This window comes from Narcine bancroftii, chromosome 10, assembly GCF_036971445.1.
Source record: "Narcine bancroftii isolate sNarBan1 chromosome 10, sNarBan1.hap1, whole genome shotgun sequence".
NCBI lineage: Eukaryota > Metazoa > Chordata > Chondrichthyes > Torpediniformes > Narcinidae > Narcine > Narcine bancroftii.
The window spans coordinates 86,785,172-86,913,489 of record NC_091478.1 but is presented as its reverse complement, the minus strand read 5'-3'; the positions used below and the strand labels follow the sequence as shown (position 1 = coordinate 86,913,489).

Here is a 128,318-nt window from a genome sequence, read left to right as displayed (position 1 = left end):
GTCTGCCTGTCCCGCATCGGACTTGTCAGCCACAAACGAGCCTGCAGCTGACGTGGACTTTTTACCCCCTCCATAAATCTTCGTCCGCGAAGCCAAGCCAAAGAAGAAAAATTTTATTTTACAAGCACAAGCAAAATTACAGGGTATCAGTAAATCAAATCATATTTAATTTAACTTCTTTTGAATAATGGGGAAAATCAATAAATCACATCCCCTGGTGTTTAAATGGGTTAACGTTTTTGCTTTTGCCATTTCTCTCTGTTGCCAGTTTATAATTGCAAATCCTGATCCCTGACTTCATTAGCTTTTAGCACTGGGTTAGGAGTTGTGTCTCCTCTTTTAGTTCAAAATTTGATTGCCTCCCAGAATTTATTTTTCATTTTTCACTGCAGAAAGCTGAGGGTCAATGTCTCGAGCATGTTTCAGGCCTCTCAATTAAACTGAATATCCCCTCTCAGGGGAGGAATGTTCTCAACAGGCATCTCAGGCCATGTATTGAATCACCTTTGCTACACTGGCTGCAAATGCTGGTTGACTGCATGGAACAAGAGTATGAATCATTCAATGTCCTTGTTCATCCTTGTAAATGGATAATTTATGAGTTTAAAAAGCATTCACAAACATAATTCAGTCTGTAAATCTTTTACACAGTAAAGGATAATCAAAAATATTAAGATATAAAGAAGTTTTGGACCCTTGATGGATTGCAGAGTATCACAGCATTGTGAAGGAAGAGAGATCTATTGAAATGCATGTATTCTGCCACTGGCCTTTTTCAAACTAACTACTCTCAGCTGTGTTCTTATCCATCAGCTTCCATTCACAACCTAATCAAAATATGATTAAATAAAGTAGACATATTAGCAATGTGTACACCGGAGGGAACAAGGGTGGCTGGGAAACGATTGGGAATCCTGGTTTTAGCAACAGGGGTTTTTTGCTCATTCTCTTGAGCAGGTCAAAATGACAAGCCAAGAGGATTGCATGGATCTACCTAAAATCTTTCTCTCTCTTTAATTCCATCTTGCTTTTGTTCTTCTAAATCTTGCTCCTCACACTCTCACATTCTTATTTAAGCCTCTGCAGTATCTGAGAATTAGTCTTCACTAAGAGTCATTCAATCAATTCCTGTCCTACAGTAACTCAGTTTGCAGTTTCAATCACACCTTGTGTTTTCCCAGATCCATAGATTTAACTTCTTGTCAAGATCTAACCTTTCAAAAATAAAACTGAATTTACAAATGCCACATATTTATCTTTCAAGCCTTTTGTATTAATCTCAAAGGTTTAATACCAAGATAGCAAGCAGTTTTTCTCTTGCAGGTGCTCATTAAATAGATTGCTTAAAGACAAATGCTCGTAGTGGATATTTAGGATCAGAATGGTATAAAATAGCTGAGTTACTTAAAGGAAGTCATAGGTCGCTGAATAATTTTGTGTTGGCTCTCTGGAATACTTATAAGCACAGAAACGATCCTTGCCAAGCTATTATTCTCCCTAATCCCGTTAACCTGCACCCAACCATATCCCTCCACACCCCTCCAATCATATACCAGTCCAAATTTTTCTTAAGAATTAAAATTGAGCCAGCTTTCACCACTTCCGCTGGAAGCTCATTCCACATTCTATGTGAGGATGTTTCCCCTAATGTTCCTACTAAAATGTTCCCTTTCCTTAACCCAAGTCCTCTGGTTTGTATCTCGCCGACCCTCAGTGGAGATAGCCTACCTACATTTACTCTGTCTGGACCCCTCATAATTTTAAATGCCTCTAATAAAAAAATATTCCCCCACCCCCTCATTTTTCTATACTCCTGTAAATAATGTCCAGACCTATTTAACCTTTTCCTGTAACTTAGTTTCTCACATCCAGGCAACATCCTAGTAAATCTCTGCACCCTTTCAAATTTATTGATATCTTTCCTGAAGTTAGGTGACCCAAACTGCACCAAATACTCCAAATTTGGCCTCATCAGCTTCCCACCTGTATTCTGAGATCCGTCTGTTCTACCGCACTCCTCAGTGCCCTACCATTTAGTGGTTTATACCATAAAAAAAAAGTAGGGGGTGACCCCTTCAGTTGGTCCATCTACAAACAAAATATAGCAACCGAGACTGGCAATAACATAAAGCTTTCACAGATCCACAATGATTACAAAATTGAAAGTATTTGCTGTAAGGAAGGTCAAAAATAGAAGCCCCTGTTGGCTGGTTGAAACAAGACTCCATGAAGGGGCCATTATTCCTTCACATGATGTTCACCCTAGCTTGACTTTGTTTGAAATGACAACTTAAAGATGGAGAGAAAATCAGTATAAATGTGATGAGGGTTGGGGCATTCTCTTCCTTTATATTCAGTGGAATCTTGTCATTCCCTCATGGGTGCTCAAATGCTAAAGTCCAAGTAACTTTGCTATTTTTCTGGACCAACATTTCATTTCTTGGCTACTGCTAAGTTTTACAAGACCGCCATTTATATCCCTGGTTTGGCATTTTCAATGCAATGTGTCAGCTTTAACCTCCTGTGCCAGTTTGTGAATGTCATGGATGAATTCCCATATGTACACTGTAAGATAGGTATTTTCAGAATTGGTGTATTTAATAAATAGAGACCAATTTCTTTCTGCTGTATTTAAAGGCTCCAGGGACCCTATAATTGTGGTTTGTTAAATCAAAATTATTTTGGATAGTGCGCTGCTGATAGGCAGAGAGATGGTCGAGAATGAAAGGCTTTGTCTTGAAAATTTAGGAATTACAAGTGCCTTGTGGAATCTTCCCTTCTGAACATTGTGCCTAACACCTGGAAGAATTATACCATCTTCCCTGCTTAACAGAACCCAGTTCCCGCCAATGTGATTACATTTGCCCAGATCCAGATTAAACGTATAACATTGATCCGCTGCTGCTGTCTGGAACGAGCCAATGACCGCAAAACTGAGAATCGCCGTCACTTTGACTTCCACAAATTGGAGGTTGGAGGTTTATCCTGCAGACTGTCGCTTTTCTCAGTGATTGCAGACTTTGGAAATGTGAACCTCTGATTATGTTGCATGTTGGACAGGTCCACTCTGAGTGGCACATTTGAGGGCTTGCTGGAAATGGGCTCTTCACAGAGATGCATAACTTGGGCTCTTCACAGAAAGGCAATATAATAGGAATCCACCTCTCCATCTATCTATCTATCACCCTTGATCCCTCTCTGGTTCACCTCTCTCCTATTCACCCCTGTCCAACCCATCCCACTCAGTACATGCTGGTTGCACTCTCAATCATGATGAAGGGTTCAGTCCAAAATGTGGACCATTCTCTTTTTCGCCACTGATGATGCTCAACCCACTGAATTGCTCCAGCAGGTTGTGTTTTGCTCCAGGTTCCAGTGTCTGCAGTTTCTGTGCAGGCTTGCCTGGCTACATATAATCATATGTGCTGCACCTAACATTGCTTTCCCTCATCTCTCTAGCCCCATTCCTCCTCTATGCTTCTCTTTTCTTCCCCCCCCCCCAACTTGGCCATCGCCATCGCCCACATCTTCCTTCCTCCCACTCCCTACCCTTTTCCTTCCTCAGCCTTCAGCCTCTTCCTCCCAGATTTTTTTTCTCACATTTTTCCCTTATTGCCTATATTCAGACCTGTGTTCAGATTCCTCCCCTCCCCCAACCTCTACCCTTTTATTTGTGCTTCTGCCTATTTCTTGCTATTCCTGATGAAGGATTTCAGCCTGATTGACTAGCTTTTGCCTTCTATAGATGCTGCCTGATTTGCTGAGAGTCTCCAGCATTTTGTGTGCATTGCGTCAATCATAGAAACTGTGAATCAACTGGAGGATTAGCAGAACCCATTCTGTTGCAGCGGCATTCATTGCAGAAAGAAATCTTTCATCCTCATCTATAATGAAAAAAATGCTGGAAACACTCAGCAGGTCTGGAATCACATTCATGGCGAGTGAAACAGAAGGACTGTTTCTGGTCTGAGACCCTTTGTCAAGAGAATGTGAAAAATAGCAGGAGGATCATGTGACCTCTCAAGCCAGCTTTAGGATTTAAGAAGATTATGGCTGATGGAATCTCCAGTTTCTGGCGTTATAAGCCTTGATTCATTTCTAATTCACGATCTCAGTGTTGAATTTATTGAATGGCTCAGACTCCACATTTCTTTTCACGATGTTCGAATGGACAAGCTTTAAATGGATTATTACTTATTCTGCAACTATGACCCCAGTTCGAGATTTCTCCATGAAAGGAATCATCCTGTCAGAATCTGCACCGTCAACTCCCCCTCAGAATCTCAGCCATCAGATCTGTTCCAAGTTTTCCCTATTTCGCTCAATTGTCGTGCTATACTTCATAATGGATGTTGTCCTTGGGGTGAAGGCACCCTCCCCCCTCTGAACCTTTGAGGAGCTGAGTTTGTAGAAAATGGCATACCATATATTATGATTTCCTGCAGTGTAAATCTTTAGTCATCTGTATTTTATTTTTTCATGTTTATCAGACAGCACTGGCCAAATTCATCAATGTTAGCTTTTCTGTTCATACCCCCACTGCAAATTAACCATGATCCCTCATAGGTGCAGTCAATTAATTCATATGGTTGTAAGAATTTGACAAATAAATTGCCTGTAATGATTTTTAGTCATTTTAGTCTAGAAGATTATATAAAGTCTGTATCCAGAAAGTATATCAAATAGCTATTGATGAACAAATTAAATTGAACTTTATTAATGAAGAAAATAGAAATTTACACCCCTTCCACCTATCCATCCCACTCACCCCATCCTTAATGTTAATTCTTGTGTTTCTCTGACAAGAAGAATGGCTACCACATGTAAATATCTCAAATTGACCTACCGATAAGCCTCAATTTTGAGTTATTCATAACTCAGCATACAGTACATGTAGAAGAAGAAGCCAGTGTTCTTCTTCTAACATTCCCGAACTTGAAGTTCAAATAGATAGATGATATTGTTGGGAAAGAGTTTTACTGTGAAGCCTTCCTCAGTAAAATAGTCCTTGTATATTCGTTAAAATATGAAGATTGGCCACTCAAAAAAAGCAGCAGAGAATGATAGCGCTTGGTTTTTCCAGTGTGAGTGCTATAGAAAACTAGATTTTTAAAATTCTATATTTGGGAAGAATTTAACTATGTGATGGAAATCCAGGCAATGATTGTAAAAGATATACAGTAAAACACCTGGTATCCAGCATCTATGGGGATTAGTAGATGCCGGATAAGTGAGTTTCTGGTTGTTTGAAGATGTGTGTTGCATAATCAGAAAACTAATGGTGAGGTGCATCAATTTTAAACATATTTTTTAACCTGCAGTGTATTTATTTTCTGCGATTTTAATGCTGGTTGCTTGAGGCTGCCGATTGCTTGAATTCCAGCTAACAGGGTTTTACTGAAAAGATAAAAGTGATTTTCCCATATATTTTATTCCATGTAAAAAAAAATAGATGTTAACTCAAACTGAAGACCCGATAGGCAAAATGTGAAGTGCGTCACTGTTACTCAAACTGCACACCAAGAAATATTACAGTTTTCCAACTGCACTGTGAATTTTGTAATCATTATCTAGTGAAACAGACCGCAGGGTTGATTGGTTCATTTTCTTTTATTCGTAACGAGAAAGACCAGAGGAGCTGTTTCTTAGCTGTAGTGTTGTATGGTTTTATAAATGGGGGTGGGAGGGTCCAGAACTTAAACCTGCTGCTTATTCTTCCTGATAAGGAGAAATCCTAAATCTGAGGTGTGTATTTGTTTAATTTCACTCTGTGCTGTTCACAAAGAAAAGTTTTGACCCATCCAAAGTGCATCTTCACCTGGAAAAGCATCTTTGCTGTAGCAAGGTCAATATTTGATCAATATCCTGCTTGGAAAACAATTGTGAAATAGGTTTTGACGAAAGGTTCTGACCTGAAATATGGACTGACCATTTCTCTCCATGGATACTGCCTTACCCAATGAGTTCCTCCACCTTCTCATTGATCACAAGTTTTAAAATATTCCGTGACTTTAGATGAATTGGATTCCTTCCTTGACTGAGTGCTGGTTCACCATGAAAAACCAATTAAAAGGGTTATTAGGAATAGAACATATTCTTGCTTACTTTATATGAAAGAATTCTGTTTCAGGATTTGGGATGAGTTCAAGGTTGCACTCATCCGTTCTAATTCATCTACCAAGAAGGTTTCAAAGTGCAACTTACCCCATTATTATAGGTCAAGCATTTTCATCACCTTTGGAGCTCAGTTACACTTTCAATAAGCCACCTGTACATTCTGCTACCTTTGTCTTAAACAGCCTCAGATAGTTAATGCTGACAATGGTAAAGCACTAAAGGAAAGTTACTACTTTCTACCATCATGGATATCAGAAATACTTTATCAGATTATTTTATATACTGCATTTATTTGCAGATCAGATAATATACAGAAAATAAGAGGGAAGGGCAAAATACTAAACCAATCAAGAAAAACCAAGCCATGCAAAATAATTATGCGTGTGTGGGTTTGGTTAAACATGTATTTTCTGGGGCATGAGCACCACAGCAAATTGTTCTTCGCCAACCATGATTCATTGGAAGAGGTCATAAAAGCTGGAGATTCCCAGTGACGTAGAAAGGGACCATTTCACCAGTGAGCAGGGACTTGGAAAGTCATCTGACTGGTGATCACCAGGAGGTTCTGCTGATGTTCCTGCCCCCCCCCCCCCCACCAAAAACAATACACTCTACCAGTAAGTACAGGCTGCAGTGGCATGCCCATTGTATGCTGAACCATCATACTGGACTTCTGCTTAAGGTAAAATTGATCACTTTACTGCTGGTAATTTTAGATGATCATTTGCCGCTGATGTTAAAGCTACATGATATACATTGCCCAGTGGCACTGGCCTCCATTATGAAATGCTTTGAGTGACTGGTGATCAAATGTAGCAAAGCCTGGAGACATAGGACGCATTTCAATTTGCCTACAGATAGAACCAATCCACTGTCCCTCCACTCTGTCCTGACCCACCTGGAGAACAATGCCTCATACGCCAGGCTGCTGTTCATTGACTTCATCTCAGTTTTTTTGGGAATATTTTATTTAAGTTTTAAGAAAATACAGGATATATGACTCAATTATTATTATAACAATAATGCATTGAATATAAAATCATAGAAAAACATTCATAAGATCTGAAAAAATAAGAGAGTCCCTCTTCTCCCAGCACCCCCTCCCCAGATTCAAAACAAAAGGGGACAGACAGCAGGGAATAGATGGAAATAAAAAAGAAATAAAATAGAAAAAAGCAACAGGAGCAAAGTTCGACATCCCATAGTTACATAATTTTAAAAGTATTAAATTTCAAATAATTGACAAATATCAAAATATATCATACAATCTGGGCATTGAAGTAATCTAAATAAGGTTACCAAATTTTGATGAACATAATATATCTATTCCTAAGATTGTAAGTAATCTTCTCAAGGGGAATTCAATTTTGCACTTCCATGTTCCAACAATCAATGTGAAGGAGGGAATCGGATTTCCATGTTACTGCTATACATTTCCTGTCTATTGACAACACAATTTTAATAAATTTAGATTTGCTTCTGGAGAGCTTTTATAACTGCCAAGTTCCCCAGAAGAAACAATTCCAGGTTTAGTGGAAAGTTCACCCCCACAATTTTTGTCAACATTTCCCCCAATTCTATCCAAAAGGGTCTTAATTTTGTGCAAAAGCTGGTGGAATGTAAAAAGGTACCAACATCTATACCACACCTAAAATACCTATCAGAAAATGCTGGTTTATTTTTATGTATCTTTTGAGGTGTGAGATATAATTGGTGCAGAAAATTATAATGTATCAGTCTATGTCTAGAATTAATTAAGGTAGTCATACTATCTTCACATAGATCTGACCAACATTGTGGATTAATTACAATGCCCAAATCTGATTCCCATCTATGTTGTCCAGATTTTGGGCTTTGATCTTGGATCAGAACATATATATTAGAGATAAATTTGTTTGCATTCCCCTTTTGAATTAGAATTTCCATGTCTGAGCATATTGGTAGGACCATTAATGGTTCCCACTTTTCCCTCAAAAAGAATCACAATTGGAGATTGCAGAAGAATGTGTTGTTAGATAAATTATATTGATTTTAAGTCCCTCAAAAGATATAAATTTCCTCTATTGATCATAACCATCTTCAATGCACCGGATATCATGTTGGCACCAGGTGGCCAAGATTCTATTACCCAATGTCATGGGTATTAAACTGTTTTGAGATAGAGGCATCTTTGAGGATAACCCCTCTTTTAGTCTCACAGATTGTTTAATTTCATCCCAAATATAAATTACATGTTTTAATCATGGGTTATTTGTTTTTCTTTTAATTCATTTAAAATTCCATTTATAAATAGATTCTTCTGCCATCTCCTCTCCGACCTTGTGGAAGCCAATTAAAAACAACAAAACAAATTTGTGCAGCTAACTAATTTTTTTTTAATCCAATAATTTTAACCCTCCAAATTTATAATCTCAGATCAATTTATCCATGGAAATTCTAGAAATTTTACCTGACCAAAAGATTGAACGAATATGCCCATAAAGAATGATCAGGTAGTGGGATAGGTAAGGATTGGAAAAAAAAAAGTATTGAAGTCTCAGCATTATCTTCATTTTTACAGAATTTACTCTGCCCAATAATGTGACGGGCAGGTTTACCCACTGAGTAGGTTCTCCTCAATTTTCTTCTGATCTAATCAAAATGTGTTTCAGTAGAAATTATGACTAATGATTTGAATTTTTTCTGCCTATTTATGACTTAATTTTATTGGCCGCTGCCAGCATTGATGCAAAACTTGAATTCTGATTCTGTATTAGCACAGAAGGTGTGTCAAATTCCACAACCTGAAAATTAAGTGCAAAATATTAAAATGATTAAAATAACTTTCTTGCAAAAGCAGGTGAATTTTAAACAATGGTTTGAATCATCTAATAGAACATCACCTAATTTTATTTTTCTTGGGGATGCAGTCATAAGTTGAAGTTGAAGAACACAACAGCACAGCACAGGCCCATCAGCCCTCGAAGTTGTGGCAACCCACATATCCCTAAAAAAGGTACTTAACCCACCCTTCCCCATAACCCTCTATTTTTCCTTCATCCATGTGCCTGTCTAAGAGTCTCTCAAATGCTCCTGCCTCCATCTCCATCTGAGGAAAGGCTTTTCAGGCACTCACAACTCTCTGTGTTTAAAAAAATACTTACTCTTGATGTCTCCCATAAACTTACCTCCCCTACTTTGTGCAAATGTGCTCTGGTGTTTGCTGATCCCGCCCTGGGAATCAGGTGTTGGCTGTCCAACCTATCTATGCCTCCCACAATCTTGTAGACGGCTATTGAATCTCCTCTCATCCTTCTATGTTCCAAAGAGAAAAGTCCCAGCTCTGCTAAGCTTGCCTCATTAAACTTGTTTTCCAATCCAGGCAACATTCTGGTAAATCTCCTCTACACGTTTCCTATAATAAGGTGACCAGAACTGAAGACAATATTCCAAGTGTGATCTCACCAGAGATTTGTAGAATTGCAACATGACCTCTCTATTCCTAAACTCAATCCCTCTATTAAGGAAACCCAGCATCCCAAAGGCCTTCTTAACTATCTATCAATATGTGCGGCAATCTTGAGGGATGTACGGATTTGAATCCCAAGGTTCATCCACACTCCTAAGTAACTGACTATTAACCCTGTACTCACTCTTCTCATGTATTATTTTCAGTTTTGCATTCAATTATCCAAAGGCTATCTGGTCATTAAGTAATTTCAAGGGTATTAATAATAAAAACACTAGCTTGATGCATTTCTGCAATAATAAGATCAAAAAATGTTAGTTTACTCACCTTTCCATCATCCATAACCAGAATTCTGTCACATTCCAGAATTGTGTTTATTCGATGTGCAATTGTTAGTATTGTGCAGTCTTTGAATGCTGCTCTAATAGTGTGTTGAATCAATGAATCTGTTTCTAAATCAATGGAGGCTGTCGCTTCATCTAACATTATTATCTAATGGATAAATTTTACAAAACAATTAGTCATAGGAAAGGAAAAGAACACTGGACAATGAAGATTTTGCTTCCTGAACACTTTTGGGTGTATTTTATGGATTACGGACTGCTGATCACAAAACTCACCCTTACATTTTCCTATCGCACATCTTTGTAATTTCCTGTCTTATTTTAAGTCTACTTCAAGCATCCAAAACTGTGAAGCGCAACATGTCATTGAAAATTAACTTTCTGCATTTGCAGTTGATCTTTCCCGCTGATCTTGGTGCAGTCGGTGACGTACATGATGAAAGGTTTCACCAGGACACTGCGACCATGGAAAAGCATCAGCAGGGCATCTGGCCAACTATTGTTGGACACTGACACAAGAGGCATCAGAGGCTGAGTTCAAACGGAAATCAGCTGCAAAACATTTTTAGGTCAGTTGAACTCTCACAATGTGTGAGCATCATTATGTGATTAAGCAGGCTAAATTCAATAAAAGTTAATTTAATGTTTCTCCAACTTCCTACATGAAACAGCAAATCTGAAATTACCTTCAAGTTCTTCTTGAAGTTGTCCCCATTTTATTTTTCAGGAAGCAAACCTTTTTGTCCAGTGTAATTGATGTAACTATTTTTCCCCACATACTGTACTTGGTATACCCTAATGCAGATCACAGGCACTGGATAACTTTGGAGTGAAAACATTTATAAGACATAAATTTAGCATTGGACTGTGCAGACTTTGTACAATGATAATGAGTTGTCATACACAAATTCAATGTATATATGCACCAAAATTTTTACTTGCTCCAGCCAAACAGTTGTAAATAAACAAATTACTGTATGGAAAGAGAGAGAAAATGTAAAAGATAGATAAAAATTTACAGTTACAGTAGTGCAAAATGAAAGTGGTATTTGAACTGAGTAGATGGGCCTTTTTGTGGTACTGGAGTAGTTTATGACTAGGGTATTAAGGGGAGATTCAAAAGCCTGTAAAGCTGTTGAATAAAACTCTTCAATGAGGAAGTTAAAGTTCCACTGATTTAAAAGAAATACATTGAATTTCTGACTACAGTTTTGTTTCACATGCATATACAGATTGATAGTAATAATTAGATTGTTAACAGGAACCTGCATATTTTACTTTAAATGACCCAGTTTATTTCATTTAATTTTTTTACAAGTGAATTTTTGTCAATAACGACGGAAGATATTTGAACAAGGAATTCATTTTGTGGATAGCAAGCTACGAAAAGTATGATAAATTAGTCTATTATGGGGAAGTTCTATTTTTGCATAATGGAATTAATAACATTTAAATTGTGGTTATTTAAACCATTCTGTCAAACACAATAACCTGAGATCAGTGCAAGGGTAGCAGAACAATGGATTTCAAGATCAATAACTGTTTGACAGCGACAAGACATTTTTTGAGAATATCCGTACTACCTTGATTTTTTTTCATCCTCTTGTCGAATTTCGAGTTTATCCTACCTTTGAATTCCTCAGAAGTGCTCGTGCCATGCAGAGCAATTGACGCTCACCAACAGAGAAATTGTCTCCATTTTCAATCACCTCTGATTCCAGTTTCTTTGGAAGCTTTGTTACCTGCAAAATAATATTTTTTTGCGATTAACACTAAACAATAATTTTATTTCTCAGAAAATGAGTTTATTTTCAATGCCAACTGTTAACTAGTGTGTAGGCAAATACCCTGATCACAGAATTCTTACAATCATATAGCATGCTAGAAGCTATCCAAGCCAGTAGTTCATAGCCTCTTTTTCCACTGGCATCGCAGTTAATTGGCTGTGCAGTGTCATGGGATAGGAATCCCTTTGTGCTGTTTCCACCGGGCCACCCTTAACTGGGACACTACTTGCTTTTCCACTGAACACAACTCATCCCCGGGAATCGGAGTGTTCTACCTTCAACTGGAAATAGGTGAATTTCTGCTGTCCCTTTTCCACTCGTTTTATCAGCACGCTGGCATCAGCAAATGCTGGAGATATGAGTAGGGGGTAGAGGTGATTAATCCCCAACGTGAAATGACATAATTTGACACCAGTGTTCAGTCAGTGTTCCTTTTCCACTGGACCCTGTCCCAGTAAATTCCCAGTTAATTCCTGGGACAAGAGGCTCATGTTGACTGCAAATTCTCATCCAGACTGATCCTACTTCATTCTTGTCAATTTCTGTTCAATTCCTCCCCCCAACCTCACCCAGATTCTACCACTCACTACAAATTAGGGCTAATTGACCTGACAACTAGAATATTTTGGTGATATGGGAGTCAACTACAGCACCTAAAAAAAAATACCTACACTATCACAGGGAAAATATGCAATCTCCACACAGAGGCCAGGAATGAATGAGGGTCTCCAGAGCTGTAAGGCAGTGGCTCTGCCAAATGCACCACTTTGCCACCCCTACAGATTATCTATGAATTATCTAAATTGCCCTAATCTACAAAGTAAGGGGTACTAGCTCTCCTACAGTAAAATCTGAATTGTGGTTTTCTAAGATAACAATAAATATTTTCATTGTACAGTATATTTTATCAAGATTACTATTTATATTCACTGGGCCATGTTTTTAGAGGTTGCATGTGGACAGGTGATAAACTTTTGAAGTAGAGATGGTTCAATAATAAACGTATGGTAGAGCAATACAGATTTTAGCAAACATATTAATGCACACTAATTTGCAAGTTGGTCCATAAAGAGATTTGATAAAAACATCTGAGCTACCAAGTGCACTGAGGTAAATAGTAAACCTATTCTGCTACCTCAATAGTTTCTGAATACATCTTATCAAAATAATTTATAAATCCATACCAAATGTGAATATGAGAAAAATATATTAGTGAAATTAGGGAAAAATTGTTTAAAATATACCATATCCTTCATGTAGGTCCTTTCAAGAGCATCCCAAATTGCATCCTCTTTGTACTTCCCAAAAGGGTCTAAATTGTATCTGTGGAAAGAGTGCAGAATTTATTCCTGATCCATTATAAAAAGAATGACTAATAGTTTAAGGTGCCCATTGAGAAAGCTATGATACTTAGACTTAGTTTCATAACATCCGAAACATTTTTTCCAGGTAATAAAACCAGCTGTGGCTTATGATAAAGCCCAATTCCCACAAAAATAAAGTGCACCTGGATTTGATATTATAAATAAACGAAATTGTAATATTGAAAATTATTTTCTTAACTTTTCCTACTCATTATTCCCACTACCCTGTTCTTCAATTGTATGATGTGCCTAAAGTTGTAAAGTCTTTTGAACCTTGCCTCAGAACTTGTAGGGAATTGCATCAGTACTATGTGGAAAACATCTAAATCAAGGCCACAGATTTTTGTGAGAATTACATAAATGTTCATCTCTGCTTGGTAATCCCAGGTGCACAACATAATGGGCAGTATGGCTAGTGTCCTGGTTAGCACAATGCTACCTCAGTGCCAGTGATCAATCCAATTCTTTCTGTAAGGAGTTTGTATGTTCTCCCAGTGACTGCATGGATTTCATCTGGGTGCTCCAGTTTCATCCCATGTTCCAAAGACGTTGGTTAATTGGTCACATGGGTGTATTTGGGCAGTGCAGGCTTGTGGTCCATGAAGGCCTGTTATCTCGCCATATTTCTATTTAAAAAATTTTTTTAAATAATGTCATATGTTCTGTACTGAAGCCAGTGAAATTGAATTTCAGAAGTGGATTGGAATGTATGATTACTACTATATCTTCTTCCTATACAGTCCATTAAGACTGAAAATAACTTGCTCCAGATTGACGAATTCTGAGCAGGACCTCAGCAGATCAGGCAGCATCTATAGAGGGAGAGATAGCAAAGGTTTTGGGATGATTCCTGTATCAGGCATAACAATGCAGAGGGATGGGAGAGGAAGGCAGGAACTGGCAGATGAACAGTAGAACTACTGTAGGCGAGGCGGGAAATGATGTGCAGATGCGATATTTTGTATCATCTACTTCAGTAAACAAATCGACAATGACTTGGCACTCAGCCTCCGAATGTGTGCGTACACATTGCAGCAGAAGCTGAGGTATCCTTCGAATCTGCAGTGGAGCTGACGTACATCGAACACTTTCCAATTGATCCGACAGACTATTCCAGTGGGAAGTCTGTGGAAGGTGAAATGTAGCCATACAGGCAAAGATGCAGTCTTGCTTGACACCATTCTGCACTGTGATTGGGTTTTTCAAGGACCTCTTCATTACAATTATACTTGCCTGCTATATAACAGTGTGAATGGTTTTTTTTATGGAGCCAAATTTGGGAAGGATGTTTCACAGTCCTCCTCAAATGATGGATCAAGGCTTTGTGGGATTGAAAAAGGCCATTGAATTACATTCCATGTCCCTCTGACTAAGCAGAATCCCCACAGTGGGCCCTTTCAAATTGCCTTGTAAAATGGGGTTAACCGGGCAATTTACTCGGTTGAAGACCAAGGCTATTTGAAAGGGCCAAATCAGACAAGCCTGGTCAAAATCTGCCCGGGTCCTAGACCTACCTTGGAGATGGTCATGGAATCCAGTAAAACCTACTAAGGCGTCCTCCTCTGCTGACGTGAAAGGGGAAATGGCACAACTGGTAAATCTCGTGGTGTGAGTATATCACGGGGATCCCCGGGCTGGCTCAATGCAGGATCAATAGCTGTCTTCCTTACCCATAATTAACTACACCCCTGGAATCACTCTGCCAGAGCAGTTCCAGCAGTGTGGGGGATTATGGGTAACAAAGAAGGCCATTGCTCCCACATTGAACCGTCATCGCGAATCAGAGCAACACATCATGGCCAGCAACCTCCCACGTTCACGGCAGCAGTACATTGCAGCACATCACCTTCCATTCATGGCAGCACCCCTCTCCTTCGTTATTTTCGGGGTGGTTTCCATACCCGATTAGGGTTTTAATTATTTGGACATCTGGCAGCACTGCTGCCAAGTCGGGTTAGATGAGGAGAGTTGCAGGGGAGGGGGCGATGGCGAATGACTGCCGAGAGCAGGGGACAAATGAAAGGGGGTGAGTTGGGGGAATTTAGGAGAATTCTAAATAGAAAGGCCACAGAAAGAACACAGGGAACAGCCCCTGTGAGGCTGCCTGTGAGTGCATGACACGTCACTGATGGCATTGCTGGGGTGGGATTTCCCCTTAAATCACTGAGTGATCAATTTAGCAGGAGAATTAACCTGCAGTTTAAAAGGAGTAGGAGGTACCAACTAATCAGTAATCTCACCTGGGTCCTAGGAGGGCTACCCAGGTGCAGCAATTTTAGAAGGCCCAATGATTCAAGGAGCAAATCTTCAACCACTGGAAAGAGGTTGCTAAGGAGAGTCCTGTTAACAAGAAGACTCCTCTGTAGTTGCTGCAATAAAGTCTGTCCCATTTCATTGGTTGTGATTATGGCAGCTCTAACCCCTCTGGTACGTCCTCTATTAAAGGCTTGGGAGATGAGGCTGTAAATTTGTGAGGTTGTGAATTGAATTTGCTACTCGAGAATATATTTACCAACCATTTGGAAAAGAGAGATTAAGTTCGCACCAAATATCAAGGACTGGAAAATACTGTTTTGTTGGGTTGTACTTGTGCAATCGCATGACAATCGCTTGACTTGACTAGTTACTTGTCCTATTCTATTTCATAAGAATATAGGTGACATGGTTCACATAGCACTCCATGCAATGGTATTACCGCATAAATAACCTTGGTTCAAATCTGCCGCTGTCTGCAAGGTGTTTGTATGGGCTTTCATCCGGGCCTCCTCCCACATTCCAAAAACATACAGGGTTGGTATATTATTTGATAATGTGGGTCATTTGGGCGGTTCAGGCTGTGGACTGGAAGGGCCTGTTACCATGCCGGATCTCGAAATTAAATTTAAAATTAAATGAAAAAGCGTGTGAATTTGAATTAGATTCGTAGAATCAAATGGCTGAGAAATGGGTTCTCAATATACTGTGTGTGATAGTATAGATCTATCACCAATGTATATAGTGTATATAGTTACAGTATCTAGACTGTGCTTACAGCGATTGGCTGAGAGCTAAGCCACGCCTACTGTCTGGGCCTTAAAGGGTTGTGTCCCTAGCCGGGTCAGATCATTCCGGACTGGTCGGCCACCTGTGAAGAGCTCCTGTCTTTTGCTAATAAAAGCCTTGGTTTGGATCAACAAGTCTTTGGTTCTTTCGACGAGCTGTGTACTTTCTGACTTTTTTGCTCAAGCATACTATTCCCATTAGGAGTAAGACAGGGAAGTCATGATAAAATAGCATGTATTGATTTTGATATATAGTAATTTTGGTTACGTATGTAATTTTTTACGTGCCGATAAAATAATATTTGAAAAAAAAACAGGGAAGTCTGCAGACACCATGGCTGAAGTAAATACACAATGCTGGAGGAACTCAGCAGGTCAAAAAATGAGGACTGAGCCCAAGCGCTCTGTCTTCGAGGGGGGGGAAGGTCAGAGAGGATGGTAAAGACCAAAGCAGGGATCAGAGTGGGAGTCGAACTGCTAAGTTTCTCCAGCATTGTGTTTTTCCACTATTCCCATTTGTTGACATTAATTCTATCTCTTTCTAAGCCCTGCCTATTCAAGTGCCTGTGTTAATCCTCTTCAACATGGAGAGAGAGCATGTGAGAGTCAGTGGAAAGGTCTGGATAGGAAGAATTGGAGAACCTTCGATTATTCAGAGTAAAATCGTGTGCAGAATATTAAAATTATGAAAAATCCCATCAGCAGAAGATATGAGAACCAGAGAATATTGAATTTAGGTCATTAACAAAAGAACAAAAGGTGATACCTGTACAAGAATATACTTTTTATAAGACAATATCTGATCTGAAATTTACTGCCTGAAAGTGTGCTGTGAGGAGATTAAAATGATCACTTTTGAAAGAGAATAAGGGTATAACTTGGAGGGCCTCCGAGGAATACTTGGAGAATGAGACTAAATAAGATGCTCTTCTGGAGATCATACCAGCCAAATGATAATTCAGTGCTTTAACCATCCCATATCTCCACAACTCTAAATGATATTGTTGAAAAACTGGGAATAGTTCTTAGTAAATCCAAGGAAACTACATTCCACACAAAATGAATCATGGAGATAATTAAATGTAAAGCAAGACTGTATTATACTATCAATAATTAGCAATTATGGAATTCTTCCTACCTCACTGTACCAAAAAACAGAACTGGATCTTGTGGAATGATTGAAAGTTTACTTCTTAGTTCTTCCAGTTTAAGAGTGCAAATATCAATGTTGTCAATCAGGATCGTCCCCATAGCAGGTTCAACAAGTCGAAACAATGCAACGCTCAATGATGACTTCCCTGTAAAGATAAACTTTTTAGTCGATTGTATGATATCTAAATCATATCAATGAGCTAATTCAAGATTTCTGGAAGAAAAGATTGTGTTCTTTCATTACAGTTAAGGAATAGGAAGAGTTACGTTCTTAAATTTATATTAAATTATGCGTTCATGTCAATGCCAATTAAAAAAAGAAACTCGTGTGTACAGTAGATAAGAAAGAAAAACAGCAGGCATATCAGGGTCTTCATATATTGACAAAGAAGGAAGTACCAATGCATCTAAGTTCAGGAATCAATATAGGTTATCCAAGCAAGATGAGAGGGAATATTTGGGGAAAAGTGTCTGTACATGACCATCACTCACAACATTTTTAGTTAAAAAGGTTGAATAAACAAGGCCTTTGAATATCTTACCAGATCCTGTTCTTCCAACAATTCCAATTTTTTCCTTGGCTTCTATGTTTAAATTTAATCCCTTTAGGACTATTGGCGTATTTTCTCTGTATTTCATCTGATAATCCTTAAAAATGATTTCACCACAACCTGGCCAGTTATTGGGAGCGTTTGACATTATAGCATGAAGAGGAGTTTCTGGAACACAAATCTGATAGAGATAATTGTACATAACAAATGAAACAAACATATTGAAATGAACTGGGATTCAGAATTTATTTCTGCCCTTATATGCTCACCTGTATATATTCCATTATTCGTTCTACAGATAAGAATCTGGATTCTGTTTCAATTCCCATTTGTATGCATATATGCAACAATCCTGTCAGCTATGGGCACAGAACATTTCAAATTAAAATATATACTTGTGACATGATTAATATGAATAAAAAAAGTAAATAAATAGAGTAGCTCTGAATATATTAAATAGGCAGAGAAAATTAACATCTCAAAAGGATACCCACTGTGTCTGCTGGTTGAAAAAGAGCCACTGAACCTAACCCACTTTCCAGCACTAGTCTCATAATTGTAAATCATGGTTCGTTAAGAATGAATTCAGATAACAGTGATGAAAATTTCTGCCTCTACCAGTCTATTAAGTAATGGATTCTAAAGCCAATCACTCTCTATGTGATTTATTTCCCCATGCCCTTTAATTGAATAAGATGAGTCAATTGCCAAGGTCTTTCTTTGAGAGTAATCGATTTACCTATTCTTCAGACTGCCAAAAATAAAAACACGCTAGTGCTGGAGGATCTCAGCAGGTCTCGCAGGGTCCATAGGAGGTAAAGATATAGAACCAACGTATCTGGCCTCAAACAATGGACCCTTCAACACCTGCTGAGGACCTCCAGAACTAGCATGTTTTTACTACAATCACAGAGTCTGCAGTCTCTTTAGAATGACAATGGCTGAAATTGTTAGGCACAAACGCCAGCAAATAGTTTTTCTTCGACATTACTGCATATAAATCAGTTTGAATTCCAGGATGGTTATAGTATGGAACTAGGCCATGGTCCACTCACCCCCAGACCTCTTCATAGGTTCCAAAGATGGACCAAAGAACTGAGTTCCAGAGGTAAGTAGAGAGTAACTGTCCTTCACACCAAAGCAGTATTGAAGCATCAATGTGCTCTGGTAATACTAAATTCAATGTGAACCAAAGGGAAAACAGTTCAGTGTTTGGTCATAGTTCACACAATCGTGTCTGCCTGTCCCGCATCGGACTTGTCAGCCACAAACAAGCCTGCAGCTGACGTGGACTTTTTACCCCCTCCATAAATCTTCGTCCGCGAAGCCAAGCCAAAGAAGACACAAGGGAAGATGATTTTGGTGGTTGAAGATCAATCATCTCAGCCTCAGGACAGCACTGGAGGGTTTCCCCAAGGCAGTGTCCAAGGAGCAATCATCTTCAGCTGCTTCATCAATGCCCTACCTTCCACCACAAGGTCTGAATTAAGGATATTCTCTGATTCTTGCATGTTATTCAATTATGTTCACAAGTCCTCAGTAAATGAGAGGCTGAAATGCGGGCATGGGCTGAAAGTGGGATGTAACATTTGTGCTACAAAAGAGGCTAGCAATCAAACCCTTGGCATTCAAAAGTAAATGAGAAACTGCAGATGCTGTAAAACTGGAACAACACACAAAAAGCTGGAGGAACTCAGTGGATCTCTGGCTATTCCTTGTGAAGGATTACACCCCAAGATGTTGACTCCCTATTGCTGCCTGATCTCCCGCATGCTGTGTGTTTAATCCTTGACATTCAATGGAATTACCTCCAACTAAACCAAAAACAGAAAAGCTGGAAATACTCAGCAGACCAAGAGGCAACTATGGAAAGAGAAACAAATTTAACTTAATACATGAAAGACTGTTACATGGGAGATATCCTGGGTCTGGATATTTTCCTTTGTGTGAGATATTATTCCACATGGATTCTCTTTGATGCATTGTACCAGGGCACCTTGATGCCACATCTGTTCAATAAAATTTGTAAAGCTGAAAGTGACATCAGTGTACACCCAGAGACATTTAAATTTACTAATTGAGTCAGAGATCAGGAAATTAGAATGTCAATGACACGATCTTGTCTCCAACCCACACTTAAACAAACCTGACTGCCTGCCATTTATCCTCAGGATTTTAGAAGCAAGTTAATCATGTTAGATTTATATACAATCAATAAACTTTACAAAATGAAAGACATTTATGTGTCTGTTGATGAAAGATTTGCAACATTTTCCTCTATTGAAGAAGCATTGTCTTACGTATCTGAAGACAAATTTATTGGTAATTCTGAAAATTTGGGTACCTTACCACTGTAAAGATTCAACAACATATTGTCTTGCATTTTATACAGCTGGGTTAGATTTTGCCATTTCAATGAATATGATTTGAAATATATTAATGTTCTCTTCCATGACACAATAGGATGTGAGTTGGTTGTAGCATAGCACAGACCATTTTTTTTAACAATCTTAGGTCAAGGTAGTATTTTTATTATCAATCTGTTCTTCTCAAATCCAATGTCTTTTCACTGATAAAAAAAACCTGTTAAATTGCTTTTGTCACAATTATATTGACATGTATTATCCCAGAAACCCTTTATTTGTTCTTCAAGAGATAATAGGATAAATGAGACCAGTAAAATTGAATTAGTTTCCTCACCTGAATAGCATATGATAAAGCAAGGCCCTTGTTTGATGCAGGAATTGAATCAGGACTTAAGATGACAAAGAGAGCCACAATAAAAGTTACAATAGAAGTAAGGAAATCGATCCTCACAACAAGCCATCGCATGGAACAATGGAATAATAACAAATGGCTAGAATTCTTATCACCCAACTCTTTAAATCTGTAAAAGTTCAAAATACACCACTTTTATAAATTTAGATCGAAACAATAGTTTGCCTGTCAAAAATCAATCAGGCTCTTATGATAAGTACGATATCAGAAATATAAAACTCTACTTACCGTTCAATAAAATCATTTGCTTTATTATAGGCGTGTATGGTACTCAGACCTTGAATACTTGAGTTGATGTGAGAGAACCAGGGGGACCTGCTAATATTTTCCACTCTCTTCAATTCCCTGATCGCATTTCGAAAGAATCTACAAAATAAAAATAGTGTTCATTTTTTTTGGTGCTGATTTAGAAAACAGAACATTACAGCACAGAAAACAGGCCCTTTAGCCCTTCCAGTGTGTGCTGAACTGTTATTCTGCCTAGTCCCACTGACTTTCCCCAGACCACAGCCTTCTAAACCCCTGCCATCCATGTGCCTGTCCCAATTTTTTTTCTTAAATGTGAAAATCAAGCCCACATTCTCCACTTCAGCTGGCAGCTCATTCCCACCACTCTGGTGTGAAGTTCTCCCAATGTTCCCCCTAAATTTTTACCCTTTCACACTTAACCCATGTCATCTGGTTTGTATCTCACCTACCTCAGTGGAAAAAGCCTCCTAGCATTTACTCTATCTATACCCCTCATAATTTTATGTACCTCCTTTAAATCTTCCCTCATTCTTCTGTGCTCCATGGAATAAAGTCCTAACCTGTTTAACCTTTCCCTGTAATTCATTTCCCAAAGTCCCAGCACTTTCCTAGTAAATCTTCTCTGCACGTTTTTAATCCTATTGATATCTCTCCTGTAGTTGGGTGACCTAAACTACACATAATGCTCCATATTTGGCCTCACCGATGTCTTAAACAACTTTACCATAAATCAGGGGAGGCATCGCAGGCTGTGCCCCCCATACAGTCAGGGCCACCCCCACTCCCTCCTACGCCTCTAGGTTGACGTATGCTAGCGACTCTCCACCCGCTACGGCTGTGTCACTAGCGTGTGTCAAGCAATAAAAGGATTGTCCTCGTGTTCCACATTGGAAAGGTGGATGGTGTTAACGATGGGAAGGTCCCAACTAGCACCCCCCCCCCACCCATTGAACGAGACCCCATCTAACACACTAATTTTCCCCTCTAACATACGTCCTCATGCCAACCCTGCCATGACTTCCCAACTCCGATACTCAATAATTTGATTTCTGAAGATAATATGTCAAAAGCTCTCTTTACAACCCTATCTGCCCATGATGCCACTTTTAGGGGATTGTGTATCTGTATTCTCAGATCCCTCTGTTCGACTGCACTCCTCAGTCCCTTACCATTTACCATGTATGTCCTTTCTTAGTTTGCCTTTCCAAAATGCAACATCTCACACTTGTCTGAATTAAATTCCATCTGCCATTTATCATCCCATTTTTCCAACTGAACCAAATCCTCCTGCAAGCTTTGAAAACCTTCCTCGCTGTCCACAACACGTCCAATCTTTGTGTCATCTTCAAACTTGCTGATCCAATTTACCACATTATCATTTCTTACTGATTTTTAAATTATTCTCTCACTTCATAGATGTCAAAATAAATGAGCCTGATGTGAGATTTCTGCAAACGTAGCTAGCTCTTCGAGATGTAATGTATATGAAGATCTCAACACCTAAGTGCTTGGATAACTGGTGGGCTGAGAGTGACTGAATCTCTTCCACATTGTGGTGCATCTGTGGAAAGAGGAATATTTATCTTATGTTTGTAATCTTTTAACATCTATTTTTCTTTCTAAAATAATTGTGTAGACTTGCCTTTCCTTTTTAGAAATAATAGCATTAAAATTCAGCTGCAGATTTCTTGGAAGTGTGCACATCGGGAATTGAACAGGAAAATAGTTGAGTGCTTTCTACAAATGCTCAGAATAAAACATGGACTTCATTTGGAATGTTGTTGAAGATTTCATTTATTAATTAGAATTGTAATTGGAGCACATTGGGAAATGAATGTCTTTTTTTTAAATGAAATTATCCTTTTTATTTTATTGAATTAGGACATTTTAAAAGTACAATATTTCCCTGGTTACTGGGAATGTTCATCGAATTATTTGGGCATACTTTTCCTGATTTACCTATAGAATTACATCTTAGTCAGCGCTCCATGTACAAGAATAAAAGCACAATGCTGGAGAAACTCAGTAGGTCAAACGGTGTACTTAATAGAGCAAAGATAAAAATGCAGACTGATGTTTCGGGAACACCGTTTGACCTGCTGAGTTTCTCGAGCTTCAACCACAGTATCTGCAGACTTTCGTGTTTTATTTCTTACTCAATGTGCAAGACATGTTTTGCACACTGCTTTCATTGAGAGGTCAAATCTATTTAAGTGTATGGTGATACCAATTTCTGAAAATTGTCCAAATGTAATTGACAGTCCCTTTTAATTGGGTTCTAAGGAAAGAAATGATTCATTGCTTTGTAAGTTTTTTTTTTTTTTTTTTCTTTGGCTTGGCTTCGCGGACGAAGATTTATGGAGGGGGTAAAAAGTCCACGTCAGCTGCAGGCTCGTTTGTGGCTGACCAGTCCGATGCGGGACAGGCAGACACGATTGCAGCGGTTGCAAGGGAAAATTGGTTGGTTGGGGTTGGGTGTTGGGTTTTTCCTCCTTTGCCTTTTGTCAGTGAGGTGGGCTCTGCGGTCTTCTTCAAAGGAGGCTGCTGCCCGCCAAACTGTGAGGCGCCAAGATGCACGGTTTGAGGCGTTATCAGCCCACTGGCGGTGGTCAATGTGGCAGGCACCAAGAGATTTCTTTAGGCAGTCCTTGTACCTTTTCTTTGGTGCACCTCTGTCACGGTGGCCAGTGGAGAGCTCGCCATATAATACGATCTTGGGAAGGCGATGGTCCTCCATTCTGGAGACGTGACCCATCCAGCGCAGCTGGATCTTCAGCAGCGTGGACTCGATGCTGTCGACCTCTGCCATCTCGAGTACCTCGACGTTAGGGGTGTGAGCGCTCCAATGGATGTTGAGGATGGAGCGGAGACAACGCTGGTGGAAGCGTTCTAGGAGCCGTAGGTGGTGCCGGTAGAGGACCCATGATTCGGAGCCGAACAGGAGTGTGGGTATGACAACGGCTCTGTATACGCTTATCTTTGTGAGGTTTTTCAGTTGGTTGTTTTTCCAGACTCTTTTGTGTAGTCTTCCAAAGGCGCTATTTGCCTTGGCGAGTCTGTTGTCTATCTCATTGTCGATCCTTGCATCTGATGAAATGGTGCAGCCGAGATAGGTAAACTGGTTGACCGTTTTGAGTTTTGTGTGCCCGATGGAGATGTGGGGGGGCTGGTAGTCATGGTGGGGAGCTGGCTGATGGAGGACCTCAGTTTTCTTCAGGCTGACTTCCAGGCCAAACATTTTGGCAGTTTCCGCAAAGCAGGACGTCAAGCGCTGAAGAGCTGGCTCTGAATGGGCAACTAAAGCGGCATCATCTGCAAAGAGTAGTTCACGGACAAGTTTCTCTTGTGTCTTGGTGTGAGCTTGCAGGCGCCTCAGATTGAAGAGACTGCCATCCGTGCGGTACCGGATGTAAACAGCGTTTTCATTGTTGGGGTCTTTCATGGCTTGGTTCAGCATCATGCTGAAGAAGATTGAAAAGAGGGTTGGTGCGAGAACACAGCCTTGCTTCACGCCATTGTTAATGGAGAAGGGTTCAGAGAGCTCATTGCTGTATCTGACCCGACCTTGTTGGTTTTCGTGCAGTTGGATAATCATGTTGAGGAACTTTGTAAGTAATTTGTAAGTAAATATAGTCATTGTACAGAATCAGAATTTATTGTCATGAATATGGAAAGGAGATCGAGGGATAGGGAGAGAGAGAGAGAGAGACTCAGCGGAGGGTTTTAACAGGTCAATGTTAATGTTAACTGGCTGTAGTGCCCAGATGGAATACCTTGATGAAGGGCTAAGGCCCAAAATGTTGGCTACCCTTTATTCTGATAGTAAAAACACACCCAGTGTCTTCATACTTTCCTGATAAATTCAATTTTGTTAGATGCTTTAAATATGACTCTCTTATTGGACAATTGATCAAGAGTTGTGAGTTCAAATCCCACTGTGGCAGCAATGAAATTTAAATCCTAGTTACATTTGAAATAAAAATAAACAAAACTGCTCCGTAACGGTAGCTATGACACAGCTGAACTGTTCAAACAAATCTGGTGCATTAATATACTTCAGAAAAGGAATCTGCCATCCTCAATTACTCTGCCATATATGTAACTCTGGACTTCTGATGGGCTTAACTCCTAATTGTCTTATAAGTCCAGGGCCATGAATTGATTAGAATAATAAATAGAACTAACCTGAAAAATGGAACAAATATTACAACTATGATTGCCACTGCAATGAGTAGGTATGGAAACACTACTGCCAAGGTTACTACTGTGAGGATTACATTCAATATTTGCTGCAGGAAATTCTCAGCCTGAAAAGGTAGTCTTGCATCCACTTCATCTATGTCCTTGGAGAAACGGTTGATAATCCTTCCAATTGGGGTAGTGTCAAAAAACCTCATTGGACAATGTGAGATCTTTGGATCAAAGAGAAAAGAAATGCCATTATGACAGATTAAGGTTTCAAGGCCGAGTTGACCTGAAATTTATTCAAGTGTTTTTCTATGTTGTAAACACATTTTGACTGCCTATTCATTGAACGAGTTATGTTACATATCAGTTTATACACACCATCCATTTATAGTTTCTCTTGTTTCTATATGTCTATACAACTACATGTCTGGAAAAATAATTCAGGCATATATTTTATTTAATATAAAACTGCAATGCAATATCAGATAATACAAAATGCCAAACATATTCCATTCAGTTGTGAGCAGTGGAAGGTGCCCTGTGCATGTATGCCAACCAGTAATCATACAAACCTAATGGAGCAATTCTTGGTCTCATGGCAAGGAGTAAAAACACACCAAAGTGCTAGAGGACCTCAGCCGCTCTTTTCAGCATCTAAAAGAGACAATGATATATTGCCGACATTTCAGTCCTGAGCCCTTTTTCAAGGTATGAGCCAGAAGCAAGAAATCTCAGAAAGTCTCAGAATAAAAACAATTCCTCGAAGAAGGGCTCAGGCTCGAAATGTCAGCAATATATCTTTGCCTCCTACAGACACTGAAAAGACCAGCTGAGGTCCATCCACCATTTTGGTGTGTTTCTACTACAATCTGCAGACTTTCATGTTTTACTCATGGCAAGGAGATCCAAGACAATTCGAAACAAGACTTTGAAACCTCTTGCACAATCTTGAAACTCCTGCGGCCTTGTCCCTAAATATAGTCTTGATGAACGCAAAGGGCCTTCAAGTTGAAATTTTTACTCTCTTTCACTTCCCTCCGATTTGGCCTGACCTCCTGGAATTTTGTGCATTTTCTGCTTTATTCCTGCACCTTTCAAGTCACCTCATCTGATATCATGACATGGAATGAACGTAATGGGTGACCTGATAAAATGTATAAATAATGAGAGACATTGAGAGAGTGGATGGTCAGAATCTTCTCCCCAGGCCAAAAGCAATGAACACTCGAGGACATATTTAAGGCGAGAGGGAGGAAAGTTAATGGAAATGTGCAGGGACAATATTTAAAACAGAGAGTTGTAGATACTTGGAGATGCTGGCAAAGTAAAGAAGCTCTTAGTTAAAGATGCAGTAACTTAACTAATGACGATTTTAGCAACCAGCAACATACACAACCCATGTATTTATCTGGCCTCACATTGTGAGCCATGTACAACTCCAAGATCTCTGCGAATCACTCCCAAATAATAACCCCTGGCCTGGACTCGTAATAGTCCAGAAGGATGAGGGGAGTGGTGGGCATCTCATTGAAACATACCAAATATTGAAAGAGCTGGATAGACTAAACATGGAGAATAAAAAATGGGAGAGTCTAAGATTAGAGGCCTAAGCCTCAGAATAAAAAGCTCATTCCTTTAGAACAGAGATGAGATTTCTTACGCCAGAACGTAGTGAATCTGTGGGTTATCACCACAGATGTTTGTGGAGGCTGTCATTTAGTAGATTTAAAGCAGAGGTTGATAGCTCTTAATTAGCAATATGCTAGATGTTTTGTGTGGAAAATCAGGAAAATGGGGTTGAAAGGAAGAATACATCATCCAAGATTCAAATGGAATTGTAGACTCAATGTGCCAAATAGCCTATTTCTGTTTCTTTCTCTTATAGTCTACACCTTGGATTTAATGTGGATGAGTGGAAAAGGTACCTCATCTACCAACATACAATATTTGAGGGAAATTAATTTTGTCCCTCTCCTACTTAACTTCTTTCCATACTTGTGTAGGTTGTTCCCTAATCACTTTCAGAGAATTACTCAAACATAAGATTCAGTGAGCTGCTTCCCTTGTAGACAGTGAGAGACAGGCAGGCAGTCAGACTGGCACAGCAATTAGCATGGCTCCTTTATGGGTCCAGAGGACTGGGTTTAATCCTGACTCCAAGTCCTGTTTGTGTGAAGTTTACATGTTCTCTCAACGATGGCTTGGATTTCTACCATCTGTTCTGGTCACCTTCCATATCTCAAAGAGTTCAGAAATGGAAGAATTTCCAGGGTTATAAAGCTAGTGGAGATGTTAAAAGTAAAATGGGATTTGACAACAAAGACAAGGATTTTAATGTACTGAGTGAGTCAGATTAGAGGCAGTGAGCATGGAGGTGATTGATGAATGGGACTTGATCCAATTTGGATAAATGCTGCAGAAATTTTGCTGATGCCTTTTTTGTGGAACATAGATTGTAGTTCCAAACAATATATAATATCTCAGGGTTTTAATTGTTGCCTGGAGTCTTGCAGGTACATTGGAACATTTGTCATGTAAAATGCATAGGTTAAATTGACTTGACTGGATGCTTTTGCTCATCTCTGTACTTCTGACTTGACAGAAACTGTGTTGAATTGCTGAATTTGCAGAAGCTGACCATCGATGACTAAATTTAGATACTTTCTGGAGTAGGGCTTTGAATGAAGTCTGACATAAGAGGCTCCAGCGAGGGATCCTGCAAGTAAGCCATGAATCACACAAGTGAATTATAGGCCCTTTCCTGGTGAGGGCAGCTTCTTGAAATCAGGCACTGCTGCAATTGTCCACCCATTGATTTTAATGCAACTGTTATATTCAATAATACAGTCTACTGTGAGTAAGTGATTGCCATTACTGTCACATTGGATATTGATAAATATATACTGTCTAATGCTAATATGTCTGACAAATATATTAATCTATTTTATTGTTTATGCAATTCATTTAGCAAAAATACTTCCGTGTAAAAACTGCACATAACCACTGTTATTAAAGTGTTAGTATATTAATTAGAATTTTGACAAGAGTTGTGCCAACTGAAGCAGTAATTCTGACAGAAAACAAATACCTCCACCGCCCCCCCCCCCCTCCCAAATGTTCTGAAGCTGGTTTGATGGAAACTGTGAGTCTGTTTCAGAAAAAAAGACTGAATAATGCAAACAATGAAATTACAGTTTGAGAAGAGGAAGGCATGCACTAAATTTCTGGAACAGGACTACAAAGTACATAAAATAAGAAATAGAAACTGGGGATGAGAGATTTGGCTCCTTTCTGCCTAATCCATTGCTGAATAAAATTGTGGCCAATATTTCTTTCAATTTTTTTTTCAGAATTAATTCCATAGCCATTCAGTCACTTAAAATCCCAAATTCTTTCAGTCTCTTGGGATCAAGTCTTCTAACCCTCTTACATAGGGAATTCCAAAGATTCTCTACTCGTGGTGAAGTTGTTTCTCCTCAACCTCAACGTGAAAGCCACTCTTTATTTCGAGGGTGCCTTTATTTTGCTTAATCTCTTATATAACATACATGCCATCTCAAGAATCAATCTGGGTTTTTTTTTTACTGTACTCTCTTTATTGCAAGTTTATCCCACCTGAAGAAGGAGGACCAATCCTTCCCTAATATTCCAGATGCTTTCTGTGAGGACTCTACGTAAAAATAGCAAAATGTTTTTACTCTTCTATTCCAATCTCCTTCTAATAAATGACTTCCTAATTGCTTGCCAGGATCTAAACTGTTGTGATTTGCATTTATGGACAACCAGGTTCCTCTGAATATGAGAAAAGAAGAAGCCATCCTTCTCCAAGTAATTTTTGATGAAGCTCTAAATTATTTAATCTTTTGAAGGGATAACAAAAAAGTAGACAATGGATTAATGATCTCATTCCTGTTCCTGTCTTGCAGTGAAATCTTGCAGATCAACCCTTGAATTCTTATTTTCAATGTGGAAACACCATCTATTACAGAAATTAATGTGCAGATGTCAAATTAGAATTGTTTTCTTTTTGATTTTGCCCAGACAAAAAACTGCAATATGTTGCAATATAGACTGAAATGTGCACATTGAACATGCATCTTACCTTATAAAATACTTTGTCATGAAGTGCAGAAGATGCTTTGAGGGCAAACTTGGTAAAAACATATCCTTTAAAGACACTCAGAACAATTATGATGATAATTGTCAATCCAAAGATCAGTTGGAAGAACTCAAGTTGGGGATTGTTGGTGATGCTGCTGCAGTCCACTGCTGTGGTGTTATTGCTTTGTGCCGCACAGCCAACCTTTGCACAGATAAATATGTATCAATGAGAAAAACTGTTATTGGGAGACAAAGCAGACAATAGTCTTGAAAGAAAAAAACACACTGAAATGCTGGAGGAACTCAGCGGGTCTTTCAGCGTCCATAGGAGACAAAAGTATGTTGACGATGTTTCAGGCCCGAGGCCTTCTTCAAGGGATAAGCAAAATGAGCCAGAAGCAGGAAATCTCAGAATACAGACAGTGCCAGCTGGGGGAGGAGTCCAGACCAACAAAAGGTGTTAATTGGGTTTAATAATGGGAGAGATGAGAATTGATTCTGTTTGTGAGAAAGGAGACAGAGAAAAGGGAGAGAGTCAAAGCTGGGAAGGAGACAGGGGGGAAGAACATGCAGCTATGATGGATCTTCCAGGACAACTGGGTTTGTGGATTTTGGATAGGAGGTAGAAACAGGTGGTGCAGAGTTGAAAAGCAATAAGGTTGGAGGCCATTGCCAGGGAGGTGACAGGAAGTGATGAGTTCAGAGATGGTGTGTGATACAGTGGTTTGATGAGTTTTTGTGGGGTGCTGTTGGAGGGGTAGGTAAGAGGAGCTGTCTGAGAGTTGCCATCTGACTTCGACCAGATAGAGGTCAGTGCGGCAGAGCACAACAGCACCACCCTTGACTGCGGGTTAAATGGTGTGGAAAGAGTGAAGGGCCAGGTGTTCCGAGGGGGTAAGATTGATCGTTCCCTCTATGATTTCCAAACCGGTGACATTTGGTCATTGGCCATCTATTGCTTACCCTGGAGACTTATTTATTCATGAAAAGACTCTAAGCTTTCATCTATCATTACTACAGGTGCCTATGGCTGCATGCCTTTGTTTACTGCTTAATTTGCAACTGTTGTTCCACTTTCATTGCAGCAACTATTGGATAGATGAAATTGCAATTGCAGAGATTATTCCCAGTACAAACATCTGGAGATTTTTCTCCTGTCAAAGAATATAAATATCTTTCTATTTTGCAAAGTAGATAATTTAATTAAAGGATGCATTTTCATTTATATATCCTGTCTACTTCTTCTCAAATTGGGGAATGGCAAAAGCAGGGAAGAGATGATGGGAGGGTTTAGCCCATAAATCAAGCGAAACAAAAACTTGTACTAATTAGATCTATGCTCCAATCTTTCCCCTGTGATTTTCCCTCTTTATTTATTCATTTTTGTATATTATTAAGCAATGAATTCACACAGTGCATTCCAGATTACACGTGTTCTTTCTCCTTTGTTCTCTTTGGTATTTATCAACCACATTAAATTTGTGTTCTTCAGTTAACAACTCTTCTATCTTTAAAAATAATTATCCTTATTTACAGCATCTTTTTCAAACCCAGAGGACCCCAAACCCCAACAGCAATAGATATTCACCAAGATAAATCATTACTTAAACAAAAATGGCTTTTTGTTATCTTTACACATGAAAACAGAATCACACTTTAACTTATCACTATTAACTTAGCTAACCTAACCTACATACACATGTATGTAGTGTGTGTATGTGTAAGTTTAGAAAAGTTCTTTTATTCACAGTCCAAGCTCACTTCTCATTTCTTCAAGTTCACTGGTTGCAGGCAATTCTTATACTGTGCACAGAATTTAACATATATAAAGTTTACCTGGCTTTGGTGCTTGAAGGTAAATGGTTACTGTGATAGTACAGATCTATCAGCAATGTATATAGTGTATATAGTTACAGTATCTAGACTGTGCTTACAGCAATTGGCTGAGAGCTAAGCCACGCCCGCACAGAATTTAACATATATAAAGTTTACCAAGCTTTGGTGCTTGAAGGTAAATGGTTATCACTCAGGAAGGTTCTTGTCAGTTTTCAGAGAGAGATTTGTTGTTCACTGGACACCCACAACTAATTCCTTTTAATCAGCCATTTCAGTGACTTGCTGAACAAACTTGCCCCAGCAAGGTTTTCCAGATGAATACCTCTTTCTTTCAGGTCAGCACAGAGTTCCTTTTTGTTTCTCTTATTTCAAGTTAAAAATTAGGCAGCCAGTCCTCTCCTCTTGTATGGACCATAAGGGCTTTGACCAGGCTGAACTAAGCACTCACAACCCATCTTCAAAATGGGATTTTCCACAAGCTTTCCAGCTTGTCCTGTTCCAGTCCCAGCTGCTACTGCTGACTGTAAAATTGCAGAACTTATCTCTCTCTCTCTCTCTCTCTCACACACACACACACATACACACACACACACACACAGACACACACAGACACACACACACACACACACACACACACACACACACACACACACACACACACAGAAAAGCCTGTTTGATTCTCTTTCTGCTTGCAAAAACCACATGACCTCTTAGAACAGCAAACAGTACTCCCAGACATCCTGTGGCTCCAAACCTACTCCTTCAACTTCTTTCATTTATTGCTTTTCAAAACAACCATCCATTAGTGAAGTCTCTTGGGCATTCTCCAAAGCTTTTGCAAAGGACTGTCTAGTTTGAGCAGAGCTCCAGTATTTTAGATGAGATCTGTTTTGAAGTGTTTCTACACTAAAAAACATTTCACACTTTATCTCCCAAAAACATATCTATAATCTGACACATGTCATAATGTTAAGCAGTTCTGTCAAGTCTTATTTTAACCTTCATACTGAAAAGGGAACTACCTCCAGTTTAAAGGAAGCTCCTTGTTTTGGTAGCTTGCCTCTCAATTAGTAACATTGTAGATTCTATGTGATTTTGTAAATGCCTCTCTCAATGTGTCCCACCACTTTCACTGGTTAGTGAATGTTTACTCCAGGATTATTTGGTTTCTGCAGTTGGACAGATTTATTTATTTTCTCCTTTTTCATTGTTGCTGTCAAAGGGATTAGTTCACACTTGCACATACTAGATTGCATCTATTCTATCACATTAGAATTTTTGGCACAGTTGGCATAGTGGTTAGTGCAATGCTGTTACAAATCCTACACTGTCTATAAGGAATTTATCTCCCCGTGTCTGCATGTATATCCTCCGAGTGGACCGGTTTCCTCCTACCCTTCAAAACGTACGGGGGTGTAGGTCACCTGGGTGTAATTGGGAAGCAGAGGCTAATGGGCTGAAAGGGCCTATATGTTTAAATTTAAAATTGCTGGAAAACTAGAAAAAAATGTCTCTTAACATATTTACAGAGCTTTATGTTCAACTTCACTTGTCTTTGGAAACTGGATGATAATGGATAAAGAAATGACAGAGTATTAATCATCATCCACTTTGTACTTTCTTAAGAGCTGCTGCTGTGTCTATTCCAGTCTTGATTCGGACAGCTGGGAACGAAGTTATTTAAACATGTAAATGACCAGCAAAGCTAACCTACTTTTTCAATTCTGGGCTTCCAGAAATTAATACGTGTCTGGATTGCTTTTCATAGCTTTGCTCATCTCTATTGACGATTTGAGCAATTGCAGTATGTGCATTGCTGGAACCATTTGTTCTCTCTCACCATGCCTTGTGCTTTCCAGGCAGTGCAATCTTCCTATTCCTGCCACCGAAGTAAACTATCTTATATTAATCTCTTTTGATCTTCACTTGCCAATTATTTGTCCATTTTGCAGATTTATCAACATCTTTGATTTTATACAGCCATACAGTTTAGCCTTGGGCTTCTCCAAGTCATTAAATTGTGAATGGACTGCACCCAGCACTGGTTCTTGAGGGACACCACTCTTCAAATTGATTCTCTGCTTTCTCTGACTTTATTCAGTCATCATGTATGGAGTATCTTATCTGACGTTCTGGATATCAGAGTCTGCCCTCTATTATCTCCCTTTTTGAACAAGGCAATTACATTGGCTATCAATCTTTGGTACCCACTCGGAATTTACTGAGTTTTGAAATTTTCGACTGATGGGTCCATATCTCTATAATCATGTGAGAGCTTGCATTTTTCACTTCAGTTTGCGTAGCAGTTCACATTTCACTGTTACAGGGGCCGGTGATTAGGACTAGGATGTATATCCCGTGCTATCTTTAAGGGATTTGTACATTCTCCCTGTGTCTACAAGCCCTCGTGGCTGCTGTTGATCATTGGCCCAGATCCCATAGTCACAGTATTTTAAATGAAACCATCAACCATGTATGAAGCTGACGGCAGTCAGACTGGTCGGTAGAACCCTGAGAAGGAGCACAGTATCTCCCTCCTCATTCTCTGCAGGTCCGCACCCAATTCACCCTTGCCCTCCTCCATCAAGGTCCCAGACATCATAATTGACTAGAAGCTAAAGTGGACCAGATGAATACATTCTGAGGTTAGAGCAGGTCAGAGGCTGAGTATCCTGCAGTTAGTGCCGTGCCTCCTGACTGGGAAGGAATGATACTTGCCTGGGTGGATGCAGCTCCAGCAACAATCACCATTTATCATCCCAGCTATTCATTCCCTTCATCACCAGCACACAATGCATACCAGGGGGCTCTGGTTTCCTCCCACCTTTCAGAAAAATGTACCGGGGGGGCGGGGGTTGTTGTAGTTCCTTTGGATGTAATTGGGCAGCGCAGGCTCGTGGGCCTGTTACTGTACTGTATGTCAAAATTTAAATTTAAACCTCTCTCCAGTGCACAGGGTATATTTTTTCTGTACAAATAAATAAAATATGAATAAATTTAAAAGATTATTCTTTGCAGAAGTTCACAACTTAATACTTGCATTGATGTTATAAGGAGAAACTTACCCCAGCTCCTTGTGATATCCAATAACTTAACCACCATGAACTAAAAAACGTAGAGCCCATCATAACAATGAAAAGAAAGAGAACAAACAGAAAGAAAACATATCCTGGAAAATAAATGATAATTAAATTCAATTGTTCATCTGAAAATAAATATCAATCTGTAAAGCTCATGCAAGTAACACCAATATGAAACTACAGTATATACTCAAGTAATTATCAAAACTCCCTTTTTTGGCCTAAAATTCAGGTGTTTTGGCTTAGTCGGCTGCCCATCTGAGCACCCGACGCTCCGACCACGGATCCTTGCCCCTGCTGCCTGCCCATCCAAACTCCTGACTGCGGATCCCTGCCCCCGCTGCCTACCCATCCATACACCCGACTGCAGATCCTTGGCCCCTGCTGCCTGCCCATCCGAACTCCCAACCACAGATCCTCACCCTCAGCGCCTGCCCATCCATCCTCGTTCCGGCTACCCATTCATCTGAGTTACTGACACTCCAACCATGAACTTACCACCCAGTACCGGCCATCTGAGCTCATGACATCTTGATTGACACAGGTGCTCATGAGGTCAAAAGTTTGACTCGTAAAAGTTGATTCCCCCCCCTTCTCTCTTTTTTTGCCCCAAAGAGTGATCCAATTACATGAGTATATACAGTAAATTAAAATTAAAATATACATTTTTATCCATTTAATTATGTCTTTATTTTAACCTTTTAAAGATAATGTTGTGATTTTGTATTTCATAAATGTTATTACTGCACATCAGACCAAAGAATTATCATGAAACCTGAGAGAATCTAAGGTGAAATGAGTTTGGGTAATAATCAAGATCGAAAATACCAGGAGTTGGAGAATTCAAAACAAAGGTTATTGGAATTAGAGTCTACAGCCATCTGCACAAAAATAAACTTCTGTATTGAAAACAGGAAAAAAAAACACTTTGAATTCATGTTTCCTCAGACTGTTACGAGCGATATGAAATATATATTTAACACTGTCACCAATTGTTGGGGAAAACATACTAATTGATACATCCCAACTTCTATTTAAACCAAGGTGATACTTGGCAGAAATTCTGGGCAAAATTCTGGCAATCTTGAATGTATGCTGTCAAACACATGAGAACAAATGTTTCATCGGCTGCATTTTTCAACAAAGAACTCTTTGTCCAGGTTTACACTACAAAAGCAGAAGTGACATCAAAACATGCAGACCTCTTGTTTCACAACATTTGGCACAGATTTGAATTGCCACTCCAAATCTTGCTGCCAACAGTAGAGGGATTTTAAAATTATTTAGTAGCGATGAGTTGTTGGGAACTTTCTTCTTTATAGTATGTGCTTGGTTTGAACCTGAAATTGATAACTGCCACAGTATCCAGAATAGTTGGAAGACTCTTGATTGAACGATGGAAAGTGACATCCAGAAAGGTACGGCAAAATTCATGTCTTCAACTGTCATTTCATCCTTAGGGGTGGTTGTAGTATTGCATGGAAATACAAATAAAGAGCAAAGAGGCAGCTCATTGTCTCATCTAGTCCATGGTAATATTTTGTATTTCATTCATGCTTTTTTCCATTTTTCATACTCTTAATCCATCAGTGTATAGTAACCAATTAAGGTTTCTTGTTGACTCCGTGATCTACTGAGTTCCACATTCTCATTCAACTCTAATATTTATTTCTAAATTCAATGATTTTTGACAACTTCCTTATATTGTGGAAGATCATAACTTCTGTGGAATGGCTAAGGTACACAATTCAAATGACATCTGTGGGTCACTCACAAAGTCGAGTTTTGTTTAATTGTACATAACCCAGATGCTGATAATTTTTAATCACGTTCAAAGGCACCAATGCCATAGGTCTCAATGTTCCTTCGCTGCTTCATTCACTGCCCACTCAGTGGCATTCTGATACCACTCAGTGGATACCACCATAAGTGGATTCCATTCACTGTTCCCTCGCTGACCACTCTCCGCATCTGGTACCTCCGCCTAGCTTGTATTGGACCCTATGGTTATATTCCCTCGTGTCTTTGCATCCTCCACATATTTGGAAATGATTACTCTATCAAAATCTTTCATGATCTAAGATCCTCAGTCATTTATAACTTTCTTCAAGGTTCCTTTTATTATCACGTGTAAAAATGTAATGTAGATGATAGGCCAACATTAGTCTGTTGGTTTGCGGAGGAGCTAGTGGAGTTGTTCAAGTGAACCTGTACGGACTTGAAGGGCCGACATGGTCTGTTTCCGTGCTGTAAACAGTTATATGGTTAAACAAAATTATTGTTTTTTTAATGGTTGAATCTGTATTCACCTACTGCAAAAGGTAACCATGTTAAAAGAGTGTAATTTAAAACATTAGGCACACTTACCTCCCCCAGCTAAAATATAATGGTGGTAGGTTTTTGCGGGTATTGAGTCTGACTGTTTCTCTTCTTCCTGGACAAGCTGTGAATCTGATGCTATAGAAATAAATTCACAAATCTGTTTTTCAACCCAAAATAATAATATACAGTACTTACAGAAATCCCAAGCAATATTTTTAAGGACTGATTAAGACAGTCAAGATGTGTGGAATTCTACCTCAATTGTTTGACTTGATTCTAATTCAGAATGACGGGTGGTCTATATTCTCACTCCGTTGATAATAAGGGTCAAACATAAAATGAAGCCAAGCAGTCTCTAACCCATTCCTAGTGCTAATTTTATTTTCTGTATAACAATGTCCCATATTGGGAATTAAACCAGCAAATTCAGTTGTAATAGAAAGCAGGTTGAGTGAAAAATGAGCGTAGAAGGAAGTCTTCTTATATCCTTATCTCCAGTTCAGCGATGATAGCCCGCTGAAATCAGTGAATTTCCCTTAAGCAGTTGATCCACAAAGCCCAGGTTCATTTCAGTGCAACCTGGAGATGGGAAATGAGGGTGGTAGGTGCTTCCTGAATACATGCAATTTCCTAATCCTATTTTAATGAAGCCTTGCCAGATATAAATTATGAAGAGATATTTTAGAGAGAGCAATAGAACAGATCCAGACTTCATAATCAATAGTAAAGAGAATGACCTCCAATAATGTTCCCCAAGAATATTTAGTGAACTGTGGTGTGTGGATTTTCTCTATCCTGATCCCATATTCAATTAAGTGTCATCTTGGCCATCCAGAAATGGTGCTTGGAGCAGGCAGGCTGATCTGTGAATCAGTCCGAAGGATTTTCAAAGTCAGTATCGGGAAATTAAAAACAGATTTTCTAGTTCATTTTCTAATTATAGTTCTGAAAGGAAAATAATGAATTGGTCATGGGGATTAAGATAAAGGCTGAAAAATTATAAATTACACTTTGTTATTTTAAGAATCTTGCTGTTTTTAAATGCTCATCTGAGGAAATGGAGTTACGTAATTATGGCATGAAAAATGCAGTCACTTATCCATACGACTAAACGAAGCTCATCATTTTCTGTTTTCTTATAACAATAAAAATGGTATATAATATTAAACTACCTTTGATGATCAACAAAAAAAATTGCTGCTGCTGGGGTCTATAGAAGAGCACAAAAATGCTGGAGAAACTCAGCAGATCATGCAACATCTATAGAAAGTAAAATTCATTGAACATGTATGGATGCTAGGTGTTATTTTCAGTTCCACATAAAATGCTGACAACCCCACCACAATGACTCAAAATCAACATTTTACTGAATTTGAACTCTTTCTTGTAAATTATTACGTTTTTACATAGTGAGTAAACTGACTTGGCAATGCAGATTGAGATAGAACATTGCTGGACAGGAACAGGCCCTTCAGCCCATGGGTTTTCACTGAACAGATAGAAACTTAAATATTATAAACTTTAAAATAACACTCATTACTGCCACCATCAGGAGAGAGGTCTAGGTGGCACAAGGCTCATACCACCAGGTACCAAACAGCTGCTACCATCAGACCTCTCAACAGCAAACTCACTCAGGGACGCGTCGAAGGACCTCTCACTTTTGCACTTAATTAATTTTTGTCTCCTTTCTGTATTGCACAGTTTGTTTACGTTTATGTTTACCTGTGCATATTAGTACAGTTTTTTTGCACTTACAATAAATGGTAATTCGGCCTCGCCCACAGGAAAAAGAATCTCAGAGTTGTATGTGATGTCACGTATGTAATCTGATAATAAATGTGAGATCTGAACCTGGAGTTTTAAGAATTTGTTTTTAATTACTCCTCTAAAGGAATGCAGACCGACATCTGCAGAATTAATCAGGGGTTGAGAGATTAAAGTTCTGTAATAATAACCTATCACAGTATTATGATTGATAGCCAGTTACACAAACCAAGTTTAACAATCAGTTTGGGTCCTTTGTTGTTATATACACCCAAATAATAATGTGGGTGGTTGATGGCTACCTGCAGGAATCATAGTCTTTAAAAGGCAATTCAAAGCTCATGATTTCCTGGATTGTAATCAGTTGATGAGGTTCGATATGCATCACAAAGCTCTTCTTTTTGTTGGGCTACTGAATGTAGTCCCAATAAACTTTTAATTCCAGAGAAAAATAGCAAGATTTCTTTCAGAAATAAAAACCATTTGAGTAATGGGAAGAAATGTAATATCATATCAGCCGAATGTAATGCTTGAATTTTTTTCTGAATTCCAATGGGAAAAGCTCCAGGTTTCAATGAATTATAGTTACATTCCAAGTAGTTACCTTTTTTAGAACTTCCATCCTGCTCCGTAGTCTTTGGATTCTCGGTAGATGCTTTTTGGACAACATTCATCTCATCAGTCATATCAAATGCTAAAATGGTGTAAAACAAGCTTTGTATTTGAAACATTTTATGGAAATTTATTTTTTATATGAGCATATAATATAGCAGCTTCAATAGATCTGAATTTCATCAGTATATGATACCCAGATATTGTGCATTTGATGCTCTTTTTATTCAATGATGATTTGCTTAACTGTTGAAAACAAGGAACTGATAATCTCTAAAATAACTTAAGAGAGCCACATGCACAGGGTTAAGAAGTTATCAAAAGATCTAATGGGCTTTTTCTCAAGAGGATTACAATAGCAGAGTGAGAAGATAATGCTTAATTTCAACAAAACTTTGGTGAGATGCCATTTGTGTTAGAACATGAAAATTTAAGCATCAATCCTTCAGGAAGTCTTATTGTGATTGAGGCCATGGTGGGTGGTGGCGGGGGGTGGGGGAGGGGGGGGAGGTGGGTAGGAGAGTGTCGGTGGCAGATAATAAAATTACTTAGGTCAGTTAGAAATAAAATAAATGTATTATTTTTACCCTGAGTCATGGAAGGCTGCAATATTCTCACCCGAGAGACTACAGGTACACAATCCTTTATCTGGAACCCTCTTTTCCGGATTTCGGAAAGCCCACCCGAATTGTGCTGCCGTATCCACCCCCACCCCATTCCAGTCGCCCGGCCATCTCCCCCAACCATGGATCTTTGGCCGCCTCCCCCGACCGCCGGTCCCTCGGCCGCCCGGCCGTCTCCCCCGACCGCCGATCCCCACTTGCTGGACTTTGGAGCTTTCTGGATTTTAGATGTCTGGATAAAGGATCGTGTACCTGTATATTGCTGGGACAATTAGCATTTCCAAGACTGAGATGAATATTTTTTGTTTGATAAGGGTTTTAAGAATTTGAAACAAAGCTGAGTAAAACTGATCTACTGATCATTCACACTAATTTATGTTCCTTTGTGCAACATGTTGAAGAAAAATAGTCCTCTTTACCGGCATTATCCAAACCCTGTAGCATTGTGTTGGAGAAAGAAGTTCCACCTAAATTTTCATTTTCTGAATTTAATGGCATTGTATTGTTATCTTCTGATTCCTACAAGAGAAATATTGAATTGTAAGACTCTTAGAAATGGATTTTAGCAAATCTTTTTAACATATAGACATCGACTTGTATCCAACAAAAATTTATTGAGGAAAACAGCCAGGTCTAAGAATCAATCCGATGATTTGAACTATGTTGAATTAATTTGTAATTATGTGATATGTACAAAATAATATTTAACTTTACTCCTGGTTTTCAATATCTCTGCTTCGCACTTGTCTGCTGTAAGTGAAGACACGTTTTTGCATTTTGTTGCCAACTGCCATCAGTGCACCCGCTAATGTGGTGATGACGAGTTTATCGTCATACACATTGTACAATGTACTTATGCACTTCAGTTCTTAATTGGGGCAGCTAAATAGGTACTTGTAAAGAAAAGCAATGAAAGTAACTAATTGAACTAAACAAAGAGAAACAATAAATCCCTAAAATAGATAAAAATAGACACAGTACAGGTAGTCCCCGACTCGTAATGGGGATCACAGAATCGGCCGTATCTAGGAATGGACGTAAGTCAGAATTCTGCCTGCATGCATGGAGTACCGAAGTCTTAAAGCAAACTTTTTAATTAAATCTTTTTTTCATTGTATATTTGACGATAACAACTTAAAGCTTCCTGAATTGTCAATCAAAATTGGTGAATCTTTCCACATCCTGGTCCATGCTACCTTGTTAATCGGCGTTCTGGATATTAAAATTGCATCCTTAACTCTTGTACATGCACCAACTGAAGTCCAATACATGAACCCACTGCATGCACCAGCCGAAGACTCACACATTCGCACAGGGAACAAGATGGCCGCAACCAGCCCCGGTACTCCAGAAGGCCGACTAACAAGGTAAGTGTGCACGTTTTGGCTCTTATATGCCCTGTACCCTGTTATAGTTTGTGAAATACAACATAAACTGCATAAATTTCATATTTTTAATATATATTTTTTTTTTAATTTGGTTGTATGTGCGGATGGTCATAAATCAGGGACTACCTATAATTCCAGTGCAAAAACATTACTTACAATTGTGTAGACAGTCTTTTTGTGCTGTAGGAGCATCCATGATTAGTGAACCAAGGTTCACTAAGATTCTGGTCATTTTGAAAAGAAACTGTTCTTAAATCTAGAGGTGTTAGTTTTCAGCCTTCTGTCTGAAGGTAGCAATGAGAAGAGGTTGTGATCTGGGTGGTGTTTTTCTTTGAGGATCTTGACTGCTTTCCTGAGGAAGTGCCTCATATAGATGCTTGCAGTGAATGGGAGGTTTGACCCTGTGATGAATCTATATATGCTTATTACCTTCTGTAGCCTTCTGCATTCCTGGTTGGTTGAATTCCCAAATCAGACTGTGATGCACCAGCCAGGTAAGAGTATTTGACAACATGCCAAATCTCAGACTCCCTTGGAAAGCTCCAGGAAAAATCTTCTAAAATATGGACTCCCAGGAACTAGAAGTTTCTGACTCTTCATCTCCTCCCATCAATGCAGACAGGTGCATGATCCCTCTGCCTTTACTTCCAAAAATCAACAATCAGCTCCTTGATCTTGGTGACGTTGAGAACAAGGTTGTTGTCCTGGTACCATCCAACAGGTTCTTGATCGCCATTCCATATTCTGACTCATCATTACCAGTTATTTGGCTGACAACAGTGGCGTCATCAATGAATGTGTAGATTGAGTTGGAGCTAAACTTAGCTATGCAGTCATGGGTGTTCAAGAATAGAGTAGGAGACTAAGTGCTGAGCCTTGAGGTGCACCTTTGTTGATGGTCAGCTAGAAGGAGGTGGTGTTACCCATCTGCACTGATTGGGGTCTGCTGATGGGGAAGGTGAGGAATCAAATACAGAGGGACAGAGTCCCAGATCCTTCAGTTTGGTCATGAATTTTGCTGGTGTTATGTCATTGAACAGCAAACTGCCATCAATGAACAACAGCCTGGCATATAGTAGGCATTCCTCTGGTCTTATTGAATAATTTTGAGGTTTAAAAAAAAACCTTAACATAATTGCATTTGAAATTAAACTTTGGAAGAAGGTTACTTAGTACCCAACTAGTTAAATGCTTGGTCAATTAGTTAAAGATGTTAAATGAAGTGTAGGAAACATGTTTAGGAGGTCAGGCATGAGAAAAAAGATACTGAGAGGTTCTAATCAGTCAAACCATAGTTAGACAAAGATGCAATTAAAATGTTCTTTCTCTTTATAGATCTAGTAACCAGACTCAAACCTGTGCTAAATCAAAAGGGAGAATTAAATACTTGATGAATATCATTACCAATATGTTATGTAATACTAATATTGTTGATATTTCTGTTCCTTGGCTGAGATTTCATCTAGAGAGTGAATCTTCTGACTGTGACATGGTGTCTTGGAACATTGTAGATATGAAAGTCAAGATCCTGCATTGAATACTGAACAGGTGCTGTCAGTAGACACTGCGTGGTTACAGCTGAAATTGAATTGGGTATTCCTCCACCTAACCTTATTCTCCCCAACTTCTGGGTTGTGTTTCATCGCCAGGACATCTAGACACCCATTTTCTCAATATTTTTTGAAATTAATCATTATTTGTTGGATGCTAGCGAATAATACAATAATCCACATTAAGCTATCTATGTTCGGAACACCCAGTTGATAGGCCAGCCCTTTAGTCAGAAGCTTACAAATTGACTGTGAAGCAAACTAGAGACATGAGAGATGGCAGATGTTAGAATCTGGAGCAAAAACACATTACTGGAGGAACACAGAAGGACAAGTAGCATCTGTGAGGGAAAGGAAGTGTAAATATTTCAGATTTGGACCTTGCTTTAGGACTGAGAGTGGAGAAGGAAGATAAGGAGGAGGGTTGAGATAGAGGGTGCTGGATGGTGTTAGGTGGACCAAGATGGGATGAAGGATGAAGAGCAGTGGCACAGAGTGAGGAGACAGAGGCAGGTGGGTGATGGATTGAAGCCAAAAAAAAAAATGGGCAGAAGGAGTCAGGGGAAAAGAGCGATGGTGGAGAAAGCTGCAGGAAAATGAGGAGTACAGGCAGGAATCTAATTAGTAAGAAAGGTAATAACGGTAACCATTGGAGGAGAGGTGAAGTGCAAAAGAACCAGATGGGTGAAATTTGTGATCAGCAGGTGACTGGAACACGGTGGCCATGGGGATGTGTGGTGGAAGATGAAAATATGGCTGGAGGGGCCGTGTGGAAAAGGAGATTACGAATTAGAAGAGGTGGATCGGAATGAGAGAGAGAGTTGAACACAGGATTAAGGGTGACCTGAAGTTGGAAATTTCCATGTTCATACATTTGGATGTAGATTTCCCAGGCGAAATGTGACACGTCTTTCTGATTTATGTTGGGATGCATGCTGGCAGTTGGGAAGACTGAGGACAGACAGGTTGATCTGGGAAGGGGATATGAAAGGACATGCAACTGGTGGGAGGGGGTGGTCACAATGGACATCATGGACAAAGCACAAGTATTCTGAGGATTGATCACCAACTCTGTACTTAGTCTCACCAATGTAGAGAAGGCCACATCAGGAACACTAAGTGCAGTCGAGAGGTTGGAGGAGGAGCCCATTAATCTTTGCATTGCCTGCCATGGTGGTTTAGGCGGGTGGTGGGGAAGGAGAGGTAAGAACAAGAGTTGCACTTCCTACAGTTGTATGCTCTAGGGCTAAGAGGGGGGGTGGGGTAGGTGGGGAAGGATGAGCAGACTAGTGAGTTACTGAGAGTGTAGTCTCCTGGAAGGAGGTTAAAAGACGAAGACATGGCTTGATGTAGCTGGTGGAAATGACCAAATGAATACCAAGAAAAGGGATTAGACCACAAAATAAATGACTTGCCTAACTTGGCCACGGCCCAACAAGCCAGTGCTATTTCTTGGATGGCTTTTAAGTTAAAAACTGACATGTTGAAGTTGTAATTCTATCTTATTAGTCAAAATTCCTGAGCCAAGTCTAGCTCAAATTCAGATTGTCAGATTAGTAAGAAATGTAAAATTGAGACATGACAATAAAATAGTGTGTGTATCACCAGCAAGATCAGTACACATGTGCAAAGAAGCTGCACCTTTGTGCCAAAGGGACTCTGATGTGCTGTTGTTGAAGGAAACTTCATGATTTAAACCCAGTGACCAGTGAATGGAGAAGAGATACTTTTATAAATCATGATTATGTGTAACTTAGAGGGGAATGTGGAGATGGTGGTGATCCTAACTATCTGTTGCCCTTCCCCTTCTGGATGGGCAAAGTGATTGGAGCTGCTGTCAAACAGGCCATAGCCATCTTCTGCAGTGCATCATTTAATTGGAACATTCTGGAGTAATGGTGCCTTGGTATTGGAGGGAAGCAGAGATAAGACGATGGATGATATGCCTCGCATATGACAGCATTGTGTTGGATAATGTCAAAGCTCTTAGTTCTCTTTACTTTATACCATCTTCTCAAGCAGAGGATATTTCGTCAGACTTCTGCATTGTACCTTGTAGATAGTGAACAATTTTAAGGAACCAACAAGGGATCTAATTGCTGTAAAATATTCTGTCATGGTTTTGTGGCCTCAGTGTCCATATGAGTAGTTTAGCTGATGTTCATCCATAATGATCCCCAGGATAAACAAGAAGCAATGATCTGCAGGGACTGCACCTGCTGGAAAACTAGAGGAACTCAACGGATCAGACATCATGGACAATTCCTGATGAAGGATTTTGGCCCAATTCATTAAAAGCGTTGCAATTTCCTACCTCGACTTTGAAGCGTTTAATTTTTGTCAAATCTTTTGTTTTGCTTATTTTATTAGGGATTTTTAATGAATGCTTCAGATGTATGTTGGCAAAATTTACCTGAGATAAATACTTAAAAGGAATAAATACTGTCATTAACACAAGCCTTCAGATAAAATACTTCTGACTTTTAAGCCAAGTTAAGTTGATTCAAGGCAGAAAACTGATTAAGATGTCAATGTACATTGCAAAGCAAACTTTTTTTGTAATTTGCTTACATTTGGTTGGTTAATTTGGTAATTATTGAGCAGGCTGGCATAGTGACCATTTTCTTTCAATAGTGCTTCATGCGTTCCTTTTTCCTTGATTTTTCCATCTTCCAATAAAAGGATTTCATCACAGAACTCCAAATACTACAGGTTATAAAAATAAATGGGCATCAGTTAACTGTGCGATTCTGATATTTTTACAAACTACTTCAAGCTTCCAATTTATGAACCTTGGATAAAATCTATTCAAACATCACAATGAATTTAGTGGCAACATTCTCTGACAGGTAACAAATTTCTAAAAGTTGAGCAACAACTTTAAAAAAAAATACCATTTACTTCATTTTTGAGAAATTTGGTTTTAGAGCTATTCGCTGAAATCTCATTTTTCTATGAATAAAGTTGGTAGTTTTGAATGGATAGATATATACTGTTAGGTCTGCTTTGTTCATGAATGAGTGAGACAAACACCAGGCTGAGTCGAAATCAGGGTTCTTTGTTCTTTATTACCGGATTGTAACACTTGCGACTAACAAAGTTAGTCGGAGAATGCATTCTGCCGTTATCAGCAAAATGGTGATTTTTTATACCCTTGGATACATGTTTAGAACATCATCATATCATTACTTGTCCAATGACTAAAACTGTTGCTATCCTTTCCCTGCTAGCTTCCTGCCTCTCAATCCATCAATGTCTCTCTTATCTTGTAAGTACAAGGATGCATTCTGTTACTCCTTAGTACTGGGTGACTCCTTCTCCGGTCCCATCTCATGATGTTTTACCTAACAGGAGTACAAAGACACCTCCCCTTCTTGTTACTGCCCTGTACAGGGTAACTCCCTACACATTCCCATCTCATGATGTTTTACCTTACAATACCCAGGATTTAATGCTGTTAGTATGGTTTTAAAATTTCATTTTCAGAATCTGGTGGCCTTGGCAAGGCCATCATTTAATTGAGATAGATGATGGCTGCAATTCACCTTTTGAAGACCTTCTCAGAAAAGTAGTTCCATACTGCTTTTAGCCAGGGATTCTAGGATTTATTAAATCCAATGGTGCTGAAGAACTTATAACCTTGACCCAATTTAGGATGGGTGTGGAATTTAGAGGAGGGCCTGAAAATGATAGTAATCTCTGGCATATGGTGGTGTAATTGTAGGTTTGGGAGATGTTTTCAAAATTGCCTGGGCAGGTAATTTCAGTGTATTTTATGGATGGTGTGCTGGTGATGAAGGGAATGAATAGCTGGGATGATAAATGGTGATTGTTGCTGGAGCTGCATCCACCCAGGGAAGTATCATTGCTTCCCAGTCAGGAGGCACGGCACTAACTGCAGGATACTCAGCCTCTGACCTGCTCTAACCTCAGAATGTATTCATCTGGTCCACTTTAGCTTCTAGTCAATTATGATGTCTGGGACCTTGATGGAGGAGGGCAAGGGTGAATTGGGTGCGGACCTGCAGAGAATGAGGAGGGAGATACTGTGCTCCTTCTCAGGGTTCTACCGACCAGTCTGACTGCCGTCAGCTTCATACATGGTTGATGGTTTCATTTAAAATACTGTGACTATGGGATCTGGGCCTAAGATAATGGCGCCAATGATCAACAGCAGCCACGAGGGCTTACAGACTCAGGGAAGCAGAGGACTGGTGCAGGGCACCAGAAAATGGGGATACCAACCCCCATTTGAGAAGGAGAAGCAGAAGTATCGGAGACAACCCACAGGACAGTGACCATGCTGGCGGAACATTAAGGGGTTCTGCGGTGGAAGAACACAAAGCAGTAGTTCAAAGAACCCGCACAGGCTGTGGACTGCAGGTGACTGTGGTCAAAGGACCCACACCAGCTGTGGACTGCTGGAAACTGGTTCAAGGGGGTACCTGGTATTGGAACTAGGATGCAAGAGGGTGTTGAGGGCACTAGAGATTACTGTATTGTGTTGGGTTTGGGTCTGAAGCTGAGGTTACCGATTGTTTGGACTGAAGGTTGTGATGCTGTGGAGGCTGCAGGAGCGCTGGAGGGAAATCCACAGATGCTCATTGGCTCTGAGGATATTTCTTTCTCCAACTGTAAGAGGCACCCAGTAATTTCTGCTGTTGGTGAATCTGTTTGCCTTAGCAAATTTTGTGTTTTATTACATAACAAAATAAAATCATGAATTTTGAATGATGGTTAGACTCTTCCTTGTTGGAGTTGGCACTTGTGTTATGCAAATGTTATTTAACCATATATCTGCTCCAGTCTGAATACAGACTTCCCTTGTTGAAGATTTACAATGGAATTAAACATTATCAGTAATCATCTTCACTTCTGACCTTATAATACAATGATCATTCACCTGTAATTAGTTGGAACCCTGTCTGAAGAGCTCATACACATGTTGGGCTGATTCAACAGGGCCCCAACATCTTCCTTTGAATATTACACTATCTGTGTTTCCTTTTGGTGCTCATTGATCTCAATTTTACCAGGACACCTTGACTTCACACTAAGCCACTCTTTTGTCATTTCTGGAATTCAGGATTGTTCCATATTTAGACCAAGGACGTGATAAAGATTCAAGCAGTCCCAGAGAAACTGAACACCACGGCACTTGCTGAGCCCATGACTCAAAATTTCTATCTCTTATCCCTACACAAGCACAAAGTATAAATGGATCACCTGCAACTGGTGAGTGACTAGAATTACAGTTTTCCCTCTGAGGGCTTTTCTGACACACTGTTCAAAGATGTACTTCCCAACATGAGAATCAACAGCAGACAAGGGATCATCCAGTAGATAAATATCTTGATCTGAATACACAGCACGGGCAATACTGATACGTTGTTTCTGTCCACCTGACAGGTTGATGCCCCTTTCTCCCACCTTTGGTTTAAAACAGAAAGGTTAGTGAGAAATTTTGTTATCACAAAACCACCTCTGAGATTTAAAATACAAAGGTTAGTGGAGTAGTAGATAGTGAAGAAGGAGGTGGAAGGATACAGATGAATATATGTGATGGAATGTATTTTGGGACTTCAGAACTAACACACATAAACAGTAAACAGCCGGGCCCTCAGTTTTGATGTACTGAAGGACTTAGTGGTGCAAGGTTCATAGCTCCCTGAAAATGGTGTACAGGTGGCTAGAATAGTGCTTGCCTTCAAAGACCAGTGCATGGAGTATAAGAGCTGTGATATCAAGATACAGCATTGAGCAGATTTCTGATTGTCACCCTGCAAGAAGGACAAGGTAGCAGTAGAGCAGTGGTTTTCAAACTTATTTCTTTCCACGCACATACCACTTTAAGTAATCCCGATGCCATGGGTGCTCTGTGATGAGTAAGGGGTTACTTAAAGTGGTATGCGTGTGGAAAGAAAAAGTTTGAAAACCACTGTTTTAATCATATCTAATTGACTCGTTATGTGCACGGTTTCATAGCTCCAAAGGAAATGGGCCGATGACAATTTTTCTGAAGCAAAATATTTCAGTCACGATTGGGTCTAGACCAGTGGTTCTCAACCTTTTTTCCCCACTCACGTACCTTTGGTAATCCCTTACTCATCACAGAGCATCAATGACATTGTGATTACTTAAGGTGGTATGTGAGTGGAAAGAAAAAGTTTGAAAACCACTGCTGGAGGGAGTGCAGAAGATAATCCATAGGGATGGGTTTTCGTTCTAAAGAGAGATGGGATGGGCTTATTCTCACTCGAATGCAGAAGGCTAGGGCTGACCTGGTAGAAGTTTACAAAATGATGATGAGCACGGATAGTCTTTTAAGTGGAGGAGGGAGGAGAGCTTCATTTTAAGGCCACAGGGAATAAATTTAAAAGCAATCTGAAGGGTGCATTCTTCATACCAAAGATGATGATTATCTGGACTGAGCCGATTGAGGCAGATACAAGTATAATATTTAATCTGCATTTGAACAGTTACTTAGGAAAGAGTGGAGGGACACATGACAGTTAGCATGAATGAGTTGGGCTGAAGAGCCCAGACCAGTGAAAGTTTCTTACTTCAGTGAAATCTTCGAAGGGAAGTATAGCCAAGTCCGGTTTGAGACTGCAGACTTCAATCACCTTCATGTACCTGTACATTTATAAAATAGTGGAATCATCACTTTTTGTCTTTACACTTCAGACAACATGCAGCGCATTTCTGCCCTCTCTGCTGCTGTTGGGCTGTTCACTCCTTCTCCACCCCATGGGTCTCAAAGAGAGTTCCTTCCCTCTTGCACCTCCCAGTCACATGGAGAGGATCTGCCTTCCACCCATGAGTCCACAGTTGCATGGTGTATCCCTTCCTTTAGATACAATGCTGCGTTATGTCAGTAGCATTGTTTACATTGATTCAAACAGTGAAGTACTTGCACATGATTAAATAGTCCATTATGTAATCCAAATGTCTAATTTGGAACTGACTGAGGAACTCTATAAAGAAATGCCAATGCTTACAGTATAGAAATCAATACCAATGTCAAAAAATTAAAGGACCAAATGTATCTATAAGCATCTTCTACAAGCTCTTTATCTGTTCCATGCCACTGAATGAAGAACCCTCCATTGTGTACGTCGCAGTCTGGCACATGACTAAGCTCCAAATTCATGTCTTAAATCATCTGGAGGTTTAAAGCAGAGTTTAAATCTCTATCTCTGGCAGCCGGACAATTTTGATTCAATTAATTAAATGAATCTGGCTGACAATTGTGAAATCAGTTGAAGAAAACACAAGTGATGGGAGATGATTGCTATTAGTTTTTCAGTGCAAATTCAACTTTCTCTGGACAGTTCTGTGCAGTGCTGAAGACAGGCACTCATTTGCTGGATGGTCCTGAGTATAATTTGGGGAAAGAGCAGCAAAGTTATTCCCAGTATCCTGACCAATATTAATCTTTCCATCTCAGACTGTTTAATTGTCGTTATTTGTGGGAGCTGGCATTCAAATCAGCTGCTCTAAATGACCTCATTTCATAAGTGCTTTGTTAACAGTAAACTGCTTGTCAGGGACCAAAGCATCCTTCATGAGTGTTAATATATTTTGCTAACTACATAAATCTTTATTTTGCATCCTTATTATCTTTCATAATCAGAACATTTAAAAACTCCATTTAGAGCTGTGATGAGATTGCCTAGCCATTTCTTTTCAGTTTAGTATTAATTTTATATTCGTTAGTCAAAATATCAAGTTTTTTGAATGCTTTGAGTCTCTTTAAATTTAGTCATATAGCACGGTAACAGGCTCTTTCAGCCCATGAGCCTGTGCTGGCCAATTACACCCAATTGAATTACAACCCCGGTACGTTTTGAATAGTTGGAGAACACCGGGCCACCTAGAGGAAAGCAACACAGACATGGGGAGAGCGCACAAACTTCTTACAGACAGCACAGGATTTGAACCCCGGTTGTTGGCACTGAAATAGTGAGGCGCTGACTGCTATCCTAACAGCGCCACCCTCTTCTCTTTCTCTATTTCACACTACCCACAGTTTCAAGCCTTTGGCTCAGAAAATGGAGAGCAGAGCATAAATTCTGAATATATTTCTGAAAGGGAAAAAAGAGACAAATTCTCCCCCTTCAATGCTTAGAATTTTATTGAGGCAGGGTCCTTCGGGTTCCAGCCACTAGGATCTTTGGAAAACTTGTCTCTTAGGTTATTTCTTCTCCATTCCTATCTCTACTGTGGGCTAACCTTATACCATTGAATTCAATTGCAGGGGTCCAAGACAAAAAATAAATTATACAATGGAAATGAATAGAGTAGCATTTCTGATAATAAAAAAATACAAATAATGGGAATATGGGAACCTCGATTTTGCTGCCATTGGGGAATAAAATGTATTGTTCACAGTTCAGTGGAAATTGACCAATTTCTCTCTGTACTGACTACCTTATAATTAAACATTTTTCATTTCAACTACCCTGCAGGATACAGATTCAAGATTGCAAGCAGTTTTGTGAAGTTAATTTATCACCTGAAGCAAGGAATGAAGAATATCCTTGGCTTGTAAAATTACTGAGTCGCTTTTATCAGGAGACATGAATTTTAAGTAGAACTTGCTATATTTGAGCTTTTAGTTGATTCTTTCATTCAGTAAAATATCGTCAGAATATCCAAACACAAAGCACAGAAACTGCAACTAAACTTTCTGATAATCTGACTTGATTGCAGAGGAAAGATGAGCTGAGGCCCATGATCATCTTTTGTGTCAAATTCCTTTCACATACAATTTCTCATTTGATTACATTTTGGGTGCTAGACTCTATGTTCACGTAAAATGCTGGAATGCCCTTTCAATTTCAGAATGCACTGGGTCGCCAGATGCCCCTTATCATCTACTGTGAGGTTAACAGAAAATTAATGAAATCCCTGAAGAAGCAACATTTCTGCAGCCAACAAAACTTTTCTGCATAATGGTGGACGTTATGGTGGATAAGCAGAAATATCTCTGTAGAGATTCAACGCTTGTTGTCAGAGTGCAACACGAAAGCCTGCAGATGCTGTAATTGCAGTAAAAACACACTGAAATGCTGGAGGAACTCAGCCGGTCTTTTCACATCCATAAAAAGCAAAGCTAGTTGGCATAGTGGTTAGGGCAACCAGGTTAGCATAGCGGTTAGCGCAACGCCTTTACAGTGCCAGTGATCAGGAGTGGACTGGGGTTCGAGTTCCATGATGTCTGTAAGGAGTTTGTATTTATCCGGCGAACTGCTGGCATTTTCCAACATAATTATGAGCAACTGGGATTTTCTAGCAAAACCTGTGGTCAATAGTTTTCCAATGATAGAACAGCACAGGAACTGATCCATAAATCCACCATATCTGCACCAACCACGACATCCAAGTTCTTTGGAATTCTCTCCAAAGCCAGCTCATCATGAAGATATCCTGTGAGGGAATCTAGACTTGAAACAATATCCCATACTCATAAATTTTAAAAATTTAAATAAATTTAGACATACAGCATGGAAACACACTCTTTCGGCCCATGAGCTGAAATTACACCCAATTCACCTGTAAACCCTGATATGGTGGGAGGAAACTGGAACCCCTGGAAGAAACCTCAACAGACACAGAGAGAACATTCAAATTCCTTACAGACAGTGTGGGATTTGAACCCTGGTCCCACCCGGTAACAGCTATGCACTATCTGCTACGCTAACCATGCTGCCCATTGTTATGCATCTACACTCAACTCCTTAACCAAGATGAACATGATTGTTTGAACATTAAAAGAGCAAAGAGGAATCAAGGTAAATACTAGTTAATTGAGGTGATTTTATCCAAGGATTTTTTAATAGATTTAATTTTTGAATGTCTCAACATTCAGGAACAGTTAACTTAGTGCTTTTTTCCTTCTTTTTCATTTTTGCATTTAAATACCACAACATATTGTTGTGCATTTACCTATGAGCCAATTGGCTCCAGTGTAGTTAGGAGAGAGGACCCAAAAAACTAGTGTGTCAATTCCCATATGAATGGTCAAAAACTAGTCCTAGTCAGGAATACTTGGAAGACTAATATGATTCAAATAGATCTGCTTTGTGCCATTCAAGACTGAGAGTCAGTGGGAGACATCGCAAAGCATGGAGACCACTTTCTCCGACGTTTCAGGAATCCAGAGTCAATACTTGTCAATTATGCATCTTTTAATTTTTTTTTTAATTTTAGCAGATAACAGGCCTTTTCGGCCTACGAGCCCGAGGCACCCAGTTGACCTACCGCCCCAGTATATTTTGAAGGGTGGGAGGAAACCAGAACACCCAGAGGAAAGCCCCCAGTGGAATGTACAAACTCCTTACCAACAGTGCCAGATTCAAGCTCTAGTTCCTGCTGCTGTAACAGCAATACACTAACCACTCCACTCACTGTGCTGCCTCTTTTAAAATTAATTCACAAAATCGGGATTTTGCAGGTGATAGCCAGTAATTATGAGAACGAAAAGTGACTGTCATCACTGCAATGGCTGTTAAAGCAATTTCCTGCTTCCACTGGAACAGTAATAGAGGCATAGGTTTGAATGGAATCTCAGTGCACGACCTTTAAGTAGGCCAACAGAGAGTTGCTGTTACATCTTAGGATGTGCCTGGGGAGCTCAGCATTGCGTTCTGTATATGATTAAAGAAGGTAATAAAAAGTAATGAAATAAGCAAAGTTAAATTTAATCAAAAATAACTTATTCATTATAATAAAATAGATTTTCAAAGATTTGTAGGTGCACAGAAAAATAATTCCTGAAGAGAAGTCATTTGATCCTGATTGTGTGCGGATATCTCACTGGGTAATGTATAAGTATACAGTGGGAAATTTCATCTATCCCAGTATTTTTCAATGTCCCTGAGCAGATAAAGAAAATGTCAGCATTAAAGCCTCACATCAGATATTTGCCAGAATTGGAAATAAAGATGAATGGCCTTAAAGTGACACAAGTGTGAAAATACAAGCAGTGTTTGGAATGGATCTTTCATAATCTGTCAGAAGAGATAACCTTGAAATTTAGTCATTAAAAAATATCAGCATGTTGAAATTCCAACCCATAATTTGACATCATTGTTTCAATAGATAAAATAGTTTGTGTCCAACGTGCATCCACAAAATTAACTCTGTAATGACACAATTCTCCATTCTACTCCTCCTTACTTGATTCAATACTTATTACTAGGCTGACAATAAGTAAAACTATCTATTATATCCAATATTGTGACAACAAAGTTCACAGCAGGCAGGTTGCAGAAGCATTTTATTTTGCCCACATACGATCACTTTGTTCCTGATTATTAATATTAATTATTCCTTACTTGATGTACGATCTGATGTTAAAATGTCATGGCTGTATTTTTAACATTAACACTGAAGGAGAAAATCAGACTCCAGGTGAAGAGAAAAACGTAGCGCGTTTATTATCACAGCAACAATGACTGGACCAGTGCCCATAGCTGAGGGGTGGAAAAGGATGGGGGCGACGAGGGGAAGTGGGTGCAGGCAGTGCAAACGCTCCCCTCAGCACATTTTTCAAACGTGGCACCACCCCCCCCCACCCCCGACCCCCAGTCTGCTGCTGCCCCCACAGTCCGATGCTGCCAAAAAATCAGTGCGGCCTGCCATTCACCATCTGGTATGTGTTATGGTGCCTTTTTGATGTGCTCATTCCCCCTTACTTTAGAACCTGGCGAAGCCTCTGGACGGGACCTGTTCCAGATTGCAACTTTCAGATGCTATGATGATAGATGCCTGAACCTTGGTATTAGTTTAGTTTGTTTTCTTTTCCCACACCCTTACCTCATTACACTCCACTGTTTTTCTGTAATCTACCAAGAGATGCATTGCTTTGGGAAATAAGACCATAGGGGCAGCACAAGTTGGTGTAGCGGTTAGTACAACACCTTTACAGCGCCTGTGTTCAGGACCAGGATTCGAATCCCACGCTGACTGTAAGAAGTTGGTGTGTTCGCCCCATGTCTGCATGGGTTTTCCCCGGGGGTTCCAGTTTCCTCCCACCATTCGAAACGCACCAGGGGTATTGATTAATTGGGTGTAAATTGGGCCGCACAGACTCGTGGACCAAAATGCCCTGTTACCGTGCTATATGTCTAAATTTAAATTTTAAATTTTAAATTAGCCCTGGCTAATTAAGAATGTATCAATCTCTGTCTTAAATACACCCAGTGGCCTGGCCTCCGCATCTGCCTGTGCCATCCTCTGGCTGAAGAAATTTCTCCGCATCTCTGTTCTAAGTGGACACACTTCAATCCTGAAATTGTGCCCTCTTGTCTTAGACTCTCCCACCATTCTATATTCTCTTTGTCCATGTCTTTCAACATTCAAAAATTTCAATGAGATTTCCCCTCATTCTCCTAAATTGCAATAAAAACAGGCCAAAAGCTGTCAAATGCTCCTCATATGATAACCCTTTCATTCCAGGAATCATCCTTCTTTGAACCTTCTCCATTGTCAGCACAGCTTTTATGAAATGTGGAGCCCAAAATTGCTCAGAATACTCGAAGTGAGGACTCACCAGTGCCTTACAAAGCCTCAACGTCAAACCCCTGCTCTTATATTCTCTTCCTCTTGAAATGAACGCCAGCGTTACATTTGCCTTCTTCACCACTGTCTCAACCCTTACCTTCAGGCTATCCTTCATGAGGATTCCCAGGTCTCTTTGCATCTGGGCATTTTCAATTTTCTCCAGATTTAAATAATACTCTGTCCATTTATTTTTTTTCTACCAAAGTGCATGACCATGCACTTTTTATTTTCATTTGTCACTTCTCTGCTCATTCTCCTAATCTGTTTCAAGTCCTTCTGCAGCCTTCATGTTTCCTTCACCTACCTACTCCTCTACCTATCTTTGTACCTGTAATGATATGGATTGCATCTACTCATTGGCTGGTAAAGCCATGGGGTGGCCCACCCCCTGATGACACTCTCCCCTGTGGCCTAGGCCATAAAGGTCGAGCCACCTCTCCCTTCCCTGAACTTCCCTAGCTTGGATTCGGGCCAGCTCAAGTCTTCTGTACAATAAAACCTATCGTTCCCCCCAGTCTTTGTCTTTGTGGTTATTGGGGCAACTGGTAGTGCCCATCAGTACCGTCTGCCAATAATATTGTCCTTGCTGCCTGTGATATGGAACATCACAAGGATGGAACCACAATGGAGAGTGGCCTAGTCTCATGATCAAAATGAATTGGAAATTATCATTTTCAAAATTCACGTAATGGACAAATGAATTTCAGTTGTGTCTCCTTTAGGAAAGGCATAATGCAAGTGACTGAGAATGGCTGATGTGGTGAGAATAGGGATGAAAAAGGACTAGAAAAACACTGAGCTGCCATCAGCTCACTGCAGCCTACTGTACTATATCAGCTTTAGTTCTAGTCGTTTCAGTGTCTCTCAAACGAACAGAAGTCTGATACTGTGAACAACAATCAAAGCGATCTTCATGTTTATGCATCTCTGACATTCTCACCATTTGTATCTTTAATCTTGTAAAACATCATTTAATTTTTCATTAATACCATATCTCCCATTTTATCCTCATTTCCACTTAATCACTTCTCACTTTATTCTATTTCTCTTCTTTCCGTGAGCTTCTGCTGTAATGGAGTGATGTATAAATGTCTGTCGGCTCAGCAAGTTTGTGTCTTTTTAAAGCACTTCAGTGCCTCTCAGCTCTACATCCTGTTTGCATCTCAACATTTAATGCTTTTGTACATTATTTGACAGAGATGTCAGCTATTCCATTTATAATTCCTCTCAGAATTGATTGTTTTTTTTTCCATTTATGTTCCCTAAATTTCATTCTATATTAATGTGTCTGTTCACTTTCAGATATTCACTTCTGGTAAAAGAGGTCCAGATCAGAATCATTAGGCTTTTTCAGGTGAATTCTACGCTAAGAATGCGCCTGAAGAAGCAGAAGCAGCCCTTTAAATTGCCGTTCAGGTGGGAGCGTTTAAAGCGTAACGCTGGTCACCTGAAGACACAGGATGAGGCTCTGAGCACACGCCAGCTCCCGCCCAGTGTCAGCTATGATCAGCAGCCTGACCCTTTAACATCCGCTTTCAGCCAGCTGCATTCTGGTGGCTGGGGGAGCCACTGAGCTGAGCTGATTACCCCTCTCAGAGGAGGGCTACGTAGCTCACCTCAAGAGCACCTCCTGCACATTCAGGTGGCCTCAAAACAGCTGCATAAACATGTGGCTTTACATGCGGGGCAATTGGCCACCTGAAAGTACCTATCGCTTGCTTTACTCTTTACGTTGCACTGCCTGAGCAAGACAATTATTGTAAATTTATAGAAAACTGTCGAATGACAAACAAATCTCTGCTATTAAATATCCGAAGAAGTAAAAATCTTAGTGTCCGAGGCAGCACTGTGGACTTTTTCAACTTGTTATGAAGGCTTTTTGCAAAATAATTAAGGCAAATGTCATGCAAGGTAAATTAAGGCAAATGTCATGCAAAGTACAGTTTCCCAGATTAAGGCAAATGACATGCAAGGTACAGTTTCCCAGAGCCATTTCCCCAGATACATTTTCATGCTTATGTTTATAACACTTTAGATTTAGCCATTTTTAATCTTTCAGAACTTATACAGTATTACCATCTGGGTCCATGGGTAAACTACAGTACGAACTCCAATACTAACCAACTGGTGGCTGGGTATAAAACCAGTCTTGGAAAACAGGGACACGAGTATATGTGCTTGTTGGTAATCCCTGAAAACTGGGACACAGAATATATGCGCTTGTTGGTAGTCCCTGAAAACCGTGACATGGAGACATACACTTGTTGGTAGGCCCTGAAAACCGTGACACGGAGACATACACTTGTTGGTAGGCCCTGAAAACCGTGACACGGAGACATCCACTTGTTGGTGGCCCCGAAAGCCAGAGACATCCACTTGTTGGTAGGCCCTGAAAACCGTGACACGGAGACATCCAGCTGCAGCTCAGATGGTTGCACTTAGCTTTGATTCGGAACTTAATGGCTCCCATCTCAATCCAAAAATATGAACTTCATTGTCATATGGGATATCGTTTTGATGAGTTGTTAATGTGCCCCCCTTCAGTGGCCAGAAAAGTAGAACTGTCTCTAGTGCATTGGCCTAACTTATTACTCAAGAAACATTTCCTAAATAGACAATCCGAATATTACTGTATTACAATTTGTAACTGTAAAGAAAGTAGTAAATGTAAAGAAAGTAGTGTAACTACATTACACTAGTTATTACATTCATTAATAATATTTTTTTTACATGATAGCACTTTTATCATTTACATTATCAAACAAGTTGCAGCTGAACAACAACGTACCTTTCCTCGTCAAACATCTTTCCAAATAATATGTTTTCTCTGATGGTTCCATGAAATATCCAAGCTTGTTGGGATACAAAAGCCAGTGATCCATTGACTGCTACCATTCCATTATGTAACTTCATCTGCAGCAAGAAAAATAACTGATAACATTGATGATCTAGCAAAGCATTTTTAATGTGAAAATGGTACTAATGGTGTAAAATTCCTGCCTTAATTTTCAGTGATAAGAGCAATTAAGATTTAAATGGACAAATCCAATGCTTTCTTGAAGTCCACACAGAGAGATTGGCAATAACATTCTTGCTTGGTTAATGGCATATTTGAGACAATTCATAAATAATCTTTGTTATACAAATTGCTCAACTAATTGGGATATTTAACACTTCATTTTGGCAGCAGAGTTTGATCTATTATTTTCAGGTTTCAGATTTATTGTCAGAGTACATGCATGACATCACACAGCCCTGAGGTTCTTTTTCTGCAGGCAAGGCAGAATTTCCACTTATTAATAGTTCAAAAAAACTGTATGCATATAAACAAATAAGAACTGTTAACAGATAACAAATATAAACAAAATGACTGCAATATAGAGAGAATTTTAAAAATCAATAAAGTCCTTAGATGAGACTCTGATTGAATTTGCTGAGGAGTCTGATGGTGGTGAGGTAACATTTAGTCCTGAACCTATTGGTGCAAGGCTTGTGGCACCTCTACCTCTTTCCTGATGGCAGCAGTGAGAACAGAGCATGTGCTGGGTGGTGTGGATCCTTGATGATTGCTGCTGCTCTCCAATGGCAGCGTTCCCTGTAGATCTTATTGATAGTGGGGAGGGTTTTGTCTGTGATGCCTGGGCTATGTCCACTACCTTTTATAAGGCTTTGCACTCAGGGTTATTGGTGCCCCCATACTAGACTGTGATGCAGTCAGTCAGCACACATTTCACCACACATCTGTAGAAATTTGCCAAGGTTTCTGTGTCATACCAAACCTGATCAAACTTCTGAGGAAGGAGAAACACTGACGTGCTTTCTTCATGTTGTCTAGTGTTGTATCCAGGAAAGTTCCTCCTAGATAGTGGCTCCCAAGAACTAGATACTTCTGCCATATTGGATCATTTTTCTAGGTTTAATTCATAGAAAGTGCACTTTCTAGAGAAGGATTCTGTCTATAGGGTCATACCACATTCATAAAATTATTTAAAATTGCTTTTAACTATTTTACAAATGTGAATATATCTATAAATATGGTCATAAGTAGATACATTTTATCTGCCAAAATTAGAATGAAATCTCAAATGATCACAATTTTTGATAAAATTACAGCAATGTTATGTATTATTTTTGATGACCCTCAGAAGGAATTAATTTTGTTATTAAAAAATAACGGTATAACAAGTCTATAGAGTAGGGTAATTCACCCCCTACTTTATCACAAGCACTAATTACATTGATTCAAAAAGAGGATAAAGACCTGTGTGAATGTAAGAAAAATTATAGATCATTTTCCCTAATTCCAATAGATGTGAAAATCTTATCAAACATTCTTACAAACCATTTAAATACAGTAATAGCTTGCTTGATACTTAGTGAACATGAAGGATTTATTAGGGGCCACAGCTCATCTGATAATATCAGACGTCTTGTGAATATTATGTAGTCATGTTGAAAAAGCATTTGATTGGGTGGAATGGGGATATTTGTTTAAGATTCTTCAATTTCTTTTAGAGAATGGATTAGATTTTTATATAATAACTCTGAGGCAGCGGTTCAAACTAGTGGTTACATTTCACCTTTTACTCTCTTAGGAGGGGCACCTAAAAAGGTTCCCCATTTTCCCCAATGTTATTCTGTCTAGTTTTAGAACCCCTGGCAGCAGCTATTAGAGAGAATGAGAACTTTTTGGGAATACCTGTGGGAGGACAGGTTCATAAACTGATGCTTTATGCGATGATATTTTATTATTTGTGTTGGACCCTGGTCTGCCCTGCATCTGTTTTTTACCCAGGGAAATTTCATTGGCCAAAGAAAGGTTTATGACATTTAGATATTAATTTTTGCCCCCAACAGGCGGATTTAGTAAAGGTAAATTTTGATCCAGTATTGCAGAAAATTACATGTGATGTAGATAGATGGTCATCATTATACTTGTCAATATCGAGAAAATAAAATGCCTTGAAGATTAATAGTATTCCAGAAGTTAAATACCTGTTCCAGTTGTTACCAGTGCAAATCCCATTAACTTATTTTAAGCAATTTGATAAAATAATTAAGGCTTTTATTTGGAATGGTAAATGCCCGTGCTTGAAACTTCATTAATTATAATTTCCAGTTGAAAGTGGGGGGTGGGGGGCTTCAGTTTGCCAAAGTTAATGCACTATTATTATGCTTTTACTCTTAAGCATTTAGTACATTGGTCTCTCCCTCCAGGGCAAGTGCCTCCTTGATATCTTATTGAATGCTTTGCTCTCCCTCCTACCCCTCCATTAACAATAGTTGTCTATCAATTTACTTCCTGAGGCAAGATTTCACCCAATTATATTTGTATTTGCTCTGGAATAAGTTAGCCAGAGTATTAAAATGTAATTCATATTTGAATGAAGCTTTGAGTATTTGGGTGAATCTAAAGTTGTGTATTGATAAGTTCCCTTTTTTCAGGAGGGAATGGCAAAGGAAAGGTATAATTAAATTGAAGACCTTTATAATGGTGACAGTTTAAAATCTTTTAATCAACTAATCCAACAGTCTGATATCTGTAGATCACAATTTTGGAGATATCTTCAACTGTGTCATGTTCTACACACAACTTTTGGTTTTACACAGCAACCCCACCATCCTCCACAAGTTGCTACGATTCTGTCCTGTACTGGCTGTGTATGATAAAGGTCACAAAGCCTCATTTTATCATTCAGCCTGAACACAAATAAACAAATCTCAGGGGATAAAATTTTGTTTTGTCTTAAAAGAACGTGGGAACTAGACCTGAGTGTGATTTTGAGATGGAAGAATGGGACAAAATTTGTAAAAATATCAAAATAATGTCAAGAGACCTAAGAGTGAACCTAATTCAGTTTAAGATTCTGTGTTGTTTTTATTGGACTCCAGCAAGGTTATATAGATTAGGGTTGAAAAATACCCTGAATGCTGGCACTGTGAGGTGGATAAAGGGGACTTAGTACATGAGCTTTGGACTTGTCTCAGAATTCAAGAATTTTGGATCATGATACATAAGTATATTGGTGAAGTTTCAGGTATTCAAATTCCTTTTTGCCTCAGACTCTTTGTCTTGGGAGACACATTTGGGTTATTTGTGGATAAATACTTTCAAAATTGGATTCAGACAAGTTTAATGGAAGGAAGACAAATTATACATAGAGGCTGGAAGAATTTGGGAGGAGCCATCATTTCAGAAGTGGCCTCAGAAATGGTCAAAGTGGCTGAGTTTCAATGCATGTCTTACAAAAGGTTTGATGAATTGGACAATACACAAAAATGGAGTAAATATCTACGTTTCCTGAGGGGTGGGGGAGGGGGGGAAATAGTGGTGAAGCATGTTAATGAACAACAGTATTTTCTGTTCTTAAAAATCTTAAAGGGACACTGTATTGAATTTTTTTTAGCTGCCATTTGTTTCTATTTTACAGACAAGTTTGTTTTGTAACTTATGATTTACATAATTTTAAGGGTTTGGGGAATCTTTTTTTAAAGAACAATAAAATTTAAATGATATATTTTTTAAAAAAATATGTACCTACCTGTCCTAGCAATGCAGATATTAAAGAACTTTTTCCACTTCCTACATTTCCACAAATTCCTAAAAGCAATCCCTAAAAGAACAATAAATTATTTAGTTCACTCCTTGGATATTTCCTCAGAAACAAGATAATTATAAATATGATAATTTTATGGCTGAACTGTAGGTAGAATGTACCTTCTCTAAACAGAAGCTAAGATTGTGAAGTGTCGTTAAAGTGTCATCTTTCTCTGATGATCCTTTCGGTGTAATTTCTGACACATGACCATTGTTATTGGCTTCATTTGTATCAAAGGCTTTTTGACTTTTTGAGTCCACAGGAGCAGATTCTTCTTCATTTTCGTTTACTTTGCTCCATGAAAGTGTTGCGTTTTCCATCATTACTGCATAAGGGGAGTCTTGCTGAGTTTTCACATATACTTCAGGATTTTCCATGACCAAAATTTTCTGATAAGTTATTGAATGCAAATATTAAAGATGATTGTCAGAGCAACTCTCCTATCTTTTTAAAACTGACGCAAAGTACTTTCTTTTACCTTCAATCTTCTTAAAGCAATTCTAGCTTCTGCAAATCCTTTTACCGTAAAGGGCAGAGTGAACAAAGTGAATTTCATTGCATTGAAAATTGCGATCACAGTGAATGCCTTGAATGATAAGAGAAATAAAACAACAAATTTGCAGGAATGAATATACAACTAAACCAGGTTCACTGGCAATATTCTCTCCATCCATTTCTTACCACAGCTGCTGTCAATTCACATCCCAACAATGTGTGCACAACAAATGTGAGGATGGTAGCCAAAGTTGGTACAGTTGGGGTAAGGGAGGAATTTATACTCTGCACGTATCCTGCTTTTTCTAATATCCTTTTCTCATTTTTCCGCACATCTATATTGGAAAAAGAAGAATGTATGTTGTCTGGAAGTACGCCATTTATCCAATGGAAGGAGAATAATATTCATATGGTTTAAAAGATTCTTAACTGAAAGCTTCATTTGGTAAATTATATTATTTCATGTTTTGGTTTTGAAAGCAACTTTAATTAGATAAACAAAGAAAATGTTAGCAGATTACACAAAAATTGCAAAGAAGAATGAGCAATTTAAAAGAGCTTTGCATGTGAAGGAAATTTGTAATTGTAATATATACTTTTATTCCATGCAAATGTTAAGTCAAGAACAGACAAGAAAATAATTTACTTTACCGCTAATAGAATGTGCAAATGATTTTTCCCAAGCATACATTTTTATAAGTTTTATGTGTGTCAGCACTTGGCTCATTAATCGCACACGAATGTCTGTCTGCCCAATGGCTTTACATCGAAATACCATGGTTAATCGTGCCATTATCATCTGAAACCATAAACAGTTATAGTTGTGATCCTTTCTCTACAGGAATTGCATAAAACAATTTCTGAACAAATTATTTGGTTACAGCAGAGCTCTCAAGAAAATGACTAAGGACAAATGGAAAATTTTAAGGTGCAGAAATAAAAGCCATCAACGATAAAAATACTACATTATAGTTTGTGTACAGGCCTGCAGTAAAATAAAATGTGTATTTTAGTATTATTTTGGCCATATTGATCTCTTCTTATAGGAGATATTCTCCTTCTCCTATCAATATATTCCCACCTAATCTGCACCTTAAAACTAATTTATCTCACTTTTCTGGATCTGTTTTTTAATAGACATATTAACTGTGTTTCTTTTTCCACAAATGCTACCTGATCTGATGAGTATTTCCAGAATGTTCTGACTTTATTTCAGATTTTCAGTATGCATTATTTCTTTTATTTTTTGGATTAAAAAATAAATTATTATTATATGAAATTATTTGAGGAAATACATGAAACATTTATTTGATATAATACCTGAAAAGGTATAAACAAACTATAAGCAACAATTCCCAATAATGATGTTGGTCCAAGTATCAGATAGGAATATATTGTGCAACTGAGCAGTAATACTGGTGAAGCAAATATCAAAGGACAAAACAAAGCAGCTTCAAATAGCTGATGACCATCATTTGATAGAAGATTCATAATCTGTGTAAACAAGACAAGGTGTGTCAAATTGTTATATTAATTTCAAATCATTGATTCTCACTTTGCACGTGTGTGTGTGTGTGTGTGTGTGTGTGTGTGTGTGTGTGTGTGTGTGTGTGTGTACATATATATAGCATTTAGTGCTAAAATATTATGATATTCCTGTTGGATATCATCATTTTAATTTCAAGTTTTGTCACAGATTGTTAATGATTTGGATAAAAATTCTTAGTCCTCAGATTCTAGGGGAAAAAAAAAGGGTCAGGCTTATTATGCCTTTGGAATTGAAATGGTAGCTTTTTTAGTCAAATGTCAAACACTTATTTAGAAACAAATCTTGGAAGACACAACTCCTATGATAATATGTATCTTTAGTCCAGATGGTGATTGCATGTTCAATTATTTAATTGGTCATTTACTGATCCAGTTTCAATGTATAAAATTCCTGTAAAGTAATAGTAATTCTCAGAAGCAGACCTTTCTAATTTACAATCTGTTACGCTCTATCACTGAAATTGACATAAACTCTGACTATGCCATTAAGAATTAGTGGAATGGTTAGCACAGCACAATGCTGTTATATGGCCAGCAACCAGCGTTTGAACCCAGAGCTGTTTGTAAGGAGTTTGAACTTTTTCCCCATGTCTTCATGGGTTTCCTCTGGGTGCTCTGGCATCCTCCCACCCTTCAAAGAAAAATACAGGGTTTATAGGTTAATTGGGTGTAATTGGGTGGCACGGGCTTGTGGGCTGGAAGAGCCTGTTACTGTGCTTTATGTCTCAATTTAAATGGATAGGGTTGTTCAATTAAATATCCACCCTTAAGTCCCCAGTGGTTTTGCGGCTATAACATTGCACTCTTTGCTGGGCAATGAAGAGCCTATTGAAATCTCATCATAATTTGCCAGACTGACCCCAAAGCAGTGCATTGTATCAGGCCTGGAACATTTGGAGGTGAGGTGAGCCTGACTGAAATCCTGGGTGTCTGATAAACTATGATGATAATAGGTAATGGAATGGCATATTGGGAGTAAGGAGACTCTATGGACTAGTTAACAGAGAAGGAATTTATTCTGGAAATTATAGACCAAGGGTTCAAGGCACCACAAATGCTAGAGAAATTCATCAGATCACATACTAGTGATCTATGCTAGCGAGGAAGTAAAAGGGAGTCAACGTTTCGAGCCTGAGTCAGGATTGATGAAGAGTTCTTACCCAAAATATCAATAATTCTTTTATTTTCCCCACTGATGTTGCATGATCCATGGAGTTTCTCCAGCACATTGGCTTTGCCCCAGATCCCAGAAGCTTAAGTTAAACAGAAAAGTCTGTAGATGCTGGGTTGAGCTCAGTACACAAAGGTACTAGGGCTCATTTCTCCAGCGTCTTTGTCTAGGCAGATTCCAACAGCTCCAATCTTTTGTGTGACTCAAGGTCAGACAGAACTTTATTATGGCAACCAAGAGAAGAATGCCATGGTGAAAATACACAAAATCACATATTTACAAGTATATTTTTAGCTGTATTTATTACAAGGACTTATGTGGCAGGGGATTGATACTATCCATGGGGAAAAGGACAAGATACATTTATCGTCAAGCTACTAACATGACTTCTCACAGTTTTAATATCCAGCTACTATAATCTTACATCGTTGATCAGTGCCTACCTCACCAATGGAACTGTTTCTTAAAGTTTTAAGATGGACCAACTTAATAAATGCTGATGTCGAGATGGCACCTTTTAATCGAATAGCAGTCTGATAGTTGATAGCCCATGATGCAGAGAAGAACACAGTTTTTAAAAGCTCTGTAGTAAATAGTGCAAGGCACAGACCAATTCCATAAGCAAGATTTTTTGACTTTTCTTCTACATGTTGGAGTATGCCATGGATCAACACTGCCTGGACATTAAGAAACATAGGTTGTAATAACATAGCAATAATTACAGACCATTTTTTGCTTGTCAATGAGAAAGTTATCAACAGAGCAGAATGAGATCTATCTGTTTTACACTTAGACAATAAGAACCAAAACTTAAACCGCTGCAAGGTCTTTCATGGGAAAAAAAAATCCAAACCTCATAGATAAGGGAAAGGAAGGAAGGCACGTCATAAATAATTAAAAATTAAAAAGGGCAAGCAAAAGATTTGGTTTAAGATAGGTTTCATGGCTTTCAAAGAAAGCCAAACAGATGTATAGCAAGTCCATTCCAGGGAGAAAAACCAAGTATTTGCAGTTTTACTATTCTGGATGAAATGAAACGAGTCATTTATGTGCCCACCCTGATGGATCCTACAATAATAAAAGCAGACAAAAAGGTTGAGCCCAGAGCCTACTGTACTCATTATCACATGGAAAGATGGAAGGTCACGTCACTTGTCGAACTGGAAATAAGTTGAAGGTCACTTCCCCCATGTCTATGAATATCAAATCTGCCATAGCCAACATCACCTTTCATCTGGTCATCGTTGTGGAGCACACAATAATCACGTCAATATGATGAAGTGATTAAATGGCTTTAATTACCAAAAACCTGAGCATTACTGAAGCACTACTTGGCCAAGTTTCAGGTACAGGACCAGGAGGGGCTAAGTCCAGGCAACCAGCCTTTATTGGGAAATCCAGGGAGGAGCCAAGGGAGGGGTAAGGGAAGGCCAGGTTGGTTCAGTCTGGCCAGTCCATGCATCCATACAAATGCCTTTCACCACAGTCCTCCTCAACTGAACTTAAGTGACTCGATAGCTCTAGCTACAGGAGTATAAAAAGCAGTACATGTGTGACTTTCTATCTCTTTTACGCTGAGCCCACTCCTGGCTGCGATCCACGGGCAGTGCTGGAAGACCCTTTGTAAGGTGTGTGTCATAAATGGGGGGAGGCATTGTGAACATTATCATGGTTCACCCAGTTTAAATTGTACATTCAAATCTGTATCTGGATAGCTCCTTTAATCCATGAACCATGCTTATACATTGGGAGAGGAGTGGCTAGTACTGTTTGTTTTAACCCTATAGATAACTTCTGTAGGTAATTGTAGCTTGGGTAACCTCCATGCTAGTGAGATCAGTCTGAGTGTTAGCAGCCTGTCTCCTGTGTTTCATATTTGTTTCACATTTATAAATAAATTTCAAATTTTTACTACTGGCCCGAGTCCAGGGTTATCACTCACCACCACAGTCATTCAGCGCATTGGTTCACTCTGTCTCCCTGAGCGATCCCATTCATCCTATTCCCTCACTATAATATTTTCTCTTCAAAAATATTAATTCCCCCCACCCCCTTGATTCTCCTACCATCCTCTGACACTCAGGGTAATTTAAATTTCCAACCTGTATGTCTTTAGGATGTGACAGGAAGCCACACCACCCAGAGAAATCTCCGTCATCAAGTGCCAAGCAACCGACAGCAGAGAAAATCATGAAAAAAACCCAGATTTCTGTCACGTTGGTCTTGACCCAAACAATAATCACGTCGACATGATGGAGTGATTAAATGGCTTTAATTACCAAAAACCTCAGCTGACTATTTCTCTCCATGGATGCTACCTGACGTGTTGAGTCCATCTAGTTTCTCTTTGTTTGCACTTGGTTCCAGAATCTCCAGTTTTTAGGTTTCTCTGTAATTTTCCAGCCTAATTTGTCTTTGACAGGCCAGTACCAACTAGTGGTAGCACTAATCCCAGATTCTCTGGTCTCCAAGAATTGTATTTGCAAAGAGACTAATATGTTAAGAGATTTCACACTAGAAACTGCTGAAGCTGGAATCTGAAGAAATAAACAATCTTTTGAAGGATCTCAACATACAGAGCAGCATCATCAGTGATTGCATTACTGATGCAACTTAACATACTGACTTCTTTCAGCATATTGTATTTTGCCTAATTTGTTAAGATTTACTAGTATTTGTGATGTACTTAAAGCCCACATTATTCAAAAATATTTGAATAAGAAAGACTAAATAACGAGTGTTAGTTTCCACTCTGACTCACCGGTCCCAAAAAAGTACAAAGCATACAAATAATTATACAGATTGCATTCACAATAAGCCGTGTTTGCTGAAACTTTACAGTGACTTTTTCCAAGGATGCTTTCTTCCTGCCAACCCTTGCCACTTCTTTCTCCCAAAGGTGCAAAAATCTGTAAAAATTTATAACAAGATGTCAAAACCTGTTTCCATTTTTAAAATAAATATATCTATCATCCTTTCTGAGAACCCAACAAATAGATTTCTGATATAACATACCTTTTGGTATTGGTATCTGAACAGCTGAAGTGAGAGAGGGGAGGGATTGTATCTTGATCCAGTTTCTTTCTGGTTGCCTTCATCATTGAGGGTGTCAGCCACTGGAAAGTGATGAATGAAAACAGCCCAGCATTATCCACTGGAGCAGGAGATGGATTCCTGGGAAAATATTTTAGTTTGTTTATAGGCCCAGAGGACACCAAAACCCAGCAGCAGTAGAAATTCACCAAGCCAAATGGAAACTTAAACAAAAGTTACTTTTAATTATCTTTAAACATGAAAACAGGATCAAACTTTAACTTACTACTATTAACTTAACCCCCTTCTAATTCTAAGTGCACGTGTTTGTAATGTGTGTGTAAGTTCAGAAAAGTTCTTTGGTTCACAGTCCAATCTCACTTCTCACTCCTCCAAGTTCACCAGGCAATTTTTATACTGTACACAGAATTTAACATTTCTGAAGTTCACCAGGCTTTGTTGCTTGAAAGGTAAATGGTTACTGCTCAGGAAGGATCTTGTCAGTTTACAGAGAGAGATTTGTTGCTCGTTGGACACAAACTGATTCCTTCCGATCAGCTACTTCAGTGTCTTGCCAAACAAACTTGCCTCATCAGGGTTTTCCAGATCACCACAGAGTTCCTTTTTGTTTCCCTTATTTCAAGTGAAACATCATACAGCCAGCCATCTCCTCTTATATGGACTGCAAGGGCTTTGAACAGGCTGAACTAAGAACTCACAACCCGTCTTCAAAGTGGGGTTTCCCACAAGCTTGCCAGCTTGTCCTGTTCCAGTCCCAGCTGCTGCTGCTGAACTGTAGAACTGAAATCTCTCTCTCTCTCTCTCTCTCACACACACACACACACACACACACACACACACACACACACACACACACACACACACACACAGAGGGAAAGTCACATGACCCTCTTAGAACAGCAAACTTCATTCAGACAGACTGCAACACTGGACCCAATCTTTTGAGTCCATTCATCTGTTGCTTTACAAAACAATAATCTATTACCAATACCAAGTGCCTCTGCATGTCCAATTAACACCTACTTGTGAAGTCTCTACATGCATTCTTCAAAGTTTTTGCAAAGGCACTTGGAGCCTGGATTGTCTGGCTTGAGCAGAGCTCTGGCATTTTAAATGAGATCTGTTTTGAAATGTTTGTATCTATGCGTAACCTAACTAAAAACCCCACAATCTATCTCCTTTAAAACATATCTATATACAATATAAAATATAACATAAACCACAACAAGTTGCAAATGATAAATAAAATATGATCAATTCTGAAAATCCCAAAGGAAATTTCACTGCAAACAAATATTCTTTCACTTACTTTGGTTTTGGACGAATGGGAATCACTGTTTTTAAACTTTGTGAGTACTTGTGATGCTTCTTTGGAACGTCATTATTTGTCTCTGACAATTCCATTTTGTTGACTTTCAGCAATGTGAAACAATATTGAAAATTTTTCACTTGAAATTAAAAAGTTACAGGTTAGTTACTGGTGCAACTAGAGATGCTACTTGGGAACAGATGCTTTAACATATTGAGTCCACAGCGATGATCAACCATACTTTTATACTAATTCTATATTAATTCCACTTTTTATTCTCCCTACTATCTAATAAATTCCCCCCCATATTCCAGCAATTCACCCACACACGAAGGACAATTAAGCCTACTAACCTGACTTCTTTGGGATGAAGAGGAAACCCAGGCATTGACATTACCAGAGGTCAGGATTGAATCTATATCTCTGGAACACTGTTGGCTGCTTCATTGTGTCACCAGTATTTAATAAGCAGACACTATACCATTTTAAGTGTTACACCAAAGATTTGTCATTTAACTAATCAAATTGTTATATTTCATTGTTATTCTAAATACTGTGTTTTTATTGAAAATATCAAAAGTTCTCGAAATCTTAGAATTGGCACCATTGAGACAGAAAAGGTGCATTATAATTAATTGAAAGAACCTAGAAAGGTGCTTGGCTGAGGAACATCTCTGCAGCTCCTGGGGATACACTGCTTGAAGTCTGTATTCTGACAGGGATCCCTCCTGAATATCCTCTCAAGTGCTCAGTGCTTCCCAAGGCATGGAGCTCAGAATCTCTGTGTGTCCCCTGTGTGATTTGTTGAGTCCTTCACTTACCAGTGGATAGGGATGGCTCCTCCTCAGCCAAGGGGCTAATTCAGATCAAAAATTTTCATCCACAATTGGCAGCAAATATTTCAGAGCTGGAGGGAAGGGGAGGCCATAGGGTTGATATATGCTGGTGGGGCAGGGTGAGGTGGGCGATGGAAGTAAAGCAATGGATGAGGGAGGGCAGTGGGCTGAAAGAAACAATAGGGCAGTGAGTTTAGAGCAAGGAAGAAAGAAGGAGGTCAAATAGACAAATAGAAACACAAAAAATGGAAGGTTTAAAGGGAAGCGGACAGGCTGTGGGAAGAAGTTTAGTGCCTGGGCAGGGAAGGCCTCCTGAGATACAGCACTCTGGGTGGAGAGGAGTGAACGAGAGGCTGTGTGAAGGAGTAGTACATGAGCAAGAGGCTGTGGGTTGAGTGAATGTGGGAGTATTTACAAGCAAATATTGTTACAGAGTTCTGTGTTGTGTATTGGCCTATGCACTGTGTGGTTTTGTGTTGGAAAGTGACAGTTTGCCTTTAAGGACTGCTGAGAGAGTAAGAGACAGACTGGACATGTGCAGAAGATGATTTAGAAATTTCTGGACTTGGAAGACAAACCACCACTGGGTGTGGCTGTGAAGTGGAAGGAGGCCCAAAACATGAGTCATTGTCTGGAAGACAGTTTAGAATGTGGGACATTTTAAAAGGGAGGAACATTCCAAAGGCAGCCAAAAGGATCGGACCAAGCCATTGTTACTCTCTCTGCAAGCAACACAAGACCACTTCAAATTTTGTGCTCTCTCTCAAAGATCTTTTGGCTTCAATAGACAATAGGAGCTGGAGTAGGCCCTTCAGCCCGTCGAGCCAAACAAACTGTTTACCAAACAAACAGTTTACCAAACAAACTGAATTTTGTTTATGATATTTACTTTGATTGAAATCGAAGTTTTATGAGTCTTAAGTGTTTTGTGTCTAAGTTTTTTTCTGTGGGCTGGTTGGAAATATAACTTAGACTTTGATTACATATGTTATATTTAGCCTGGGGAATATATTAGTTTTACACTGTTATAGAAATTTTTACATTAACCAGTGGGCAATATTATAAAAGGGGGGATTTTGAATTAAAGTTTGAAGGTGAATTTTTGTTAATAAAGTAATTGTTCATCTTTACCCCTGTGTGATCTGCCTTCTTTGTGGTTGCTGGTTTGATCTTGTAACATAATTTGGGGGGAACGTCCGGGATCAAACTAGTATGGAAGCTTTAGGGGCGATTGACGTGTTTAGTTATTAGTCGTCTGAGTTTGACTCCACCTCCAACTTGAAATTAAAACTAAACGGTGAGTGTATAAATCACCAGCAACAATGAATATTGACCAGTTCATCGCAAACCCTTCAGTGGTTAATTTAAAAATGACTAAAAAGTCAGAACTGATGGTTAGAGTTGGAAAGTTAAAACTTCTTACAGTAAGAACTGGGATGAAAAAAAAGGAAATTGCCCGAAAGGTTGTTAAGCACTATGGAGGAACGAGGGTATTTGAAGAAGCTGCATTAGAACAGTTTCCAAAGGAGAAAACTTCAGAGCAAGTAAAGTTGGCTTTGAGAAAACTAGAGTTAGAGGAAAAAAGAGAGGCAGAAAGGAAAGCCGAATGGGAAGCAGTAAGGCAGGCAGAAATGGAGGAAAGGGCAGCCACAGGGAGGAGAGAGAGAAAGAATGGAAACATGAGCTAGAACTAGATAAATTGAAGCACACCCTAAACCAAGGAGAGGAAGAAGCCCAAAAACTATGTGCTGGTCAGGAGGAGAGGTTTCTGGTCAGTAGAGAAGTGAGGTTAGTTTCTCCATTTGAGGAAGCTGAAATAGGCCAGTATTTTCAGCATTTTGAGAAAGTAGCTGTAAATTTAAAATGGCCGCCAGACCAGTGGTCACTCCTGCTACAAAGTGTTCTTAAAGGGAAAACCCAACAGGTGTATTCGTGTCTCTCTGTACAACAAGCAGCTGATTACGAATTCATAAAGCAGACTATACTCCGATCTTATGAACTAGTCCCAGAGGCTTATAGACAAAAGTTCAGGAGTTGAAAAAAGGCAGCAATCCGGTCTTACCTGGATTTTGCTTATAGGAAGGTTGTGTGTTTTGATTGGTGGTGTACCACAATGAAAGTAGAAAATAACTTTGATTTATTGAGGGAAATCATTCTGATTGAGGAGAAGAAAAATTGTGTTCCTAACGATATTTAAGTGTACTTGGCAGAGAAAAATATTTAAAACTTGGCAAGAATTGGCTAAATTCACAGAGGAATATGCTTTAACCCACAAATCTAAGTGGACACCAGGGAAAACCTTTCAAAGGAATACTGCTGATAATCCAAGTAGAGTAGAAAGAAAATCTAGAAGTGAGATTAAAGGAAAAGAGGAAGAGAAATGGATGAAGGAAAATTTTTTGAGTGTTATTTGGCACTATTGTCAGAAGCCAGGGCACATAATAACAAATTGTCCTGTACTGAAAAGAAAGAAAGAGAAAGGGGTGGTACCAACTGCCTGTGTTCAGAGTGAGAAAGTTAGGGATATTTTTAAATCATTCATGACTGAAGGTTTCATTTCGGTTAAAGAAGGATCTAATCAAGTGCCAGTTAAAATCCTGTGGGATACTGGAGCAGCTCAATTGCTTGTACTAAGCAACATTTTGAATTTTGGTGAGGAGAACGATACTGGAGATGTGAATTTAATTAAAGGCATTGGTGATGAAGCAGAGCCTATACCTTCGCATAGAATAGTGATGAAATCAGACTTAGTTAATGGCCCGGTTACGATAGGGATAAGATCAAGTCTGCCGGTGGACCGAGTTTTTCTTTTGTTCGGAAATTATTTAGCAGAGGGTAAAGTCATACCTGCGGGGAAACTCACAAGTAAGCCATTGGTTTATGAGTCTGAAAAGAATTTGGAAATCTACCCTGTGTGTAAGCCATGTCAAGAAAAAAGAAAAAAGGAAGAGGTAGAGAAACTCTGCGATGATCCTGTAGTGGAGGCAAGCATTGAGGACAAACAAAAGGATCCAGCTTGGCTGTTGTCAAGAGAAGAATTAATAGCTAGACAAAAGCATGATCCTGACCTTGCTGGGATCAGAGATAAGATTCTGCCTAACCAGGAAATTGAAACTGTGCCAGTAGGTTACTTTGTTCAGTATGGAATATTGATGGGAAAGTGGAGACCACAAGTGAAAACTGGGCAGTAATAAGGTAAGTTGTAATTCCTAAAACTTACAGGAATGAAATATTAAAGTTGGCTCATAGTACACCTTTGGGAGGTCATCTTGGAGTGAAGAAGATGGTACAAAAGATAAGGAAACAGTTTTATTGGCCAAAATTAAGAAAGGATGTTGTGAACTTTTGTAGAACCTGTCACATTTGTCAACTGGTGGGCAAGACTAATCAAGGACCACCAGTGGCATCTTTACAACCCATCCCTGCTTTCAGGTAGCCCTTCTCAAAAGTGATAGTGGATTGTGTTGTCCCATTGCCAAAAACCAAAACAGGAAATAAATATTTGTTAACACTCATGCGCACAGCTTCAAGGTTTCCAGAGGTTATTCCCCTGAGAAACATTAAAGTGAAGATGATTGTGAAGGCTATACTAAAATTTTTCACACTGTTTGGCTTACCAAGTTAAATTCATCGGACCAAGGGAGTAATTTTATGTCTGGAATATTTCAACAGGTGGTGTATGAATTGGGAGCCCATTAAATTGTGTCATCTGCCTATCAATCCTGAAAGTCAATGGGCCTTGGAAAGGTTCCATTAACTGTGAAAAACATGATGAAGGAAAAATAAAAAGGATTCAGATGAAGGAATCCATTTGTTATTGTTTGCTGTTAGAGAGGTAACTTTTGAGTTGGTGTTTGGTCATGAAGTCAGGGGTCCATTATTATTGTTGAAGGAACAGTGGATACTTAATGATATACAATCAAATCTGTTGGATTATGTTTCAAATTTAAAAACTGATTACATTAGGCTTGTGAGATGCCAAGGAAAAATTTTAAAACTGCTCAGGGATAAATGAAAATTCGGTATGATCAAAAAACAAAAATTAGGGACATTAAACCTGGCGACAAAGTATTGGTTTTGTTTCCAATGCAGTCAAACCCTTTGAAAGCTCAGTTTTCAGGACCATATAAGGTGAAATCAAAAATTAACCAGGTTACCTATGTCATTGAGATGCCTGATCATCAAAGAGAGACACAGGTCTGTCACGTGAACATGCTTAAACCTTACTTTGAGAAAATGACTGAGGAGGAGACTAGGATTTCAACCAAGGTGCTAGTTATAGAGGAAAATAAGGAGGAGAAAAGTTTCATGGAAGGTCATGGAGCACAGAAAGTGATAAGACCCAGGCTGAAAAATTCTATAGTTTTTCAAAATTTAGACACCAAGTTAATGTATTTGACTAAATCAGAAAGGGAAGAAATTAAGACATTATTTATGAAATTTAAGGATATATTCCCAGATGTTCCAAAAAGAACTATTGTGGCTTGTTGTGATGCTAAGCCTATTAAGCAGCATTCTTACTGACTTAATCAGGAAAAGAGCAGTTTGTTGGATCAAGAGGTGGATTATCTGCTCAAAAATGACATCATCTGAAAATCAAGTTCAAATTGGAATTCACCCTATGTTCTGGTGCCTAAGCCAAATGGCTCAATTAGGTTTTGTACAGATTATCGAAAGGTAAACATGGTGACAAAGACTAATGCGTTCCCTATTCCCAGAATAGATGATTGTATAGATAAGGTGGGGAAGGCTAAGTTTCTTACAAAGATTGATCTCTTAAAAGGATACTGGTGTGTTCCTTTGACAGAGAAAGGCAGGGAGATTTCTGCATTTGTTACACCTTCAGGATTGTATGAGTATAATGTTATGCCTTTTGGGATAAAAAATGCACCTGGCACATTTCAAAGAATGATTAATGCAGTAATTCAGGGATTGGAGCACACAGGAGCCTATATCGATGATTTAGTAATTAGTACAGATACATGGGAAGAACACAAGCTTGAATTAGAGCAGTTATTTCAGAGACTGGTGGAAGCGCACCTCACCGTGCATTTGCACAAGAGTGAGTTTGGACATGCCACTGTAATTTATCTGGGTTATGTGGTAGGACAGGGACAGGTGGTACCAGTTGGAGCAAAAGTATTGGCTATCATTGCGTTCCCTATCCCTGGTAATAAGAACTTTGCAGAAATTGCACTCCCATTAACAAAACGACTTGGAAAGAAAGAAACATTTATCTGGTCAGATGCATGCTAGGAAGCATTTCTGAAGTTAAAGGCAATTTTATGTCATCAGCGCAGTTAGTGTGATGGTTCACACAATGGTATTACTGCACCAGTAACCGGGATTTGATTCCAGCACTGACTGCAAGGAGTTTGTACTATCTCCCCGTGTTGCCGTGGAAAAGAGCTGTTTTCTCACCATGGTTCATTTCACTTTGGAATTGAAGCACCCAAAAACGCAATGGTAGACAATCTGCTTTCTTGCAGACATTCATCTATGCTTTGCACTCTACTACCTTGCAGATTTCTAGCAGAATCCAATAGATATCAACCAGCAATTCACCTGAAGTAGGAGATTATGTAATATTCAAATGCTACTTTAAGTAGCATGAAAAGGATGACACTGGCAGCACACTGATCTTGTAGATGGATGAATGCCATGACCAGCTACTGATTTTGGTTCTTACCAGCTGTACATGGCATAATCAATGCAGCAGCTGGAGCAACACATGCCAAAACTGTGTGTTGGTCAACATTTTGGAAACAATTGTAGTCTGACCCTTTCACATTTAATTAATATTCCTGCTTTTCATTCCTTTTCAAGTATGTTGTTAAGGAAACATTCCAAATAGCAAATTCCTTATTTTAATAATCATGGATGTAAATAACATACCATAAATGAAAATGATATGTAACATAAGGAGATTTTCATCCATCCACGATGAATGGTAGTCAATCTGTATTTAAAAATGGCATTCCAGTTACATTTTAATTTAAGTTTCAGTCACATTAACATGTCCTGAACTTATGTCTGTCATAGAAGTTAGACTCATCAAATAAAATAATAGAATTATCTTCAATCATTTTGAAAAGGGCAGCGACAATTAATTTTTCATTGCCCATTAACTGTGGGAAGAACTTATTGCCCTGATTAAACTGAAAAAAGCCGACAGCATGATGACAGACAATTTATTTGACAGGATTCTAATTTTAAAAATATAATGAAAGATTTAGTAAAAATGAAGAACTCTTCAAAAGGCTTGTTCATTTTACTTCTTTAAATTTTACAGACTTTTGTTTCAACCTGGCCTTATTTATGAATAGAACTCTTGATATGTGGTGCTTTTTTCTAAATATCAGTTTGTCTGGTGCAAGAAATTGTTCATGAAAATTTATTTACCACTTCCTTTTTAAAAATTTATTAAAATTTAACACATCACAATATAACCAATCTCTAACAATATTTACACAAACTTTGTACGTATATATACATAGTGACTTTTTCCAGTTTCTCCCCAATCCCCTCTCCCATCCACCCCTCCCAATAACTATAGAGAGAAGAAAAAACAGAACCGAAAGAGAAAAGAAATTTTTTTTTAATCAAGAAAAGGTAGCATGTCTTTTAAATTTTGTGTGATTCACTTTTTCCTTCCGTATACTATTTCCCATTAAGAGTTAAGAGCTGGAGGCCCGAGGTTGTGGTTACCAATAAAGTTTACATATGGGTCCCAATTTGTTCATATCATGTGTAATTATCTCTTAAGTTACAAGTAATTTTCTCTAATGGAATACATTTGTTCATTTCTGTCAGCCACTGCTGTATTTTCAGGTGTGTTTCCAAGTTATCATTATGTATTTTTTAGCTGCCACTAATGCAATCTTGATAAATCATTTTTGAATAGTTTAAATTTGTCTTTTAAGCTGCTTAACAGAAAAATTTCAGGGTCTTTTGGTGTCTTGTTTTTTGTAATTTGAGCTAGTATTTTATTTAAATCCTCCCAAAATGGTTTAACTTTTCTACTTGTCCAAATTGTACCAATTTCTTGTTTACAACTAAAGTATTTATCAGATACTGTCAGGTTCCATTCTTTTCATTTTTGAGGTGTAACTTATAGTCTGTGATGCCAATTATATTCGATACTGGGCATTTATTGTATTTGTCATAGTTCCAGCACATAATTCCTTCCAAGTTTCATTATTTATTTGTATGTTTGAATCATTTTCCCCATCGGCTTTTGACTCTGGATATTGCCTCATCTTTTCCTTTCCCTTGTTTTTTAATATACATATTTGTAATAAACTTTTAAATTATCATAATGTCTGTGATTATATATGCAAAGCTATTACCCTCTAGAAACCTTAGATCATTTCCCAGCTTTCCTTTTAAGTATGTTTTTAATTTATAGCATGAAAATATTGAAAAATGCGATATTTCATATTTATCTTTAAGCTGTTCAAATGTCAATAAGTTATTGCTCAGAAAAGAGTTTTTTATTCTTGTTATTCCTTTTCTTGTCCATTCCTTAAAATATGCTATTCATTGTAAAAGGTATTAACTGGTTTTGTTGTATCAACATGTTTGGTATTTGATAGTTTATTAACTTTTGCTCTAAATGTATGCTACTCCATATTTTTAATATATGGTGTAGAATTGGTAGACTGTTATGTGGCACTAACTTTTCATTCCACTTGTAAAGTACATGTTCTGAACACACTTTTTCCTAGTTTATATAGTTCCATCCTAAGCCAGGCTGGCTTTTCTCCTACCTTATAAAAATCGGACAAGAATCTTAATTGGGTAGCCCTATAGTAGTTTTTAAAATTTGGCAACTGCAATCCCCTCCCCCTGGTTCATACGCCCCTATCAGCTTTTCCAAGGCTATTCTTGGTTTCTTACCTTTCCATAGAAATTTTTTTATCAATTTGTTCAATTTTTGAAAAAATTCCTCTGTAACAGGAATAGGTAATGTTTGAAATAAATATTGCAACTGTGGAAATATATTCATTTTGATGCAGTTTACTCTCTTTATTAGAGTTATTGGCAAGTCTTTCCATTTCTCTAAATCTTCTTGATTTTTTTTCATTAACTGCTGGTAGTTTAATTTAAACAAATGATTTAAACTATTATTTATTCTGATGCCTACGTAACGTACCTGCCATTTAAAAGAGGATTCTTTTTTACATTGTGTATAGTTTGCTGTATTCATTGGTGTGAGAATTATCCAAAGTGCTGTTTCAGAATAATGTAATAATCAGTATTAACAATCGCTGTACAGAGATGAGACAGAAGAAAGTAGGGGGAGGGGGGTGGTATCTGCTAGAATACAAAAGGACAGTTCCTGCAAGAGATTGCAGGCAAGGACAACTTGATATATTAAAAAAACTGCGAAAGAACAGGAAAACATCATATTAAATAAGGATAAGAATAAATAAGAGTTGGGGTTGCAAAAATCATGGGAATGGGAGAAGTAAACAAGGGTGGGCTTTAAGACATGGAGTGGAACAGCTTTTGATAGGATAAACTAACATATCAATTACTCAGTTAACTAACCCATTAAATTAACAAAGGAGTGGTTATTAAACACAAAGAAATGTATAAAAAGGTTGTTGAATATCAATGAGTGTGCCTTCTCTGAAGGACACCCGCTCTTGCAAGAACGTTTAATAAAAGGTTATATCGCTTCACCGACTGACTGAAAATTTATTTCATCAGTGCGCTGGGTTTCTCACAATTGGTATGACTTCACTTTTATCAGAGTTAACTTTGTAGCCTGAAATCGCGCAATATTTTTTCAATCTGGTATGTAACCTCTTTATTGATTCTTCGGGATGGGTTAAATATACTATAATGTCATCTGCAAATAAACTAATTTTAAATTCTTCCTCTTTAATCCTTATTCCCTTTATCATTCCACCTGTTCTTATAATTTCTGCCAATGGTTCTATTGCCAAGGCAAAAACGGAAGGTGATAATCAGCACTCCTGTCTTGTTGACCTACTCAATTTGAAATAGTCTGAAATATAACCATTAATTAGTACTCTTGCCTTAGGATTATTATGTAGGGCTTTGATCCAATTAATACATTTTTCTGGTATTTTAAATTTCTGAAGTACTTTAAAGAGAAAGCTCCATTCCAGCCTATCAAAGGCCTTCTATGCATCTAGATCTACTGCTACTGTTGGTTCTTTATTTTCTTGTGCTATATATAGCAGATTGATAAATTTACATACATTAACGACTGTCCTTCTAGTCTTAATAAATCCTGATTGATCTGATTTCACCAACCGCGGTAAACAATTCGCTAATCTATTTGATAGTAATTTTGCTATTAATGTATAATCAGTATTTAATAAGGAAATTAGTCTGTATGATGACAATGAGCCTTTCCCTGTTTTTGGAATTGCTGTAATTATTTCCATCTTACAAGATTCAGGTAAATTTTGAGTTTCTTCCATCTGTTTTATTACATCAAAAAAGGTGAAATTAATGTTTTTAAAAGTTTTGTAAAATCGTGTAGGGAATCCATCCTCTCACGATGCTTTATTACGCGTATTTGGTAGATTCATGAATGTGTTGTATACTTCCATAACCATCAGGGGATTTGCTAATTTACTTTGTTCTTCCGTATCTAACTGGGGTAACTTGATATTTGTCAAAAAATTGTCTATTTCCTTATTCTTCTCTAGGACATCTGATTGGCATAATTGCTTATAAAAACTCCTGAAATTTTCATAATTTTGTGGTTTATGTGAAATCTGATTATTTCCTTTCCTTGTTTGCCGTTCTTGTTACTTGCTCTGTCTTCAACAGCCAAGCCAAGATTTTGTGAGTTTTCTCACCTAATTCATAGTATCTTTGTTTTGATTTCATTGTGTTTTTTCCCCACTTGGTATGTTTGTAATGTATCATATTTCAATTACATCTCCATCAATTGTCTTTTTTTCTCTTTATCTTCTCCTTTCATTAAATCTTTCTCAAAATTTGCTATATCTTTTTCTAATTTTTATATTTCTTGGTAATATTCTTTTTTGATTTTAGTTGTATAACTTATTGTTTGCCCTTTAATAAAGGCTTTCATTGCATCCCACAATATAAATTAATCTCATTCTGAATTTGTATTCATATCAAAATATATTTTAATTTGTTGTTCTATAAATTGCCTAAAATTTTGTCGTTTTAGCAAGATGGGGTTAAGTCTCCATCTATATTAGGAGTATCCTCCAGAGCAATTGTTAGCCGTAAAGGTGAGTGATCTGATAACAATCTTGCTTTATACTCAACATCTTGGACTCTCCTTTGTATTTGGGCAGAAAGTAAAAACATATCAATCCTGTCTGTTAGAATAATATGAGTAATCTCTATCTTTCAGATGTTGTTTTTTCCATATGTCTATTATCTTCGCATCTTGTATGGAACTTATTGTAAATTTAGCTGCTTAACTTTTTTTTTGTATTTTTCCAGGTTTTATCTAATAAAGGGTCCAAGCTAAAATTAAAATCTCCACCCAATTTCCTTCTGTATCTGCTAATTGTAAAAAAAATCCTGCATATATTTCTGATCGTCCTCATTAGGTGTATATGCATTGAGTAAATTCCAGGATTCCGAGTAGATCTGGCGTACTATCATGACACAATTACCAGCCAGGACTGTAACTACTTTTTTTATTTAAATAGGCAAATTTTTATTAATTAAGATAGCCACCCCCAGCCTTTGAGTTGTAAGATAATGCTACCACATGACCCACCTAACCTCTCTTCAATTTACGATACTCTTCTTCTGTTAGATGAGTTTCCTGTACGAATGCAATAACTATTTTTTTCCTTTTTTAGTGATGTCAATAACCTTTTTCTCTTGATTTGGTTATGTATTCCATTAATATTAATTGTCATAAACTTCAATGTATTCATTCTGTTAGCCCATGTTTTTTACACACCACGCTCTCAGACCCTCCAACTCCCTTTCTCCCACCACATTTTGAAATGTAGCATATCTTTCTATACATGTTGACACAAATAACTTGAAAAAGTAAAACGCCAAAAAAAAGTAAGAAATTGTAAAAAAGAAAACATAGAGAAACCCCCCTTATTGAGTTGCCCCTGCTGACCTGCGAGACAACTACATCACCTTTAACATTACAGGCTGTGGTATAAACCACAATTATCAACTGATTTCACAGCAGACTGTCCCTCCCCAGACCATCCCTCCCCAGACCCAGCCCTCCCCAGACTCACCCCTCCCCAGACTCGCCCCTCCCCAGACTCGCCCCTCCCCAGACTCGCCCCTCCCCAGACTCGCCCCTCCCCAGACTCGCCCCTCCCCAGACTCGCCCCTCCCCAGACTCGCCCCTCCCCAGACTCGCCCCTCCCCAGACTCGCCCCTCCCCAGACTCGCCCCTCCCCAGACTCGCCCCTCCCCAGACTCGCCCCTCCCCAGACTCAGCCCTCCCCAGACCCAGCCCTCCCCCAGAGAATTTATATCTTATTTTCTAAACACTTAAAAAAATTCTCATATAAACCAACTATTAATCAACTGGTTAACTGCCAAACATATTTACATATATATTGTCTTTAACAGTCTCTTAGTTCTGTCAATCACACTCTTCCTTGTTGAATATTTGTTAGTTGTTCAACAAAGTCTCTAGATTTTTTTGGGTCATCAAACATTCTGTTTTGTCCACCTGGAATTAATATTTTTAACACTGCTGGGTGTCGCAAGACAATATTATAAACTTTTCTCCAAAATGTGTCTTTTATTGGGTTAAATTCCTTGTGTTTCTTTAAAAGTTTAAAAATGATACCTGGGTAGAAAAATATTTTATTCCCATTATGCTCCAATGGACCTTTAATTTCTTTTGTTCTTCTGGCCACCAGCCCTAATTATTTTTTCCCTTGTTAGATACCTTAATAACTTGACCAGGATGGAACGTGATCTTTGCTGTGCCTGCGGCTTTGGTGCCAAAGCTCTGTGAGATCTTTCAATTTCTAATTCCACCTGGAGTTCTTCTGTCTCCAGAACTTGTGGGGTCCATTATTTTAGAAATCCTTTTATGTCCATACCTTCCACACCTTCTTTCATACTATAAGGCCTACTAAAATTTTCAAGAATGTCAATGGTCTGGGCCAGTAAATGTTTGTGACCTCTGTTTTTTCCTTTAAGACAGTCATGTCCTTTCATTCTCTCTCTTCTGCACATTGCTTTTTCATATCCCTTATTATATTTTCCATATGTTGAATTTTAATATCTGCTTCTAATACATTCTCTATTAACTCTGATTTCTGACATTAATGTTTCCATCTGATTGTCACTTTATGTCCACTGTTCAGTTTTGGAGTTTACCTTTAATTTTCTTCTGAATCTTCTTTGTCACTTCCCTTGCTCTGTATCCTCATTTGATGCAGAAGCCGTTTCTCCTGCTTTGCTTGTCGTTGGGCTTGCAGGAACTTGGTGCTGATGACTGCTTTCTTCAGTGTCTTGACTGGAATGTGTTCTGCACATACGCGAGGAGTCGTGCATTAGCATTCCTTTTTGTTTTCAGTCAGCCATCGCTGGATCCCGCCCTGCGCCCTCTCGCCCTGAGGCTGCTCACCTGCCGACTTCACACCATTGGCTACGTTACCCAGGAGAGCTCCCAGTTCTGGTGTGCAGGTAAGGGCTTCTTTTTTTTATTTTCTGGCGATTTCTTAAGTTCCTCTTTCCTTCTTTGGAGCCACTTTCTTTTCTCAGTGTTTATGTACTATTTCCTGTATTTTTTTTTGTTAAAACATTGTTTTTTTTCCCCCACTTTTTAAGTTTTTCTCTGGAGATTGCTGGTTTCACCTGACCAGTCACTACTCCATCACATGACCACTCCTATTTACTACTTTCTGTGCAAGTTCACAAATGTTATGAATACATATTGTGGTGATATGTAATTACATCACTAGGTCACCAGGGGGTCATCCTGGTGACCTTGTATATAAAGCAGTCCAGAGCTGCAGTCTAGCCTTCCAGGTTCATCTTGCAGAGAGACAAGACCTTTAAGTGTACGTATTAGTTTATTAAAGGTGTCTTATACTCGCACTGCTGGTGTGGTTATTAGACATATAAACCGGTCCCTTGGTTTTTTTCAAAATGGTTGAATCTGGATCCTGTATTCTAACAATTATTAAAGGATTTATTAGGTGGATTACAAAGTCTGAGGTATTACTTCAGATCTTCTGTGTGTGCAACATTTAGATCTGCACAATGCCTGCTAATGGCATGCAACTTATGTTTGAATGCAGCTTTCATAGTTTACATCCAAGCATGCACTAATCATGAGTGTTTTGCAGGTCTTTGCCATGTGAGGCTTGCTTCATAGATGGCTAAAATGGACTAGGCTGAACATCTGATCCTGCATCTGCCAATACATTTGTGACACTAACCACCCTACCATTAGCTGACCAAAACCCTCTCCAATGTCTCAACCTGAAATTTTAAACTTCCATTTTTTCCATCCCACATCTCCACGGATATTCTGCCCCTTTCCAGACTTCTTACTTCAGTGACTCTGAAGTCCCATACCCAATCCTTTGTTTTAAAGCTGAAGCAAGATTCCTACCTGATGTGCAGTTTGAAATTCTTGAGTGTGCAAAGGAAACGCCTCTCTTTTCATTAATTTTTCAAGACCTAGTCGGTAAGACACAGTACATTTGGCCTTGTGTACAGTAGGATTTGCAGCAGTGTTTCCTCAGGAAAACATTTGTTGACTTGCCATGCACCATTGATTTAATATACTCTACCAATATTTAAATTAATAAACATTGTCCAATGCAAGTGGAACACTTCTTGTGGTCACAGCAGTAGATACCAAGGAGGCGATTGATGGGAAGGGATGAGTAGATGAGGGAGTTGTAGAGGGAGTAATCTCTATGGAAAGCAGAGGAGAGAGAAGGGAAAATTATGTCTAGTGATGGAATCTCATTGTAAATGGTGAAAATTACAGAGAAATATATGTAGCATGTGGAGGCTGGCAGGATGTTGAGAGGATGAGGACAACCCTGTCCTTATTATATCTGAGTGTGTGTTGGTGGTGGTGTGGGGGGGAGGTTGGGTATGTGGGGAGGGCCCAGGGAAGATGTGCGTGAAATAAAGAAGATGTTGGGCAATAGAAGGGGCGCCACACTTTTTGAAGAAGGAAAACATGTCAGGTGTTCTGGAATGGAAGGCCTCATCCTGGGATCAAATATGACAGCAATTGAGCAATTGTAAGAAAGGAATAGAATCCTTACAGGGGACAGGGTATGAAGAGGTGTAGTCAAGGTAACTGTGGGAGTTGGTAGGTATATAGATGTTTGTAGATTGTTTGTCTCGCAAGCTAGAGACAGAGAGATTAAGAAAGGAGAGAGAGTTGTTAGAGATGGACCAAGTAAATATCAGGTCATTGTGGATGTTGGATACAAGGTGGACAAAATTGAAGAGCTTATCATCGGTGCAGGAGGCAGCACCAATATAGCCATCGATGTAACAGAGAAAGAGTTGAGGAGCTTTGCCTGTTAAGCTTGTAGCTAGGACTGCTCGACATATCTGTCAAAAAGGCAGGCATAGCTGGGGTTCATGCAGGTTCTCTTGGCTATACCTTTGACTTAGAGAAAGTGAGATGACCCAAAGCAGAAGTGATTGAGGGTGAGTACAAAGTTCTGCCAAATAAAGTTGAACAGGATCACAGTGAGGCAGTTAGCACAAATGCTATTACAAAGCTGACCGCAGAGCCCACCTCACTGACAAAAGACAAAGGAGGAAAAATCCAACACCCAACCCCAACCAACCAATTTTCCCTTGCAACTGCTGCAACCGTGTCTGCCTGTCCCGCATCGGACTTGTCAGCCACAAACGAGCCTGCAGCTGACGTGGACATTACCCCTCCATAAACCTTCGTCCGCGAAGCCAAGCCAAAGAAGAAAGATTACAAAGCTAGCAACCTGGGTTCAAATACAGCACTGTCTGTAAGGAGGATGTACATTCTCCCCTTGTGTGTGTGTGTGTGTGTGTGTGTGTGTGTGTGTGTGTGTGTGTGTGTGTGTGTGTGTGTGTGTGTGTGTGTGTGTGTGTGTGTGTGTGTGTGTGTGTTTTCCCTCAGGGTTTCCTCCCTAACCCTTCAAAAGGTATTGGAGGTCATTGGGTATAATTGGGTGACACAGACTCATGGTGTGTTACTGTGCTGTATGTCTAAATAAAAAGAAATAAATAAAATGAAAACACGTTTCAACTCCAATTTCATCGACAGAAATTTTAAAAAAATATCTTAGGGTTCTGCCTGCTTCTGTTTGAAAATCAAGTGGACGTTTGTCAATAATTTAGTGCTTTTTACAATATTTGTCACTGCCTTACTTTTTCGTGCACTATTTTTAAAAAATGTATTGTTATAAGGTGGTGTATATGAATGTTTACACTATGATGTGATTGCAAAACACCGAATTTTGTGATTTGTTTATAACAAAAAATTCTGATTCTGACACTATCTCCCAGTTCTGACAATAGGCTCTAGATCTGAAAAGTTGTGTTTCTCTTTCCACAAAAGCTGCCTGACTGTTGAGTATTTTCATAACTTCCTGCTTCCTTTCAGATCTCCAGCGTTTGAAGAGTTTTTTAAAAAGTGATCTTATCTCCCATTTTCACCCTGTTTACATGAAAAACTGGGATGATGTTTAAGCTAAATATATTGCAAGATTCAAAATAAATTAACTTCGAAGAGGCCAATGTACTATGTTTCTTTCTTTTAATAGACTTAGAGAGAAGTTTGGGATATCACTGAATTGTTTTTTTTGCTTATTATCAGGTTCGAGATTTATTGTTAGAAAATTTTGGACGAGATTTGGTATTACCTGGTCAAACGAAATTTGAGATGTTAATTGCCGATAAGGAAAAGAAAGGGTTTATTTCTGAGGTGTATGCATTATTACAGGAAAAGATGGCTAAGGTTGATGTATATAAATCAAAGGATAAATGGGAGAAAGATTTATCTATTGCATTATCTTCAGAGGTATGGTCGAATATGTGTGTTTAAAGTGTTACAAAATTAATTAATGGGAGATATAGTTTGGTTAATTATAATTTTTTACTTCAGTTGTATTTAACTCCCGAGAAGTTGAAAAAAATATGGTTTCAGTTCTTCGGATTTGGGTTTTCAATGTGGAGAACAGACGGGAACTTTCTTAAATTCAGAATGGGCATGTACAAAAGTTAAATCTTTTTGGGAAAAAATTATTAAGTCTTTAGAGGATTTATTTAAGATAGATCTGCAACTTGATCCATAAGTGTGTTTAATGATTTATATAATGTATTGACATTAACGAAGGGTTTGCGAATGGACAAATCTCAAATTGCATTTATACGATTAGGGTTGGCAGTAGCTAGAAAATGTATAGCAGTTACTTGGAAGAATGATGTTGAACTGAATATACAATGAAGGCATAATGAGTTACAATCGTGTATTTATTTAGAGAAGATAACTTATAATTTGCAAAATAATTATCCTTCCTTTGTTAAAATGTGGACCTTGTATATGAAATGTGTGGGTCTGGATATAAAGTAAATGTTTTTTTATTGTGATGTAAAGGGTTGGCACACCAAGCAGCAAATAATAAATAACCGACATACTTGTTTTTCAGCTCCGACGGTGGGGGGAGGGGTGGGCTGGGTGGGAGGTGGGGGTAGTAGGGATTTAGCTCTTTTTTGTTAGATTATTTTGTATGCAAGTATTTTGCAAAACTTGTAAATCAAATTTTCGAGAAAAAAAAGAGGCCAATGTACAGTATATAAATAAATGGTCAATTTGCCAGTGAAAAATTAGCAGTGTGCAAATACTCTAAATGTATTTTGTTATTTAATTAATCCTCTATGAAGTCATTCACATCTGCATTCATATACTCTATGCGAGTTTTTTTCATACAAAGAATTTAATTTAATTTTTGATGTTCAATTTCATTCAATATGTTTTTCTTCCAAATAATAGTCATTTGAGGTTTAAGCTTATTATTCTGATAACAATCAAAATTACGTAAAGAGTTTGTCAGACTCACCACCTCAGCTTGATTTACTCAGAGTAGAGCTTTAATTCCCTTCAGATCCTTACGCTGCATTCAAACCACCTCCAAAATAATCAGTCCTTTTACTGCTTGAGGGATTTCTATTTAAATGACAATCAAGTCATCTTTCTGTTTGGAGCCTCATTTTCAACCTCACTATTTCAAAGTTCACTTGATCGATTACTATTCTGTACAAAGGTATGAAGTTCACAAAAACAAAGATTCACCATCTAGGATTTAAACGAGTATTCTCATGAGTAAAAATTGATTCATTTTTGCGAAATATCTCACTGCTCACGTCTGTCTAAGTAGGAATACTTTACACAGCAGGATTTCAAAAGATTTGCAACATTCTGCAGTATTAAAGCAACAAAAGAAAATTCAAAGGAGCTGAGAGAGAGAGAGAGAGAGAGAGAGAGAGAGAGAGAGAATATCCTAAAAGTTCTGATTACTGATCACTAACATCAGAGCTGTACTTAGAATCATGAGGGGGAAGCCTGTTCTACAAGCTCTGCAACATAACCTACTCCATTGCCTTCATGATATATGCCCTGTGAGATTTCTCCCGAGTGCTCTGGTTTCCTTTCACTTCCCAAAGAGGCGCATCTTGGCAGATTAATTGGCTACTGTAAATTGCCCCCATTTATTAGGTGGGTGATGGCAGGGGGGGGGGCTATAAAAGGATTGATGGGAATGTGAAAAATAAAATGGGACTTGTGGGATTAGTTGAAATGAGTATGAACTCAGTGGACCAAAGGGTGTACTTAGACTCAGTGGTAGAGTTCTATAGCGTGAAAACTGGTCCCTCCACCTATTTATCAGCATCCAGTCAATGTCACTCTGAATCTTTTCAAAATGTCTGTAATGATTTGTGTTAATCTTTAAAATTAAAAATTTTAGTTATAAATGTATTTCTTAGTAAATTAAGTTATAAGACTTCAATGTATTTCTACTGAGGGAATTGTGGGCTGGATAAAGGGTCACACACAGGCCATAACACATTTCAAGAAACAACATTTGTGACAGATTATGTTGTGTTTTATATTGTATATAGATATGTTTTAAAGGATACATTGGGGATTGGTTTTAATGTAGGTCACATGCAAACATTTCAGAACAGATCTCATTTAAAATTCTGGATCTCTGCTCAAACTAGACAGGCTGGTTTTGTGTGCCTTTGCAAAAGCTTTGGGGAGGGCCAAACTTGCTTAACATTTGCATACCATAAATTTCAGATGTTTGAGAGCCATAGCAATCAGGCGATCACAAGCCACACCCACTAACACTATCGCTAGCCCCCTTCAGGTGGCCATAATACCCTAAAATACCCAAATGCAACTGTCTGGAAGTCACCTGAAAGCGGAGAACCCATCCCCGAGGTGTACTTACTCAACCCACCTCGGGATGGTATATTATCCGCTTTCGAGCGCTCCCCCTAGGCACCTGAAAGCAGCAGCCTGAAAGCGGCTAGCAGTTGTCAGGTGCCGAGTAGGGGGCAGGCTGCAAACACCTACCCTCACCGCTGGTGACAGCTACCCTCCCCGTCAGCCGCAAATTACATGTCAAAGACCCGCATGTGGCTCACGAGCCGTGGTTTGGCCACCCCACTATAGAGACTTCACTGATGGATTGCTGTTTGAAAAACAATAAATGAAAGAACTCAGATGATTAGGTTCAGAGCCACTGGCTGTCTGAGTGCAGTTTGCTGTTCTAAGAGGGTTGTGTGGTTTTGCAAGCACAGAGAGAGAGAGAGAGAGAGAGAGAGAGAGAGAATACAGTTCAAGCAGCAGCTGGGACTGGAACAGGAAAAACCCCATTTGGAAGATGTGAGTGCTTAGTTCAGGCTGGTCAAAGCCCTTGTGGTCCATACAATAGGAGAGGACTGGCTGCCTAATGTTTCACTTGAAATAAGAGAAACAAAAAGGAGCTCTGGGGTGACCTGAAAGAAAGCGGTTATCATCTGGAAAACCCTGATGGGGCAAATTTCTTTGGCAAGACACTGACATGGCTGATTAGAAAGAATCAGTTTGTATCCATTGAACAACAAATCTCTCTCTGAAAACTGACAAGAACTTTCCTGAGCAGTAACCATTTACCTTTCAAGCACGAAAGCCTGGTGAACTTCATAAATGTTAAATCCTGTGCACAGTATAAGAATTGCCTGCAACCAGTGAACTTTGAGGGATGAGAAGTGAGATTGGACTGTGCACTTAGAATTAGAAGGGGGTTAAGTTAGGTTAAGTAAGTTAATAGTAGTAAGTTAGAGTTTGATCCTGTTTTCATGTTTAAAGATAATTAAAAGGAACTTTTGTTTAAGTAACCATTTGTCTTGGAGAATATCTATTGCTGCTGGGTTTTGGGGTCCTCTGGGCTCGTAACACATTGCAATAAGAGAAGTAGTTCAGTTGGAATTGATACATCTGGAGTAAAACAATGCCTAAAAACTGAAGAAATGTTCTTAATTGAAACTCAAGTACCAGGTGTGTTTCTTAAAAGCATTTTTATGTATAATCAGCATTATTCTAGCAGCTGTTTCAAAACTTCAAGTATCTGTGGATGACCCCTGAGCTAGATTTTCTGGAACCAAACCATTTAAGCCTCTTGAAATGAGGTCAGATGTTGTTATGGATGTATGTGGTTTGGAAAAAAAAACAAGAGGTTTTGCTGAAATGAAACTAAAGCTGTGGTGATGTCATGTCACATGATGTCAGATAACTATATACTGAAGGCAAAGGGACATTTTCAATCAGAAGACTGAAGACTAAAGAGACTGAAGAAACACTTGACATCCTGGGAAAACAGGATAAGGGCAGTAATCTCTAGAAATCTCTAGAAAAAGAGGGAGATGCTGTTCTGTATTGTATTGTCCTTATTACAGGAGATACACAACATAAGCGGCTTTTAAATAAGTAAGACCACTTCTGACTGCTCTTTTAAGAATAGAGAGGCAGCGTCATGTGCCAGAACATGGTCACTCCTATTTTAAGTAAGATTACAGATCCACAAACCTAACAAGATAGGGGAAAACTTGTGAGAAGAATATATCTCTGAAAGACAACTCATTAAAAGACGTGTGAGTTTGAAAGAAATTGGGTGCTTTACTCTTGCTTTATAATCAGCATTTATAATTACTTCTGAACCACACTAAAAAGATCCTGAAGTTCAACAAGAAGTTTGAAACTGGACTTTAAAAGGAACTTTTCAGACTCAAGTTTAAACTGAAATAGTTTTGGACTTCAACACACATACATTTACATTTGCACATAGTGGGGTTAAATTTAGAGTTAAGTTTAGAGATAAGTAAGAAATGTTATGTTATTGATAGTTTAATAAAATTATTGTTTTTAATTTACCATTATCTGGTGAATTTTACATTGCTGTTCCTTTGTTTGTACTAATAAGGTTTATTAGTTTGTGACATTACAATTTTCCCCACTTCTACCCCTTCCTCTGACAGCTTATTCCATATACCTGCCACCCTCTTGTGTTAAGGAGGTGCCCCTCGGAGCCCTTTTAAATCTTTCCCATCACATTAAATTGATGCACTCCTAGAAATGACTATTCGGCAAAAAAAAAGCTTAAATTGTTTACCTTCTCTAAACCTTTCCTGATTTTATAAACCTCTGTTAGGGTATAGCATCCTATGCTAAAGGGAGAAAAGCCCCAACCTATCCAATCTTTCCTTATAACTTAAGTCCCCTAGTCCCTGACATTCTCATGAGTCCTTTCTGCATCCTTTCTGATGGTAGCTTTCCCATGGCTGGGTGACAAAAACTCGACAATGTACTCAAGTGGGGAAGGTATCAGTTCCATCTCAGGACTAGTACATGATCAGAACAGTCCCTCACAACAATACTGCCCGGGCTTGGTACTAATTAGTCTTTTTTTTTAAACGTAACTCTCAACTCTGCAATTGTGTTCTTTATACACCTGCATGTGGTGCATTAAAGTAGCAGTAAGGAAGCACAAACTCAGAAAAGACTGTACTGTACTGACAATAACCACACCATCAGTGCGAGTATAGGACAGCTTTAATAAATTAATATGTACACTAAGAGGTCTTGTCTCTCTGGAAGACAAACCTGGAAAGATAGACTGTAGCTCTGGACTGGTGACCTAGTGGTGTAATTACATATCACCATACGTACAACAGGGTTTATTCCAGTGAAAGTCTGAACACCAGTTCAGACTTGGTGGTTCCCCATGTGACTGTCTCAGGAGGGGCCGGCTCAGGTTTATATTCAGGTCGGCTGATTGACCTTAGGTGATCTTCCTGCAGGTACAGAGATCGTTCCCTGCAGTAGGGCTGGTGGTCGTATCGCCACACTGCATAAATATTAGAAATATACTAGGTATAATGTGACAAATAAACTCAAACTTAAGTCCCTTCAACCTGAAAAGCTGTTTCTTTTTCTCACCTGACCTGCTGAATGTTTCCAGCGTTTTCTGTTTTTGCTTCACATTTCCAATATTCACATTTTTAAAAAGATTTTCACGTACAACTGTAGTTGCAAAGATAGATTATCAGAATGCCTTTTTTAGGGGGGGGCTTGGCAAGATGGCGTAAGGATCAGACGTGCCTTCCAGTCCTCTCCTGACTCTATCTTATTGTTTTATCTAGAAATGCCCGTTAAAATTCTTTAAAAGTTTAGATAATTTCAGTGCTGTTAATTTAACTTATGATGGTACAATTGGTGGAAAAGAGCAAAAAAAAACGACAACAGATCATCAAAAAACTACATTTTCCAAAAGTTCAAGTTTTGGAGCCTACCTACAGCAAAGACACCGGGACTCAGCCTGAAATGGATCCCAGGAGAGAGGTACAGTGTTCGGATGTAGAGCTCTATGTTACATCGGTAGAGCCCCCTAAAGAGGGCACCAAACAGCCTTTAGAACAAAGAGTTACTCAAAGGCATTTGTCAACTGTAGAGTTGGCGCTGCAAACTGCATCTCTTGAGATACAAGAATCTATACAACTTGATGCACTGGGAGAACTTAATACATTATAGACTGGGGAAAACCCCGGCCAGCATCCTCCAGTCATTGCTGGAGAGACTGTGGCTGGGGTTTCCACACGCAGTCATACTACAAGGAAGGCAACCAGAATGAAGGAAGGAATAGAAGATCCTTTGGAGAAGAAGCAGGAATCTGTTAAGCCAAAATCTCTTCCAATTGAAAAGATTTTTGTGAATCTTGAATCTAAATTATCTTATACAATGCAGGGATTATCCAAGATTATGATTGAACTTGGTACTAGGTTTAATACTTTGGTGAAAATACATTCTCAACAGATGGCTGAGTTTGGAGCTTTTAAGCTTGAAGTGAGAGATAAATTTAATTCGTGTGAAGAAGATATAGATGAAATACGGGATCAAGTTTTTGATGTGACCAAAATGGTCGAAGACTTACAAACTCAAAATAAAAATTTGGTGAAAAAGATTGATTATTTGGAAAACCAATCCAGACGGAACAATATAAAGATTATTGGTTTGCCGGAAGGTATGGAGGGACCAGACCCAAGAAAATTTTTTACTGAATGGATTCCGCAGGTGTTGGGTCAAGAACATTTCCCGGAAGGTATAATACTGGAACGTGCTCACAGAGCCTTGCATAGAAGACCTATTTCAGGTCAAAGTCGAAGACCTGTTTTGGTTCGTTGCGGTTCGTTGCTTGAATTATTACGACAGAGAAATAATTTTACGAGTGGCTATTAGAAATGCACAACAGAGAAAATCATCCTTGATGATTCAAAATAATCGAGTTTTCTTCTATGCAGATTTGAGTCAAGAAGTTATGTTCCAACGATGGGAATTCAATCCTGCTAAAGAGTTGTTGTGGAAGAAAGGTTACAAGGCAACCTTTAGATATCCAGCTGTTTTGAAGGTTTTTCAAGATGGTTGCCAACCAAAGTTCTTTGATTCTCCAAAGGAAGCTATAGCATTTGCTCAAGAGCTGCCAATTACTCAGTTTCAACAGAGACATAGTCCGCCGCGATCTCTAAGGAGACAAGAGATGGAAGAAAAGAGCCGTGCTCCAAGAAGGAATGGTTGTAATGGTGACTCGGCAGTTGAAGCTGATTAAAAGAAGAGTTGTCCTTTTTTTTTTCTAATTTTTTTTTTAAAAAAAGGGATATTAAATAATGATGATGTTAGTTTAAGATGAAGTGAGAGTTGGGGGAGAGAACTAGTAGGCACTATTTCCTGAAAGTCATCTGCTACATGTGAGTTATCTCACACCCATTTTTTTTGGGAGTTACCGCATTGCGCGGTTTAGACGGGAGGGGGTATTTTTAACCTCCTACCTGTTTTTTTTCCTTTTTTTTGTATTATTAGATTAAAGAGTGAAGGGTTTTTTTTTGTTTAATATTAAAAAAAGCATAAGAAAGTATTTGATTGTTTAAAAAACTAAAAATTGATGTGGTTGTTTTTTGTAAAGTTTATTCAGTAGATAAGGAATATCTGAAATTTAAATGTGAATGGGATGGATAAGTTTTTTTTTATTATTTTTTCTTTAACTTTAAGGTGAAAGGAGTGGTAATTCTGGTGTATATTATTTTGTTATTTTAGTTATAGAACGAAGGGAATAATGATGAAAGTTATAAATTGAATTGTACAATTCTTAATGAGGCTTGAATTTTGTTTGTGGTTTATGCTCCATTTGTTGAAGATATAGATTTCGTTGTAGATGTGTTTTTATTATTTGGATATCTGAATTTTAACGTAATGATTGGGGATATTTAAATGTGGTATTGGAGCTTTTATTGGATAACTATTCAAGAGTAAAAGGGAAAAATGGTGGAAGAGTACTAAAATTGAATTGTACAATGCTTAATGAGGTTTGAATTTTGTTTTAAGATGGTGGGTTTATGTGACTAATATGATGATAGATGTGAAGTTAGTTGATATTTGGTTAAAGTTTATCTCTATAGAGAAAGTTTTTTTTTCATTTTTTTTCATGCTACAATTTTTTTTAAGAATTGATTATTGTTTAAGAATTTTTGATAGATAATGTTACTAACTTTACTAATTTTTTATATTAAGTTTGAGTTAAATATATGTTTCATCTTAACTCCGTTTGTTAAATATATGCATTTAAGTTTGATTTAAATATGTTTTTTAAGTCTGATATCTTAGTGTTAATTACTTTTCTTTTTATTAGTATTTTAAATGGTTATGTTTTTGTTTTTTTTTGTAAGTGGGTTTTTTTTCTCACATATATTATCAACTTTATTAATTCTTCACTCTTTATTTTGGGGGGAAAGGGGGGTTGGACTAATTTGAGTTGGGTTATTAATGTGTAATAATTATTGGGGAGGGTATAGTTTATTTAGATTACTGACATAATATTGTAATTTTATTATTTTATTCTTAATTTTTTTAATATAATCCTATATGTTATTCATGTTATAAAATCTTAAATAAAGTTTAAAAAAAGAATGCCTTTTTTAAACTAGTAAATTAGTAAATGTAGGATTAAAGAGATCTGGATGCACCAATAAAAAATTGGTAAACATTGCAAGTACAGCAGTCAATTAGAAATACAGATAGCTGCCACAATCTGCAGCATAAGATGTGTGGTGTACAAAAGTAAGGAAGTCATTCAGCACCTGACCTACTATTTAAACTCTCTAGTTAAGAATCTAGAGTAGATTCATGTGTTCCTGGAAAGTTGGGTTTGTACAATAAAGAGATGTGAAGTTGAGTGAACCTAAGATAATTTTTGAAAAAGGATCTCATTCATATAAAATTCAAAGAGAGTTGAACTAAGTAACTCAGAGTTACTGCAGCTACAGCCAGCCTGGCTCTGTGGAAGTCTTTGTGGATTAAAGCCAGCAACCCGGGAAGATGGCTGTCTTACCTGGGACACTTGCGAGAGTTGGCCTGAACCCAGGGTAGGTGCAGAGGAGGTCGAGAAGCTGATCCGGGATGGCTTCATCTAAGGGCTATGCTTGAAGGCCATCCAGCAGAAGCTGCTGGAAGACAATATCTACGCGCTAACCAAGACTGTGGAAGTGGTCCAAACCCTGGAAGCAGCAGCCCTGCACATCAAAGTCTTTGATTCCAGGTTCCCCCAGGCTTCCTCTTGGCCCTCTCACACTGCAGGTGCAGCCCAGGACTGAGCTGGGGAGGAGAACGTCGCTGTGGCAGGTGCCCGGCGTCCCTGTAAGTACTGTGGGTCCTGGTGTGGGTCAGATCGACGATCGCACCAAAACTGCCCATCTAGGAACCAGTATTGCTCCTGATGTGGCAAGAAAGGCCACTTTGCAAAAGTATGCCTCTCAAAACCAGCCGGCAGCTTAGCAGCCCTCTATGACTTCCCCACCTCCTCCGCGGACCCCTCCACATGCGTTTGCCGGGCAGCGCCATTGTGCCCGCTACGACTTCCGCCTTCCTCGACTTCGACGGTGCAACATCCGGCCCCGCCAGCGACTGTTGCAGCGTGTCCCCCGAGCACCTAGACCAGCACCCTCCCTCGCCGAGAATGATAGCGATGTCACTTCTGGCTCACGGCATGACGTCACTTCCGGCTGACGTAATGACATCACTGCCGCCGGCCATGATGACATCACTTTCCCGGCGCAAAGAACATGGCTGGGGAAGGACGCCAGCCATGCAGTAGGCCCCCACGTGTCACTGCCATCTTGGGATAGGCAGCGGCTGACACGAAGAATGACGTTAAGAATGACATTAAGAATGACGTGGTCAACATGGGCGATGACCAGGCCACCATACCGATGCTCCACATGCCTTGGACGCCATAAATCACTACACACAACTGGAGAGCAATGACTCCAACTCCAAGACGGTCCTGGCTGCCACCACACTGACCAAGGACATCCCTCACGACCTCGGGCGCTCTATGATGGACGTACAAGTCAACGGGCAGGTAATGAAGAGCATGTTCGACAGTGGCAGCACCGAGAGCTTCATTCACCCGAGCGTGGCCCACTCCCTGAGATTATGAAGATTTATCTTCTATATTTATGGACGTGCTGCAACAAATAACTGAAGATCAGTCATTACAAGAATAACTTCTTTAATTGCACCTAATACCCTGAATATGCCTGGGATTGTCTGATTTCAGAACTTAAACAGGCAAAAGACTGATCAGTACTGGGAGGGGAGAGCACCTCGGAACACCAGGTCCTGTAGGTTTCTGTGAGAGGCGCTGGACAAAGTGGCAGGTGCCCGGCGTCCCTGTAAGTACTGTGGGTCCTGGTGTAGATAAAAGTTAAAGAATTTCATGTATATTACATTCTAAATGTAGCATTACATGATAAATAATGGAACCGTTATCTTTTTACCTTTACCTTTATTGGGCGATTTGAAGAACATTCAAATTGCACTCCGAGGGCTAAGGGTTATTTGAGCTGACATCAATCGGCTTTTTGACAATAATAGAAGCAAGGGAAATGGGTGTCAGGTAAAAAGTAAGCAAGAATCTGCTATAATATTGAATGGCAGAGCAGGACTGAGGGACTTCATAACCCAGTCATGCATCTTTTCCAGTTATTATGTTCTTAAGCTGCATGGATGAAATAGGAGAACACTGTATTACCTCAGTCACTTTCACGAACTGCTTATACATTTGTGTTAAAATTTGTCTCACTATGAAATTGACTTTGTTATCTTGTTGTCTTTCTGTCTTCAGCAAAGAGCATCAGAACTTCAGCACTTACCTTTAAATGAATGGCATCAGACTGCACAAAAACAAGGGAAGCAAATTGGAGGATGAGCGCCAAAATCTAGGCATTGTTATCATGAAGAATAAAATTTAAGTGAAAAGATTGGTGCATCCAGTGCTTCTGAGCTGTGTTGTAGCAATGATAGTTCCATGAAATGTGCTCCTTCAAGACATGCAGAATTTATTTTACAAGTGCTCCCCTAACCCATCAGCAAAGAAATGGATTATTAACTTTAACTGCCATCTCCCAATGTTGGGTTCATATCACAATACTAAAAGGTATTCCCCTTGATTTAAATATATATTTTAATTTAATTTGGATATACTGCATGGTAACATGAGTCCTGCATGCTTTGAAGGAGCTCATCCAAGCTATATTAATCTGGGATCCATTTGAATGACAGAGGTCCAAATAAAAGATGAACAACACCCATGGGGATATAAACATTAAAGTAGTTTTCCTGAACAGAGAAAACTGTCTATAACAGACTTTGCCCCACCTTTGTCGATTATAATACTGCTTCAAAATAGGTAGTATGAACAGGAAACCCCAGCCAAACAAATGGAACTGACCTTGATTCATAATTAACACAAAATGATTGAATGGTCACAAAAAAGTTTATTATTTTTCTTTATAATGAAGCTTTAACCCAAGGTCCTTTCCAAGGCTTTCACTGCCAGCTCAGAGGCTACTGAAAAATCATAGATTCACAACTGTGTCCTCTCCAAATTAATAGAAAAACATGTAAAACTTATTAACACTTTTCATGTGTACCTTGGTGACAGGCAAATTTTACTGTTACAAATGTGCTTGGAAAATCACCCCAATCAGGCCACAAGTAAATTATTTACACCAATTTGTATAAAGTTGAACAAAGTTTATTTAACTTGCGCATTCACCGAATGAACTCAGAACGTTTGATGCCATTGACCTTCCAAATTCTTTTATTCACAACATTATGCATGACTCAACGTTTCACTGAGTTTATTAGTTACAGTACAGTGCAATTAGGCCAAGGGTTATAACTGTGGCATGAAATAGTCAGAACAGATTAGTTAGAAATTGGTCAAACAATTGCGCAATCTTGAAACATTAAAACCTGAGGTCATTCAAACATTAAGATTGCTTTTTCATTCCATATGTAAATCATAGTTTTTAATGCCTAGAAATGAAGTTATTTGCAAATTCATCAATTCTCATTTAAATTTGTGAATTAAATTTAGATATTGCAGTAAGATTCTCTGAGAGTATTTGTTGATCATAATATTGCATTACCTTTCTAACACACGGCAGACTGCAATGAGATTAATCTTGGGAAGATTGGGAGTTAGTGAAACTTTTATTTTGATAACTTAAATTATATAGAACAAATTTCAGGTAAATTTTGTGTTTTTGTAGTTACCTTTTTCCAGCATCAATCTCATATAAAGTCCATTGGTCTGGAAATTTTTGCATAGTTTCTGGGAGTTCGTAAAAATGAGTTCAAATTGCTCAGGCTATTGGTAATGATTAATTCTACAGTACAACTCCAATTATCTGAAATCAGATTCTCCAAAATCCTCATTTATCCAAAAATTTTTTTAAATATTTTGGATAAATGAGGATATCCGAAACAAATCAGAAATACTCATTTATCCAAAGTTTTTTGGGAGCTGAACTGACTTCACAAGTTGAAAAAAAATTCACCTGACATGAAATTAGAAAGACAATTGCTCTTGTTTCAGGTAACTTCCTTCCCTCTCTTGTTCCAGTTCTTCTTTACCTTCCCCTATTTACTTTTCTCTCCAACTCTCCCTCACAAACTCATGTCACTGTCTCCCAGTTGCAAGCAGTCAGAAGAATCCCTTGTCCCAGCATCATCAAGGAGAGCAGCCTCCGGGCAGGAACAAGATCTAGGGTTCAGTGACATTTCCTCTTCTCCTCTTCCCTCTCTCCCTCCTCGGCACAGCGAAGCTTCCCGACATCAATTCCAAACTTTCCCCAGTGTGCATGTGTGGTAGGCCTATCAGGGAAGGATTTGGAGTTGGGACTCTGGCATTGGGTTTGAGATCTCCAGTGACTGGGGAGACAGGAGCCCACCAACTCGCCAGTGAGTGTTTCACCGGCCTGGGAAGCTTCCCTGGGGATCAGCAGCAATGGTGCCTAAGTGTCAGGGATTGGCTGTAGTTGGGAGGCCTCAGTGGTCAGCAGTGGCCGACACTTTTTTTGTGAGAATTACACATTATTTTAATGCTTAAAAAGCCTTCCCTTGTTGGTTCTTGTTGTTTAAACATTGATACAAATGATTTGCTGTTGCTACGGGGCTGTTTTTTTTTCCATCTCCACTTTCAGGATCCCACTGGAAATTTTCAGGTAGTATATACCATATTTGGCCTAACCACTTTTGCATTTGCTATCTGGAGGGGTTTTTTGACTTTTCACATCATGAAAACAAAGTTACTCTATAGCGGGGAAATAAACTTACATATTTTAGTTTTTTCTGCTCTGGTTAAAAATTGAACAAATTTTGTTATATAGAGCCTGAAGCTTCACATTTTTAATTAAAAAAAAATTAGACATTCAATGCAGTAACAGGCCTATTCAGCCCATGAGCCTGAGACACCCAATTGCACCCAATTGACCTGCGTTTTGAACAAAACATTTCTGGATATTAAAAGCAAACGTGACAATATTTCATCCATAATTCCTTTAATTTCTATTTTGGGCACATTTTTCATATTTTTACTTTGAATGTGCATTTATTGCAGTATTTCCTGAATAATGTATTGCTTCCATTAGCTTTGTGCACACTTAACCTGCTTGTTGCACAAAGGTTACAGATATTATTCAAATTAAGCCTAAAATTGAGCCTAATGTATTTGACTTGCAGAGCACTCTTCTAGCACCTTGCCCTGTGAATTCTGACATCACTGCTAATATCAATCTCAACCTCTCCCTTGGCCACTTACCTCATCACCAGCCCCGATTCTCATTTTGCTGCTGTTCCTGAGTCAATTCTCGACCCCATTCATAGCACAATCTTTTATTCCCTCTCTCCCACCGCAGCTGACTTGACAATACAAATTAGGCAATAACAGCCCCGTAATGCGGGCTTGCACCCTATTCTGAGGGGGAACATTTTCAATCAGAAAAGCATGCAGCACCCATTCGGTTGTGCTTGTTTCCATGGCAACCCATCCATTAGAATTTCTGGACCTATTACTCCAAGTTCGGGAGTAAATATCATTACGGGTATCATCAATTTAGAAATGATCACTAAAGCCCAACAATATTAATGAGAGATGAGAAACAGAATCATTATCAGATGTGAATGGTTGGTGGAGATAGTATATTTTAAATGAAAAATGAATATATATTTGAGCAGAGAATAGAATGGAGCCATGGGGGTAAGAGCAAAAGTCTGTAAATAGATTTTAATTTCTTCATCTAAGACACCTGTTTTCAAACTTTTTCTTTCCACTCACATATCACTTTAAGTAATCCCTATGACATAGGTGCAATGTTATTGGTAAGGGATTGCTTAAGGTGGTATGTGAGAAATAAAAGGTTGAGAATCATTGCTCTAAACCCAATTGTTACTGAAATATTTTGCTTGAGAAAAATTGTCATTGGCCCATTTCTTTGGCGCTATGAAACTGTGCACATGATGAGTCAATTAGGTATGATTAAAACAGTGGTTTTCAAACCTTTTTTTCTACTCACATACCACTTTAAGTAATCCCTTATTAATCACAGAGCATCTATCACAGAGGTATTACTTAAGGTGGTGTGTGAGTGGAAAGAAAAAGTTTGAAAACTGCTATGCTTGTTCTTTCAAGAAGAAGGACTTTGCGTGGGTTTATCAGTTAACCAACTTTACTTTCCTTGTGTTGCTTCCACTGTGTCCAAAAACTTACAACTATCTTCAACCAACAATAACTGACATTGCTCATGACTCCAGTCATATACATCACTTCCAGTTTCAGTTTCTGGCCAATCGCATGCATTGCATGCTGGGGAATGTAGTTATTATTTTCACACATATCACATCTTTCTCCTTTAAAAAAAAACATTATTATGTTTACATAATGTGCATATTTACAGAGTACGTACAAGATACAGTTGTAATGGAATATATACTTAGAAGATTATTTGGTAAAATTAGAGTAGGTTACATACATACACACATTTTAAAACAGATCTTATTTGAAATATTTACGAATTCATATTCAGTGGACTTTATGAAACTGTGGAGAATGCTATGCACATTTCAAAAGTAGGTGCTAATTGAAATGATGTCATAAAATGAATAGACTATTGTTTTGGAATGGAGACACTCTAGCTGTTCGCAAGTATTTTTAGTGCTCACAGAAAGGTCACTGCTGGGTTTTGTTTACCAAAAGCAACAGATGGGAGCAGAAGGATTTGCTGAAGAAGGTGGGGGTTTGTGGCAAATGAGAGAGTCACATGGGCTTTCTAGCAGTCTCAGTTGTAGAGAGAGAGAGAGATAGACAGAGTGAGAGAGAGAGAGAGAAAGATGAAACAAGCTCTCTCAGCTAGTGTGTGTGACACTGAAAGCAGCTGAACAGTGCAAGCCAGGAAGCTTGTTGGAACTGAAGAAAAGCTCTAGACCAGCAGATGGCTGGAAGTGCTATCTGTCTGATGTTTCTCTTGGAATAAGTGGAACAGAAAGGAACTCTGTAGTAGCGTGAAAGAAAGAGGTTATCATCTGGAGAACCTTGATGGAGTAAGTTTCATCAGTAAGGCATTGAGGTGACTAATGGTGGTACCTCAGTTGTGGAAATCCTAGAACAACAAATCTCTCTCTGCAAACCTCCAAAGAACCTTCCTGAGTGGTAAACATTTATCTTTTGAGCACCAAGCCTGGTGAACTTTATGCATGTTAAATTCTGTGCACAGTATAAGAATTGCCTGCAACCAGAGAACTTGGAAGAATGAGAAGTGAGATAGAACTGTGAACCAAAGAACTTTTTTTAAATTTACACACACATCATACACGTCCGCTTAGAATTAGAAGGGGGTAAATTTAGGTTAGTTAGGTTAATAGTGTTAGGTTAATAAGTTTGAGTCTGTTTTCATGTTTAAAGATAATTAAAAACAACTTTTGTTTAAGTAACTACTTCTCTTGGTGAATATCTGTTGCTGCTGGGTTTTGGGGTCCTTTGCGCTCGTAACACAGTAGATTAGACAGCTATTGCCACAATCAGAGGAAAACCTTTCTTAAAATGGTACCACTTTTCTTTTTGAGGTTTGACTGGGATAAATTTCACACCAGCAAAATGTCAGCCAGTCACACAAACGCTGAACAATATAAATGTTGCAACAGATCTTCCCTTTCCTTTTAATCAAGTTCTTGTGCCTGAGGTCAATATTCTTGCTCAGAAAATGCAGAAGCTGTTTTCTGTTCTGTTCATTGGATAGTTCAAATCTACTCCAGCAGAGTATTCTGAGTGAATTGTTATGAGTGTCTCTTGAAGGTTATATTCTCTGCTTTGTGCAAGTACCCTGGGAATAATCAACAGAGCGTCTGTAAATGCTTGCACTCCTAACTGTGCTCTGCGGTTTATGTTGGTTGGCCTTGTGTTTGATCAAAGCACCTGCCACACATCCATCATCACTGAACACAGACCATCACACACTGCATCTTTGATTGGTGTTAAAGTGTGTTTATTTGGAATCTTGAGAAGCAGCGTTACTGACCGAGGATTGTTGCATTGCTCAACAAAGGTGAACCGTTCTTCACCCAAGGTATACTCAGATATAAGTCCAGCATGGCCCAAGCATTCGGGGTTGAGGTCCCCCACAGAATTCATAGCAATACCTCCACAAGAAAACTTTGCTCTTCTCGAGGCCGCAATACCTTCTTTTGGAAATGTATCCAATAACAATTGATCAATGCTCTTTTAGTTAATTACTCCAAATCCTTGTTTTATAAATCTCCACAAACTTTTCTTTTCAGTGCTATAATTTTATTAACTCTGTTCTCAATGAACTTTCTCTCCGCTTGCACAATTTTTTTTCATCAGCTCTTTTATAGCAGAATCCAGAATTAACTTCCGTCTTTTCATACTCAGTGAAATGCAGCAGGTGAGAATGTAAGCATCTTCCACCTTTTCTTCGTGTCCAGGTGCCGAGCACCAATACTATTCCTGTCACAAGGTGTGTTTCATCTCCATTATTTCAACCATGAAGAGATCCATTGACTAGTTTGCTTTCTTCACTGTCAGATCAGCATCTGCCAAGATAGCTGCCAATTCTTTGTGGACCTTTGTGTGAAAAGATGTCCTGATTATATTGATAAGAGTCTCTCTATCCATTTCTTTCAATATTTTCACCAGCTCCAACATTTCCAGGGTCTTCTCCTGATGTTCTTGTAAATGGCGAGCCGTCTCATCCTTCAAATGAATGATTTCATCCTCGTGGGAAATGGTGTCCTGAGCATTAGTGGCCTCCATATTATACCATCTTCTATACCTTGCATCTAGCGCTCAAGGGATTCATTCATTCCCTTCAGTACATCAAGGTCAATGTCTGGACGTGCCTGTGGTATTCATTATTTTCTTGTTTTGCCAAATGAAGAACATCATTGTTACGAGAAGTAGAATCAGTTATATCGGCCAGCTCCTCAAATCCTACAAAACTGGTTGGAAGATGGATCCCAACTAAGGCTCTCAAAAGTCCCTGCAGAATCTTCTGTCTCATTTTCCATACCTGAAGATGGATCAAAGATGGGACCAGAGGTTTCAATTAAGTGACCCCATGATGGTAACGAGAAAAATGGTTCTTTTGAAGAAGCTCAAAATAAAGATTCCATCTCAGACTTCTGGCCTGAAGCAGTCTGTAGTGAATCCACGAAGAATCCCTCCATTTTCCTCACCCACTGTGTATACCCTTCTTTTGGTATACCCTGCCTTGCGGCACCTTGCAAAATGATTCTTCTTCCCACATTTGCAGAGGAACTTTCTATAGGCAGGACACATCTTTGGAATATGTCTACCTCCACACCTGCTATATTTGCTGTTTCGGCTTACCACTTTGCTTTGTTGTTGCTCTGGGAAATTCTGCCTAACTGTCTTCATTGAATGCACTGCTGTATTTATCCTGTGCAACTCCTTAGCTTGTACTCAAGTGATCTCTGCTGCCCTTCATATATTGTCAGCCTTTTCCAGTGTGAAATCTTTTTCACGTAACAGTCTTTCTCTAAGTCCATTATCTGGGATTCCACAAACTATTCTGTCTTTAATGAGTGAATTTTTCAAATCTCCGAATTCACAGTGTGTGAAGCTCGGCTAAGTATTGATCAAAGCTCATACCTTATTTCTAGTCACAGGAGAAAAACTGGATTCTCTCATATGTGATGTTTTTACTTGGGACGAAGTACTCCTCAAATCTTGTCATCAGTGTCCAAACTGTTATGGTTGGCCAAGGCATCAAGTCCAAAAATATAGACACTTTCCATTTTCTATTGGTCTCTCCTGCTCCACTAGCCTCTAAGTAAATGTTGAATCATTGTTTGAAGCTAGTTTGCCGGTAAACTGCATCAGAGTGGGAGGGCTTAACTTATCCATGCTTATAAACTATTATCCTCCCTTCCTCACTCAGACACTTCTGACACTACGTTATGATTGTTCTTTCAAGAAGAATGACTTTATAAGGGTTTATTAGTTAACCAGCTTTATTTTCCTTGTGTTGCTTCCACCCCCTCCAACGACTTTCAACTGTCTTCAACCGAACATAATGACAATAACTGACAATGCTCATGACCCCCTCAAATTCATCGTCTTTGGTTTCCGCCCAATCATGTACATTGCATGCTCGGAAATGTAGTTCTTACACAAAAAATCACTGATATAACAGTTGACACAGGCATGTTTTAACACTGTAAATCCCAGGAGCTATGTTATTAATTCCTGGTCATGTATTCCTGGTGATACTGTCAGTCAGCAATTACCACAGAATATCATAACTTGACAACAAATTAATTTTTTTAAGGCACCAAGCTGAGAGAGAACAAATTTGAACAAAGTGCATGATAATAGGAGGGCTGCTCCTTCTTTCCATCATTGTTCATCTCTAATTAAATGTCAAGGTTCATGAATTTCCATTCATTTAAAATATAAAAAGACAAAATTGCTCAGTAGTTCTGATGGTATCTGTAAAATGGGAATCAACAGTAATGATGACCCAGAGTTCAGGATTTTTATATGTTAAACAAGTCTGTCCTCTTGTGGTCGCTATTCTGCATTGTCCAATAGATCAGATTGCAGATTTTAAAGTCTATTGGGCTGTAAAATTAAAGCCTGACCCAAGTTGACCACAACCAATGTGTACCTAATCTGAGTCTTAGTGCAATAAATCCTTCCAGAGACTTTTCCACAAAAGCTGGAAAAAAGACTTGCTATTTTTAAATTTTACATTTAAATTTTAAATAATTTTAAAGTTTAGACAGACAGCATGGACAGCCTTGCGGGCGGCCCATGATCTCATGCCACCCAAGTACCCTACAACCCCCGTGCATTTTGAACTGGGGTCATATGTAGTAGTACCAAATGAATCATTCTCTACCATGAATTACTGAATTAGACTGAAACACCACAACTGTAGCTGAGCTGAATTCAAATATTTTATTAAATTGTACATCCAATCCAAAATGTAGAATGGGCCGATCATTCTCAGGATTGGTTGTCAGACTGCAATCCAGTTACATTGTTTGAATAGATAAGATGGCACTCTCATTTTCTGACTTGAATATTAGGCAAAGTCATGCTTTCAATCAATGAGCTAGATTTTGGGGGAAATGCTAGCAGACCAAAGACAATTGTGCAGGCTTGCACAAATGTGGAGATCAAAAATTGGTTGCCAAGAGTAGGAGAAGAGAAACCATGTGATGTGGTGGTTCTAAAGGTTTCTATAGTTAGCATTCTCTGTCCCAAGGATCAAGATTAATTTCTGTAATCATGGGAAGGTTAATCTAGTGAATGGAATGGAGAAGGCAAAGAGTAAAAATGCACTGCAGATATTAAACTTAAAGCAAATTCAACAGAAGAGAGTGAAATAATATTATGCTTTAGGTTCAAAAAGCAGAATCTGTAAATCAAACTCCAAAAAAACACATGTCAGAAAAACATTAGGTGCTAAATTAGCCGAAATAAATTATTTTATATTAGCTCACAGAAAAAATAATCAGTAGGCTAAAATTCAGTTTGGAAGATCAAATACGTTGGCCATTATTGAGATGTAGCTAGGACTGGGAATGAAGTGTATCAGGTCAAAATGCTGTAAAATATGAAAAAAAAAATTTGAGGAAGAGGAAGTTTTGATGAATAAAGATGGGATAACCTGTGATAGAAGACAGGATATAACAAGTGTAAGAACCCTCAATTAATAAAATTAAGAAGTTTTTAAAAATGTAAGCTTGGAAAAAAATGTCACTAAACTGAGGATGAACAGACCATATAAAATTTTGAAATGAGCTTGATTTAAAGAACAACCACATTTATCTAATTTTGATCAAAAAGAGATCAAATTCAATGAAAAAGAGAATGCTTGTAGACAGCGTTTGAGGGTGGATAGGCAGGTGATAGAGAAGGGAGATGCTCTGTACAAAGATGGGGGGGAGATGATAGAAAAAGAATAGAGTTGTTTGTAAAGATAGGTACAGACAGAGAGGAAGAAGTGGGAAATCTTTGAAATGCATATATTTTCTAATTCTAGGAGCATTGTAAGGAAAGTGGATGAGCTGAGTGTATGGATTGACACTTGGCAGAATGGCATGATAGCTATCAGTGAAACATGGTTGTGGGAGGGATGTGATTGGCAGCTAACTAGTCCTGGATTTCATTGCTTTAGATCTGATAGAATCGGAGCGGCAAGAGGGGGTGGTGTTACATTGCTTGTCAGAGAAAATATTACAATGGTGATTAGGCAAGATAGATTAGAGGGTTTGTCAAAAGAGGCTATTTGGGTGGAATTGAGGAATGGGAAAGGGGAGTTACACTTATAGGGGTGTATTATAGACCACCTAGCAGGGAACGAGAACTAGAGGAGCAAATTTGTTGGGAGATAGGAGATATTTGTAATAAGCACAGGTTTGTGATTGTGGGAGATTTTAATTTTCCAAATTTAGAATACTGTGTGCAATTCTGTTCACTGAATTATTGAAAGAATATAAACAAGGTAGAGAAAGTGGAGAAAAGATTTACAAAAATGTTACTTGGGTTTCAGAATCTAGATTACAAAGAAAGATTGAGCAAATTAGGTCTTTACTCTTTGGAGCATAGAAGGATGAGAGGGGATTTGATAGAAGTATTTAAGATTATGAGAGGGATAGATAGAGTTGATGTGGATAGGCTTTTTCCATTGAGAGAAGGAGAGATTGAAACAAAAGGTCACAAGTTAAGAGTTAAGGGGGCAAAAGTTTAGAAGTAACATGAGGGGGAACTTGTTCACTCAGAGAGTGGTGACTGTGTGGAATGAGCTTCCGGGAGAAGTAGTGGCGGCGGGGTCAATTTCATCATTTAAGGAAAAATTGGATAGGTATATGGATGGGAGGGTAATGGAAAGTTATGGGCAGGGTGCAGGTAGGTGGGACTAGAGGAGAGTACTTGGTTCAGTGAGGACTAGAAGGGCCAAAATAGCCAGTTTCCATGCTGTAATTGTTATACAGTTATATGAAATGCAGAAACCCAAGTGAGAGACTTGAACTGATAAGCAGGTTGGGAGGAGGTAGATATGTCACAGGTTTTGTTACTGTAGCAGCTGATGATAAATAGTAAGTATGGGATTTACCTCAGTGGTGCTCCAACAACAATGATCTTGTGAAAACCCAGGGTAAACCAGAATAATGTTCTGTGTAATGTTTCAAAGGAACCGTGCACAAAAAGTACGTTGATGAATGTCTCGTGCCAGTATTTTCTCCTAGTCTTAGAGGCTCCGATAACTCAGTGGTTAGAACACTGATCTTGAAAACCAGGGATTGTGAGCTTGTTTCTCTCTAGGGCCTCATTTCTATGAGGGGAACTTGACAATGTGGTGACTCTCTGTCTTCCTTATGGTAGATAAAGAATTTCATGTATGTTATATTCTAAATGTAATGTTACATATCCAATAATGGAGCCTTTACCTTACCTTTACCAATCAAACTTCCAGAGTGATGCAAGATGGCCTTGAAATGGCCATGCCACAATTTTAACTTCCAGGAAAATGTGTGAGACATTCTTAGGAAGCCAAAAGGGGAATACAACATATTGTTAATATTCAGGGATGAGAGCACAAAAAAAAATAACAGTAATTAAGAAAATAATGGCATATAAAATTAACAAATCCCATGACCAGATGGTTTTCATCCCAGGGTTTTAGGGGTGGCAAGTGAGAGAATTTTCACTGCACTAAATACAGTGTTCTGTTAATTCAGGAACCATTCATTCATATAAGAAAACTGCATTCATTAACCAGTTATTTAAAGAAGGTGTGTGAGAAGAAAACAGGAGATTTAAAGCATGTCATTTAACATCTGCTATCAAGAAAATTACCATCTGTTGCTTGGCCAAATGACTAGAATTTTTAACTTGTGAAATTGTGACTGAAAACCTGGACATTTTTTAGCTGTTTAGAGAGGTCCAGCAAGGGATCGTAAAGGTCAGTGAATTAAGTTTTGATGGTGAATGGCTTGGGTGCTATTTTGTATGAACTTTCAGAAAACGTCAGATATAATCTGTCAGCTAATATGAACCTGAAGGCTTGGATTTGGAGGGGGGTATAGAGGGAGAGAGAGAGAGAGAGATTTAAATTTGGGAACAATATTTATCCGTACAATTGATAGGTTGGAGTGAGTATAGTAGGAGACTGAGTACACCTGTTGGAGGAGCTCCTGTGTTGAGTGTGATCATAAAAGAGATTTTTTTTAAATTTAAATTAATTCTTTTTTTAAAATTAGACCTACAGCACGGTAACAGACCATTTTGGCCCACGAGTCTGTGGTGCCCAATTTAGACTCAATTAATCTACAACCCCCAGTATGTTTTAAATGGTGGAAGAAAACCGGAGCCCCCAGGGAAACCCACACAGACACGGGGAGAACGAACAAAGTCCTTACAGACAGCGAGGGATTCAAATCCCAGTCATGATCACTGGTGCTGTAAAGACGTGGCGCTAACTGCTACACCACCTGGGCTTACTATGTTTTCACCACCTTCACTGGTTGCATTCTGTAAAGTAGGAAGTAATGTAATCACTGGTATACCATATAGATGCGTCTCTTCTGTTTAATCGGATCGCAAATGTGATCATGATGACGAGGTTTACAGTGTTAGGTGAGAAAGAATGCAGAATGAACAGTGGCACAAGGGTTAATGCACAGGAAAAAGGAAGCTCTGAGGCTTAGATAATGAAGTTTGGGAATGAATTTGCTACATTTTGAAGGCAGAACTGGAGTCTAACATAGGTGCCCTTGATATTCAGATATTATGGGGGTGAATGGAGACCCAGAAAGTTTGTATCTGCTGTGGTCAAGGTTGGCTGGTAGGCAAAGAGTTGATGTGAGCCATGAGCACCCTCTCAAAGCACTTCATTACGGTGGATTTCAGAGCCACTGGGAGATAGTCATTTAGGCTCGCAATTATGCTTTTATTCAGTTCTAGATGGTGGCCTTCTTGGAGTCTTTGTATTGTTGTAGGGAGCGATTAAAGATGTCTGTAAATACATCTGCCAGTTGATCTAACCAGGCTCTCAGGTCACGTCTGTCTGAGCCAATTTCTTTCCATGGGTTCATCTGCTGAAATGCCGGCCACATTGACCATAGATGTAATATCAGAGCATAGAACATGTTTAACTCATTGGGGAGTGTTGCATTGTTGCATTCTGTGCTGCTGTTTTTGATTTGAGTTCTGTGATACCATGCATTCCCTGCCATAGTCACCACCTGTCCTTAATGTTCTCTTGGGATTTGAGCTTGGTGTGGTACTGTGCCTACGTTTCTCTAATGGCCTTGCAGAGTTTGTACTTGGATTTCTTGTAGAGGGCTGGGTCTTCTAACTTGAAAGTCTGAAGCCAGGGGTTCAGCATCGAGTCAACTTCCCAGTTCATCCATGGTTTCTGAATGGGGAATGCCGTTCTCATCTTCTTGGTCATGTAGTCTTCCACAGACTTACTGATGAAAGCAGTGACAATGATTCCATGAAGCCTTTGCATCATTCACATGATGCACGTCAAGTCTATGAAGTCATCATACCCATATATTCCTAATTGTAGGTCTACTACCTCCTTAGGAGCAGTAGCAATCATCAAAGACCCGCGCTCTGTTCTCACTGCTGCCATCGGGAAAGAGGTACAGACTTGCACCACCAGGTTCAAGAACAGCTGCTACCTTGATACCATCAGACTCCTCAATGACAAACTCAATTACAGACTCATTTAAAGACTTTCACTTGTGCACTTTATTGATTTTCTTTTTGTCCTCCCTGAATTACACAGTCAGTTTTTTTACATTCATTATCAGTTTACAGTTCTTTGATTGTTTACATGTTTATGCTGTGTACAAGTTTTTTTGCACTACCGATTAGTGGGGTAATTCTGCCTCATTAGCAAGAAAAAGGATCTCAGGGATGTCATGTATGTACTCTGACAATCAATCTGAAAACAAAAGATGCTCAATATCATCCATGTCAATGGATTGGTATTTGATTGGTAGCACATTCATAATGTTGAATGTTTTCTCCTTCTAACACCAGTGTTCCAAATCTGGGATGTTACACAACAAAGATTCCAGCCTTCTTTAACAACATTTTCTAAATCTACCATCTCTCTGACCCATAAGCATGAGGCAGCAGTATGAAGGCTGGAAGCTTTGTAACATTCAAGCTGCCACCCTCAAACATTCTATCATACATCCATTCCCCACTCCAATACATGGACTGTAACACATCAAGAAGTTATGTATTTCATTAATGAATTCTCATGAACAAAAAGAAAACAAACAATCCTGGATTTTCCAGTGATGGCAACATGCCATGAAGGAATAAAACTAAATGACGTCTGTCACCTTGGGTCAGTTGTAACTTCCCCACTGTCCAGTCCCGTTCAGGAGGCTTGGACACAGACCAAAGCGGTGGTTTCCAAACTGCCCCCAAACTCACATTCCACCTGAAGCAATCCCTATGCTGTGGCGGCTCACCACAAGGCAGGCGAACCGGCCTCGCTTGTAAGCCACGCGGCGAGGCAACCGGCCAAAATGGCGGCGTCGGGGGTTTCCCTTCCTTCCAGCAGGGGGCTCAGAAACCCGCGCTGGGGGACCACCTGACGCTCGGATGACGTCAGCGCCCTCCAGCACGGTTCTCAGCCAGGTCCAGGCTGGGAGTGCGAGTGGAGCCCAGCAGCCGGCAATAAACCAGCCTGCTCACTGAGCTCAGCCCGTCTGGTTGTGTGTGTGTGTTATTGCAGCTGCCGCTACAATGCCATAAATGCTGTGTATGGGATTGCTTCTGGTGGTAGGTGAGTGGGAAGGGAAGGTTGAGAACCACTGCTCTGGACCCAATTGTTACTAAAATATTTTGCTTGAGAAAAATGATCATTGGCCCATTTCCTTTGGAGATATGAAACCCTGCACATAACGAGTCAATGAGGTTCGATTTAAACAGTGGTTTTCAACCTTTTTCTTTCCGCTCACCAACCACCTTAAGTAATCCCTCACTCGTCACAGAGCCCCTATGGCACAGGGAATACTTAAAGTGGGAGGTGAGTGGAGAAAAAAAGGTTGGAAACCACTGGTTTCGGGTCAGGGTTGCAGTTTCATGTCCTGTTTCACAGGGACTTCCGGGGCTTCACTGTGACCCGGCCTGGCGCTGACGTCGGCGCGCATGCGCGTTGGCCGGCCGGTCGCGGCGGCGCTCCGGGCCCGAGGTCCGCAATTCGGAAGAAGCGAGGCGGCGGCAGCGGGACGACGTCGACATGGGCTCGAGTGCTATCCAGATCCCCAGCCGCCTGCCTCTGCTCCTGACCCACGAAGGGGTCCTGCTGCCCGGCTCTTCGCTGCGCATCAGCGTGGAGAGCGCTCGCAACCTGCAGCTGGTGAAGAGCCGGCTCCTCAGGGGCGCCTCGGTCCGGAGCACCATCATCGGGGTCGTCCCCAACACCAGGGATCCCGACAGCGAGGCCCAGGAACTGCCCCACCTGCACAGGTAGGCCCCCGCCGGGAGCCTCGCAGACTTGGCAGAGGCCGGGCCCGGGGACGCCGCCGTGTTGGGGGTCCCTGGGGGGGGGAGGGGGGTCCCTGGGGGGGGGGGGGGAGGGGGGTCCTTGGGGGGGGTGGGGGGGTCCTTGGGGGGGGGGGTGGGGGGGTCCTCCTCTGGGAACACTTTTACTGGGGCATATTTTGATGGCAGGTGGTGAATAACCTATCTTTTGGAAAGATGTGGGTTCTGTGTAAAACACAGAAACAGACCTTTCTAGTCTTTCCTGAACTATTATTCTGGCTGGTTCCACTCATCTGCCCACCCCCTGGACCATGCCCCCTCCCCTTCATGTACCTGGCCAAATTGGTCTTGAATGTCAACATTGAGCCTGCATATTTGCCTAATCGGGTTGATAATGAATGTAAAAAAACTGACTGTGTAATCCAGGGAGAACAAAAAGAAAATCAATAAAGTGCACAAGTGAAAGTCTTTAAATGAGTCTGCAATTGAGTTTGTCCTCTCATTCCACCCCACCCCTCTCTGCCTGAAGATAGTTGCCTCAATGGTCCTTTTTCCCTGTTCACCCTTAATCCATGTCCCTGAGCTTTTATCCCTCCTAACCTCAGAGGGGAGGGTGGGGGGGTGGGGCTTTTATCCCTCCTAACCTCAGAAGGGAGGGTGGGGGGGTGGGGCTTTTATCCCTCCTAACCTCAGAGGGGAGGGTGGGGGGGTGGGGCTTTTATCCCTCCTAACCTCAGAGGGGAGGGTGGGGGGGTGGGGCTTTTATCCCTCCTAACCTCAGAGGGGAGGGTGGTGACAGTTTACATGGCCATTCTTTGCTTGTTGATCTCTGGCCAGTGAAACACAAAACTAGTTTAAGCAAAGCATTTCATCATTTTATCATCCGCTTCATGGACTCGTGGTCATTTTGATTTATAGCTCTGCGTGACACTTTTTTTGCTTGAAGCATTTTGTGCCGCATGGTCATCCATGTTGTCATTTAATCTCTCTTGACCATCACCCCATCAAACTCCTTCCCTTTTGATTTTTCAACAAGTCCTTTATCCTGTCTGTTAAATCTTGCCCGTGTGCATTCTCTCCCAAATTTATCGCTATTTTTTTTCCTAAAGCTGATGACTATTGAGCAGAAAATAACTGTTTTTGCTTTACAAATGCGACCTGATCAGCTAAGAGGCTCCCTGGATGACGGAAGACTTAACCAGCAGAAATCTGACTTTGCATAAATTCTTACCAAGTTTTTTAAAGGTGGGAAAACGAGTCAAGAAATGCAAACATCTTTCGGAGTTTATTGAAGTGGGAGAGGAGCAAGTAAATTCAAAAGGAAGCCAGTCTTCATAAAAACCGTTTGCATGTAACCTCCCCACAGTAATCAAATAAATATATTGTCCTTAAAAATGCAGCTGCCAGTTTCACAGAAGGCTACTTAAGAAATTTGCTTTGGGGTGGGGGTTGGTTTAACGGAAACCGGAAAAATCACTGCTAATACCATCCTGTTGGAGGGTGCCCAGAGAGAAGATGAATTGTTGTTCCTCCAATTTTCAAATGGTCTCAGTCTGGCAGTGCATGAGACCATGGACAGACATGTCTGCAAGGGAATCGAAATGGGTGGCCACTGGCAGAGAGAGCTGAGGCGCTCAATGAAGCGATCTCCTGGTCTCTCTGATGTAAAGGAGATCACGACGGGAGCATCAGATGCAGTAGATGATCCCTGAAAATTCACATGAAGTATTCCCTCACTTGCAAGGACTGTTTGGGGCCCCGAACGCGGGTGAGGGAGGATGTGTGGGTGCAAGTGGAGCATATCCTGTGGTCACAGGGACAATTGGTGGGGAGGGAGGAGTGGACGAGGCAGTCGCAGAGGGAACTGTCACTATGAAGGGACGAGATGGTGGTGGGATTACATAGAAGGTGGTAGAAATAGTGGAGGAGGATATGTTGGATGCAGAATCTGGTGTGGTGATAGGTGAAGACAAGGGGAATCCTGCCCTTGTTGCACATGGGGGCAGAGGGGGCTAGGGCAGATGTACGGGTAATGGAGGATATGAGGGTGAGGACTGAGTTGATGGTGGTAGAGGGAAAGCCACATTGTTTGAAGGAGGAAGACATCTCTGATGATCTGGCATGGAAGTCCTCATCGTGAGTGCAGATGCGACGAGATGGAGGAATTAAATCATTATTAGGACACAGGGTGTGAAGAGGCGTAGTCGAGGTAGCTTTGGAGTTGGTGGGTTTGTTGAAGATGTATGTGGAGAATATGTCTCCCGAGATCGAGACAGAGAGACTGAGGAAAGGGAGAGTGTTGCTAGAGATGGACCAATTGAATTTGAGGTTGGCAGCAAAGTGGATGAAGTCAATGAGCACAACACGGGTGTTTGATGGAGCACCTTTGCTACATTGGCTTATCGAAAAGTTGGTTTATGGGCAGTCCTCAGGAATGGCACCCTGATGTAATCCAGGGCCTGCCTGATTTCCTCGAATTTTCAGCTTTTGCTTTTATTTCTTCAGAGTCGCCAACACTTTGGTTTCATTTTGTTTTGTGCAGAATTACATTGAAATTTGTGCAGTTTTGAATGGAATATAGTTGTTTACATTAGCACAGTGGACTTTTACCCGTCTAAACTTTGAACTAAACTCTGTTTTTCCTAAAGTAAATAACCTAAATGACTTTAGAATTAATGCATTTGATCTCCATTTTTAACATTTAAATTAGTGATATCATTTTCAGAAAATAAAGTGCCTATGTCTTAAACAAAAAAAAAGTATAGCCAAATTTTATTGGATTTTACTGAAGATTTCTATTTGTGTCCTGAATATTGTTCCAGATGCATTAGCAATTCAAGTAGGGCTAGGAACATAGGAAGTAGGAACAGGAGTAGGCCAAAAATGGCCCATCGAGCCTGCTCCGCCATTCAATACGATCATGGCTGATCTAATTTATGACCTAACTCCACCTACCTGCCTTCTCCCCATATCCCCTAATTCCTCTATCACCTCATTCGGCCCATCGAGCCTGCTCCGCCATTCAATACGATCATGGCTGATCTAATTTATGACCTAACTCCACCTACCTGCCTTCTCCCCATATCCCCTAATTCCTCTGTTAATTCAAAACATTTCCTGACATTTTCTGTTTAGTATGTCAGCTTAGATGATCCAGATAATTGGATGTCTTTATTTTACAATTTATTGCCATGCTTCTGACAAAGACATCATCAATTTCATGTTTGTATTTAGTAATTTATTTGTTTTGATTTTAATATTATTGTGTTTACTTATTTTGTATAATTTTATGATACTGCATTTCTTAAAAACAATAAATTCGCGCTCATTTTTCAATTGTTGATTGGTTTTTCTTGCATTCTGATTAGGATTGGAACTGCTGGCATTGCAGTACAGATTGTAGGCAGTAATTGGCCAAAGCCACACTATACTCTGTTGATCACGGGCATTTGCCGATTTAACATACTTGAGTTAGTGAAGGAGAAGCCATTTCCAGTGGCTAAAGTGGAACAACTTGATCATCTCGAGCAATACACAGATGGTATCGGGGAGTTGAGTGATCTTTCGCAGCAGTTCTACAAATATGCAGTACAGGTTTGTGAAAAATGTTCTGCATTTATAATTGTAATTTTCTTGGCTCTCTTTTGGATCACAATCTACTTAACAGAATGTCTGCACCTATATCCTGTAAATCTTGGTTGAGGAAGAATATATGAATGAATGTTTTGTTTTAACGAAGTGCACTTCAGAATATAAAACATTTCAATTTTTCTGTCGAGGTTAAATCGCTGGATGAAATTTATAAATTTATAAAAACTGCTGATACTAGAAATTTTAAATAAAAGCATTAACAGTCCTGATAAAAGTTGCTGTTCTGGAATGTTAACTGTTTCTCTTACATGGTTAGTGTTTAATCAGTCGAGTGTCTCCACAATTTTCTGTTTGTGTTTTCTACTTTGGTTCTAATGGTAGTGAGAGCCGATGTGCACCATTCAAGGGCCTAAAAACAGTGCTTCCAAGTGAAGCAACGCTGCACTTGTGAATCTACAAGAGTCATCTACAGCATCTGGTACCCTCATTGTGACCTCCTCTACATCAGAGAGTGGACGCAGACTGGGGGATAGTTTCGTTGAGCACTGTCGCTCTGCCCAGAGGCCAACCATTTTAATTCCACTCACAATTCCCACACCAACATTTCTATCCATGGCCAAACCAAGGCTACCCACAAATTGGAGGAACAACACCTGACATTCTGTCTGGGCACTCTCCAACCAGATGGCCTTAACATTGACCTCCAGTTTCTGTTAAATCCCTACCCCAATTCTCTCTTTCCCTATTACTAATTTCCTCCATCTCCCCACTTCCTTCTCACCTATATCCACCCAGGATCTCCTACCTATTGGTCTGTATTCCTACCTTTGACCCTTTCTCCCTCCTCTCCACCCTCTCACCTTTCTATCCAGGTGCCTGCCTGTTTTTATTTGCTCATATCTTGAAGAAAGGCTCAGACTTGAAACATTGGGTACCCTTTACTGGTATAGATGCTCATTAGCTGTTGAATTTCTCCATCACTTTTGTGTATTGCACAACAATCATGGTGCCTGCAGAATTTCCTGTTTAACTGTACTGTAATGTTCAATGTTAAGTGTTAAACTTGAATGAAGCTAATTATAAAGGTTGGTGGGGAGGGTTAGAGCATGAGTTGTTAACATGAAAGACTAGAGTTGCTGTTCGTTTTTTTAAATAAAATAGATCTGTTTTGGTGAAAAAAAAACATTTTTTCTGTACTAATATTCCCAGATAAATGGTATTTTCATTAGCCATTTTTCTTTATTAATCTTCCCAACTAAAGAATTGTCTCCTATAGCTATCTTCTTTGAGAGGTTGAAAGAATGCAAGGCAATAGCACAGTACCAGAACATCAACATTTCACTGTTTATCTAATTTTAAACTCCAAGGATGAGTGGGTTTGAGGCAGTTGTAAAGATAGAAGGTTTAAAATTACCTAAATTGTCTCCTTCCTGCTGGTTTCACTGGCAATTTAGCTTATGGTTGAATGGTAAAATCTTTGAGGGTAGTCTTTAACACTATTTTTTTTAATTTCTGGAGGCTAGTATTCCAGGCCCTTTGTCCAGTTCCCCTCTGACAAGTCAGTCTATCTGTCTGTTGAGCAACAAACTTGTTAAAAAGTATCTGGCTGAAAATGACCCAACCAACTCCAAGTTGTTATTGGGGCAAATCAGTTCGAAAGCTTTTTAAAAGTTTTACACTGTTTCTTAAACACTTTTTTTAAAAAGGGTGGTGTAATTTAATAGGAAGTTCTTTAATCTGATCAAAGCATGAAAGTATTAAATTATATATGACCCATGGCACTTGTTAGATACTGTTCATTAATGGGTAATTTAACATTTGCAGCTGGTGGAGATGTTGGATATGTCAGTACCCGTGGTTGCTAAGCTGAGACACTTGCTGGATAGCCTTCCTAAAGAAACTTTGCCTGACATCCTTGCATCAATTATCCGCACAAGTACTAATGAAAAGCTCCAGGTATGTGGGATTATAAATATGAATTTAATGCCAATGTGGATCTTAAAGATTTAAGATGTCATGGAGGATATTGAATAACTATTCTCTTTGCTGTATTTTGTTTGGCTCACCAAGAAATGCAATTTACAATTCTGCAGCTGAAAAAAAATTGGGCTGGAACTTGCACTAAACTGTTCATTTGCAGTGAGCCTGCCTCTGGGTATTCCAGAGCTGAAATTTTAGGTGCAGAAAGAGATCAGAAGTTCAGGTTTGTGTTTGGGGGGTGGGTGACAGAAGAAAGGGCCGATGTGGGGTGATTCGTGCTATTGTTGGCCCCTTTTACACTGAGGTTGAAAGCTGGATTTTATCTGCCTTTCAAGCTCTTGTGTTTTAAAAAAAAATCGAAGGCAAATTGGGAGCTCTAGATTTGCCTGTCTTTCGATCCGCTAAGGTAGGTGTACCCGGTGGTGGAGCATATTGATGCAGGACCTATCTAAAAAGGTAAACTCTTGTTGACGGGTTGAAACGGCAAGGGAAGATGACTTTGCAATGTTGGATCCAGAAAAGGTTCGTGGTAAATAGCAAATAGAGCAGTGGGCATTACTAGGCGCCTAGTGTGCGAATGTCGTCACTGCCTGTGTGAATCCGATTCAGTGGTCTGGACACATGGCTTTGTAATCACATGTAGCTTTTTTTTAAACACAACAATTTGGAGGAGAGCGTGGGAAAATATTACGGAAAAAAACACCTGCACACAATATATAAGAGTGTGGGGAAATGTTAAACAGTACACAATTACTGCTCCTATGACTTATGGTCTTATAAAAGTGTGCTAAAGGGGTGTTGAATACAATTAGCCTGAGCCTGCCCTAGTAACTGCCGATTGAAGTTGGCAGGTAAATCATCTCATGCATTAGTTCAGATTATAATTTGATTACCTATCATATCAACAGTGGAACATTTATAGACACTTAATACGCTGACATGCATTTGTTGGCAGATAGCTACAGTTGCTATAATGCAAAACCATTCTGTAACCTCAATCTTGGCAGCCATAACAATTGTATTTTTTAAGTTTGAATGTCTATCTGTTAAAATTGCTAAAATCAACAGAAATAGTCAACCATTTATAAACTGTGCATAGCATTATAACAATTTCCCATGCTCCTTTATAAATTGTACGTATGTGCTTTATTCCATTTAACATTTTCCCATGCTCTTCTATTATTGTTTTAATAAAAGCTACTTGTGATTGCAAACCCTTGTGTCCAGACCCACCGAAACTGATTCTTTTCTCAACACAACATCACAGTAGGCGCTGATGCTGCTGTGCAGCCTCGATTGCTTCAGGAAGCCGACTTGCTGTGTCAAAGGACTCACGGAACTGGCTTTTTCTGTTCTGTGTGAACAAGCAAGCCGACTTCCAAAAAGACGGGTCATGTATTTGGCAAATCTGGATTTTCAGTCTGAAAAGGGCTACTGTTTGGCCTGCAGAAGAAATTGGGTTGTGATGAGAAGTGACATTTGTTGAGTTGCAATTGGCTGTTAAAGGATAGGAGCCATTGGATTGGAAGTCAAGGTAAGGAGTCATAGTATTTGGGAAAAATTTACTACTTAAAGGAGCCCAACTGAATTACTTATTGTAGAAATACAGGGCACCAGGCATTTAATTTTGTGTCATTGAGAGAAAAGAGCAACATTTCCAATTCTGTATTTATTTTTAAGTATTGGAACAAGGACGACTTTTGAGATTTGGTTCAACAAAGGATATGCCTTTTAAAATGCATAATTGTAAGAAAATATTGTCATTTCCAATGGTACTTTGGGATCTATTAGTGTAATGTTTTGGAATGATCTGGTAATACATAATTTATTGTTTTAATATATGGTTGATGCATAGATACTGGATGCTGTTGGTTTAGAAGAGAGATTTAAGAAGACGATTCCATTGCTTGTTCGGCAAATTGAAGGATTAAAATTACTTCAAAAAACTTGGAAATCAAAGCCAAGTGATGAAAAGCGGGTAAGTATAATTCATTTGCACAGAAATGGGCTATTCTGTTGTGTAATCCATTAAATATTGGTGTAGGAGTCTACCAAACCACTAATTATATATATATATATATAATTTTTTAATATAGTGATGTGCAGTAATACTGTAAAACCAGTAATTGTTGGCCAAAGACAGTTCAAAGATTCTTGGGTTTTTGTAACACTAATGGCAGAATGCTTCAGTCACTCCTTATCTGCTGCATTAATGGTCAAAATTTAATAATTTTAACAACTTTTACAGTGTTTTTTTTTAACCTCTGTAACTTGGTTCTAGTATCTAACTTTAGTTCTATTTCTAAAACCTGGTTTTAGTTATTCTCTCCATAAAATCTCCTTCACTGTTAGTCACCCATCATATGCCCAATTTTACTACATTGGAGGAATAATATAAATTTTGAGCAGTTACATTTTCACAGCATTTGCAAAAGAGGCTGCAGAAATCTTATTTGTGTGTTGTATATGGCGAATAACATTCCTCTCTACTTTGCTGAGAGACTGCATTCTTTCCAATAAAAAATATCAAACAAAACTTTCCAAGGAACTACAATCCACTCACAGAAGCAGATTATGTGTATTTAGCTATTGCTTAATTTAACCAACTTCTTGTATATAATTTCGGTAAATAGTGCTATGTAATTTGTTTAGATTCAGTATTTGAAGAATTGTTAACTTGGTGGCGTCCATGAATTTTGATGAAAAAGTCCTGCAGATTCTGTCAAATGCAGAGTAGAAAATGATTCTGAATAATAATTCCACTTAACTCGGGTAAATGTTTTGATTGATGCTGGATATTAGATTTACCCGAGGACTTTTTGCAATCATTAGATTGTGGCCATCAGATCGATTCGAAAAAACAATCAAATTCCAGGGCGACCGTTGCACTTGGATTTGCTTGAGCAGGAGGATGAAGACGATGGTGATGATGTTGTCATCTTGGAGAAGAAGATTAAAGGTACAAATATGCCAGAGCAAGCAATGAAAGTTTGCATGAAGGAGATCAAAAGGTATATTATGTGTCATTTGATTAGTAAAAGAAATCATTTCTCTGTCGAAATTGAAAACTTGATGAGCTAGATACAATTTTTTTTAAGTAGACCCATTTTCATTTATGCTTTTTTAGGACTATTTTTTGGGAATGTGCACTTTTCTAAAAATGCATATCCTGTCAAGGTTAAGTTTGTAAAATTTCCTTTGTGCTTTTGCTCTGCCACTGTAAAAAAAAAGAAAGAAAGAAAACCACGTGCTGAATTTACCCTCTTTTTACCTTCCTGCTTTTTTATTATTATGATTAATCTACCTTTATGTCATTGGTCTGCCCTATTCATATTTTGTTTGTTTTCAGAACACTGTTTTGAATACACTCCATAATTGTGTATTCACTGTGCTTTGTAGTTGAAAATTAATTCTGCGCTGTTACGTTCCACGTAACTTTCCAAAGAAGAAAGCACTCTTCTCGGTCTGAAGTGGCCCGCTCTATTTCTGTTTGAGACTGAGCCCTGATTCCTTCTAACCAGCTAGGTTCTTCTCAATATTTACTTACAAGATCTGTGTTTTGATAAGAAAAGCTTATTATTATTCCAAACCACAGAAACACTCAAGAGACTGCATTTGCCAGAATCGATTTTTCTGAAGGAACTCAGCAGGTCAAATGGGCATCCGTGGGGGGGAAAAAAAAGACTGGTTGATGTGTCAGGGTAAAATCCAAAATAAGTCTTGTTTACTCAGTTACACCTACTAGGAAAAAAACCCTCATCCTTTAAATATGGGCCCAGTGTGATCTGGTAAAGATTTTGTTTAACAGTAGTAAGAGTGCTCCAATTCCTTTATAATGCTGTTTTTTTCCCAGTTCTTGACTATTCCACGTTAATTGCTACGAGAAGATGTGGATCTACTTGAATAAAATTGTTCCCTATCTCACACATTTAAAAAAAATCTTGCTTTTCTATTTTTCATACGAACATGTACAGCTTTGTATTTCTGTGCTTTACATTCTAAATGTTGCACACTCAATTTGTCCTGCGAATTAAAAATGATTGAATTTTCTGAAGCGATGTCCAAGAAGATTGATGGTAGGGGAGTAGACGTTGTCTACATGAACTTGAGCCCGGCCTTTGATTAGGCCCTACATGATGGGCTGGTATGGAAGGTCTGATGTATGGGATCCAGGGGGAGATGGCCAATTGGATATAGCATTAGCTTGATGGTAGGAGACAGAGGATGGTACTAGAGAGTTCTTACTCAAATTAGAGGGCTGTGACCACTTGTGTGCTGATTCTACTGTTGTTTTCCATCTGTAGTAATGATTTGGATGACAATATGTTTACAAATGACTCCAAAGTTGGTGGGATAGTGGTCCTTGAAGTAGGTTATCTAAGATTACATCAAGATAACACACCAATGGCATCATGAAGAAAGCCTCTACTTGCTCAGGAGTTTGCGGAGGAGCTAGTGGAGTTGTTCAAGTGAACCGGTACGGACTTGAAGGGCCGACGTGGCCTGTTTCCGTGCTGTAAACCGTTCCATGGTTATATTGATGAACGGGGAAAGTGGACCAAGCTAAACCGGGAAATGGAATTCAAATTGGACAAATACAAGGTGTTGCACTTTGGTAGGTTAAACTAGGGAATATGTGTGCAGTTCTGGTCCCCAAATTATAGGAAGGATATCAATAAGATGAAGAGAAAATTTACTAAAATGTTGCCTGGATTGCAGTATGTAGAATACAAAGAAAGATTGAATAGACTGGGTCTTTATTCATTGGAGTGTAGAAGGTTGAAGGGGGATTTGATAGAGGTATTTAAAATTATGAGGGGGATAGGTAGAGTAGATGTGAATAGGCTCTTCCCCTTGAGGGTGAGATTGGAACGAGGAGTCATAAGTTAAGGGTTAGGGGGCAAAGGTTTAGAAGTAACATGAGAGAGGGCTTCTTCACTCAGAGAGTGGTGGCTGAGTGGAATGACCTTCCGGAAGAGGTTGTTGCAGCAGGGTCAATTTTGTAATTTAAATGAAGATTGGATGTGAGGGGATTGGAGGGTTATGGACAGGGAGCAGGTAGGTGGGATTAGAGGAGATCGCTTAAATCAGTGCAGACTAGAGGGGCCGAGATGGCCTGTTTCCCTACTGTAATTGTTATATGGTTATTATAAGGGTATAGATGAAGGTTCTATGAAAATTACAGCACAAGTCAACAGGGTAGTGACGAAGATGTTTGGCATGCTTGCCTTCATTGGTCAGGCATTAATCGAGGAGCAGAAACTTCATGTAAACAACTCTGAGATGTAGGTGAGACTGAACTTGGAGAATGTTTGCAGTTAGAGCAAGAATATCATTAAGATGGAAATGATGCAGAAAAGATTCATCAGAGTGTTGTCAGGACTTGTAGGCTTGAATTGTAAGGAGAGGCTGGATGGGTCCAGGATTTTTTTTTCCCATGGAGCATAGGAAGCTAAGAGAGGGCCTAAAAGAAGCTTATAAAATTGTGAATGGGCAATAAGATAAATATGCATGAGAACTAGTGGGAATATATTTAAGGTGAGGAGAAATATTTAAAAGGAACCCGAGGATCACCTTTCACACAAAGAATGGCAAGTATATGGAATGAGCTTCCAGAGCAAATGGTAGAAGCAGTGATGATTGTAATGGTCAAAAATATTTTTACACAGGTACATTGATAGGAGAGGGGAAGGGGGATATGAGCTGAACACAGGCAAATGAGATTTGCTTGATTGACATTGATGATGACCTGAAGGGTCTATTTCTATGCTGTAGAATTCCATGTCTATAACTTTAATAGGTCTGTCAAATACAATTTTTTTTAAATAATATAGAGGTGCAGATCTTTTGCTGAGATATTTCAGAGAGTAATTTTCCTCTCAGCAGGGTGCTGACCCAAGAATCCTTACACTGAGAAATGTGCCGGCTTCAACCAGTCAGGGATGATCATAAATATGCAAGGGCTATGACAGTTTTAACAACAGAAATACCTGGGATGGGGCCCACTAGGTTCTAGGATAATTCTCTAAATGCAAGTAGCTATTGATAGGTTGGGTGCCAGGTTCCCAGAATTAGACCACATGCTCCAAGGAATGCTGTAATTCAAGGGCAGGTGGCTAGAGATCATGGGATATTGAAATGCAATACATAAAGTGCTGAAGGGACTCGGCAGGTCATGAAGCATCTACAGGAGGTAAAGGGCAATCAATATTTCAGGCCTGAGCCCTTCATCGAGTATGAACAAAAAGCAGGCAGGCATCTGAATAAAAACGTGGGAGGAGGAGGAGAACAAGGAGGAAGTGGCAGCAGGGGGAGAAGTACAGGCTAAAAGGTAAGAGGACATGCATAGGAAGGTAGAAGAGAGGGGAAAAAAAGCAAAGGTGTTGAGGGGGTAGCTGAATGGAGAGGGAAGGGAAAGAGATGGGGACCTAGAGGAAAGAAGACAAGGATAGGGAAAAAAGGAGAATCGGGAGGGGTTTAACAGAAACTGGAGAGGTCCATGTTGGCAATTAGCCTTGGTTTGGCAGTTCATGAGACCAGTGGTCATTTTAAAATCCAGGGAATGCCCAGAATTATTTATAGAGCTGCCACTTTTAAATTCTTTTTTTAATATTATTTTTGATTTTCCAAGACTCTCACAAATCTAAAACAATAATACAATCTTTCTCAACAATAATATATTACATTGAGTCCATTACCCCACCACCCTCTCCCTTCCCTCCCATACCCTAATACCACAAGTAAAAGATTATGTAAATTAAGCAAACATAAAGAACCAAAAATCTATAGAGTCCGACCCTTAAAGGAACCAAATATAAACCGAAGGTAACATAAAGTAAAATGAAAAAAGATATGAAACAAAAGAACGTCATCTGCACCACGACCCACTTCATTTATCTTAATCGTTCCACTATTAGTACAAATTTTTACTTTTTTTCTATTTCGAAGGGGCGTTACTATATCTGTGTACCTAAATGTTGCAGATAAGATTGCCATACCCTCACGAATATGCCACATTTTCTCTTTAAATTGTTCGTGATTGTCTCCAGGGGAATACAATTCTGTATCTCCGTATTCCATCGTGTAATATTTAGTTGGGAGTTGAAATCCGCATAACTGCTATACACTTCCTGCCTACCGACAAGGCAGCCTTCACAAACTGAATTTGATATCCGGACAGTTTAAAACTCATGTCCATAATGTTTCCCATAAGGTACAATTCCAGATCCTGTGGAAAATACACCTTTGTAATTTTTTTTCAGAATTTTCCCCAGGTCTTCCCAGAAGGATCTCACATCTCACCTTTGTACACAGACAAGTTGAGTGGATAAAGGTTCCAATCTCCACAACACATATGAAGTACATTTCTGAAATTTCTGGTTTAGATTTATGTAGTTTTGTGGTGTGAGGTACAATTGATACAGAAAATTGTATGGCACCAATCTGTACCTGGCATTAATAACTGTTGTCATGCTGACCAGACATTAGTCTGACCAGTACCATTTGTGGATTGTTGTGCCCAAGTCCAACTCCCACCTTTCCCTTGACTTGTGTAAGCCCAACTTCAGGCCCTTACTTTGGAATAGGAGATGCGACATAGAGATGAACTTATGCGTATTCCCCTTTAAAATTAGAATCTCTATGTCACTACACATGGCAAGTCCATAGTTGGTCCCAAATTATCTCTTAAGAAAAATGTTAGCTGGAGATAGCAAAAGAAAATTTTATTAGACAAATCATATTTATTCCTTAGCTGTTTAAATGACACAAGCTGCCCTTGCTCATAACAATCCTCAATAAACCTGATTCCCCCCCATCCAGCACCAGGTGTCCAGGATTTTATTATCGAAGGTCAAGGGTGCTTTAGGAGATATCCCCACTTTTATTCGAATACATTTTTTTCTTGCCATGTCTGAATTAAATGTTTTAATGTGGGGTTATCTGTTTTCTTTGATATCAATTTTGTGTTCCATCTCCTGCTGTTTTTCTCCAACTGTATGTAGTCCAATTTGTGTCCAGGAGGGAATACCACCTTCATCAAAGAGTAAGGTGATGAACCTTGACCGGGCTGCCTAATAATTTTTTTTTAATTCGGCAATTTCAGGCATCCCATTTTATAGTCCCAAGTCAATTTTTCCATGGAGATTCTAGCCACTTTACTACTCCATAAGACCACTTTTACATTCTTAATTTTAAACCATAAATCCAAGAGATCTCTCAACTTCTGGTCACATGTAATTACTCTAACATTATTTTCTGTTGTCACTAAATAGCATGTACCTTCATATCAAACAGTTTACTTTGTTAACATTTAAGACCTTAAGTTTTTGGTTTAACTTTTAGGCTCAGTATAAAAATCAGCCATAAATGTACACACTGAACTAAAAGTGTCTTTACGAAAATGTTATCAATACTTTAGCCACTGCATAATATCAGATATAATCTATTAATTGGTTCTATGACAGGCTAGTAATCAATCATGTTCATTTAAACGTTAAACCAATGGCGCTAATAGACAATTTTTAAATATTTCTGATTTGGAACTTTGGGTAGTTCAACTGGAATCTAAATAAACTGTTAAAAATTAGACCATCCTAAAGATTTTCACTTAATGAGGCCATAGTAACTGCAAGTCTTCCTTGGGTTTTATATTTAGTGAAGAATATAAATATAATGAAGATTTTTTGAAAGGAACTATAATTCTCACAAACACAAATGTGACTGCAAATTCATTTGGATAAAGTGAGCATAAAAATATTTTATCAAAGAGCTGACATGATACTTTACAAACAATGTTGAATACATGTTTTATGAGTTTTGCCATTTACAGGTTAAAAAAGATGCCTCAGTCAATGCCAGAGTTTGCTTTGACCCGGAATTATCTGGAACTAATGGTTGAACTGCCATGGAATAAAAGCACAACAGGTAGAAAGCAATTTGCTACAATCTGAAAACTATAATGCTAATTTAACTTATTTTCAGAACAGATTTCTTTTGAGATGGTGGTTTTGAAACCCAGTGACGTCTATGCACTAAATAAAAGTTGGGAGGTGCAGAAAATGAAGAAATTATTTTGACACGTTCAATTTCCTGTCCTTCTCGTTTTGAAGAAATCATCGATAAGCTTTGACAAAAATGTAAATTTGTTTCATTACTAAGCCTTGGCTTTCTGCAGTAAACCTACGGGATAAGGGCATTCCTCCTTCATTTTGCACAAATTTGCTCTGAATGATCCGTTAACACAAATACCAGGAAAGGAATGCACACAAATCTAAAATGTTCTTGTTGCTCTTGCCCGAGACTCTCAAAATTCAGCAAGCTCTCTTTGAATTTTTTAAAATTTTTCTCCCTGTGTCTGCATGGATTTCCCCAGGTGCTCTGGTTTCCTCCCACCCTCCAAAATGTAAGGCATGTAGGTTAATTTGGGTGTAATTGGGTGGCACTGGTTTAAAGGGCCAGAATCGGCATCTACTGTGCTGTAAATAATTTTTTTATTCACTTTTTATTTTAAGCAAAAGAATAATTAGATTAGGGTAATGGTGGGCACGTTTCCTTATTTCACCAGTCACCTCTAACCCCTCGTGATTTTATATGTCTTAATACATCATCTCTCGGCCTTCTACACTCCAAGGAAAAACGTGGCAGCCTATGCAGGCTCTCTCCGTAACTCAAGTTGTCCAGTCCTGTAAAATAAAATGCTTGTGGATCTTTTCTGCATTCTTTGGAGCTTTAATGACCACCTTCCTTTAGCTAGGCTGTCAGGTCTCAGAAAGTTGTAACGTGGCATCCCAACTCCAGTACTTAAGCCCCGGATAGCTTTGCCAAGCTTGTTTTTATTGCTACCCTATCTACCTACTTTCAGGGGATATTTATTGTACACCAGATCTTTCTGAATTAACTTCCATCTGCCACTCTTTGGCCACTTTTGCCAATTGATCTAGACCCTGTCCTAATCTTAGATTTAGGATAAGAATTTGTGCAGGTTTTGTTATCTGGGCTACCTGAAAGCTTCATGATCAGCTTTTTAAAAATATACGGCAATCCTTTAAAATATTGAATACGTCAATCAGAGTTGGCCCAGCGTCCTCTAACTGCTTCAAGACATTGCATTACTTTTTCCCTCATAGGGAATAATGCCACTAGCATTTAGTTCTTCACTTATGAATGTTCTGGGCCTTTTAAAATAAGTGGCTCTGTAGTTTTTATCAATTGCAGTCAAAACCATGCATGCATTTACTTAAGACATTTTCATGTGCCCATGCAAGGCTCTGTGAAGCAACATTTTGCGACAAAAAGCTACAAGGAATTAAAGGAGAATGGCTGAAAAACATTTACAAATTACACTCCTTTATAGTGCTAAAAGTAGGCATGCATAGTTTTGTGTACTCTAGGAAAGTAAGTAGGTTTTATTTGGCTGTAGTGCTAAGTTATGGAGTTAGAATTGACTTTGCAAAAATTTCAGTGTGGAGGTTAGATGGGGTGTTGGAATTGTCAAGAGTCACAGAAGAGTGATTTCTTGAATATTGATCAGTTAACTGTAAGTCTCATAACCAAAGTTCCTAGCACGCTACCTCTCACCTTGGACATGTGTCCTCTAGTATTTTACATTTTTGTCCTTGGAAAAAGATTCTGTCTCTTTGACCTATTAATGCTTGCATAATTTTATGAACTTCTATCATATCTCCACCCAGCCTCCAAAGCCAAACAACCCAAGTTGTCCAACCTCTTCTCCCCATGGCTCATACCTTTTCATGCAAGAAATATCCTGGTAAATCTCTTTTGTACCCTTTCCAAAGCACCCATATCCTCTCTGTAATAGGGTGACCAAAATTGCACACAATATTCCAAATGTGGGCTCACCAAATCTGCAAAATAATTTTTTTTCCTACTCAATGTCCTGCCTGATTTTAAAAACCAGCATACTTTGCCCCTTTACCACCCTATCC

The 128,318-nt window shown here is 39.0% G+C and overlaps 2 protein-coding genes and 1 pseudogene across 6 annotated transcripts in view; 1 reads left to right on the top strand and 2 right to left on the bottom strand.

The window, feature by feature from the left end:
- Nucleotides 1–7,063: 7,063 nt before the first annotated feature.
- abcc12 (ATP-binding cassette, sub-family C (CFTR/MRP), member 12) lies at nucleotides 7,064–87,087 on the bottom strand. Of its 5 annotated transcripts, XM_069901662.1 has the most exons (32): nucleotides 86,923–87,087; nucleotides 83,463–83,530; nucleotides 75,776–75,839; nucleotides 69,045–69,183; nucleotides 67,697–67,855; nucleotides 67,443–67,590; nucleotides 65,125–65,358; nucleotides 63,283–63,456; nucleotides 62,614–62,761; nucleotides 62,149–62,297; nucleotides 61,946–62,053; nucleotides 61,587–61,856; nucleotides 61,411–61,482; nucleotides 57,657–57,781; nucleotides 48,862–48,934; nucleotides 47,525–47,728; nucleotides 44,870–45,004; nucleotides 39,780–39,879; nucleotides 38,730–38,819; nucleotides 36,404–36,493; nucleotides 34,022–34,125; nucleotides 29,122–29,322; nucleotides 25,017–25,243; nucleotides 20,811–20,948; nucleotides 20,505–20,691; nucleotides 18,074–18,163; nucleotides 17,796–17,985; nucleotides 17,240–17,399; nucleotides 12,941–13,019; nucleotides 11,538–11,651; nucleotides 9,893–10,057; nucleotides 7,064–8,900 (listed from the first exon to the last, which is right to left on the bottom strand). In XM_069901662.1, the coding sequence occupies exons 2-32, from the start codon at nucleotides 83,514–83,516 to the stop codon at nucleotides 8,808–8,810; spliced, it is 4,284 nt and encodes a 1,427-aa protein (XP_069757763.1). In that variant the 5' UTR covers nucleotides 83,517–83,530; nucleotides 86,923–87,087; the 3' UTR covers nucleotides 7,064–8,807. The 5 variants fall into 5 exon arrangements, with proteins under 5 accessions (XP_069757763.1, XP_069757766.1, XP_069757765.1 ...); XM_069901665.1 differs by lacking the exons at nucleotides 75,776–75,839; nucleotides 83,463–83,530 and adding an exon at nucleotides 69,866–70,047 and having other exon boundaries at nucleotides 86,923–87,086; XM_069901664.1 differs by lacking the exons at nucleotides 75,776–75,839; nucleotides 83,463–83,530 and having other exon boundaries at nucleotides 86,923–87,086.
- Nucleotides 87,088–101,991: 14,904 nt separating this feature from the next.
- On the bottom strand, nucleotides 101,992–103,315 carry LOC138743845 (T-complex protein 1 subunit zeta pseudogene; annotated as a pseudogene).
- Nucleotides 103,316–111,457: 8,142 nt separating this feature from the next.
- Nucleotides 111,458–128,318, top strand: part of lonp2 (lon peptidase 2, peroxisomal) — a 41,536-nt gene continuing 24,675 nt past the window's right edge. Inside the window, exons 1-6 of the mRNA XM_069901653.1 lie at nucleotides 111,458–111,786; nucleotides 115,170–115,395; nucleotides 117,217–117,348; nucleotides 119,228–119,350; nucleotides 120,205–120,383; nucleotides 126,203–126,297. Of these exons, the coding sequence (XP_069757754.1) occupies nucleotides 111,557–111,786; nucleotides 115,170–115,395; nucleotides 117,217–117,348; nucleotides 119,228–119,350; nucleotides 120,205–120,383; nucleotides 126,203–126,297 (985 nt within the window). The 5' untranslated portion in view covers nucleotides 111,458–111,556. The remainder of the gene's footprint in view (nucleotides 111,787–115,169; nucleotides 115,396–117,216; nucleotides 117,349–119,227; nucleotides 119,351–120,204; nucleotides 120,384–126,202; nucleotides 126,298–128,318) is intronic.

Excerpts from the sequence above, each read along its gene's own strand:
- abcc12 (XM_069901662.1), bottom strand. The coding sequence starts at position 83,516 with ATGAAAAGAGAGGCGTTTCCTTTGCACACTCAAGAATTTCAAACTGCA. Across the intron at positions 75,840-83,462 it reads AATTTCAAACTGCACATCAG|ATTGACTACCATTCATCGTG; the intron begins GTAGGAATCTTG and ends TTTTAAATACAG. Across the intron at positions 62,762-63,282 it reads GTTTGTTTATACCTTTTCAG|ATGATAATGGCACGATTAAC; the intron begins GTATTATATCAA and ends TTATGGTTTCAG.